This window comes from Oryctolagus cuniculus, unplaced genomic scaffold (genome assembly GCF_964237555.1).
Source record: "Oryctolagus cuniculus unplaced genomic scaffold, mOryCun1.1 SCAFFOLD_69, whole genome shotgun sequence".
Lineage (NCBI taxonomy): Eukaryota > Metazoa > Chordata > Mammalia > Lagomorpha > Leporidae > Oryctolagus > Oryctolagus cuniculus.
The window spans coordinates 61,433-191,215 of record NW_027208355.1 but is presented as its reverse complement, the minus strand read 5'-3'; the positions used below and the strand labels follow the sequence as shown (position 1 = coordinate 191,215).

General features: G+C 41.8%; 2 protein-coding genes across 16 annotated transcripts; both read left to right on the top strand.

The window, feature by feature from the left end:
* Positions 1-15,775: 15,775 nt before the first annotated feature.
* On the top strand, positions 15,776-106,569 carry LOC100340453 (zinc finger protein 271). 15 transcript variants are annotated; one of them, XM_070067831.1, is made up of 9 exons: positions 15,969-16,107; positions 55,505-55,563; positions 74,401-74,445; positions 77,379-77,435; positions 78,977-79,104; positions 79,745-79,801; positions 95,737-95,863; positions 96,110-96,202; positions 103,056-106,569. In XM_070067831.1, exons 6-9 carry the CDS (start codon positions 79,787-79,789, stop codon positions 105,524-105,526), a joined length of 2,706 nt encoding a protein of 901 aa, XP_069923932.1. In that variant the 5' UTR covers positions 15,969-16,107; positions 55,505-55,563; positions 74,401-74,445; positions 77,379-77,435; positions 78,977-79,104; positions 79,745-79,786; the 3' UTR covers positions 105,527-106,569. The 15 variants fall into 15 exon arrangements, with proteins under 15 accessions (XP_051694326.2, XP_051694337.2, XP_051694336.2 ...); XM_051838377.2 differs by lacking the exons at positions 77,379-77,435; positions 78,977-79,104 and adding an exon at positions 88,442-88,499 and having other exon boundaries at positions 15,795-16,107; XM_051838373.2 differs by lacking the exon at positions 78,977-79,104 and having other exon boundaries at positions 15,825-16,107.
* Positions 106,570-113,794: 7,225 nt separating this feature from the next.
* On the top strand, positions 113,795-120,903 carry LOC138848316 (zinc finger protein 496-like; the record flags this gene model as incomplete). The annotated part of the gene is made up of 2 exons (XM_070067829.1): positions 113,795-114,364; positions 115,075-120,903. Coding segments are annotated over 2 exons (966 nt in total), but the record flags the coding sequence as incomplete, so codon positions are not given.
* Between the last annotated feature and the right edge of the window lie 8,880 nt (positions 120,904-129,783).

The window sequence follows — 129,783 nt, the reverse complement described above, 5'->3', positions numbered from 1 at the left end:
CCCTAAATGTTCTCTAAGTTCTCTCAAGTTCATGTCTCCCTATGACTGGCCTTATAGGTTTGTAGTTTTTTGGTTTCACCTCCTTACAAGGCAGAGGGAAACTTTTTAGCTGTGAAAAAGAATTTCTTATGATTTTTTTAAGGAAGAGCTCATTAAATCTTTCCCTGACCCAAATCACCTACCTCCATTTTCTCACCTTTCAGTATACCCATGAGTATAGGATCATATGATTACATGCTCTGTTTAGATGACACCTCATATTTCTGTTTATTTAACAAGTATTTATCATCTGCTTTCTGATAGGAGATCTGATCACAGGAGAGATTTAGGCTAAGGGGAAAATGCTTAGGTTTCTAAAGGATCTTCCCAAGGATTAGGAAACTTCAAGGTTAAAAGATTCTGGCCTCAATATTGGTGTGTTTCCACAGTGCCTCCAATCATCAGTGGAGAACCTTGTTACGACCAGAGATGTGTTTCTCCCTCTAGGTCAGGCCTCTCTGCAAAGTCACAGCCACTTGGTTATAAGCTGGTTAAATCACTACCTGCAATGCCAGCATCTCATATGAGAATAGGTTCATAACCTTGCTACCCACTTCTGATCCAGCTCTGTGTTAATGCACCTTGGAAGGCAGTGGAGGATGGCTCAAGTTCTCAGGCTCCTGCTGCCCATGAAGGAGACCTGGTTGGAGTTCCAGGCTCCAGGTTTCAGCCTAGGCCAGCTCTAGCAGTTGTGGTCTTCGGGGAGTGAACGAGAAGATATAAGATCCCTCTCTCTGAGACAAAGAGGGACACTATATAATGATTAAGGGATCAATACAACAAGAAGATATAACAATTATCAATGTATATGCACCTAACTACAGGGCACCGGTTTATCTAAAAGATTTGTTAAGGGACTTAAAGGGAGACTTAGACCCCAATACAATAGTACTGGGGGACTTCAATACTCCACTCCCAGAAATAGACAGATCAACAGGACAGAAGATCAACAAGGATACAGTAGATTTAAACGACACTATAGCCCAAATGGATCTAACAGATATATACAGAACTTTCAATCCTACAGCTAAAGATTTTACATTCTTCTCAGCAGTACATGGAACCTTCTCTAGGATTGACCACATACTAGGCCATAAAGCAAGTCTCAGCAAATTCAAAAGAATTAGAATCATACCATGCAGCTTCTCAGACCATAAAGGAATGAAGTTGGAAATTAGCAACTCAGGAATCCCTAGAGCATACGCAAACACATGGAGATTGAACAACATGCTCCTGAATGAACAATGGGTCATAGAAGAAATTAAACGAGAAATCAAAAATTTTCTGGAAGTAAATGAGGATAACAGCACAACATACCAAAACTTATGGGATACAGCAAAAAGCAGTGTTAAGAGGAAAGTTTATATCAATAGGTGCCTACATCAAGAAATTGGAAAGGCACCAAATAGATGAGCTTTCAATTCACCTCAAGGATCTAGAAAACCTACAGCAAACCAGACCCAAATCTAGTAGGAGAAGAGAAATAATTAAAACCAGAGAAGAAATCAACAGGATAGAATCAAAAAAAAAATTACAAAAAATCAGCCAAACGAGGAGCTGGTTTTTTGAAAAATTAAACAAAATTGACACCCCATTGGCCCAACTAACTAAAAAAAGAAGAGAAAAAACCCAAATCAATAAAATCAGAGATGAAAAAGGAAACATAACAACAGACACCACAGAAATAAAAAGAATCATCAGAAATTACTACAAGGACTTGTCTGCCAGCAAACAGGGAAACCTATCAGAAGTGGATAGATTCCTGGACACATGCAACCTACCTAAATTGAACCAGGAAGACATCGAAAACCTAAACAGACCCATAACTGAGACAGAAATTGAAACAGTAATAAAGGCCCTCCCAACAAAGAAAAGCCCAGGACCAGATGGATTCACTGCTGAATTCTACCGGACATTTAAAGAAGAACTAACTCCAATTCTTCTCAAACTATTCAGAACAATCAAAGAAGAGGGAATCCTCCCAAATTCTTTCTATGAAGCCAGCATCACCTTAATTCCTAAGCCGGAAAAAGATGCAGCACTGAAAGAGAATTACAGACCAATATCGCTGATGAACATAGATGCAAAAATCCTCAATAAAATTCTGGCCAATAGAGTACAACAACACATCAGAAAGATCATCCACCCAGACCAAGTGGGATTTATCCCTGGTATGCAGGGATGGTTTAATGTGCGCAAAACAATCAATGTGATACACCACATTAACAGACTGCAGAAGAAAAACCATATGATTATCTCAATAGATGCCGAGAAAGCATTTGATAAAATACAACACCCGTTCATGATGAAAACTCTAAGCAAACTGGGTTTGGAAGGAACATTCCTCAATACAATCAAAGCAATCTATGAAAAACCCACAGCCAACATCCTATTGAATGGGGAAAAGTTGGAAGCATTTCCACTGAGATCTGGCACCAGACAGGGATGCCCACTCTCACCACTGCTATTCAATATAGTTCTGGAGGTTCTAGCCAGAGCTATTAGGCAAGAAAAAGAAATTAAAGGGATACAAATTGGGAAGGAAGAACTCAAACTATCCCTCTTTGCAGATGATATGATTCTTTATTTAGGGGACCCAAAGAAATCTAGTAAGAGACTATTGGAACTCATAGAAGAGTTTGGCAAAGTAGCAGGGTATAAAATCAATGCATAAAAATCAACAGCCTTTGTATACACAGACAATGCCATGGCTGAGGAAGAACTTCTAAGATCAATCCCATTCACAATAGCTACAAAAACAATCAAATACCTTGGAATAAACTTAACCAAGGACGTTAAAGATCTCTACGATGAAAATTACAAAACCTTAAAGAAAGAAATAGAAGAGGATACCAAGAAATGGAAAAATCTTCCATGCTCATGGATTGGAAGAATCAATATCATCAAAATGTCCATTCTCCCAAAAGCAATTTATAGATTCAATGCAATACCAATCAAGATACCAAAGACCTTCTTCTCAGATCTAGAAAAAATGATGCTGAAATTTATATGGAGACACAGGAGACCTCGAATAGCTAAAGCAATCTTGTACAACAAAAACGAAGCTGGAGGCATCACAATACCAGATTTCAGGACATACTACAGGGCAGTTGTAATCAAAACAGCATGGTACTGTACAGAAACAGATGGATAGACCAATGGAACAGAATTGAAACACCAGAAATCAATCCAAACATCTACAGCCAACTCATATTTGATCAAGGGTCCAAAACCAATCCCTGGAGTAAGGACACTCTATTCAATTAATGGTGCTGGGAAAATTGGATTTCCACGTGCAGAATCATGAAGCAAGACCCCTACCTTTCACCTTACACAAAAATCCACTCAACATGGATTAAAGACTTAAATCTACAACCTGACACCATCAAATTATTAGAGAGCAATGGAAAAACCCTGCAAGATATAGGTACCGGCAATGACTTCTTGGAAAACACCACAGAGGCACAGGCAGTCAAAGCCAAAATTAACATTTGGGATTGCATCAAATTGAGAAGTTTCTGTACTGCAAAAGAAACAGTCAGGAAAGTGAAGAGACAACTGACAGAATGGGAAAAAATATTTGCAAACTATGCAACTGATAAAGGGTTGATAACCAGAATCTACAAAGAAATCAAGAAACTCCACAAAAACAAAACCAACAACCCACTTAAGAGATGGGCCAAGGACCTCAATAGACATTTTTCAAAAGAGGAAATCCAAATGGCCAACAGACACATGAAAAAATGTTCAAGGTCACTAGCAATCAGGGAAATGCAAATCAAAACCACAATGAGGTTCCACCTCACCCCAGTTAGAATGGCTCACATGCAGAAATCTACCAACAATAGATGCTGGCGAGGATGTGGGGAAAAAGGGACACTAACCCACTGTTGGTGGGAATGCAAACTGGTCAAGCCACTATGGAAGTCAGTCTGGAGATTCCTCAGGAACCTGAATATAACCCTACCATTCAACCCAGCCATCCCACTCCTTGGAATTTACCCAAAGGAAATTAAATTGGCAAACAAAAAAGCTGTCTGCACATTAATGTTTATTACAGCTCAATTCAAAATAGCTAAGACCTGGAACCAACCCAAATGCCCATCAACGGTAGACTGGATAAAGAAATTATGGGACATGTACTCTATAGAATACTATACAGCAGTCAAAAACAATGAAACCCGGTCATTTGCAACAAGATGGAGGAATTTGGAAAACATCATTCTGAGTGAATTAAGCCAGTCCCAAAGGGACAAATATCATATGTTCTCCCTGATTGGCGACAACTAACTGAGCACCAAGGGGGAAACTTGTTGAAGTGAAATGGACACTATGAGAAACAGTGACTTGATCAGCTCTTGTCCTGACGGTTGATGTACAATGTAATACTTTATCCATTTTAGTATTTTTTTTGTTCTAGTACCATTGGTTGAACTCTGTAATTAACACACAATTATTCTTAGGTGTTTAAATTTTAACTGAAAAGTGATCCCTGTTAGGAATTTGGAAAACATTATGTTGAGTGAAATAAGCCAATCCCAAAGGGACAAATACCACTTGTTCTCCTTGATAGGTGACAACTAACTGAGCAGAAAAAAGGAAACCTGTTAAAGTGAAATGAACACTATAAGAAACGGTGACTTGATCAGCCCTCACCCTGACTGTTGATGAGCAGCTTAATATGTTATCCCTCTTAGTTTTTTTTCGTTTGTTCTACTTAATACTTTTGGTTGAATACTGTAATCAATACACAATTCTTCTTAAGTGCTGAAACTTAACTGAAAAGTGATCACTGTTAAATATAAGAGTGGGAATAAGAGAGGGAAGAGATGTGCAATTCGGGACATGCTCAAGCTGACTTACCTCAAACAGTAGAGTTAGAAACACACCAGGGGATTCGAATTCAATCCCATCGAGGTGGCATGTACCAATGCCATTTCACTAGTCCCAGTGATCAATTTCTGTTCACAATTGATCATAATGATAGGACTAAGAACCAAAGGGATCACATAAACAAGAATAGTGTCTGCAAATACTAGCTGATAGAATAAAAAAGGGAGAGAATGATCCAACATGGGAAGTGAGATACACAGCAGACCCATAGAATGGCAAATGTCCTAACAGCACTCTGGCCTCATAATCTGCCCTTAAGGCATTCGGATCTGGCTGAAATGCCCATGAGAGTATTTCAGGCATGGAAAGCCAAGACACTCTGGGGGGAAAAAAAACCTAAATGAAAGATCTCCGCGAGTGAGATCCCAGTGGAAAGAATGGGTCATCAAAGAAGGAGGTACCTTTCTCTGAAGGGAGGAGAGAACTTCCACTTTGACCATGGCCTTGTCTAAAAATGATCAGAGTCAGTGAACTCAGGGGGCTTCCATAGCCTTGGCAGCTCATGACAAGAGCCTAGGGTGATTACTGAGGCCATAAACAAGAGTGTCAATTTGTTAAGTCAACAACAGGAGTCACTGTGCACTTACCCCTCATGTAGGATCTCTGTCCTTAGTGTGCTGTACATTGAGATTTAATGCTATAACTAGTACTCTAACAGTATTTTACACTTTACGTTTCTGTGTGGGAGCAAACTGTTGAAATCTTTACTTAATGTATGCTAAACTGATCTTCTGTATATAAAGAGAATCGAAAATGAATCTTGATGTGAATGGAAGGGGAGAGGGAGTGGATAAGGGGAGGGTTGCGGGTTGGAGGGACGTTATGGGGGGAAGCCATTGTAATCCATATTCTGTACTTTGGAAATTTATATTCATTAAATAAAAGTTAAAAAAAAGAATAAAAAAAAAGATCCCTCTCTCTGTATCTCTGCCTATCTGTAAATCTTCCTTTGAAATAAATAAAACATTTTTTAAAAAGACAATGATGTCATTTCTGGGCTCTACCAGCTTGAGATATGACCTTAACTCTGCTTGATATGGGCATGATTGGGAATCAGCCTATTGGGGAATGTCAGTCTTAACCCCACCTCCAAATGAGGTAGGTGATTCTACTGAGCTGCTCCAGCATTTGTCACATTGTTCTGTAATTGTCTATGTCCTTGTCATCTCTCTCCCAGGACTGCAGGTGCCTTTAGGGTAGGCAATATAGCCATATCATTCATGCTGCATCGATTATATCAAGCACACTATCAGATATAAAGCAGGCATGTGGTCCCTCTCTCCCTCCTTGTCTGCTGAGTTTCTCTTGCAATGTCAGAGGCTCTTGCTCTTTTCCTCATTTACTGATCCCTGTGTACATCTACTGCCATAAGCATGTGTGCACAATACTCCCTAACCCGTGGGAACCCTTGCAACCTCCAGACCTGAAGAAAAGACGGCAAGTGGGCATGGCACCCCCAGGCCTGCATGGGCCCCTTCCCTTACCATTGCTGGCCCTCTGCTTCCTTTCCCAGTTTCTATCTCTTCTCCCTCCCTCAACAGGCCCCATGGGGAAGAGTTTGGGGTAGGTTCAGGTCAGGAAGTCAATCCTTTTAACTCCCTCAACTCCCTCCATCACCCCAGATTTCATGGCCTACCTTGTGTATAAGTGAGGAAGACTGGACAGTCCACTGAAAACAGAGGCCTGGTGCAGTCCAGCTTGACATTGAGTAGAAGGGAGAGGCCTGATCCACTCTGGCTGGTGCATAAGGACTGGGGCCTCAGCAGGGCCACTGCAATGGCACAGCAGCAGATGATAAGACTATGGAAGGCCCTGGTGCTCAACTGCAGAAATACCCTGTAGGAGGCTTCCGCAACACCCTTGTTGTTGAGTGCATCCTCTATGACTTGGAGGTCATCATATTCTGACACCCCCCCCCACACCCTCTAGGAAGGCTGCTACTTCAAGGCACATATTACGTCTCCTACTGACTACCCATATTCATTACTTATCTTCAGATTCTTGATCAGCATGTGGCACCCCTAAATTTCTGAGAAAGGAGACCCATGCATTTCAAGTCTTCATTCACCTGTAGATGACCCACAGAATGAAGAACTGCCCTCTAAAAGGGGGATCCTACTCAGAATGTGAGGACTGCCCTGTTACGTGTAATCTCACTGCTTAACCAGCCCAATACCTTCTCCCCAGGCAATGTGAATGCTTTGATTATGTTCAGGATATGGAGGGATACTAAAGAAAAAGACAAAGAAGATGCCAAAATCATTGGAAACAGGTTTCAGCTACTGAGCTGAAGCAGAAAAGGAAGGTGTGAAGGTCTCCACAACCTTGGCAGAATACTGCATCAAATTTAAAGTGCCGTCCAATGACCATAGCTCAGATTCACTTCATGATGACTTGTCTGATGATGACACTGATGAGGAGGAGAAAGAGGATAAAGATGTCAAGTGTTCTTTTGATTTTGGGAATGAGGAGTCCCAATGGACTCCTTCAGTACCTCTGTGCTGCCCTGCCTTCTTAGTCAGAAAGGAGTGAAGCAAGTGGGGACTTGGCAGTGGCCTCTCAGTAAAAACCTAATCACAGTAGGTGGGAAAAACAAACAGTTCCTGCTGACTCCCCTTGTGAATATGTTTCTCCTTTTTATGGACTTTTACTGGAGAACAAAAAGCTTTTTCATCACTGTATTCATTCATTTTTTTAAATGACAACAACCCAAGCCCCTAGTTTACATCTTCGCTACAGAATATACACAGCAAAACACATATGGTCTGTCTTTATATTCCTGAAGAAGTAAATAGTTTTCAAGATGTTTAATATGTTTAAAGCTGAGAACCCATTGAGAGCTCACAAAAGCTGCATACACTGGGTAGCAGGAGAAAATGGAAAAGAAAACACAAAAAAAAGTTTAAAAAGCAAATTTCCCAAGGATTACTTGCATTTTTATAATTAGTGTGTGCACTTTCATTGTGCAGCATGGTAGTGAATTTGGTTCCTTTCTCTCCATAAGGCTGGGATACAGGGTGCATAGAGGATTTCATGCTTAGGGTGTCTCATGAGAAATGGTCTGTTAGCTTTCATGAAACCATCCTAACCATGCGGCCTCAGCCACTCTGAGGAGAGGATCAGATTTTGTTTTATGAAATCAGTTGGGATCTAAAGCGTGAAATAAATATTTGTACTTTACATAAACAAAAAATAGGCACGGAAAAATATTTGTGAGCAAGTGAGGGAATGAAAAGCAGTAAGGACAGAGGTCACTTACTTCAGTGACAGGAGCACAGAGATGCATATACCTATTCCTGGATTCTTGGAGTTGGAACAAATTCTACCTTCTTTATTCTTACCTAGGCATTAACATCAGTTGCTTAACCAGTCAACATATACTCAGAGTGCCTCTGCTAAGGGATTCAGCAGCGAATAAGACAACAGGTTACCTATCTTCAAAGAGTATCTGTTCTGGAGAGAGGGTAGAGAAGGTAGAATAGAAAAATAATCAAATAAGTAATTATAAGTGGCTGCTGCCATGGCTCAATAGGCTATTCCTCTGCCTGTGGCGCCGGCACCCCGGGTTCTAGTCCCAGTCGGGGTGCCGGATTCTGTCCTGGTTGCTCCTCTTCCAGTCCAGCTCTTCTGCTGTGGCCCTGGAGTGCAGTGGAGGATGGCCCAAGTCCTTGGGCCCTGCACCCGCATGAGAGACCAGGAGAAGCACCTGGCTCCTGGCTTCGGATCAGTGCAGTGTGCCGGCCACAGCGCGCTAGCCGCAGCAGCCATTGGAGGGTGAACCAACGGAAAAGGAAGACCTTTATGTCTCTCTCTCTCACTGTCCGCTCTGCCTGTCAAAAAAAAAAGTAACTTTAAGTAAAATAACAAAAATAAGAGGTCATGAGATGGTCTTTCCTGTTTCTGACCTTGTTATATCCTGAGTTGTGGCCCAAGAATAGAGTACAGTCAATTTTACTGGCTGTGAAGAATGAAATAATCCTGCCTATCTGTATTAAAGGCCTTCTTTAATGCCCCATCTTAAACCTTTTATGGTCACCTTGATTTCTCCTTGAATGTCATTTTTCTTCTTTAGTGCTACAGAAATCAACTGTACCACTTCCAAAACCTCATTGAGCTATTAGTGTTTTTGGACAAAGACAAGGCAAAATGCATTCAAATAATGGTAGAGTTCAAGATTTCAGTGTATATTTGGTACTGTAAACTACAATTTAACCCAATACTTGGCTCTCTTAAACCTTGGTTCTCTTCTGTGCTCTGCTTCACTAGAAAACAGAAGCTAAAGTGAAACTTGTTTGTTCAAACTCACATGGAAAGTATAGGCCTAGAGCAGCAAGAATAAATGGAAAGGAAATTAAAAAAAGAGGAAAATAAAATACAAGGGAGTGTATTGCCAGGTTTTCCAGAGCTTGAAATAAACTCCAACTAGTTGCTCTGTCTTGCAGGATGTACATCTAGGCATTCTAGACTCTGTGAGAAAATTACATCTCAGATGGAAGAATGGATGGGTTATGCTACTCCATCACTCAGCAACCATGCAGACACTAGATCATTTTGGTTTATCTGAGACAAGAAATTGTGAGCAGTTAAAGCCCCTGATTTGGTCTATCTAGACCTGCTGCAATACCAACGTTGGTGTCAAAACTTGACTATACAGGTGAAACTGAGATAACAAGATCTGCTAGTAAACTGGCAGCTGGGACATCCAATAAGCAATTGCCCAATGCCTGGGGTCAGAGGTGAAGATGAGGTAGTGAATTTCAGGAAGAAAAATAAACCAAGTCCAGTAAACAGACCCAGGTCCAGTCTCCTAGCTTCTGCATTAAGTGACTGAACTTAAACCAAAACTGAGAACAGGAACCAAAGACAAGACAAAACTGATTCTTCTATTATACGCACAAAATCTCAGGAAAAAAAGTAAGATAGTCATCAAAGCTGGACTTTATACAGCAATTAAGAGGCAGAGACCACAGTACCTAAGGACAGTGCATGGCTGCTCCAAAACCTGAAATAGTCAAGAGAATGAAAACAGTATCAAAAACCACCTTGTGTGGAAATTTGAAGTCATTATTACCTTCATAGTTCTCAAAAGCTATATAGGAGCATACTGTAGATTCAAGGACTGTGGGCTCAGAAAGCCTGTTCAGAGTTGAGTTTCCTTCAGATCCTCCATCTCTAGTGCTTACTTGAAAAAGGAACAGAAAACATGCACACCAAGCATAGTACCTGGAAGCCGTGGTGGTTATCACAGCTCTCACCATTCTCTAACTCTCAACTCCACCAGCCCTTCTCCTCACTGCCGACCCCTACTCGCAGTCTCCTGTCATTCAAGTGGTAGCGGGGGCTGGGTTTCTTCTCCCCTCTCAACAAGGCTGTTCCTGCAAGTCTGAGCCATCCATCTCCCTAGGAATCTGAAGTTGAACTAAGAGAAGGATCTGGGGGTGGGGGACAATGTGCCCCTTTTTCTCCATGTCCCTCACTCAGACCTAGTTAATTTTCTCTGTGGTTTTAATAGAGATTTGTTGAAAACTTCAGTTATCAAAACCAATTGCAGCAGCATATTGGTGTTCTTCATAGGCCTGCAAGTGTTTAGAAGGCTGTCATACTCAGTACTGAGTGATCTCTTTGGGAGGTCAATTGTGGCAACAGGAAGTCCCTGGGGACACACATATTTTCCTGAATTGGCCTTTTTCTTCTTGGCTATGAAGTCTCCCCTGTGAATCAGGAATCAAATAAATCCATCTGCTCAGTGAGGCTAAATTGCCCCAGCTGCTCCATGCTGTTTCCCCTCTGTCTCCTCTTGGGTTCTTACCTCCTCACCTCACATCCTCTGACCCTATTCACCTAACCTTGCCCATGGACCAGAGTTGTAATGCACATGCCCCTAAGGTGTGGATCACAAACTTGTGAAGCCCACAGTCCTGTCCAAAGGTTCAAGGTCTTCTTGAGATACCCACCCACTACCCAGAGGCAAAACACCTCTAGAAAAATTGGGGCTACTGTTAGGGTCTAAAAAAAAAGCCCACCGCCCGAGGAACGACTCCAAGAGACTTTTTCTCTCATGCAACCAGCAAAGGGTTAAATTTATTGATCCAACATGTTGGGGCCCTCTGACAAGGACAGAGGAGCAGTGAGGAACTACAGCATAGGGTTTATAAAGGCAAAAACCGCAAAATCGGGAAGGGGGAGAGAATACATGGTTGCTAAGCGGTTGCTAAAATCTTACAATCAGCAATTATGATTTTAAGACATAGACAAATCACATCTTCATTATTAGCCCAGGTAACCCAGGTGCAACCTTTCTACTTTTAAGCTTGAGCAATCATGCTAGGGGGTTTTTGTGCGTTGCCAAGGGTGATGTAGTGCACTGCTATTGTCCGACTATTTGAGATCATAGTTTCAGACCAGAGTCTCACGGTGGGGGGGTGCTTTCCCAGAATGCAGTCTCAAGTGCTCCAAAATGGAGTCCCTACTGTCAAGGTGCTACTTTACTCTGTCTTATTTTCACAGCTGCACCAGGAAGGTTTTTAAACCTGTAAGCTTAAGCTTAACTTTTGACACCCATACATATACAATTTTAACTCTTCACTACAGGATGTTTTAGATATGGTACACCAAGGGGAAGGAAAAAGCAAAGTTGGGAAGCAAAAGTGTTACTATTTACAAGGCTTTAAGGATCCATCAAATTCAAAAGAAGCAAAAGAAGATGACAAACCAAAATGGTGGGCAACTTTCCTCCTAACCCAAAAATTGGCATGTTTCATTCACTGCTGCTACTCCCCTATGCCCTCTCCTCTCAACCTTATCTTGAGAGCCCTCTACTCTCTGTACTCAATCAGTTTCACTAATGGCCAACCCTAGTTTTCTCCCTCCAGTGAACCAGTAGTTCCCAGTTAGAATCACTGTCATGTCTAGGGTTGGGAATCAGCCCCCAGGTGGAAGGTAACCTTGAAAACACTGTCATCTCTTCTGGGTGTGAGGTGCTGTGTTACTTGAACATTCCACTTCCCAATCCCCAATGTCCTTTACTTGCCCATAAATGCCCAGCTAGCAGCAAGGATCACTGGCCCTCCTCAGAGCTCTAAATATGACTAAAGGGCCTGGCAACTATAGCTGAACAGCTAAAGTGCTGAAAGGGGCTGAAGTTTGGACCTAGACATACAAAATTTGAATCCTAGCTCTCAAGCTTACTGACTCTGTGACTTGAGGAACCTCTGTGGTTTTATTCCATGTTGTCTAAGCACCATCCTGTAATAAAATAATTTGCTTCTGGTCTATCTCCTATAATAATCTGAAGATTCTTAGGGGAACCTTAACCATCAATATATTCCTTGTTGATATATTTTAGAAATAAGTGAAACCACTTTCTCTTGACCTGTTTTCTCAATTATAAAATAAAGATGCTACTTGCATGATTAATGTAGCAAAGAATAAACTTAGCACATGCCCTCCAGCATAGGGTGGGTTGCTAAATAGTGAAGCACCCTTCAATTTCCTCTTCAGCTTGCTCATCAGTTTTTATCTGTCCCTATCTCAGCTTCAAGCTCAGCCTTCTGGGGTTTTCCTAACACTCATTAGGTTTCCTCATTAACCTCGGCCTCTATGGAATGGTTTTCCTTTTCCTTTCCTTTCCTTCAGACCAGGTTCCTTGTTTCCCCACTCACCTATAAACTGCTGCCTCTGATTCCACTGATTGCCTTTGCTTCCCTGGGCTTCCTTTTCATCTGCAGCAATGCAGATGCTCCCAGGCCTACAATCTATACCAGCTTTCAGCACAAAGGAGTTGATATCAGCTTTAATACATTGTTCTTTCTGATGCTAGGCTGCAACTTGCTCCTGTAAAATTAACAGTTTCTAACTGTTACTCCAAAGACCTTGGTTTTGCTCCATTGTCAGTGAGTACATCATGGATGCTGGCCTTGAATGCCTTGATATTCTATTCTTACAGTTCCATGACAGCTGAGAGTATGGTGATCTAGATGTCAAGATTTCTGCCTGCATATTACATTCAGTTAGGGGTCATAGAGCTCCAAAGCACTGTTGTTAGAGCCATTCCATGTATTCACTGTGTACATTTACTGAGTTTATCTTCTTTTTGTGCCCAACTACTCCCATCAGAGTAGCCAAGATAGAGGGGGTTTATTTAAGAGTCATGATGCTGAACCAGAAGCAGGCTCCATCATATGTACTCTATGATGTCTATTTTAGATATTCTAGGACACTTTTACTTATTTCCTGCTTCACTGAGTTTTAGGTAGCTGAGGTTGGTGGACACATGAACTGTGAATTAGTGAGGAATAACACATTCAACTTTGCATTATATAATTTTGTAGGTTTTTAAATTTAATATTTTATTTAGATTGATCCTATAGAGGATGATTATTCTAGTTTCTAAGTAACTGCATTATAATGAGGATCAGTGCATATGGTAGTAAAAATGACTTGATCATTGACATAGTGCTTATGTGTTGCATGCATCTATGAACTTGTGTCCTGGAATTTTGGGGATTTTATGTTGATCAGAGGAAGCCTTTTACCACTGATGAACATTAATGTGCTAACATCTTGTTCTGTAAACAATAAAATTCTATTTAGGATTTACCTAGGAGTTTCCTTCTGCCTACTGCACTAAAATGCCAAAATCCTATTGATTCTACTTTTAGATCTCACTGTAATGTATCCCCTTGTCTCCATTCCCACTGTCTTCAGGCCCTTCTATATCTCAACTAAATTTCCTTTAATAGACTTCAGAGTTGACCTCTGTGCTTCTTGTCTTTCTTATCTCTGGGGCCCAACCCTTTGGCTTATATCTTGCTCCTCAATATCTCTTACTTCAGTTTCTAGGGAAAGCAAGTGGCTGGTAGGTCTTTCATCACTCCACACAAAATACTGCTCAATAAATTCTGGTTAAATAAATGAATGAATCATCTTACACAGCTATGGTTATTGTGAACTATGTGGGGATCTAAAAATACCTATTCTAGGCTCTTGCCTCTTCCCTAGAGAAGCATTCTAAGTACAGGTACACATACAACAAAATGATAGTTTATTTAAAAGGTGAGGTAATCACACACACATGTGGGTTATATTCAGGAATAGATTGGGCTGGGAAGGAAAAAGATGAGATATTTCAGCACCCTGCTCCTCTATGTCTGCAGAGAGAGAGAGCATGCCTCTCCCTGTTCTGGGTCTATTATGAGGTTGGAAAAGAGGAGTGGTTACACGGGACCAATGTCAGAGGAGGTGCATCCTAGGGAAGGAGTCATGTAATTGACAGGTGTGTCGATAGGATTATATAAGGGAAGTATGGCTTCCAGCTTGTGGTTCTAATCTAGCTACTTGTCTTATCCCATATCAGGGTGACCATTCAACCTGAGTGGTCCTGGATGTGTTTTTTTTTTTTTTTTTTTTTTTTTTTTTGACAGGCAGAGTGGACAGTGAGAGAGAGAGAGAGAGAGAGACAGAGAGAAAGGTCTTCCTTTGCTGTTGGCTCACCCTCCAACGGCCGCTGCGGCCAGCGCGCTGTGGCCGGCGCACTGCGCTGATCCTTAGCCAGGAGCCAGGTGCTTATCCTGGTCTCCCATGGGGTGCAGGGCCCAAGGACTTGGGCCGTCCTCCACTGCACTCCCTGGCCACAGCAGAGAGCTGGCCTGGAAGAGGGGCAACCGGGACAGAATCCGGCGCCCCAACCGGGACTAGAACCTGGTGTGCCGGCGCCGCAAGGCGGAGGATATTAGCCTAGTGAGCCGCGGCGCCGGCCCTGGATGGTTTCTCTTCACACATTTCTTCCCTGTGTAAATACTAATATGCTCTTTTTATGATTAAACTTTTCTTAGAACAATTCATTGTGTAACTACCTAATTGTGGCAGTCATCAAATATATTTCTAACTCTTTTTGCCTTTACGAAATAGTGAGCTCTTGGGGGACAGAGATTTTTTTTTTTTGTTCACTGTTTATACTCTCATTTATTTGTTCAACTAACTGAATCCGTCAGGTGCTGAGGTTATGTCAAATAAAGCAAACATGGTTCTTGACCTCATGAAGTTTGCAATCTTGCAGGAAAGAGCAATCTAGCCCAAGAATATTACCTACATATAAATACTAGTGGGGAGTGAGTGGACAAAGATTTACACATTCCTAATCAAGCAACTCTAATCGTATAAACTGTAAAAGACAGAAGTAGTCATAAACACAGAACTCCACATGATCCCGCTAATCATGTACTTAATGAGTTTCTACATAAAAATTTTAAAATACAAATAGCACATATATACCTAAGAATTCACACTATTTAGTCAGTACCGTGAATTAAGCATATGAAAAAAGTGACCACGTAATAAGAACAAGGATAGAATTTTTTTTTAAAGATTTATTTATTTGAAACAGTTACAGAGAGAAATCTAGATGCTACACTATGCCCTCTGCAATCCCCCTAAAAGTTATAGGGAATTCACATCCACTTATTATTTGGTTCCTACAGGCAAAGGCACAGAGAAGCCCGCCAGGAACAAAGCAGAGGGTACGATTTTTCAGAAAGAAGTTTAGGAAGAAGCCAGGATTTGGCGGTCAGCTAGTAACGGAGATGTCGCTCAGAGATTTTGGTACAAGCAGGAAAAAGAGTACCTCCCAATTTTTGAGATTTTTTTCCATGGGGGAAGAGAGGGATGGGTGTAAACAAGGGCAAATGCCTTCTAGTTTCCACCTGCCTCTACCTGCTGGAGGCTTTGAAGCCCCTGGGGAGGGCCGGCCCCCCAGGTCTCTAGCAACCCTGAGTCTGGACTCCATTTCCCAGAGTTCCTAGGAGTCCCAGCGTATTCTGAACGCCGAGCGCCTCTGTGTTTGCGCGCGTGTGTGAATATGCGCATGCGTGTGCGCGGGGGCGGCTCCGAGTTCCGGGACAGCGGCGGCTCATTCACCCGATCGGAGCCGGCGCTGAGAGGCGGCGCTGCACCTTCTCCCGTGTCCTGGTCCCTGGCCAGCTGCCTGCAATCCCAGGCAGTTGCAAGCGCACAACCGGGCCAGCCCGTCCGTGGCTTCCGCTTCCGCTGCTGCCGCCTCTGCTGCCTCTGCCGCCTCTGCCAGTCCCACGCGCCTCGCAGTTTTCCTGCCGCGCACTCGCCGCCTTGAGCCCGGTGTCCGCAGCCTGCGGCGGAGCTCCCCGGGAACATCCACGGCAGGTTCGGAGCCTAGGAAGGGGCGAGGGGCGTGCGTATGGGAGAGGGCTGGGTGCGAGGGCGGCCGGCGGCCCGGGGACCTCGGCTCACTTTCTGGCTGCGCCTCCGCGATCCAGGCTGGGGCGGGGGCTGCAACGCGGGCTGTCGCCTCTCTGACAGCCACCTCCCAGGGCTCAGCGCACCGCTACCTCTCGCAAACTTTCCTTCATGCGGTTTATTTAGGGGGCGTAAGCGGGTGGGCCTCAACGCGGGGACGGGACAGGTAGGGCAGGCGGGAGCACCGCGAAGGAAGGCAGCGCGACTCCTATTCTCCACATTTTAACCAGCTGCGTTGCCATTTGGGTCGGTGGCGAGAGTGCCCTTGGGGCTGGTGGCCCTGAGCGGGGAGCCCGAGGCGGCTGGAGGGATGGGGAAGGAGCGTCAGCGGAGTGTGTGCCCCGCCGCGCCCACAATGCACGCCCCGCGGACACTGCGGGCATTAGGGCCTTGCCTGTTCGGCCTTTTCCCCAGTGCGAGCAGCGTGGAGGATGTGCTGTGGCTTTGTGGATTCATGCCGCCTCCGCGTCTAGTTCACAAAGACTTTGCAATCTCGAGTTTGAGGCTGTGGCAAAGTAGCTGATTTATTTGGCTGCTTTTCGGTTTCTGTTTTCAGCCCTTCTCCTTTTAACGGGCATGTCAACTGTTACTCTACCGACGCCTTTACAAAGTGAGAAGTGAACTGAAGTTACTGCAAGTCTCCTACTGTGGTTAACTGGAACTATTTCAGTCTGGATTTGCATGAAATGCTAAGCTATAAAAACATCCAGGCAAAAAAGTCACGCTTTTCTCTGTGCCTATTTCTTTATGGCTGGTTATCATACAATTCAGAATTTTTTTTCAAGACGGTCACTTTTTTTTTTTTTATTTTGGGTTTTGTGTTTAAGACCATGCCATTTTTGACATTGGGAGTGTATTAGCTATAGATTTTTATGACTATTGTTTGCTGAAGCCGCTGAACAAGTTGTTAGTGTGTGGGGGAGAATAAGAAAAATAAAAATAAAAAAGTGCTGCCCTCCCGGCAAAAGATAGTTCCACACAATAGAGTAAAAGAAATGTGGCCTTGAAAAATATTCCCTTCTTTTTTTCAGTGTGATGAAGTTTTCATGTGATTAACCAGGTTTGAGTAATTCACGTGTTCTGGTAGAGTGTTTCCTGCTGGTACTGGGTTAATAATTTATGAGACTCATTTAACCCGAGGCCATCTAGGAAGCAGTCACAGAAAGTGAATCATGGGTGGGCGGAATTTTAGGATGGCAGCATTCCTGCTTTCATCCCGAATGTGTTAGTTTTTCCTTTCCTCATATCATAGTGCTTGTTGATGGGAAAGCAGTTATGTATTTCTGATGTGAAGAGCTGCTTCAAACCCTCAATATAGTTGTATGCTGACTTTCTGAGCAGATGTATCGTGTGACCATTCATCTGACTTGGAAGCAGCCAAGAACAGGATTCCTAGACCTGTCAGACTGATTGACTGTGTTTGGCAGATCTTTCCCTATACTAGTAAAGTTGGCAGGCAAGTTACTTAACATTTGGAAGAGAAAATTTTTTTAATGTGAGATGCATAATGTGGTGTTGCAGGAATTTTGTGGATCAGATCCAGATGGGTGTCTGTGCAGCAGAGAAGATTGATGAGACCAGATGCAATGATGAAGAGGTGCGAAGCCTTTTGAAGCAGACAGTAGGAAAGTCTCCTGCAGTGGGAGGGCTGGTGGAGAGACCAGCTGAGGGGGACTTGCTCAAATGCGTTGTTTTCTACAGGCAGACAGTGCTGAAGCTGATTTGTTCCTGCCATGATGGCTGTTGTTGCTGGGCAGGGTAGCTAAGGTCAGGATTGCAAAGAAGGGACTTTTGGGCAGAATTTTTGTGGTTAGGCTAGTTGGAAATGAGCACATCTGGGCCCTCAGTGTTGAGTACCACATCCTATTTGAACAGTCTGAACTTGCAGACAAGCGGTGGTGAGATGGTGGGGCTCTGGACTGTCTTAAGATGGAGTCCGTCTGGCCTTTTACTCCTAAAAGTGTTGGGGTCTTTCTCATTGGTAATTTAGCAATGATGTCTTTAAGGAAGCAGTCTGATGGTGCTTGTTCATCTCCCATTAATAATTCATTGATATTTGCTACAGTACTGTTTGAACTGCATTAAGCCAGGAAGATTCTCTACAGTTTACCTGAGGTTTCTCAGTTTGGGGGAATAACGAAAATACTTCATTGCATAGGTGAGTTTTTTTTAAAAGGAGGGATAAATTTTTTTATATAACTCTCAAAGCTAAGATTATAGTTTGTGGTAGATGGTGATTTTTTTTTGTTACACTTTGAGTTTCTTTAAGTTGTTATTTACTGTTTATTTTTGAAGTTAATGAGTCCTAGTAGTCATCTTATGTTATCTTGCCTTTTGATAAATAATATTTATCCCATCTCACACTCAATATACTTCTTTTAAAGATTTTATTTATTTGACTTATACATATACATACCCCCACACATACAGAGAGAGAGAGAGAGAGAGAACAGTATCTTCCTCTGCTATTTCGAGAGAGAGAGAGAGAGAGAACAATATCTTCCTCTGCTATTTCATTCCGCAAATGAACATAAAAGCCAGTGCTGGGGCCAGACCAAACCCAGGAGCCTGGTACTCCATGTGCGTTTCTGACATGGGTGGCATGGACCCAAGTACTTATTCCTCCTTTACTTTCTCAGGTGCAGTGGTAGGGAGCTGAATTGGAAATGGAGCAGCTGGGACTGAAACTGGCACTCATGAGATGCTTTCATTGCAGATGGTGGCTTAACCCACTACCCCACAATGCCAACCCCTCAATATACATTTCAAAATGGAAACATTGGCTATGAAAGTATTCAATCTAAGTATGCAAAGAAAATGGAAAGAAGTCTTTTCTAACTGCAGTTGGCCCCAGGGGCTTTTATTAGACATCAGCTCTAACTTTGCCAATTAGCAGAGCAAAAGAAGCCAGACATTTTGTTAAGATTTTGCTCTAAATCAGGGGTGAGGAACATCCAGCTTGTGGACCATATAAGGACCATGAAATCATTTGGTCTGACCTTGTCAAGGCAACCACAGGTGGGGTTTGGTATTCAAAATATCTATAGCTACTTATAAATATCCAAGTGCCCCTTGTCTGAAGAAAGGTTTCCACCCCAGCAAAATGTTAATGGCAAGGGTGAGTGAATTAGTAACTACAATTATCAATCTTCTAGAAGACAGGCACAGAAGTAAAGAACACATGCCAAAAACATCCACTATGTTTTTAGAGATTGTCAGAGATGCCAGGTAGCTTGCTGAAAGGGTTTTATTGCTTCTGATAAAAGAGAAATAGGAATCCTGTGTAAAATGTGAGAGCAGGTGCATCAAAATAATGTTGCTGCTGTTGTATCACATAGAACCTGTTTTGGAAAATAATTTTAGATGACAGAGAAAGATATGTTTATGTCTGTGCATATGTGTATATGAGGTATGTGTATGAGGTGTGTATGTATGAGTGTGTATGAGGTATCCACATGTACAGTTTGTAGCAACTCACATGTACAGATGTTCCTTGTCTAGATGAGTATGATGTGGGAATTTGTCAGTGTTGTGCCTTGTTAGGGGAGATGATGAAAGGAGGCATGTGTGGGGGAATTGCACAACTGCAAACTGGCCTCTGAATATCAGGTACACCATGGGTGGTGCTTCTTTAAAATGCAGATCCCCATCTATTCTGCTGGGTGGCATGGCCTTGCAAAGCTCATTTTCCCAGGGGATAGTGTATGTAAAGGTTTTATAAATTCTTTTCTTGGCCTGGGTGCATCTCACCTGGAATGTGTACAGAACCACATCAGCTCTGTGTAGGTCACAGCAAATCATTGATTTTCCTGAGTGAAAATACTCTGCTGCTCCCAAGGCCTGTGTTATCTCTTGCCTGAGCAACTGTAAGCCAGAAAGCTTGGGGTTTTCCTTTTTTCTCCCCCACTGTTTTCCTCCTTCTTTTTCCCTTTGCTTTTTCTGCTACTCTGCAAAGGGGATGACTCCCTAGGAATATTCACTGCCTTGATCCAAGGTGCTGCTTAGCCTCTCTCCCTGGGATGACTGTTTCTTATGTGACACTGGCCATTGAAAAAGACTGTGGTGGGCTTACACTGGGTATTTTCCAGATGGACAGCTTGTCCTATCTTCCCAACCCTTAGCATCCCCAGCCCTGATGGCTTTGGCACCCATGGCCAAGCTCAGCTCTGGTGCTTCCAGCCCTTGGCAGCAGCCATGAGCCTTTGGTGTCTCTATCTTGGTAGACAGGGTGTGTGTATTCCATTCACCAGTGGCTCCTACACCTTTCCCTCTGTATACCATTAGCAAGGTGGGGTGCCAGGCTCCTTTGTAAGTTGTGACTTCTGCTGTCCTTTCTACACCTTTGTCCTCAGTTACTCCCTCAAATCTAGATCGCACTGCAGTCAGTATGCTGCATCCTAGTGGTGGGGGCTTTCCACCTTTATCTTCCACTGAGGACCAGAAGAGCCTCACCACTTAAGAACAGTCATGACACAAAGCCGCTGACTTGTACTTATCGGTAGTGGATGGCGAGTGTAAGACTAGGCACCACAGGTATCTTCTAGCTTCCTCTGCTCACTTAATGGTGATGACGCTGAGAAGACTGTGGCTGTCCCTGGCCTCATTTCTGATGGGGAACCCTCATCTGGCTCAGAGGATTGGAATGACATGTGAGTAGTTTGGTTTGAGCCCTCCCTTTTCTCCAAGTAGGCTCTGCAGCACTCATGTTCAACATCTTGGTGGCTTTGTCCATGCTCCTGGTCACTGGTAGGGCCAACTCTTTCCCTCCCAACAACTGTGGAGGGCTGGCATTCACTTGCCTCTCATCAGAGAGCTTTGATAGCTCTTGTAGGAAGTGTTTTTCTGATAATGGCCAAAGGGAAGTTGGTCTCAGTGCTGTCTTTCAACCAAATACGTGGTTGGTTTATTCATTGAGGACTCTAAAGTGAAAAGAGCTGTAGCAATCACTGGAAGGAATGCCACTGCATTAGCAACTGTAGGTTCCTAGGGAATTTGGTGGGGGCGAAGGGATAGAGGAACTCATCCATCTCTCATTTATTTGTTCTCATTATGTTTCTATGATCTTAATATTATTTTCTAGCTTTTCTATTGAATCACACCCAGCATACTGCATATGATTCTATTTTTACAACTCTCAGCCCTTGTCCACATCAGACGTTTTTTCTGGGAAGAACAAAGGTTGTCATCGGTTACCATAAAGCATTTCAAGTAGCTGTGTTTGCCTTGTTACTGCAAGGCTGGAACGCAGACTTCTCCTGTGACCTAAGAGGTTTGCTGAGTGGTTATCCTGGGGTTCACTTGGAGGACTACACACTGTTGTCCTGTGGTCCATATTTCATGTCCACAACCATTATAAATTCCTGCTTTTGAAATAGCTTTTCTCATGTTCTCTAAGTGTCTGCTTGGGCTCTGGCTACAACACCCATACTGGCAACTAAACATTTATTTGGCACTTGGAGACTAGGAGTGCTGGTCCAGGAAACTTGCTCTAATTTAGTTAGAAAATAATTGTGTTTTAAAACAACTGGGGTTGGGTAGACAGGGCAGTTTTCTTCAAGTCTGGTGAGAATTTTATGAACTGAGGGTGTTTTTCTCCCACATTTTGATTTAAGATTTGTTTCATTTTATTTTCTTAAGAAAACTACTTCTGAGATTTGCTTTCCCTTTTCTTAAATGTTTATGCTTACATCTTTATAACCACCAACATGAGTATGCTTTTTTTTCTCTTCTCTTTGTGATATTGAGAAGAGTTACTGAGACATTGGAACTCTCTGCCTTGTCATGGTTTCTTCAGGCTGTCATCTTGAGTTAGGCACTCAATAACTTTGCTATTAATAGGCATCTGCCCAAATTCAGTGAACCTTTTCAGTAAAACCCAGCATAGCTGTTCAATAAAAAAGTTATCATAAAATCATCTTGTAAATCTCTCATCTTTGATTTTGAAATACGTTGTGGGTATATCTTTTATATCAGCATCTGTAAGCTGGAGACTTCCCACTTAAAGCAAAAGGCTGCTGAGGGATGGCACAACCATAACCTTATCTTGTCACTTTGGCTATGTATCCTCTTTTACCCTTTCATTTTTTTTCAAATTTTTTTTTCTTCAAGATTTATTTATTTGAGAGGCAGAGTTACAGACAGGGAGAGGGAGAGAAAGAGAGGTCTTCCATCTGCAGGTTCACTTCCCAAATGGCTACAATAGCCAGAGCTGGGCCAACCCGAAGCCAAGAGCCAAGAGCTTCTTCTGGGTCTCCTATGTGAGTGCAGGGGTCCAGGCACTTGGGCCGTCTTCTAACAGAAAGCTGGATCAAAAGAGTAGCAGCTGAATCTTGAACCAGCATCCATATGGAATGCTGGTAGCAGGTCGAGGCTTAACCTGCTGTGCCACAGCCCTGGCCTCAATATTTCTTATTTTATTTGAGATGCAGAGTTAGAGGGAGACACAGAGAGATGGGGATCTTTCATTTACTGGGTCACTCCCCAAATTGCTATAATGAATGGGGCTGGGACAGGCCAAAGCCAGGAGCCTATAACTCCATCTGGGTCTCCCATGTGGGTTCAGGGGCCCAAGTACTTGGGCCATCTTCTGCTGCTTCCTCAGGTGTGTTAGCAGGAAGTTGGATAAGAAATGTAGTAGTTGTGATTCAAACTGGCACTCATATAGGATGCTGGCATCTTAGATGGTGGAAGCTTAACTCACTGTGCTACAATGCCAGCTCTTCCTCTTCCTGTATGTTGACTTGTGTGTGTTCTGTTCCTGCTTCTTGAAGATACCTGCTGATCAGATCTTGGCCTTGTGTTGGACTGCTCTATTTTGTTTTGATTGTCATTTGTTGAGTGATGTATAAGTATTCAAAGCTAGCTGTAATCTGACTGGTGGCTGAAGCTTCTCTGGGTTAGGGTGCAATTGATTCTGTCTTTTCCTGTCTCCAATATAGGTGGAAAATGAAATCTTCTTAAGCCTAATATGCTGCAAAGTAACAACTGGAGATTGAGATTCCTTTCTTGTCACCTAACAGATCCAGCTGGTCTCTGTTTATGTCTTTTTAGCCCACACATATAGCAGACTCCTAGAGTTGGACAAAGCTTGTTAGCCCAGTCGGAACTGACAGATGTGAATATCCATTCCCCTTGGAGTGTCAGAGCTTTACCTCTGCTGTTCGCCTGGTTTGCATTGTATGATGGTACATCCCTCATGGAGACAGATCCCTTACACAGGAATACAACTTCATGGAGAAAAATTCAATGAGTCTCTCTCCAAAATTGAAATGAAATTCTAACTGGAAAATCATGCGATTGTCATCAGTAGGATGGGGAGCCTCCTTTGTTTCAAGTTGAGTGCTATATGAATGGGCACCCTTTCCTCTTCTGTTTGATATATTCCTCCCTTATGGATTACTTACAGAGTACTCAGCACTCTCCTTCTTTTGCATGCACAGGGAGCCTTTGTGGGTATCTATAAATGGGGATGTTTGTGAATTAGCAGTGTCTGGTGTTGCCTTTGTGACCATCTCTAACTAACTGTAAACCAAGGGGCAAAGTGAGGAGGAGACTGTCACCCTGTAGCCAGCCTGGATTTGTGCCTCTTGCTCCTTATCTTTCCCTCGTGCTGGAGCAGCCTTCACAGAGCTCTACTACGTAGCACTGGTGCTTTGATTTTGAGTGGAGAATGAGATAAATCATTTTTCTTTAGGAAAGGATTGAGGTGGCACTAGACAAAGTTAGCAGCAACTTTTTAGATCCCTGTCATATGCTGATAATTGTCAGGATATTTAGAGTCTGTTTTATGTAAATACATATTTAAAGGACATTGGAAGGCCTGATTATTCCTGTTAATTGTCATTCAGGCACTCTGTGCAGAGCTGTTTTTAAGTGTGTAACATTTCTTATGTAATCAAGTGACCATCTACAAGACTGCTTGCAGAGAGAGATTCAGGGGAAGAGGGGGCAGTGATGTGGAGTGGAGGTGGGGGGAGAGGGAAAATGGAGAGGCCAGATTGTTATATATTAATGTTAGCCATCGCAAAACACACCGAACTCTGGAGTAAGGGAAAGGGTTTATTGGGGAACACCCTACAGACCGGAGTGAAGGGGCGGCGAAGGAAAAAGAGAGAAAGAGAGTATAAGAGAGAGAGAGAGAGACAGAGGAGAGAAGATAGAGTAGAGGGACGAGCCAAGAGAGAGGAGAGAGCACTGGAGAGAAGAACCAAGAGAGCACGTGTTCAGGAACAGGCCCTTTTAAAACTTTGCCTGAGGGTGGGCAGGGAAGCAGGAGCATGGAATCCCATTAGGATGGGGGTGGAGCCTGGCTCAGGTAGCTGGGCCATGCGGCCACCTGGCTAAAACTACCAGTTTCCTAACACAGAAGAGAGGTTAGAATGTGTTCAAATGAGTGAGGTGATCCGACACAGATCATTTATGCAGATTGCCAAAATTAACCATGTATATTTTATTTTTTTTTAATTTTTAAAATTTAGAGTTAACTTCTAATACAGTTTCTGGTATAGCTGATCCACTTTTCAGTTTTCTTCATATAAATAAGAAATTTTTGTGAGATATAGATAGGTGGTATAATTAAATTCAATAGGGAACTGCTAAATAAGCAGTTAGCTTTCGAGTTTTGTTGGCAGTTGAGAGAGAAGTGAGTGTGGGGATGTGTGTATAACCCTTGCTTATATCAGTTTTATAACTGAACTTGAGATCATTAAAATCAGTTTTATAATAGAAATGTTGACTTTTTTTTACTGCTGCAACCACCCCCTGCTCACGCTCTGCACCCTTGTATATAAAGACCCACACATGTGCACATTGAAAACAGCGCTTGCAGACCTGGAGTAATGCACATGCACCCTTTGATTCAACCTGGGGACTGATAGGGTGGAGTTCTTTGTGATTTTATTTGTGTGTTTCAATAGAATGAAATATAGCAACTTGTATAAAATATTCTGTATCCCAGTGATGACTCCAGTTGGCTTGCCTGTCCATCCACCTGGTGTTACAGGTGATTGCCATGGCAGGTGTTGGGCTGTAGACACAGAAGTCTACAGATGTGGGCCATCCCTCTGTTCTGACTGCCCAGACCTAGCACTGTTCTTGCTTCACTACTCCTAGGTTCTCCCTGAGCCACTTTTCTCCTCTCTCTCTCCAGGGAACACAGAATTCTACGGTGTGTGTGGTGTTGTCATTTCTGGTTGTTCACTCTCAACACAGTCACTGAGACCCCTTTTCATGCTGCTGGGTTTTTTGTTTTGTGGTGAAGAAATGTTTGCATGGCTAACGTGGGGGCAGACTCATCCCTACAGAGCCATCTGACTTAGCCTGGCTTGGCCTTGCATATGCAGGCTGCTGGCTAGACTCTGACAGGTGCTGTACTAGTTGGTGCTGTGCTTTGCCATCCTTGCTACTTCTGCCCTCTTGGCAATTGTCATGCAGAAGTGATCTTGGCTACCCCTTGGTAATAGATGCCTGCTAATGTAGTTGTGCCAGGCAGAAGGTTGGCTGGAAATTGAGCATTTGCAGGGAGAGGGATAAGAGGAGCCTGGACCAACTGGCAGAGGTGAGGCCTCAGAGGGGCACCAAAGCTTGCCTGCAAACCCTCTTCCCCCCAGCATCTGCCCCTAATGAGGCTTGCAAGGGCTTTCGTGCTGTTGGTGACCGCACTGCTTCTCTGCAGGACAAAGAGCAGAGAGTTCCATACCTGGAAACAGGGGTAGCAGGGGCCATGCCCCTCATGTCCTGCTTCCCTGCTCCATGAGGTCATCCTAAAGACTCAGTCCTGGGTTGATTTCCTATCTGTCTTTTAAGCAGAAGGTGGTAGATAGAGATGGGAAGTAGAGTGTGACAACTAGTGAGCTGGAGGACAGACCACAGGGCCTTAAAGTGAGAAAAAACCAATGGTGTATTTTTTATGAAAGATGTAGCTTAGCAAGGGTGCAGCCATGGATATCAGGTCACAGTATTTGACCACAGTGTAGGTTGACCAAAGCAGATCAACTGCTGAGCTTGCTTTACAATCTTTGTCGCTTTCAGCAATTCTGTAATTGCTGATGACTGTTACAGTGCCTGTTACACAGTGCTCTCACATCTCAGTTCCTGAAATCGTGTTGGCTTTGCTGATACCATGATATAACCTCTCCCCACCCCCCCACCCCCATCTAGATTTCCCAGCAACACCCATCCCCATTACCCTCACTTTAGGTTGTATCTCCCAAATTTCTCAACTAGTGAGGAACTGGGTGAAGGGACCTCCAAACAGCAGTGATAAAAGGAGCTGAATTTTTGAAGGCAGTGTCTGCTTCCACTGATCATTGCTATTGATTCTAGGTTTCAATGAATGCCTCACTTTCTGTTTCCCTCATGTTCCTGGGTCTGTCCTTTTAGTGGGTAGGTGGTATCAGGTGGGCTTATTTCCCAAACTGGGGTAATGGGGGTGGGCAGGAGATAACAGGTGGTGCATGGTGGGAAAGAAGCACATGCACAGGGGTGGCACTTAGAAGGGGTGAGAGTGTGTGTGAGACCTCTGGCATGGCTGTGCAGACTAGTGCACCCTGATCCAGTTTTTCTCTGGACACCTTGTCACTTGTATGATTCTTCCTGCACTTGCACAGTTGTCCTTTGAATCCTCAGCATTTCCTGTCTCTCTTTCATGGCTATGAATCACTAAAGGAGTGTTTCTCAAGCCCAGGCTCTGTAATGGTTTTTGCGCATGGTGAGTTGAAATTGCCTCCATGGTCTGATACCCACAGCAGGAACTTCAGCATTCACTGTGGCACTGGTAGTTTCTGGAACTCTTCCCATGGGAAGATTTCTAGGGATGCCTTCTGGTCAAACACAGTTTGATTTTTGGAGGCCTTTCTTTGAAATAAAACATAAACATTGTGTCCAAATAACAGAAGTTGCTCCACAACCTGTTTTATAGTATTGCAGAAAGGGAGAGAAAGGATCAAAATCCATCTCTGTGCTGGTCCAGCTGCTTCTCTCTTCATTTTTTATCCATCCCCTGGAATAGCCCTGCATTTTCTCTGACTGCTTTCTCCCTTCATTTTATTTATATGTGAGGTCATATTAGATTTAGAGAATCTGAGTGTCTGAGTCAGGAAGGGACTTGACTAGGGTTAGATATCTGTGTGGTATCTATGTGGTAGCCTAGGTTAGAGAACCTCTATTTTCATATTCTAGATTTTATACTATTAGATATTGTTAGTAATAAAAGGGCTGCTGGAACTAGTGTGTCAGGGAGATTGGGGCAATAGAAAATCAGATTTGCTGTAATGATATTTGAGTAGCAGTCACATTTTAGACTCTGGTGTATGCTTAGACTGTAGGTTACACAGACATTTTACTTTCTTGCCTAGGTGAGACCCATCTGCAAGCCTCCTCCAGGTGTGTCACAGGACTGCAGCACAATGGGTTGCATTTTCTTAGGAGAGCTTAGGATGGGATTTGAAGGGGCCTTGTAGGTGGGGAGAGAAATACAGAGAAGGGCTGAGCTGGGGGTCTGAGGAGGGATTGACAGGGGAAGGGGAGAGGAGTTGGTTGGGGACAGCCTCTTACCTAGCATCTGTGTGCATTCTCCTAGGAGTGGAGGAAAGCTGCCCACTACCCTACCCTGAGTGCATGAAAAGCCCAGTGTTTTTTTTTTTTTTTTTTCATGGAAATAGAGTGCCATGGGGCTTGCAAGTACCAGAGAAGGGCTCTGTCAGCGGGATAGTGGGGAGTAGGAGAATGAGAGTGGGAAACACTGGTCCTGTCTGCTGGCCTTGGATTTGAACCTGCTTTTAAAATAGACTCATTTATATATGGTTCACCTTTGAGAAATCTCATGTTCACGTATATATATAGCAGAAACAGCCATGAGAAGTCAGATACCTGATACTTCCACTCCTGTCAATTCTTTCATGGCCACCTTTAAAGTTTAAGGGAAGGATTTCAGCTCACCGTTGTGCAGAGCATCCCTGCCAATCATGGAGCACTCAGGTCTGTCCATGTCCACAATCCTTCCTATATATGATCACAAATGAGTATGGGAGGCAGGAAGAGCAACCCTGAACATGCCATTTTGGCCCAAATGCCACAATCATAATGAAAAGGGAATTCTAGATAAAGCAAGGGTGGTATGAAAAGTAGCTAAAGAGTAGGGGCAGCAGCCTAGGCTTGGAGGAGGAATCAGTAAGACTACAGTTAGGATCTAAGCTTAGCTTCTTTCCTGGGCAGTAAAATGAAAAACCAACTTTAGAACAGGAAAAGTCTGGATGCATGGGCTTCCTTCTTGACACACTAACCTGATGGAGATTCATTCAAATTGTGCTGAAGTCAAAGCTGATTTATGCATAAAAGAATATAGACAGGTGGACTTAACTGTTTCCAAACAGCACAGATGCTTCCTTGCAAATGCTGCCTCCTCTTTCTGACTTCTCAACATGGTGTGGGCAGCTTTTATTGTCATTTTTTTTTTCCCTTTATTTAAAGAGAGCACCTGTTGCTGAAGGGCCTAGTGCCCTCTTCATTATAAAGCTATTTAGGAGATGCTGAATGGTTTTATAAGAGACCTTCCCATCGAGTCTGGGAGAGAGCTGGCATTGTGGCCCATGGCCAGTATAGACCTCTTGATGATATATTGACTTTGAAGCACTGCATCTTTCTTTGATAATGGGAAATGCTGCTGCAGGTTGTATTGAGGCAATCCTGTGAGCCCCATTTCGGTCTCCCAGATGTTGGTACTAAAAAGGCTTTGTACTGCCTCATCTTAGGTGTTGATTGGTGGCAGTGTATGAAACCATGGCAGAAGTCATATGGCATTACACAGTTGTCCTGAGAGGTGGAGGATGTGATGTACTCACTCATTAATTTAAGTATCCAGCCATATACATGTTCCAGGCACCAGGCTACGTACTGAGGATACAATGCTGAGCAAACTGCGTTATACTTCTGGCTAACTGGACCTTAAGTTTAGTTATCAATTGCAGGGTGTTGTGAAAAGTGCTCAAATATATGAGTATAAAATTCCATGAGATTCAAAGGTATGAGCATCTAGTATTGTTCAAGAATCAAGAATAACCTTCTTGAACAAGTGACCTTTGTGCTGAAATATGAAAATTATGAAAGAGTTACTTATTCAAAGAAGCTATGGAAGGCAGTTTGCTTTTTTGGACAACATTTATCATCTATGTGGAAGAAAGAACTCCAGAATCAGCAAGGATTGCTCATGAGAAAATGAGAATAAAATATCTCCCTGCCAGGGCTGAGAGCTGACTTTGGGTCTGTATAGTATATTCCATCCTACAGCCAGGGATTCTTGAGGGTGTCCATTTCTTGCTCTTGTTCTGAGGCCTGACGTCAGTAAGAGTCTTGCTTTTCAAATAGCTGTGAAGATGAGTCATTATCTAATACTTCCATGTGACTTATGATCTCTTAATCACCAGAAGTCCCCAGATTACAGAGAACAATGCCTGGCACAGAGGGGACATTCAGGAAGTATTTATTGAATGAAGGAGGTCATGACCCTGCTGATGTATATTGAGGTGAATTAAGGGTCCTCTGTTTTTACTGAAATTCAAGCTCAGCTGAGTACTCAGACCTGTCCAGAGACATGTTGGTTCTCAGGACCCAGAGTGTTCATTTGACCACTAGCTGAGGCCTCATAGTACCTGGGATTCTGGACAGAGTTCTTTGCAAAGTTTCCCATGGGATGTGCATTGTTCAGCCTTGGGTTTCATGAGGGAGTTTAGGTTTGTGGTGCCAAGCACATTAAAGGAGGACAAAGGAAAGGGACTGGGAAATATTGTTCTGGCCTAGCATATATAGGCATACTAGAACAGTTCATTCCACCTAAAGTCTCTGTACTCTGCCATCTTTTTTGTGACTTTCCTTTCTTGGCCTCTTATCTTCATCATCTCTGCGTATCTTGGACATTTCCTGGGATCCTGTGTGTACAGCAATGTTCCCAGGGCTGTTTGCAGAGTAGTAGTCAAAGGATGATGTCATACATTGTCTTCCTCAGAGTCTCATGGTCAGACAGGAAGGGCTTGAGCATTCCAAGAGCAGGAGTCATCCTCTGATCTCAGAGCTACCAGCTTCAGATCATATGTGATAGTGGGTTGAAGAAGAGGGTCTGGGAGTGTAGAGATCGTTATATGTAATGCAGATTCCCAGTGCCTGCACTCATCCTGTTGAACAAAATCACAGAGAAAGCTGTCCAGGATTCTGTGTCTTTAGTAAGAATCTCCCTGAGGAGATTGATGTTTATGGTTTCTAGATCACTCATCTGGGGTGACAACATCACAAGGAAGGTTTTTAACAGGAGTTTTGACCCTGAGGGAATGGGAGTTAGGACAAGAAGAGTGGAGAGTAATGAATAAGAATGCTGAGCTCTTGTTTCAAAGGGGGGAATCTTGTCCTTTGAAGAATATAGAAAAAAAATTCCATGTTAATAAAAGACACAAGGCAGAATTCTTATAGATGATATTTCCCCAGAGCTACATCAGTGGAAATTTATTCCTTATGATAAAGCAACCCAATTTAAGTGTTTACAAATTTCCTGATTAACATTTTCTGTTGGTTCAAGAGGCTGGCAGTTTGGGGGAACAGGGGAAGAGTATCTTCTCTATTCAGTGGTGCCTCCCTACAGGTAAATTATAAGGGAAATTTGTGAGAAGGGAAAATGATGTTGGAGCTGCGAGGGAAGGAAATCTAGAGTATAAATATAGGTAAATACGTGCAAGGCAGTCTTCCCATAGAAATTTGGTAAGAAAACCAAATGTGAACAGGGAGCTAAAAAAGAAAGAAGGAAAACTTGGAGATAGATGTAGGAAGCAGATGGGGAACTTGAAATATCTTAAGGAATTATGAATAATTTGATAGCATACATTTGTGATGAAGATATGGTAAACAGGATCTTATAGTTGGTCAGGGTATAAGGTAGTAGAATCTGTGGAGGGCCATTTGGCCAGTCAGCAAAAATTTTTAAATGGCAGATATCCTTTGGTGGGATTCTACCACAGGAATTTATCCTGCATGTATTGGGCCAAGTACGTAAAGGCTTTCTACATTTATTGTGATATTGTTTGTAATGGTAATAAAACAGAAATAACCTGGAGGTATATTGATAGGGAATTGATAAAATACATTATGATATATCATTATAATAGAATACTAAATATGCAGTGGCTCAAAAAATGACTTAGGGACAAAATTCTTGTAAACAAGTTATGAAAATACCATTTTGAGTAGAAAAATGCATACATCTTTATGAAGATACTTCAAAAAGTTCATGGGAAATGAGTTAAAAGATGAGGCATGGCTGGTGCCGTGGCTCACTTGGTTAATCCTCCTCCTGCGGCGCCGGCATCTCATATGGGTGCCGGGGTCTAGTCCCAGTTGCTCCTCTTCCTGTCCAGCTCTCTGCTGTGGCCGGGGAAGGCAGTGGAGGATGGCCCAAGTGTTTAGGTCCCTGCACCCGCATGGGAGACCAGGAAGAAGCACCTGGCTCCTGGCTTTGGATTGGTGCAGGTCCGGCCATTGCGGCCATTAGGGGAGTGAACCAATGGAAGGAAGGCCTTTCTCTCTGTCTCTCTCTCACTGTCTATAACTCTACCTGTCAAAAAAAAAAAAAAAAAAAAAGGTGAGGCTATTTTAGTGCCTGAAAGTTGAAATCCATGCATATTTTTGCTAATATACACTCTATACAAACTTTTTGAAGAGCCTCTGTGAGCTTGTATTTCAGAATTTGTTAGGGCTAAAAAACAGTTATGTTTTAATCTATTTTTATCTTGCTGTTTTTAGGTACCCTTGAAACTTTCAGAAGACTAAGAAACTGTTAAGGGTCATTTCTTCTGGAAGGTATAACTAGGGATAGAAAGGATAGAGAAATGCTTTTGTTTTATGTGCTTCTACATTATTTGAATAGCTAATCTGTGCATGTGTTTTTTAAAAGACTTATTTTTATTTAAAAGCTGGAGCCTTAGAAAGAGAGACAGAGACATAGAGAAACTAAAACCTAAAAATTGACTTTAAATAACAGCTAACCAAAGGATGGAAAAATAGAAGCTTTGGAAGAAGGAGAGAGAAAATCCTTGGTAAGAAACACAGTTATTTTATTTAACAAACCAGCACATAGCCAATATGATCTACAGGCATAAATATTTAGTGTTTATAAATGTATATATGTGGCACACATTTACAGGTTGAACATCTAGTTTAAAATCTGATACTTTTTGAGAACAGACGTAATGCAACAAGTGGAAGATTCTGTTCCTGATCTCTTGATGGGTTGCAGTCAAAACACCAGTGGGTTAACAATATTGTAGAAAATTACCTTCATGCTCCATATGTAAAATCTCTTAGACTTAGGTCTCATTATGCCTGTAAATTTTCCAAAGTGTGAAAAAAATCTGAAATCTAGAACAATTATCTATGCTTAAGAGGAACTTGATCTCGGCACTTTAAAAATTGAGAATCCTAATATATAAAAACAAACTAGATGCTGTCTTTGGTTATGGAGAAAAAGAGGGATGGGAGGAGATGAGAACAGTGAAATAAGACTCTTAATTGCACTGGCTGTCAAGGGCATGTGGGCATCAGTGTTGTTTGAAGAATTTGTTAAAAGTGCTGGTGTGTTATATTGGGTCTTACTATATTTACATTCAGGATACCTGGAGATTCTGGACAAGGGGACCTGGGAAAGTCCTGGCAGTTTTACTCCCTTAGCGTTGGGTGAAAATGAAAAGGCCAGGGCTGTCTTAAAAACCTCATCCCATGTCTTTAAAATGCCTTTATTCACTTGTGCATAAGGAGTTCCTGTTCAGATTTTCTGCAACTTTCCCTGAAATCAGTGTAATATGCATGATGTCACCTGTGTTATCAACCTCAGTTGCCAGAATACTCCTTATGTAAATATTTACTGGAAGTGGATCAGGGCTGTGTACAGAGAACACACAGAGATCGATCTTCCATCCATTGTTTCCCTTAACAATTACCCACAATAATTGGGTTGGGCCTGTCTGAAGCCTGGACCCAGGAACCCCATCCAGGTCTCACATGTGGGTTGCAGGAACCCAAGTACTTGGACCATCATCTGCTACCCACCAGATACATTAACGAGATCTCAATTCCAACCGCTTCAATATGAGTTGCAGGCATTCTGAGTGGTACTTTAACCTACTGAACCATGTATAAAAGCATATAATTATATACACTGTCATTTTTAAGAGTATGGTATAAAATATGACATGTTGATTAAATGTTCAGGGTTAGACACATTCACAATTTTTGTAATACTGTCCTTTTCCTTTTTAAAAAGCATATGTTTATTTAATTTGAGAGTCAGAGTTATAGAGAGAGACATAGGGAGAAATATCTTCCTCCTACTGGCTCATTCCTCATATGGCCACAATGGCCAGCACTAGGCCAGGCCAAAGCCAGGAGCCAGGAACTTCATCAGAGTCTCTCATGTGGGTGGCAGGGGCTGGAACATATGGACCATCTTCTGCTGCTTTTCCCATGCCATTAGCAGGGAGCTGGATCAGAAGTGGAGCAACTGGGACAAGAACTGTTGCCCATAAGAGGTGCTGGTATTATAGGCAGTAGCTTTATCTACTGTGCCGTAATGCCAGTTCTCCACAATCCTTTTCACCCACAGAATATTATGTGCAACAGATTTGAATCTTATGTTATATTGGGATGAGTGTATAATAGTTTGCTTTGTGTGTGCAATCTAAGTATAAACAGGGTGTAACTTCAGTTTCTTCCATTAGTGAGCTATTTCTACATATTCTTAAGCTCTCTGGCTTTCATTTTGCCCTAAACCATTTTTCTGTGATGCATTTATTTTTTACTAAAACCTCCAAAGTGTAAAAAACATGAATTAATAAAACAGCAAAAACAGGACTCACTTTCTGGTGAAGGATTCTCTCATATTCCTTATTCACTGACTACTACTCCTCCCTTTCAGTTTGTCCTTCCTTGGTGATTATATAAAGAATCATTTGATTATACAAGAGTACTTCAAAATGTTTGTGGAAAATGGAACTAAAATATAAGTTTAGTATAGTACCAAAATTATTGAAATATATGCATAATTTTCTCATAATATGACTTTCCATAAAAATTTTGGAGACTGTCCATATATGTTGTTAAATTTATTTTTATTTATTTGAAAAATAGTGATGAAGACAGAGTAGGAAAGACCAAGAGACATCTCCTGCCTGCTGGTTCTATCCCAAATGGCTGGGGCAGAGCCAGGCTGAAGCCAGGAGTCTAAAATTTCCACTTAGGTCTCTTACATAGGTAGCAGAGCCCCAGTACTTGGACCATCATCAGCTGCTTTCCCAGATGGATTAACAGGGAGCTGGATCAGAAGTGGAGCAGTAAATATACAGAAAAGAAAATGAAGTAATGTAGTTAATATCATAAAGCCACCCAAAATAGTTAGATTATTTAATAACATGGAAATGCACACGTGATATTAAGTGAACAATTCTGTAATTCTGTATGTTATAATCCTATTTTATAAAACATACCTATTCAGATGAAAAAATTATAAGAACATATATGGAAATGCATTTAGTAAATTTCTCTAAGTGGTGATTTTGTGGCTAATTCTCATTTCTCAAATTATTCTTTTATAGATATATATATATTATATTTATTTATTTATTTGAAAGTCAGAGTTATACATAGAGAAGGAGAGGCAGAGAGAGAGAGAGGTCTTCCATCTGATGGTTCACTCCCCAAATGGCCGCAATGGCCAGAGCTGCGCCGATCCGAAGCTAGGAGCCAGGAGCTTCTTCTGGGTCTCCCAAGCGGGTGCAGGGACCCAAGGACTTGGGCCATCTTCTACTGCTTTCCCAGCCCATAGTAGAGCTGGATCTGAAGTGGGGCAGCCGGTTCTCAAACCGGTGCCCATATGGGATGCCAGTGCTTCAGGCCAGGGCTTTAACCTGCTGCGCCACAGTTTTGGCCTCATTTTTATATATTCTTGAAATATTTTGTGATTATGAAAATAAGTCTCATTCTCATAAAGTTAAGCAGTTATGCTTTGAAAATAGTAGCAACTTTTTTCTTTTAAAACACAAAGTAAATTCCATAATTTGCAGATATCCATCACTGCGTTGAGTAACTTTTGCTATTTTTCATTCCAAAAGAAACATTTGCAGAATGCTTCGTTTGAAATCCCAGCAACATTGAGCCTGAACACATTGAGCAGTACTCTTCAGAAACATTTTTTTCTCCCATTCCAAGATGATTTTCAATTGTTTTTCTTTGGTAATTACACTTAGAACTTAGGCATTCCAACAGTAACTGCCTCTAACTTTGTAGGTGATAATGATGATCGTGTGCGATAAGCATGTTATCAGGGTTCAGGCAGCCATAAAATGTGCCATAAAATTCTGTTTTAAAAATAGCAAAATTTTACAAATAGGAGACAGGGGCAGGTGTTCAGTGCAGTGGTTATGACTCTACTTGAGAGGAAGACATCCCATATCAGAGTGTGTAGGTTCAAGTTCCAGCTCTGCTCCCATTTCCAGCTTCTTTCTGGTATGTACCCTGGGGAGCAATGGGAAAGGGCTCAGATACTTTGGTCACTGCTACCCACATGGGTGATATAGATGAAGTTCCTAGCCTGGGCTTTGGTCCAGCCCATTGTTGATCATTACAAGCATTTGACATATGAACCAATGGGTGAGATCTCTTGTCTCTCTGATTCTCTCCTGTTAGTACCTTTGAAATAAATAATTTACAAAATAAAAATAGAAGGTAAAATAAGAAAAAATGAAATTTTACTATTTATTGGATTCTATCTTTAAAATTGCTTAAAAATAGCATTATAAAAACTGACAAATAGGAAGAGATGGAGTTTAACTTAGTGCCATAGATGAACTTTCATTGTGTATTGGGCAATGGATGTAACACTGGAAGTATTGTGCTTGTAACAGATTCATACTAATTTAAAAAAATTATTAATTTATTATTATTTATTATATTATTATTATTTTTTATTTATTGGCTGGAGCTGCGCCAATTCGAAGCCAGGAGCCAGGAGCATCTTCTGGGTCTCCCATGCAGGTGCAGGGGCCCAAGGACTAGGGCCATCTTCTACTGCTTTCCCAGGCCATAGCAGAGAGCTGGATCCGAAGTGCAGCAGCCACGTCTTGAACCGCCGTTGCATCCGGCCAGGGAGTTAACCCGCTGCGCCACAGTGCTGGCCCCAGACTAATTTAAAAGAAATTAATCTCTTTGGTTATTTTAATCAAAATATCTACCTAAGTAGTAATCTATATAACATTATATAGCACTTGGCCAAAATTTGAAAAATATAGGCCAGAGCTTTAGAGCCAATTTGGTAAACAATTTTAAAGTGGATAAGTTATCAATTGTATTACATAGCTATCCAGTAATAGTTAATAATTAAGTCAATCACAATAACAGATCAGACCAGGAATTCATTATATGACAGATAATTCAAATAAGACTACTGAAATATCAAGTACTCAAAATCTGCTATTCATTTTTCCATGTGTCTTAATCTTGTCTATCTGCCTAGTCGGTAATAGAAAGCTTTCAATTGTGTGTCATCTCAACAGTCATTCAAATGATCACATATCCTATTTTTTATTGTTACATAACTATGAAATGCACAGCCTAAAGTGAAGAAACAATACTCCACAGATAGTGTATGTATTTTAAAATTATATATAAAAGGGTACAGACATTTGCCTTAGTGGTTAAAATCCTTGAATCCTACATCAGAGTGCCTGGGTTCAACGCTGGCCTCCAACTCTTGACTCCAGCTTCCTGCAAATGCACACTCTGGGATGCAGCAGTGATGGCACATGTAATTGGGCTTTTGCCATCCATGCAGACCACCTGGATTAAGTTCCTGGCTTCCAGCTTTCAGTATAGGCTTAGATCTGGCCATCTTAGACTTGGGCCATCTTCTACTGCTTTCCCAGGCCATGGCGGAGAGCTGGATCAGAAGTGGAGCAGCTGAGACTAGAACTGGTGGCACCATATAGGATGCTGGTGCTTCAGGCAAGGGTGTTAACCTGCTGTGTCACAGCTTCGACCCCTTGTAGCATCTCTTAATAAAGGGTTCACTGAAGAAGCACATACAGTCTCCCTGCTAAACTAGGAGCTTCTGCTCTCATCCCTGTCTCCTGTGTCCACCACAATCCTAATCCCATGGTTAGTGAGGAGATTATTTTCTCTCCAGTGCCACAGGGTAAAGGAGAAAAATCTCAGTCTTCCATGTTCCTATTCCACATAAACATCACTAATGGAGAAAGAAATGTTAGTGTAAATGTGGGGACAGCTATAATTTCTGGATTGTTCTCTACTCTGTTACATACATCTACTAGAGTCCTAGTGAAATAAAACTGGAACTAATATGTTCTGGATGTCCTTAAAAGTTCTAGACCAAGATAGGAAAACCACCCCTTACTGACAATGGCACAGTCTATCTGTCTCATACAATTGCAAGTGCACTGTCATTAAGTCAGCAGACACCTGCTTGTCTTTCTATACCTTCACCCAAGGAGAGTTTGATAACTAAGCAGATAGAAGTAGGAAGAGAGAAGGGAGACATGGGATTGCAGCCTTTCTCAACACATGAAACCTGGAAGTGAGGCTGCCATCAGCAAAGCCTTCAAGGCACTTGCATAGTGACCTTAGAGTAATAAGAGCAGCCCTGTCTACCTCCAGCACCAGGTAGAAGTGGGCTTGGACATTACATCTCACAAAGAAAACATCAATACTTTCATTTCATATTGTGGTAAAAGTCACATATTAAAATTACTGTCATTCACAGTATAGAGTTCAGTGGGAATACATAGACAAGTGATCTGTATAATAGATTTCTAGAACTTTTTTCATCTACCAAACTCTATGCCTAATGAAAAATAAAGACCTCCTGCCATCCATAACCCCCTTTCTATTTTCAGTTCCTAGGACTTTGCTTTAAATACTTCACAGTATTGGAATCTTACAGTATTTTTGTTTGGGTTATTTGCCTAGCATAATACTTTCAAAGTAAATTGATGTCAAAGGATTTTTTTTCTATTTCTTCATAATACTCCATTATGTGCATAGAACAATTTAAAGATTTTCATCTGTAGTGTAACAATTGTTTTTTTTCCAGACATTGGCTATGGCCCAAGCACTTTGATCATCTTCTACTGATTTCCCAGATGCATTAGCAGAGAACTGGATTGGAAGTGGAGCAGCTAGGACTTGAACCAGTGCCCATATGGAATGCTGGCATCACAGGTGGAAGCTTTAACCACTACTATCCACTATTATTGGACCCCAGTTATTTTAGACATATAGCCAGAGGTGGAATTATTGTATCTTATAAACTCCACCAGAACACTTTGTACATGCCTTAATTTTTTTATTTGCACTGCTCAGCATGTAAGAGATAGGACATCAGAAAGACATGTTCATGGTTGGGAATAGTGCATTTTAATAGGTCATTTAGTTGTGAGTAACTAAATGGCATGGAGGCAATTGGAAGTGCTACAAAGATATGAGTCTCGATTAAGAAAGATGTGGGATATAGAGATGCTGCTTTGGGTGCTGTTTGAACAAATGCATGTTGAGAGGCTCACCCACAGATACCATATGACTAAATGTCTGCAAATCTTTGTTTTGGATTTGTCTAATAGGGCACTCTCTTCCCAAATGAAGTCACAGACATATCCACAAAGGTCACTGATTTCTAAAACATCAGACATTCTAGATCAGAGACCTCCCTGTCAGTGTGGGGAGGATTTTAGTAGACATAGTAGCACTGCGGAAGGTAGAGTCTGTATAGAAGTCTCACATGTGTCTGAGATTCCTAGCAGCCTTTCCTCTTGACTGCGGCACTGCCTTTTGTACAGATTCACAGTAAAGGACACACTGTGAATACAAAAGCATTCCCATGGGCAGAAAATCACATGAAGGGAGGTTTGAGTTCACCTGGTTATCTAATAAAGCACTATTTCTGATTTCCTAAGAGAAAATTTTAAAATTTACTCTTGGGCTTTATTTCATAGATAAAAATCTCATACTACCAATTTCCAATAGCTTTATAGACTCATTACCAAGCAGTATCCATGATCTGCCACTTAGCAAGTATGAAAAGTAGGAAAATACTTCTGCCTGAACCTTAGATTCTTCATCTGTAAAATGATTTTATTTTAACCTTGTAGAGTTTCTAGGCTCAACAAACCCAAATGGTAGATCCATTTTTCATAACGTGTCAAATGACCTTTAAGCAGTATCTAGCATCATCTATGCCAGAACAAATCTAATAGGAATTGTGATAGCAGATGAGGTCTCTCCTCTCCGTATGGCTCAGTTGTTTATTACAAGAAATCAAGACGAATGGGTTCATAGAACAAGCCAGTAGCTCCAGAACAGCTATATAGTGAAGGAGAGTCCTAGCCTTATTATTCTTGTGCTATTGAACTGACTTTCCCTCTTGGTTCTGTGGTACCTCAAAAGATCAGTCTTCATCTTATCTGGGCTCTTCATCCTGACTCTGCTCACACAGTAACAGAAGTCTCTTGATAGCTTCAGATCTTTCTAGTCTTTTAAAAATGATCTCTGTACTCTACAGTTCACTCTACCTACTGTTGGATTTCTCTTTAAAGCGCATTCAATTTGTTCTGATTTCTAACTTGATTAGGTATTTAATGCAAAGAAAACTTGGGTTATTTGTGACATTAATGTAAGAAGAATTTTCTTTTTAGTGTTTTAAGACATTTCAAGTCTATTTTATCAAAATTTTAATATACTTAAAATAGGAAAAAATAAAATTATCACTGCTCTGCCAAACCTAAAGAAATGCAAGTGCCTTCCTGGTGCTCACCTCATTTGCTGAAATAGCTTCCTCCTCCTTTCAGCCTTGAGCGTCCTCTCCCTTACTCAATTCTATCTTCTTTGGCTTGCCATTTTCTTAAGCCTATTACAGTTATAAGCTTGATTCCTTCAACAGATTTCTTCTCTATCAGAACTGATCTAAGTGAGAAAAGGGCAAATGTTATACTCTTTCTGTACAAGACAGCTTTGCTAGAGCTCAGATTAAGTCAGTGTGAAGGTGGGAATTTGACTATTTCTGAATCCATCTGAGGCCCACTAAGCATCAGACAGACCTTAGGAAACTTACCAGAAACTCAGATCCTTGAATATCTCAAGTACAAAGATGCCAGCCAAGGGAAGAAACATGTCCATCTGCTGATCACAGATGACACTGTAAGAAAATTAACAAGTCTCGGTGCCCTAGTTATTCACTGCCAAGAACTGAGCTACCATCTGTGTTCCTCCACACTCTCATTCAGAGACATCCTGAGCAAGGAGGCAGAAAGCCTGAGGTATGTGTTGTCTGCATGAATCCTTAAACCCTCACCTCATAGATACCTTCACCCATGTGCAGGGTGCTCTGTGACAACAGGGGGACCTTTTCCTCTCCCATGGTCAAATGACAGAAGACATTGACTATTGCTGCTTATAAAGAACACATTCATATTCCTATTTTACATATAAGAGAAAACTATTGTTTTATAGGTTAATTATCTTCAATGTTCAAAGGTATTATTCACTACCTCCCTCTAACCCCAAATCTAAGACAATCTGACACATGTCACATAGGAACACTTGTCTCTAGATCCAGGAAATTACTTACTTTTTTTTCAGATTTAATTTTATTGGTTTGGTGTACTAATTTTATACACTCCATTGTCCATTCTAGAATCCTTCATTCTCAGATCCTCTGCAGTCTGAGTTGTTCTGTTGTCCTCTGAGGACAACTGACCTCAATGATCCTGAGTTCTTCATGCTGGTGATTCAAATAATATTCATCTACCACAAAGGTGGCCATGGCCCAAGTACTCAGGCAGTCTTCCACCATTTTGTTTCAGGCAAATAAGCAAGAATACAAATACATGATTTTCCATGCTGGCATCCGATATTGGAGTGTTGATTTGAATCCCAGTTTGCTCTGCATCCAATCCAGCTTCCTGCTGGTTTGAAAAACCATGTATTTGGATTTATGTCTTGGCAACTTTGGGACTAACTTCATGATTAGGCAAGTCATATTGGAAGATTCAAAGATTTCCATAATGTGAAACTAACTCCAAATTTCCTTGTACACAAGGGTGGATATGCATCTTATGACCTCAGCAAGGCAGCAAAAATCAGAAAATACACACAAAGGAGTATGAAAATTTGGTTGTTTCTATCTTTTATTCTCTTTAATCCCTGTCTTACAATAATATTTTTTTTTTTTTTTTTTTTTGACAGGCAGAGTGGACAGTGAGAGAGAGAGAGAGAAAGGTCTTCCTTTTGCTGTTGGTTCACCCTCCAATGGCCGCCGTGCTGTGGCCGGTGCACTGTGCTGATCCGATGGCAGGAGCCAGGTACTTATCCTGGTCTCCCATGGGGTGCAGGGCCCAAGTGCTTGGGCCATCCTCCACTGCACTCCGGGCCACAGCAGAGAGCTGGCCTGGAAGAGGGGCAACCGGGACTGAATCCGGCGCCCTGACCGGGACTAGAACCCGGTGTGCTGTTGCCGCAAGGCGGAGGATTAGCTTAGTGAGCCGTGGCGCTGGCCTATAATAATAATCTTTTAAGAGCAGTAGTATCGTGCATTTCATGCTAGTGCAAACACGTTAGGTGTTTGTAAACTGTTGTTCTGCCTAATATACTGGTACCAAGTAAAGATACCTCATGCATAAATGCTAATAATAACAACTAAGATTAATTTCACCCTTTGGTACTTAAGTGCCCAAAAGAAAAAACTAAACCTGTAGTCTGTATTAATTGTGACAGTGGTCATGAGATTTTACAAATATTTTCTTATTTAATTCTCACAGCAAGCCTGCTATTTAAATACTATTTACCTAATTCCAAATGTGACTAAATTATCTGGCTAAAATATTAACTGGCAAGAATTGGTTCATGTTCCTAAACATCTTCATTTTCAGGGGTGCACAGCAGATGTGAACTTCAACTAGAATGTTACCTCCTAGCTTATTCACACAATTATTCCACAGGACTCTTTTGTCTTGTCACAAGGAACTCCCTCTGCATTGGATCCACTTTTCATTCAGTAGCCTAGCATTTTCTCATTTTCACTGCACCAGTCAAACCACTTATTCATTTGTACACATGTTCTCCAAGATTGCATATAGTCATCATTCACCACATCTACCGATTAAGAATCTGAACCTCAAGCTCCATATTTCTTCTTAGCCCATGACTGCATCTGAAAGAATTTATCATTAAACTTTCAATTCTGGACTAATTAGATTCATCATTCTATAAATAATCTTATTTTAAAGATTTTTTAAAGATTTATTTGAAAGTTAGAGTTACAGAGGAGAAGAGACAGAATCAGAAGGAGGGAGAGAGGGAGGGAGAGAGAGAGAGAGAGAGAGAGACAGAGAGAGAGAGAGAGAGATGGAGAGAGAGAAATATTTCATCAAATGGCCACAACATCCAGATTGGGCCCAGGCTGAAGCCAGGAGCTGGGAGCCAGAAGCTTCATCTGGGTCTCCTTCCTACATGGGTGCAAGGGCTCAAGAACTTGGGATATCTTTTGGTGCTTTCCCAGGTGTATTAGCAGGGAGCCAGATCAAAAGTGGAATAGCTGGGACTTGAACTGGCTCCCAAATGAGATGTTGGCACTACAGGCAGTGGCTTTATCCACTATGCTACATCACTGGCCCCAAGATTTATTATTTATTTAAAAGGCAGAATTTCTAGGAGGTGGAAGGGGGGGGGGGAGAAAGAGAGAGCGTACTTCCATCCGCTGGTTTGCTCTCCAAATGGCCACAATGACCAGGGCTAGGCTAGGCCAAAGTTAGGAGCTCAGAGCTATTCTGGTCTCCCACATGTGTATGGGGCCAAGACGTGGGGCTTCTTCTACTGCTTTCCCAGACACATTTGCAGGGAGCTGGATTGGAAGTGGAGCAGCCAGATCTCAAGCCTGCACTCACATGGATCCAGAATCACAGGTGGAGGCTTAACCTGCTATGTCACAATGCTTACCCCTATAAATAATCTTTTTTTTTAACGTTTATTAATGAATATAAATTTCCAAAGTACAGAATATGGATTACAATGGCTTCCCCCAAATAACGTCCCTCCCACCCGCAACCCTCCCCTTTCCCACTCCCTCTCCCCTTCCCTTCACATCAAGATTCATTTTCGTTTCTCTTTATATACAGAAGATCAGTTTAGCATACATTAAGTAAGGATTTCAACAGTTTGCTCCCACACAGAAACATAAAGTGAAAAATACTGTTTGAGTACTAGTTATAGCATTAAATCTCAATGTACAGCAGACTAAGGACAAAGATCCTACATGAGGAGTAAGTGCACAGTGACTCCTGTTGTTGACTTAACAAATTGACACTCTTGTTTATGGCCTCAGTAATCACCCTAGGCTCTTGTCATGAGCTGCCAAGGCTATGGAAGCCCCCTGAGTTCACTGACTCTGATCATTTTTAGACAAGGCCATGGTCAAAGTGGAAGTTTTGTCCTCCCTTCAGAGAAAGGTATCTCCTTCTTTGATGACCTGTTCTTTCCACTGGGATCTCACTCGCGGAGATCTTTCATTTAGGTTTTTTTTCCCCCCAGAGTGTCTTGGCTTTCCATGCCTGAAATACTCTCATGGGCTTTTCAGCCGGATCCGCATGCCTTAAGGGCAGATTCTGAGGCCAGAGTGTTGTTTAGGACATCTGCCATTCTATGGGTCTGCTGTGTGTCTCACTTCCCATGTTGGATCATTCTCTCCCTTTTTGATTCTATCAGCTAGTATTTGCAGACACTATTCTTGTTTATGTGATCCCTTTGGTTCTTAGTCCTATCATTATGATCAATTGTGAACAGAAATTGATCACTGGGACTAGTGAGATGGCATTGGTACATGCCACCTTGATAGGATTGAATTGGAATCCCCTGGTATGTTTCTAGCTCTACCGTTTGAGGTAAGTCAGCTTGAGCATGTCCCGAATTGCACATCTCTTCCCTCTCTTATTCCCACTCTTATATTTAACAGTGATCACTTTTCAGTTAAGTTTCAGCACTTAAGAAGAATTGTGTATTGGTTACAGTATTCAACCAAAAGTATTAAGTAGAACAAACACCACTACTTGGAATTTACCCAAAGGAAATTAAATTGGCAAACAAAAAAGCTGTCTGCACATTAATGTTTATTACAGCTCAATTCAAAATAGCTAAGACCTGGAACCAACCCAAATGCCCATCAACAGTAGACTGGATAAAGAAATTATGGGACATGTACTCTATAGAATACTATACAGCAATCAAAAACAATGAAACCCGGCATTTGCAACAAGATGGAGGAATTTGGAAAACATCATGCTGAGTGAATTAAGCCAGTCCCAAAAGGACAAATATCATATGTTCTCCCTGATCGGCGACAACTAACTGAGTACCAAAGGGGAAACTTGTTGAAATGAAATGGACGCTATGAGAAACAGTGACTTGATCACCCCTTGTCCTGACTGTTGATGTACAATGTAATACTTTATCCATTTTAGTATTTTTTTTTTTTTGTGCTAGTACCATTGGTTGAACTCTGTGATTAACACAAAATTATTCTTAGGTGTTTAAATTTTAACTGAAAAGTGATCCCTGTTAGGAATTTGGAAAACATTATGCTGAGTGAAATAAGCCAATCCCAAAGGGACAAATACCACTTGTTCTCCTTGATAGGTGACAACTAATCACCAAAAAGGAAACCTGTTAAAGTGAAATGAACACTGTGAGAATCGGTGACTTGATTAGCCCTCACCCTGACTGTTGATGAGCAACTTGATATGTTATCCCTATAAATAATCTTAATGCATATATGTGAATATTGTTATATTTAGAAAATTACTACATTGTTCCATGCTCTGAATATTTCAGGTGTTCTTGGATGCACTTCAGTTTGCTCATGCTGCTCCCAGGATTGCATATTTTCTCTAGATATGAGAATAATATCATTGGAATTTGTTAGGGATCTCAGTGAATGTGTAAATTGCTTTGGACAGTATCGACATTATGATTATATTAATTCTTCCAATCAACAAACATGGAAGACTTTTCATTTTTTGTGTCTTTTTTTAATTTAATATTTTGTAATTTCTTCATTGAGATCTTACATTTTGTTGGTTAAATGTCTTCTAAGATATTTAAGTTTTTTTTTTTTTTTGGTAGCTATTTTGAATGGGACTGAACTTACACGTTTTTTCTCAGCCATGGCATTGTCTATATATACAAAGGCTATTGATTTTTGTATGTTTATTTTATATTCTACAACTTTACTAAATAACTCTTTTTTAAAGATTTATTTATTCATTTGAAAATCAGAGTTACACAGAGGAGAGGCAGAGAGAGAGAGAGGAGAGGCAGAGAGAGAGACAGAGAGATAGAGTCAGTCTTCCATCTGCTGGTTCACTCCTCCATTGGCTGCAATGGCTGGAGCTGTGCCAATCCTGAGCCAGGAGCTAGGAGCTTCTTCTGGGTCTCCCATGCGGGTACAGGGGCCCAAGGACTTGGACCATCTTCTACTGCTTTCCCAGGCCACAGCAGAGAGCTGGATTGGAAGTGGAGCAGCCAGTAGTTGAACTGGCGTCCATATGTGATGCCAGCACTGCAAGTGGTGGCTTTACCTGCTATGCCAAAACACCGGCCCCTCAGATCTTTATTATTTATTCCCTGGTACTGTCCTTGGATTTGGCTCCTTCTGGTTTTTCTAGGTCCTTGAGATGAGTCCTTAGGTTGCTTATTTGGTATTTTTCTTCATTTAGATGTTTGGCCACCTAAAGCCATAGCTTTTAATTTCTACATTTCTACGATAATGATTGGGGCCTTCTGGATGGCTGCAGGAAATACAAACAGGAATGAGTATTCTGCATTCTTAGGATTATCATAGCAAAATACTGGTAGAATATGGGATTTCAGTCACAGCAATATGTTTTTCATAGTTCTAGAGATAGAAAATTTAAGAGCAGGGTGATAACAGGTTTAGTTTGTCCTGAGGCCTCTCCCCCTGGGTACCATATACATCTTGCTGCATCCTCACATTGTGTTTCCTCTGTCCATGTGTATACCTTCTTATAAAGGCATAGGTCAGTTTGCATCAGGGCTTCACACTAACTATATCATTTGATGTTAATTACCTGCTTAAAGGTCCTGTCTGCAAAGAAAGTCCCATTGGTTTTCAGCAGTTCATCATGTAAATTTTAGGGAGACAGCAGTTAGAAAGGGGTCTTGGTCTTGCTTGATAACCATTCTGAGGAAGTCTTGGTTTCTGAAATGAGTTTTAAGATTCTTCACACTATCATTTTCAGTACTATCAAAATTGGTGTATGCATGGGCACACACACATACATGGAAACACCTGTATACACACTTAACTATCATGGAAATTATGATTGTAAACAGGTAAAGTCAATACAGGAATTCATAAGATAGCAAACATTAGGGGCTGGCGCTGTGGCATAGTGGGTAAAGCTGCGGCCTGCAGTGCAGACATCCCACATGGGCGCCGGTTCGAGTCCCGGCTGCTCCTCCTCTGTTCCCGCTCTCTGCTGTGGCCTGGGAAAGCAGTAGAAGATGGCCCAAGTCCTTGGGCCCCTGCACCCACGTGGGAAATCCGGAAAAAGCTCCTGGCTCCTGACTGGATCGGCGTAGCTCTGGCCGTTGTGGCCAATTGGGGAGTGAACCAGCAGATGGAGGACCTCTTTCTCTTTCTCTGCCTCTTTTTCTCTGTGTAATTGTGACTTTCAAGTAAATAAATAAATCTTCAAAAAAAAAAGGCGAACATTAAAACATGAGAAGTAGAAAAAATGACAAAAATGATTATGTGTTGTACAATATTTATAGCTTCTAAAAGATAAACACTGAAATATGAGTAATAAAACAATGCAGAAACAGTACCTTATAATCCTACAGAACAGCTTGCATAGGGGATGTTTTCCTAAAGCCTTGAAAACCATAAATTACTATTACTCAAACTTGCACTTAGGAGTTTATAGGCAGGTGGCAAAAATGCATTTCCCAAAACATAAATCCAATACCATTGTAGCAAAATTTTTAGTTACAGTTTTTGATTTTCTCAGCATTATCTCCTGAATTAACCGCATGATGAATCATTGTGGATTTTCTGCTCTTTGACAAGCAATTATTGTACTTAAATTTTAAAATTTATCATCAGGTGTGTTTTCTCAACACATACACTGATATTACCAGTTTAATGAATAAGAGGGCGACAATTACAGGGTTAATAATAAAAGTTCTACTACAAGTGTAGGTATTTTTAAAAATATTTATTTACTTGATTTTTTAAAGATTTTTATTTATTTGGGAGTTAGAGTTATAGACAGACAGAGGAAGAGTCAGGGAGAAAGGTCTTCTATCCTCTGATTCACTCCTCAAATGGCTGCAATGGCTGGAGCTGGGCCCATCTGAAGCCAGGTGCCAGGGGCTTCTTTTGGGTCTCTTACATGGCTTGAACCCTTGGACCATCTTCCACTGCTTTCCCAGGCCATAACAGAGAGCTGGATCAGGAGAGGAGCAGCTGGACTTGAACCAGTGCCCATATGGGATGCTGGCGTTGCAGGTGGAGGCTTAGCTCACTTTGTCACAGCACCAGCCCCCACAGATCTTGTTAATATCTTCTGACTTCCACCAAAGAACATAAATAAAAATGTGGGTCATTTATGGGAGATGTTTGGTTTAGCTTCAGTTTTTATCTAATGTGCCCTTACTGTGTGGTAATTAGAAACAATTGATCTCAGAGCATATAAGCACTAATGAGACAGTGGGAAAGACAAAAGACCCCCGCACCCCACCCAGTCATCAGTTCACTCCCCCAGTAGCCTAGGTTTGGCCAAGCCAAAGACAGGAACACAGAACTCCATTTGAGTCTCCCATATGGGAGTTAGGGGCCCAAACATTTGGACCATCATTCACTGCCATTCCAAGTGCATTATCAGGAAGCTGGATCAGAAAGCGGAGTGGATGATATTGGAGCTTGTGCGCTGATATAGGATGCTAGCCCTGCAAGTCTTGTCTCAGCCTGCTTTGTATGAATGCCAGCCTTGATAACAATTATTTTAAAATAACACCAATTGAAAATTCTTATAAAGTCTCTATAAACAGTCCCAAAGACACAGCAAATAAATATTTACTGGAGCAAATTTAAAATATAAAAATATGGAGATTCAGTGCTATTTGAATCCAGACCTGATTCTTCTCTCGCCTCTCATGACTCAGTCAAATGGAAACCCCACACCATACAACTGCAACTGAGAACACAGGGCTTCCTCTCCTGCTGAGTGACAGCTGAAGATGACATCATCACTTTTTCTGCCTCAATTATCTGCTGCCAGAACTGTGTTCTGGGTGAGTGAAGCTGAGAGATGGGGTCCAGACTCCATCTGACTGATGGAGGTTCTATATTGGGCATGAGGACACTTGGATTTCATCTTCCACTATCAGCAGTGCCTATAGTTAGTAAATCTGTAGGAACAGCAATATGTGGTGGCTTTGGATGGGAACAGTTAGCGTTATTGAGGAGATATCGAGAGAGTACTGAGTTTCCTTTTATATATATATATTTTTTTTTGGCCAGGCAGAGTTAGACAGTGAGAGAGACAGACGGACAGAGAGAGAAAGAGAGAGATAGACAGAGACAGAGATAGACAGAGAGAAAGGTCCTCCTTCCATTGGTTCACTCCCCTAATGGCTGCTGTGGCTGGCGCTGTGCCAATCCTAAGCCAGGAGCTGGGTACTTCCTCCCGGTCTCCCATGCGGGTGCAGGGACCCAAGCACTTGGGCCTTCCTCCGCTGCCCTCCTGGGCCATAGCAGAGAACTGGACTGGAAGAGGAGCAACCAGAACTAGTATCCACCGCCCCAACTGGGTCTAGAACCTGGGGGTGCCGGTGTCACAGGCGGAGGATTAGCCAAGTGAGCCACGGCACCAGCTTTATATATTCTTATTATAATAAGAGGCAGGGACAGCAGACAGGGCACTCTTATCTGCTGGCTCACTTTCCAAATGCTTGCAACATCAGGCTGAACTATGTTAAAGCTGGGAGCTAGTGAGGGGCACGTGGCAACACAAGTGAAACCACTGATTTGAATGCTCATATCCCTTTTCAGAGCATCAGTTAGGTCTTGACTACTCTGCTTTCAATCCAGCTTCCTGCTAATGTGTCTAGACAGCTGATGATGGCCCACCTACTAGGGTTTGTGCCATCTACTTGAGAGACCTGGATAGAATTCCTCAATCCTAGTTTTAGCCTGGCCCAGCTTTGGCTGTTGTAGGTATTTGGGGACAAGAACCACCAGTTGGAAGATCTCTCTCTCTCTCTCTCTTTTTCTCTCTCTCCCTCCATTTCAAATAAATAAAATAATTTTTTAAAGTTAAATATTGGAAGCTGTGTATACAATCTAGGTCTCCAACATAGCTCAGCCTCTGCCTTATGCTGATATGAACCCATGGTAGGCATATGCAGGATGCTGGAGTTGAAAGAGGAGTGGAGCTTGGACTCAAACTTACTCTGTGATGTGTTTGTCCCAAGCAGCGACTTAACCACTATTTCCAACTGCAGCATTTTTTAGGAGATAAGGATATTTGAAAAAATGATGATGGTGATGGTTACAAGTAAGTGAAAACACTTTTTTTTTTTTTAAGATTTATTTTACTTGTTTGAAAGAGTAAGAGGGAGACACACACACACACACACAGAGAGAGAGAGAGAGAGAGAGAGAGATCTTCCATCCACTGGTTCATTCCTCCAAATGGCCACAATGACCAGAACTGAGCCTATCCAAAGTCAGGAGCCAGGAGCTTCTTCTGGATCTCCCACATGGTTTCAGGGACCCAAGGACTTTGGCCATCCTTTGCTGCTTTCCTAGGCAAATTAGCAGGGAGCTGGATCGGAAGTAGAGCAGCTGTGACTTGAACTGGTGCCCATAAGGGATGCTGGTGCTTTAGGCTGGGACTTTAACCCACTACACCACAGTGCCGGCCCCCAGTGAGAGCACCCTTAATGAACAAATTGCTTGGTGAATTCTATTTGTATCTTAGTTATGTTATTTTAGAAAGTAATTGGGGCTGGCATTGTGGCATAGCAGGTAGAGCTTCTGCCTCCAGCCCAGGCATCCCATATGGGTGCCAGTTCTTGTCCCGGATGTTCCACTTCTGATCCAGCTCTCTGCTAATGTGCCTAGGAAATCAGTGGAGAATGACCCAAGTCCCTGGACCCCTGCACCCGTGTGGGAGACTCAGGAGAAGCTCCTGGCTCCTGGCTTCAGCCTGGCACAGCCCTTGCCATTGTGGCCATTTGAGGAGTGAAGCAGTAGATGGAAGATCTCTCTCTCTCTCTCTCTCTCTTAATCTTTCTTTCTTTCTCTCTCTCTCTCAATCTTTCTTTCTCTTCCCCTCTCCCTCCCTCTCTCTCCTCCTCTTCCCCCCCCCTCAAACTCTGGCTTTCAAATAAATAATTAAAAAAAGTTATATGAAAACTGATATGATAAAAGGGACTTACTCAATTATTTCAATTTTTTACATAATAGTTTATATTTTAGTATCCTAAACCCCAGTCCACATAAAATGTGATTTTCCTCTGTAGGCTACATTGCCTATTTATAGTAGAATTGGATACAAATGCTGGAGAAACAGATGGCAGCATATAGCTAGATGATAAACAGCATATAAACAGTGATTGTTACAGGGACAGGAATTGTGGGGAAAAGTTACTTTAATCTTATCTGTCATTTTTAGAATATAATAGAATTATAAAATGAATTAATACAAGCCAAAGCCTGGTCAGACACAAGAGGTATATGACTAAATGTTTTTATTAGTCAGAAAACACTAACCTTTGGGGTTGCCATTGTGTACTGAGTTAGGCTACTGCTTGCAATGCTGTCATCCTATATTGATTTCTGGCTACTTTGCTGCCAATTCAGATTCCTGATAGTGTGTCTGGGAAGGGAGTGGAAAATGGCCCAAGTACTTGAGTCTCTTCCACACATGTAGGAGATTCAGATCGAATCACTAGTGGCTCTATCCTGGCCCAGAACTGGCTTTTGTAGCCAACTGGGAAGTGAACCATGAGAAGGAACATTTCTCCCTCTCTCTCCCTGACTCTTTGTTTTCTGTTGTGTTTATTTGTTACTATTTCAAAAACTACATCTTTAAAAAAAATGAAAACTAACCTCAGGTCATAATCCTTGAGGGATTCTTAATTAGTCCCGCACTCTGTTCATCACTCCCTTTGTCTTTTACCATAGGGATTATGTAATATTCTGCATTTAGTACAAATTAATTACCAAAGTCCTATCTCTGACTCAGTGCTCAAAATTAAGAACTACAATCATTACATGGAAGGCATACAAAAGAGAGAAAATGAGTTGCTTAAGATTAGCCAATTATCAGTCAGTGTGTTTTTGCCACTTTTTCTCTGCTCAGGAATCCTCATGGAATCCACATCCGGTTGGAACAGCTCCTGCTGGTAGAGATGTGTGATAACCAGGACTCACCAATTTGAACAGAGCAAATCAAATCTTAGGCATAGAGCAAACCAGAAATAGTTTCTGGGCCAAGAATCTTTACCCTCCTACTACCCCTACTCAAGCCCACATGAATCTTGACCATCCCCACTTGGACAGAAGCAGCAACAACAACGAGAGTTCTACGATGTCCAGTGTTGACTTGCTTGTGAAGTTTGTATCAGAAACCAGCAAATAGATTAAAACTTCAGATCCAGCTATCAGAACAATAAGTGAAGATTTGTTAGGTTAGATAGGTGGACAGATGGATGTGTGGAGACACGGGATTCAGGAATTATTAGTCAAGTAATTAATGGATTGGAACTTTCGTATTTTCACAAAGAATTTGAAATGCACCCACCTTAAGCCCTACTATTTTATTCCAATATATACACTAGAAGAATGAAGATACCAGTGAAATATCTCCAAATTCCCAGCAAAATCATTGTGAGGTGTGTGTAAGATCTCTTACTATGGGGTAATTGCATTTGTGGGGTTTGTGATATCCCCTCAGGAATTGAAGCTTCTGGTTCCTTCCTGTGTGCTGTCACCTGCAAAGTACCCTTGTTTGAGCTTATAGACATTTATACAAAAGCTAGTTTCTAAGGGCAGTGGGGTTTCTGGTGGAAGTTAGGGTACTAGATGAAGATCCTGTTTCCTTTCTAACAAAGTTTTTTATGTTGAATAAACATGATTCATGTATGCCATGAAATATGCCCTCTGGCCCAAACTCTCTAGTGCATCACGGTAGAGGCAAAGGAGTCCTAAAGTGCTGAGGACTTGAAGCAATTATTGATTCTCCTGCCAGAGGATCAAGATTTCAGTGATGCTACCTCACCTCATCTATAAGCTTCCACTGATTGGTGGTATTGGAAGTTTTATATGAACTTTGAGAGGGAAGATGTGAATGAGTTGAGAATAGACAAGGGCCTAGGAAACATTATTTATCGAAAAATTCTTGATGGTGTGGCCTTTAGTGGAGGGATAACCTGTCACATCTGAAAATCTGTCTACGCTACTCCCTAACACAGGCCTATTACTATATTCTGTCCTCATTATTTCCAAAATTGGAGCTCTCTGAAACCTAGTCTGCCATCACATTTTGTATCTGGAGTTAGTGCTGATGCTCCCTGTATCCTGATAGTTCTTTCTGGTAGCTCAGGAGTTGTCTGGATTTTTATAGCAGATAAAAAAGATGCAAAAAAGTGTGAAGTATGTTTTAGGAGATAATCCTGTTGACAAGTGTCAAGTGATTAGTTTCAGTGGTATTCCTCACTTTACCACAGGTAACTGCAAACTGTTTACTTTTGAGATCCATTTAAGAAAGTGAAGCCAATGTAGAAGAAACACTGTTTTAGAAGACTTTTCCTTGAACATGTCTGTCATTGTCCCACCAGTAGTTTCTATGGATTGTGTGAATCCAACAGGTATTTCTTTTTAAAGATTTATTTTATTTATTTGAAGGACAGAGTTACAGAGAGAGGTAAGGACAGAGAGAAAGGTCTTCCATCTGCTGGTTCAGTCCCCAAATGGCCGCAACGGCCGGAGCTGCACCGATCTGAAGCCAGGAGCCAGGAGCTTCTTCCGGGTCTCCCACGTGGGTGTAGGGGCCCAAGGAGTTGGGCTGTCTTCTACTACTGCTATCCCAGGCCATAGCAGAGAGCTGGATTGGAAGTAGAGCAGCTGGGACTTGAACCGGTGCCCATATGGGATGCTGGCACTTCAGGCCAGGGCATTAACCCGCTGCACCACAGCGCCGGCCCCTATCCAACAGGTTTATAGTGCAAGTTTTTCTCCATTCATGATAGTTATCCACTCTTGATAATCCTAAATGCTGCAGAAATTTAGTATGAGGTCATTTTCAATTATTTAAAATTGAGCTAAATCACATTTTACTGTCAGTTACTTTTTTAAATATAAATAAAACAGAATAGAGCACCACATATTTGTAAAAACATTAAAATAGTCTTTTGGTCTTCAGGCAGTTTGTGTGGCAGCAGCCTTGCTGACATCCTTGCTGACATGGTTAGCATGAATCATGCTCACAGAAATGTCTGTGTGTGATTGTGAAGTTCTCTTGGTTGAATTTGGCTTATAATTATTTCCTGCTCACCAAGGTATATTAACATTTGATTGTTAATTGTTGATTTGTTAATCATTTGATTTGTTGATTTGTTAATCAACAAAAACATGTAGCTTAAAAGTACAACTATTTTATTTGTAATTCTTTTTAAAAATTATTTATTTGAAAGTTAGAATAAGAGAAAGCAAGAGAGAGAGAGAGAGAATGAATGAATGAATGTTCTAACTGCTGGTTTACTCCCCCAGTGTCTTTAGCATTCAGGACCACGGAAGACTAAAGCCAGTAGGTAAGAACTCCATCTGAGTGTTGATCCATGATGCAGTGTCTCCCAGGTACTTTAGCAGGAAGTTACATTTGAACTGTGGAATAGCCAGGAGACAAACCTGTGTCACAAGTAGCAGTTTAACCTGCTTACCACATGTCCATTCCTCCTATGTTTAGTGGTTTGCTCCGGTTCTTTCCTAGTCTCTCTGTCTCCAACATGCAAGTTACAAACTTCTTCACAAGATAGCTGTCTAATAAGGCAAACCCCAGTAGGCAAATACTTTTTAAAGTATATTGGTATAATATTCTTTGAAGATGGTATCATAGTCTTTCATTAAAGAATGTGAAATGGCAAAGTCAAGGATTACTGCGTTGAATGATATTGTAAAGACTTGGATGCAGGGAAGTGTCATTTGGAATAATTACTGGAAAGGTGTACTACAATGAAGATAGGTTATATCCCCTTCTGTTGCAGAAGAATTCATATTGCAAGAAGTATATGTTCTATGGATTTGTAGGTGTACAGCAAGAGGTGTTCCAGGGGAAACACTAAAATGGAGCATTGTGTGGTACATCTGTATCATTGAGAAAAGGTTAATACCACCCACGTAATTATCTTTAGTGTAGATTTTAGTGACAGCATGGTGTTTCCACGGCATACTATAAGTCTTCAGTCATCCTTGAAATTAACAATTATTTCTTTTCAGTAAATTTATTTTATTTTTTTTAAAGAATTATTTATTTATTTATTTATTTTTATTTTTTGACAGGCAGAGTGGACAGTGAGAGAGAGAGACAGAGAGAAAGGTCTTCCTTTGCCGTTGGTTCACCCTCCAATGGCCGCCGTGGCCGGTGCACCGCGCTGATCCGATGGCAGGAGCCAGGAGCCAGGTGCTTTTCCTGGTCTCCCATGGGGTGCAGGGCCCAAGCACCTGGGCCATCCTCCACTGCACTCCCTGGCCACAGCAGAGAGCTGGCCTGGAAGAGGGGCAACCGGGACAGAATCCGGCGCCCCGACCTGGACTAGAACCCGGTGTGCCGGCGTTGCAAGGCGGAGGATTAGCCTAGTGAGCCGCGGCGCCGGCCTCAGTAAATTTATTACAAAAAATTATCAAATAAATGAAATAAGTATTTCTGTTAACCTAATTACAATTGCTTGTAATCACTGCTAATTAGTGTACTTGTTGGTGCTCTTTCAGGGAGATCTTTTGTGCGTCTTCTCATGAGTAAAGCACTGTTCCTGCACAGGGCACCTGATTGTTTTTGTTTTCCCAGCTAAAGTGTCTCTTATTCCTTTCTATCATGATCTTGCTTTGCTATGTAGAATCTAGGAGCAAGCGAGACCAGTTCTCTCACAACTCCCACCATTTTCATTTCTCCCTCCCTCCCACTTTGTTTTCTAGGTAATAATTTTAGAGTACTCTACGTGTTTTCAAGAGCAAAGAAAATGAATACATCTCCAGTAAGTCTGTGTGTTTATACTTTAGTGTATGTTATATTTTCAGAGCCTTACGAAGATTTGATAATCAAAATGGAAAAGTAAATATAACTCAATATCAGAGAATATTTATTAACAAGATAGAGTTATGTTTATAAGACACTAGAGCCATCTAAGCTGTTTGCAGATTTGTTTCTGTTTTTTCTGATGACAAAACAAAAAAGACTTATTTGTTATATAATTCAAATTGAAACTCGGTAGAAAATTTGCTAAATTTGTGGGATGTAGAGTCTGAAACAGTTTTATTGATGTTATAGATGATATAATTGATAGTCATGTGCTGAAAACCTAGAAATAAATACTCAAAATTTTGAACTGGAAAAAGCTACCCAGTGATAAAAACAAATAATTTAATAGTTTTTTTTTTTTAAATTGCTAAAATAGTGTGGTCCTCAATAGCTTTTGGAAAGCTATACTGGATTCCTGGATTGGATCAAGAATGTGTAGAGGGCCAGCGCCGCGGCTCAATAGGGTAATCCTCCGCCTGCGGCACCGGCACACCGGGTTCTAGTCCCGGTCAGGGCGCCAGTTCTGTCCCAGTTACTCCTCTTCCAGTCCAGCTCTCTGCTATGGCCCGGGAGTGCAGTGGAGGATGGCCCAAGTGCTTGGGCCCTGCACCCGCATGGGAGACCAGGAGAAGCACCTGGCTCCTGGCTTCGGATCAGCACGGCCGCAGCACGCTGGCCACGGCGGCCATTGGAGGGTGAACCAACGGCAAAAGGAAGACCTTTCTCTCTTTCTCTCACTGTCCACTCTGCCTGTCAAAAAAAAAAAAAAAAAAAAAAAGAGAGAGAAAGAATGTGTAGAGGACAGAATCTTTCTCCAGTTCTTAAATAACTTGTGATACATTCCTCTCTGCCAAACTATATATCCAGGTCAACTGCAAACTCTTCAAAGTTATATATTCAAGTAAATAACTCCAATCTTTATTTGGAATTTCATGTACTCAAAATAATCTCAATTCAATTCTTCAAATATTTATCAATAACATACTCAAAGCCAATGCTATTCTCTGGTCTTTGTCTTACTTAAATCTTGCTATATAGATAATGAGAGAGAGAGACTAAGACAGAAGAGGTAGAGCTGTTAACCACTGATTTAGTCCAAAATGCTCAGAGCAACCAGGGCTTGGGTAAGGCTGAAGCCAAGAGCCAGCAAGGAAACCCTGACCCTCCATATGGGTGGCAGAAGCCCAATTCCTTTAGGCAGCACTATTGCCTCCCAGAATCTGCACTGGTGAGCATATGGCATCAGGAGCCAGTGTTGGGAATCAAACCAAGGAACTCTGATTTTGGATTGGGATATCATAACTGGCATCATAAACATTAGTCTAAACATCTACTCTGCTTCTTAATTGCTTTTGTCTGCCATATTTGAAAGCATTGTACATGATCCGCTTCTGAAGATTCTGGTTTTTTGTCTCCATGATGATGTTGCTGGTGGTTTCTTGCTTTTCTCCTTGAACTCTTCTATTTTTTCTCCATGACATCATTTATCCAAGGATTCTGTGTGCTCTCCCGTTCATCCCACTCTCCAATGCTCTTTTTAAAAAGATTTATGTATGCATATATGTATATATGTATTTGTGCATATATTTGAAAGGCAGAGAAAAACAGAGAGAGAGACAGAGAGGTATTCCATCTCCTACTTCATTCATCAAGTTGTCACAAAAACCATGTCTGGGTTAGACTAAAACCAGGAACCAGAAACTCCATCCTAGTATCTCATATGGGTGCCAGGAACCCCAGTACTTAGACCATCTTCTGCTTCTTTCCCAAGAACATTAGCAGGAAGCTGGATCAGAAGTAGAGCAACCGGGCCTGGCGCTGTGGAGTAGTAAGTTAAGCCACTGCCTGCAGTGCTGGCATCCCATATAGGTGCTGGTTCAAGTCCTGGCTGTTTCACTTCTGGCACCATGTTATGTAATGCTGTTCTCATAAGCAGTGACTTAACTTCCTGGCCGTCTTCTTTTGGCCAAAGTGTATCCTAGATGTGCTAAATGATGGCTGAAGTAGCTGAGTTCCTGCCAACCACATTGGAAACCCAGAATGAATTCTAGGCACTGGATATTGTGGTCATTTGGGAAGCGAACTAGAAGATGGGAGAGCTCTCTCTCTTTAACTGTTTGTTTCTCTATCTTGCAAATAAATGAAAATCAATAAAAGTTTTTAAAAATATACTTCTTAACTCACCTGAAACACATATGGGGTGTGTGCTTTTGAGCCTTGACTCTGCTTCCAATTCCAGCTTTCTGCTAATGCAGACCTTAGTAGGCAGGAGGTGATGGCTCAGGTACTTGGGTCCCTGCCATCCACATCGGAGATTAAATTCCAGGCTTCTGGTTTCAGCCTGGCCCAGCCCTGGCTGTTGTGGACATTTGGGGAGTGAATAAGCAGATAGAAGTTTTATCTATTATTGTCTTTCTTTCAAATAAAAGTCAGTAAATAACTAAATGATATTAAAATGTTTTATAGCTTTTGCTTATTTACAATATATAATGCTGTCTGTAATTTTACTAACACAAAATTTTATGTTTCTAGCCCAAAGGTAATTTATAATATTTTAAACTCTTTTTTTCAACTTTTATTTAATAAATATAAATTTCCAAAGTACAACTTTTGAATTATAACAGCTTTTTCCCCCATAACCTCCCTCCCACCCACAACCGTCCCATCTCCCACTCCCTTTCCCATCCCATTTTTCATCATGATTCATTTTCTATTATCCTTATATACAGAAGATCAAATTAGTATATACTACATAAAGATTTCAACAGACTGCACCCACAAAGACACACAAAGTATAGAGTACTATTTGAGTAGTAGTTTTACCGTTAATTTGCATAGTACAACACATTAAGGACAGAGGTTCTATATGGGAGCAGGTGCACAGTGACTCCCATTGTTGATTTAACAATTGACGCTCTTATTTATGGTGTCAGTAATCACCCGAGGCTCTTGTCATGAGTTGCCAAGGATATGGGAGCCTCTTGAGTTCACCAACTCCGATCTTATTTAGACAAGGCCATATTCAAAGTGGAAGTACTCTCCTCTCTTTGAGAAAGGTACCTCCTTCTTTGATGGCCTGTTCTTATCGCTAGGGTCTCGCTCACAGAGATCTTTCATTTAGTTTTGTTTTGTTTTGTTTGTTTTTTTTTTTTTTTTTTTTTTTTTTTTTTTTTTTTTTGCCACAGTATTTTGGCTTTCCATGCCTGCGAAACTCTCATGGGCTTTTTAGCCAAATCCAAAGGCCTTAGGGGCTGATTCTGAGGCCAGAGTGCTGTTTATGGCATTTTCCATTCTATGAAGCTGCTGTGTATCCTGCTTCTCATGTAGGATCATTCTCTCCTTTTTAATTCTATCAATTACTATTTGTAGACATTTGTCTTACTTATGTAATCCCTTTGGACACTTAATCCTATCTTTTTGATCAATTATGAACTTAAACTGATCACTTTAACAAGTAAGATGTCCTTGGTATCTGCCACCTTGATAGGATTGAATTGGAATCCCCTGGCACGTTTCTAGCTCTACCATTAGGGGTAAGTCCAAGTGAGCATGTGCCAAGCTGTACATCTCTTCCCTCTCTTATTCCCACTCCTACATTTAACAGAGATCACTTTTCAGTTAAATTTAAACACCTAGAATAATTGTGTGTTAATTACAGAGTTCAACCAATAGTATTAAGTAGAACAAAAAAAAAATAGTAAAAGGGATAAAGTATTAAATTGTACATCAACAGTTGGGACAAGGGCTGATCAAGTCACTTTCTCATGGTGTCCATTTCACTTCAACAGGTTTCCTTTTTGGTGCTCGGTTAGTTGTCTCCAATCAGGGAGAACATACGATATTTGTCCCTTTGGGACTGGCTCATTTCACTCAGCATGATATTTTCCAGATTCCTCCATTTTGTTGCAAATGACCAGATTTCGTTTTTTTTTTCTGCTGTATAGTATTCTGTAGAGTCCATATCCCATAATTTCTTTATCCAGTCTTCTGTTGATGGGCATTTAGGTTGATTCCAGGTCTTAGCTATTGTGAATTGAGCTGCAATAAACCTTGAGGTGCAGACAGCTCTTTTATTTGCCAATTTAATTTCCTTTGGGTAAATTCCAAGGAGTGGGATGGCTGGGTAGTATGGTAGGGCTATATTCAGGTTTCTGAGGAATCTCCAAACTAACTTCCATAGTGGCTTTACCAGTTTGCATTCCCACCAACAGTGGATTAGTGTCCCTTTTCCCCCACATCGTTGCCACCATGTGTTTTCAGTTGATTTCTCTTTGTAAGCCATTCTAACCAGGGTGAGGTGAACCCTCATTGTGGTTTTGATTTGCATTTCCCTGATTGCTAGTGATCTTGAACATTTTTTCATGTGTCTGTTGGATTTCCTCTTTTGAAAATTGTCTACTTAGGTCCTTGGCCCATCTCTTAAGTGAGTTGTTTGTTTTGTTGTTGTGGGGTTTCTTGATCTCTTTGTAGATTCTGTTTATTAATTCTTTATCGGTTGCATAATTTGCAAATTTTTTTCCCATTCTGTTGGTTGCCTTCACTCTCCTGTTTCTTTTGCAGTACAGAAACTTCTCAATTTGATGTAATCCCAGTTGTTAGTTTTGTCTTTGCCTGTGCCTCTGGGGTCTTTCCCAAAAAGTCTTTGCCTGTGCCTATATCTTGCAGGGTTTCTCCGATGTTCTCTAAAAACTTGAATGTGTCATCATAGATTTAGATCTTTAATCCATGTTGAGTGGATTTTTGTGTTAAGTGTACGGTAGGGGTCTTGCTTCATTCTTCTGCACGTGGAAATCCAGTTTTCCCAGCACCATTTGTTGAATAGACTGTCCTTGCTGCAGGAATTGGTTTTAGATCCTTGATCAAATATAAGTTGGTTGTAGATGTTTGGATTGGTTTTGGTGTTTCCATTCTGTTCCATTGTTCTATCCATCTGTTTCTGTACCAGTACCGTACTGTTTTGATTATAACTGCCCTGTAGTATGTCCTGAAATCTGGTATTGTGATGCCTCCGGCTTTGTTGTTGTTGTACAAGATTGCTTTAGCTATTCGAGGTCTCTTGTGCCTCCATATGAATTTCAGCATCAGTTTTTCTAGATCTGAGAAGAAGGTCTTTGGTATTAAAGTTTTAATTGTTGTATTCTTTTCATATAGTCATTTCAAAATGAGTAATGGAAAATAGATGTATGCATCAATAATATCAGTGATTATGGAAGAGGACTTGGGTTATTGGTTAAAAATGTGACAAAATGCATAACATAACATTGGAGATTTTAAAGTGTACATTTCAATGGCTTTAAGCCTGTGCACATTACTGTGCAGCCATCGCTGCCATCCATCTGAAATTCTTTAATCTTCCCCAGGTGGAAGTTTCTGTGCATTAAACACTTAATCCCTATCCCCACCATGTCACTCTCTGGAAGCCACTGCTATACTCTATTTCTTTATGAATCTGAACTCACATAATAATTCTCTACCTTTTAATGCTGAAGGATGTTTTGCTTTTGCCTTATTCTTATGCACATGTACTGCTATCTCAGACAAATTCGTTCATTGCTTTGAGTACTTAGGGGACTTGGTTTGTTTAAAGTTTACTTTTTAATATTGGTGAAATGTCTTTTTTGATTTTTATTTTTCCAGTGATAATGCATAGTGAATTTGTTACATAAGGGTGACCTACTTTTAGTTATGGATTTAGGAAAATTCAAATTTAGTAGGAATTACTGATAGAGTAGAGGGTAATCCATCTATTTTTTCATGTATTCATTTCACTTTTCATGCATGGGTATTTGTTTTGTGATTTTCCAACATTTAATGTGACCTTTTTAAATTTTTCCATCCAGTGTTAATTGACATCTCTGTGATTACTTACTGTGAAGCAATAGTTGCCCCTGTTTGGATACTTATGCTGTTATATTTATTTGCACTGATTACCACAGATGTATCTATATTTTTTTTCCTGGAAATTTTGCCTTGCATGGTTTGATGCTCAGTTTGAAAACATTGTAATGTCTTCTTGGAAAACTTCCTGCTCTGCACTGTATAACCCTTATACATTTTCTGATCTAAATCTTGATAAGTAAAAAATGAATATTGCTTTTCCAGGTTGAATTAGATAGTTTTGTAATGGACTGTATTTTTTCATATTTTTGTATTTAATTGTTCTAAGTATTCATGTTTACCTTGCTATTAAAATGTATACTTATGTTTCTTAAGTTGAGGAAAATGGAATGTTTATCACATAAAAATGATTTTTGAAAATATTTAAACAGTGTTGGTGGATAAAGGAAGACCCTTGCCATATATATTATATACCTTTTTTTTTTTAGAATGAGAACACCAAAATCAAATCTCTTACTTTCCAAACTATAACAGATTGTTATTTAACAGACTGTTATTATCACCACATTTTTCAGTAGATTCTTGAACTTATTCCTCCTCTATAAATGAAATGCATTCTCCTTTGGTCAAAATGGCCTCAAACTACCCTCCATGTTCTTTATATTGAAATGATTTTTCCTGTAGACAACACAGAGTTGGGTCTTGGTTTTAATTTTCCTGTGTCAGTCTTTGTGGTGAAATGAGAAGGCCATGCCAAGATGGCAGCTGGCAACGGAATTGACTGGCAACAGGCTGTGATTGGTTAGGGCATAGACCACCCTTTTACCAGATTGGCTGCCTTGGCTATTTAAGTTGCTGTACCAACTGAAATAAATGAGTCTGTGGGATGCTCGCCTCTGGCCTGCTTTCACCTGACTCCTGGGGTCTGTGTGGTGACTCTGCACCTCTTGCCCCCACCATGCTCCTCCTCTCAGAACGAATCCACAGCAACATCTGGCGCCCAACGTGACTGAGATACAGCGTGTCAGACTCGGTGAGATTCCCCCTTGATTTCGGCAAGTAGGCCCCTCGGTGTTTTGTGTGCTGTTCGGTTTTGTGAGGGTGAGCACAGGACCCCCTTCTAAGCCCCTTTGCTTGTCCTCGTCCTTGGTCTAAGTGACCCCAGGTTAGGCACACACCGCCCAGAAGCGTACATCGCTTCTCCGCTCCTCCTCTTACTTTTGGTTCGCCCGGCGAATTCACGTAAGGGACTGATCATCCCAGAATTTGGAACCAAGTCATCTTTCCTCACTGAGAGAGGTGGTGCTCCAGAGACACATAAGGGCATATGGCCTTGACCTAACGAATCAGGGGAGCCCCCCCACTAAGCACAGTACGTACGTACAATCTGATACACCACTGTCTGTTCGTCTAATGTAGGGAACCCCCTGCATAATACCATCAGCTGCTGAGGTGCTAGGAATTTGTTTTGTTATGGCAGCTGTGCTGTGTGTATCTTTTCTTTGGCTAGAGCTGGCGTGGCGTGCCACTCTTAAGCACTCAAACATGAGAAAGATACCCTCCTCTCAGGGTCCCACGCAGATTACCAAACATAACGAATCTGTGAGTGATAAGAGCCTGTCTAGGGCAATAGTCAAGGTTCTACTCCTTAGCCAGGATCGGCTTGTAGATATATTTTCGGACAGCAAATACTCAGTACAGGTAGCAAAGACGATCCCTTTTGCAGTCTTTAACCTGACCAATAAGCCAATTGACCAGATGTTCACAACACTTAAAGAGCTATCTGAAAACAGAAAAAAACCCCTGTTGTATCTCACATGTAAGATCACATACTGGGTTACCTGGCTTTATTTTCCAAGGCAACAACAAGGTTGATCGTCTTATCTCCTGCAGCACCACTTCGATTGGACACCTAGAACAAGCCCGTATTCTACACCAAAAATTTCATATGACAGCAAGTAACATAAAATTGCTTTTCCCGGAGCTGACAATGAGCCAGTGCAAACACTTAGTGCACTCTTGTAAGAATTGTGCACCCCTCACCCCATTAGGCCCACTGCAACAAGCAGGAGTGAACCCGCGAGGCCTTGCTCCTAACAAGCTCTGGCAAGTGGACGTCACCCACAATAACTCCTTTGGTAAACTTAAGTTTGTCCATGTGGTAGTAGATACTTATTCAAAGGCAAATACAGCAACAGCCCAATCCAGAGAAAAGGCTAGTAATGTGATAAAGGTGGTTAAGTCAGCCCTACTGGTCCTTGGTGTCCCCTGGACCTTGAAGACTGATAATGGGCCAGTGAATACATCACAGGAATTTAATTCCTTCCTGAAATCCTGGAACATACAGTCTGCAACAGGTATCCCATACAACCCACAGGGACAGGCAGTCATTGAAGGAACTCATAGGACAGTTAAAGATCTCTTACAAAGACAGAAAAATGATCATATGCCTCCAGACCCACAGCTTGCTTGGACTGAAGTCCTTTCGCTATCAGTTTTCTTACTTTTGATTCCCAAGGGATCATCCCAGCTTATAAACACTGGGGATCCTTTCCATCCCAGACCCTAGCCCCTATGGTTAGGTAGAAAGACCCCCTGACAGGAGAATGGAAAGGACCACACCCTCTGCTAACCAAAGGTCGAGGATATGTTTGTGTCTTTCCAGAGAATGTAGGACAGCCCATTTGGGTACCAGCCAGAATCATCAGGTCCACAACTGACAGCCAACCAGAACCAGCTGAACAAGACTGAGAGTCTGCCTTGTTAGCAGACACACCTGCCCTATCACTCTACCCTGAGAAATTGCCCATAGCCATACCTGTTACTGTTTTATACCCCGCTAGCTCCAGTCAGCCACTCAAATGGCCCACAACCTGTGTGTGGTTATGCCATTCTTGATTATCATTGTTCCTCATTCCTACCCCCATCTGAGCAAGCACTCCTGTGGTCTCCCGTTTTGAGCGCTGGTTAGTCAATGACGGGTAAGATCCCCTGGGGGGACAACCTAAGACAGGCACAGCTGCGTACAGAGACCACATGGAAACGAGGTCAACAATGGTATGGCCAAGAATCATACCTCCGTTTGCTCAAAAATAAACAAAAAGGGGGAAATGTGGTGGAATGAGAAGGCCATGCCAAGATGGCTGCTGGCAACAGAACTGCCTGGCAACAGGCTGTGATTGATTAGGGCATAGACCACCACTTTACTGGATTGGCTGCCTTGGCTATTTAAGCTGCTGTACCAACTGAAATAAATGAGTCTGTGGGATGCTCGCCTCTTGCCTGCATTCACCCAACTCTCGGGGTCTGTGTGGTGACTCCGCACCTCTTGCCCCCACCATGCTCCTCCTCTCAGAAGGAATCCATCTCAACAAATCTTTTTCTTTCTTTTTTTTTTTTTTTTAAAGATTGTATTTATTTATTTGAAAGAGTTACAGAGAGGCAGAGAGAGAGAGAGATCTTCCACCCACTGGTTCACTCCCCAGATGGCCGCAGTGGACAGAGTTACGTGATCTGAAGCCAGGAGCTTCTTCCAGGTAAAGCAGGTCCAGGGGTCCAGGCACTTGGGCCATCTTCCTCTTTCCCAGGCCATAGCAGAGAGATGGATTGGAAGTAGAGCAGCCAGGACTCAAATCAGCACCCATATGGGACGCTGGTGCTACAGATGGTGGCTTTACCCACTACGGTACAGCACCAGACCCCTAGTCTTTATCTTTTAACTGGTGTATTTAGATAATGCACATTGATAATGATTATTGGTATGGTTGGATTAATATGTACCATACTTATAATTATTTTCTCTCCATATTATTCTTGTTTTTTATAGATGTATTTATTAATTTTTATTTATTTGAGAGCTATAGAGGGAGCAAGGCGTCTTCCGTCTGTTGTTTCACTCTCTTAAAGGCCTACAGCAGCTGTGGCTAGGGTAGGCTGAACACTGGAGCTGGGAAGTCCATCCAAGTCTTTCACATATGTGGCTGTGGCACAAATGAGCCATGACTTATAGCCCCTGGTTAATGCAATAGGAAGATGGATCAGAAATGGGGTAGCTGGGTTCAAATCTCATACTCTGATATGGGAAGTTGTCATCATAAATAGTGTATTACCTGCTGCACCAGACATCCATGCCAGTTATTGTTGCTGAAATTCCCTCTTCTCATCTTATAGTTATTACTTATTAATTTTATAAATGAAGTGCAAAGTCACAGAGAGCCATATAGAATTTTCTGTCATCTGCTGGCTCATTACCCAAATTCTTACAAGAAACAATTCTAAAATAGGAGCCTGGAATTCAGTCTGCATCCCAGATTGTGTTGGCCTGGGTCCAGTACTTGAGTCATTTCTTACTACCTTCCAGTTTGTACATTAACTTTAAGTTGGGATTGGGACTGGAGCCAAACAAGCAGTCCAATGTGAAATGAGGTCATTCTAAACAGCTTCTTAATGACTATGTCAAATGTCCACACTTCTCATTTTAATTGAGCATCCTGTAGGACTTCATTTTTTCTCCTCTGTTAAGATATAAGGGGTATGTCTTTCCTAATTTTGAGAGGTAATTTCCCCAGAGCTTAATTATACGTTTCAAATAATCTTAACTCACGTTCAAATAACACTAGTATTTCTTTGGAAGTGCAAGTATCATGTGGTAGAATTCTCCCAATTCCTTCTTCCTGTTCTATACAAAATTTCTGTCATTCTATTTTGCTATGGCAAGTTGGAACAAACCAGTTCATTCATGATATCATTTTGATTAATAATTCAATAATAATAATTTCTTTTGTCTATTTAAGTCATGTGAGAATAAAGTAAATATTTTGTGGTGCCTTCTCTAAATTGTTTTCACTGTTCTCTTTATGTGATCTGACATCCAAAACTATACTGTTCTTTCTCTCTGACGAATGTTGTTTATTTATTTGAGATACAGAGAGAAAGACACAGGAGGCTTCGTATCTACTGATCCATTCCTCAAACACCCACAGTTGCCAGGGAGGGGTCAGAGCCAAAACTGGGAGTCAGGGACTCTGCAGATTTTTCATGTGCTTGAAAAGAATCAAACTACTGGAGTCATCACCACTGCTTCTCAGGATCTACCATAACAGAAATCTGTGTCAGGAGCCAAAGCCAGGGGTTGAGCCCAGGTGTGCCAGTGTAGGACAGAAGTAACTTAACTACTCCACTAAACACCAAACACGAACCTTTTTTAATATGATACATGGATTCAGGGTTTAATCTCTTCTGATTTTATAGCAATTTTATTAACAATGGATAAAACTGTATAAGGAGTAGGTGTTGTAATATAGTGAGTTAAGGGGCCAGTGCTGTGGCACAGCAGGTTAAAGCTGTGGCCTGAAGTGCCAGCATCCCATATGGGCACCGGTTCTAGTTCTGGCTGCTCCTATTCTGATCCAGCTCTCTGCTTTGGCCTGGGAAAGAGACCTGGAAGAAACTCCTGGCTCCTGGCTTCGGATGGGCGCAGCTCTGGCTGTTGCGGCCATCTGGGAGTGAACCAGCGGGTGGAAGACCTCTTTCTCTGTCTCTACCTCTCTCTGTAACTCTGTCTTTCAAATAAAAAAAAATCTTAAAAAGAATATAGTGAGTTAGGCCACCACTTGGGATGAATGCCATATTCAAATTTTGGTTACTCCACACTTGACAGTCCTTCTTTCTGCTAATACACCTAGGAGACATAAGATGTTGCCCCAAATACTTGGGTACCTCTTACCCACATGGGAGTTCCAAAAGGAATTCCTGGCTCCTGGAGTTGGCATGTCCCAGCTACAGGTTTTGAAAGTTTTGGGGGATTGTACCAGTGGATAGAAAATCATTCTTTCTCTCGCTTTCTCTCTCTCTCCTGTCCCTCTCTGTTACTTTGCCTTTCATGTGAATATGTGAGTCTTAAAAACAGTTTAACTGTCTTCCACCTAATTTCTAGGTTAATTTGTGAATAGTGGCATGTAGAGAATAACAGATAACTGTTGTAAATCATGTAAGGGCTGGGCTGAATGTTTAGTAAGAAAGGTAACCTTTTCTTGTTGACTATAAGATTGTGTACATTTAAATAATCCCTAAAAATATTGGCTTATGGTTTTCTTTTTTAATGCTTTGTAAATGGGATTTTTTTTTTTTTTTAGATTTAAAAGTATTTATTAGAGTCAAAGGCCTCCAGCCAGGGGGGGATTCCAATGGAGGGGGGGCTTCCAAGAGAGGAAAACTCCTCTTTTTTTTTTTTTTTTAAGATTATTTATTTTAGAAGTAGAGTTACAGATAGAAGGTGAGACAGAAAGAAAGGTCTTCCATCTGCTGATTCACTCCCCAGATGGCCTCAACAGCTGGAGCTAAGCCGATTGCAAGCCAGGATTCCAAGACAGGGGCCAGGAAGTTCTGGATCTCCTGCAGAGGTGCAGGGTCAAAGTACATGGGCCATCCTCTGCTTTCCCAGACCATATGTAGAGAGCTGAATCAGAAGAGGAGCAGTTGGGACAAGAAACAGCACCCATATGGGATCCCAGCACTGCAGGTGGAGGCGAGCCCTTCTACGCCACAGTGTGGGCCCCAATGTAAAGATCTATTTTTTTTTTTTTTTAATTTCTTCTTGCTGTACTTGCCTTCAAAACCCACCACTTAAAGCAGAGGCTTAACCTACTGCACTGCAGTGCCAGCCCCATAGGACTCTTCAGTTTCTTTTTTTTTTTAGATCAGTTTTAGTCAACTAAATAAATTTTATTTAAACAATTTTTAAGCAACATGTATTCTTGTACAGTACTATGGGTACAGTATGATAATTGAACACATATACACAGCATAACCTGTTCAAACCAGGCAACTGGCCTTTCTTTATCTTTGCTTTAACATGCTACAAGCTTCTCCTTTCCACTTCTTTATATATTGTATTGTGAACTGTGGCCACTACATTGTGATATGGATCACTGGAACTTCTTATTTCAGTCCCTGTTTTCAGTACCTGGTATCTTACTTCTCTCTGTCCTCGTCCCTCACCCTTCCCAGCCTCTGTTATACAATTCTATGTTCAGATTCACTAGTCTTTATGCTTCTGTATGACAGGGAACATGTGACATTTGTCTTTCTGTGTCTTGCTTATTTCACTTAAATTAATGATCTGAAATTCCATCTATTTTGCAGCTAATGGCAATATTTTATTTTCTAGTGCTGAATGTTCTGTTGTGCGTTCATCCATTAATAGACATCTAGTTGGGCAACTGTGGCTAGAGCTGTAGTGACCATAGGAGGGCAGATATCTCTTTGATTTGATGATGGCTTTCTCTTCTAAAATATACTCAGAATTGGATAGCTGTATCCATTTTAATTTTCTTAAAGGAATGATGATATTGTTCTGAATAATGCCTGTACTGATTTTCATTCTTATCAGCAGTGTATAAATGTTTTCTTTTTTCCATACCCTTACAAGCATTTGTTACTTTTGATGGTTTTTGAGTGAGGGGATATTACAATGTATTTTAATTTACATTACATTACCCTAATGACTCATTATACTAAATATTTTTCTATATATTTGTTGGCCATTTGTATTTCTTATGAGAAATACATATTAAAATCCTTTCCCAATTCTTTTTTAAAAAGATTTATTTTATTTGAAAGAGTTAGAGGGAGGGAAAGAGAGAGAGAGAGAGAGAGAGATTGAAATTGAGATTTCCTCTGCTGGTTCACTACCCAAAAGCTGCTCTTGTTAGGTCTTGGCCAAATACCAGGTGCCAGGATTTTCTTCCTGGTCTCCCACCTCAGTGGCAGGGGCTCAAGCACTTAGGCCATCTTCTGCTGTTTTCCCACATGCATTGGCATGGAGCTGAATCAGAAATGGAGCAGCAGGGACTCAAAATAGTGCCCATATGGGATGCTGGCTTTGCAAGCAGTGGCTTTGCCTGCTATGACACAAAGACAGCCCATCAATTCTTAACTATAATGTTTATTGTTGCTGTTGTACAGTTTTTCCAGTTCAATGTGTATTCTGAGTCTCATCCTTTGTTAGATGCATACTTTGCAAATATTTTATCCCATTCTGTTTGCTGCATCATCACTCTAGGGGTAATTTCTTTTGTTGTAAAGAACTTTCCTACTTCAATACTGAATTTGTCTGTTTGTAATTTTTGGATTTTATCTTGAAGCTAACACATATGCCAATGCTTACATGTTTCATTTTAGGTGTTGCATATAGATCTTTGGCTAACTTTGAGTTGTTTTTTAAATAGGGTAAGGTGTGCTCATGGAGTCTAGTTTCACTCTTTTGCATTTGGATATCCAATTTCCTCTGGACCATTTGCTAAAGAAGTTTCTTTTTCCAGTGTTTTTGGTACCTTTGTTAAATATCAATTGCCTTTGTGTGTGTACATTACTTTTTGTGATCTCTATTCTGATACATTGGTCTGCGTGTCTATTTTCTTTTGCCAGGGTTTACCATAACTCTATAGAATGTCTTGAATTCATATAGTGTGGTACCTCCACACTTGTTTTTTTCTTTAAGATTGCCTTATTATTTGAGGGATTTTTATTCCATATGAATTTTAAAGGTTTTTCTTTCTAGTTACTTGAACTTTATTAATATTTTGGTTGGATTTGTGTTGAATCTTTAAATTTCTTTGGGTAGCATGGAAAGTATAATCCTTCAAATCCATTAATACTAGATATTTTTCCATCTTTTGTGTTTTGAATTTCTTTCATCAGTATTTTTTGATTTTTATTTTACAAGTTTTCCACATTCTGGGTTAAATTTATTTCAAGGTGTTGTATTTTCTTCCTCCCTCCCTCTCCCTCTCTCCCTCTCTTCCTCCCTCTCTCCCTCCCTCTCTCTTTCTTTTCTTTTTTCTTGAGGCCGAGAGAGAGAGATTCTCCATTCCCTGGTTCATTCCCCAAATGGCTGTGATGGCTGGAGCTGCTCCGAACTGAAGCTAGGAGCCAGGAGCTTCTTCCAGGTCTCCCATGGTGGTGCAGAGGCCCTTCCTCCCCTGCTTTCCCAGGTCACAGCAGAGAGCTGGATCGGAAGTGGAGCAGCCAGGACTAGAACTGCTACCCACATGGGATGCTAGCACTGCAGGTGGTGGCCCTACCCACTGCGCCACAGCACCAGCACCTGTGTTGTATTTTCTTATAACTAATGTGAATTTGATTTTTCTTATAATTTCTTCCTCAGTGAGTTCATTATTGGTAGGTAAAAGTGCTACTGATTTTTTTTTTGATGTTCATTTTGTTCATTCCTGCAACTTTATTAAGTTCATTTACCTATTCCATCACTCTCTTGGAATAATTATATTTCTCTATGCATAAAATTATTCGTATCATATGAAAACAAGTAATTTGAATTTCTTATTTTTTATTTGTGTGCCTTTAACTTCCTTTTCTTGCCTACTTGCTTTGATCAAACCTTTCAGTGCAGTAGCCAATAATAGTGAACATAATGGTATCTTTGGTTCTAAATATTAGCAGAAATACTTTCAGCTTTTTGCCATTGAAAGGATATTCTGTGAGTTTGTGATATATTCGCTTCATTGTGTTGTGGTATGCTCCTTCTATATTTGCTCAAGATTTTCTCATAAATAGATGTTGAATTTTATTGATACTTTTTTTGCATTTGTTGAGATAATTATAGTGATTTTTATCCTTCCTCCTAATGTGATTTATTTGGTTTAATTGATTTTGCCTGTGTTGACTTATTCCCTACATCCTTAGGATATAACTGGCTTGATTATGATGTCTGAACTCTTGATGTGGTATTAGTTTCATTTTGGTACTATTATGAGAATTTTTATTTGGAAGGTTTTTTATTTTTTAATTCAAAAGACAGTGATAATCATTGATCTCTCTGTTGGTTCACTCTAGTTTTGAAATGTTTCAGAATGTTTGAAATAGTTTTAGAAAGATTGATGTTAGTTCTTTTAAGAAAGATATAATTTAGTACCATAGCCATTCTGTATTGACCTTTCCTTGGCTTTTTTTTTTTTTTTTAAGATTTATTTATTTATTTGAAAGGCAGAGTTACAGAGAGGCAGAGGTAGAGAGAGAGAGTGAGGTCTTCTATCTGCTGGTTCACTCCCCAGATGGCTGTAATGGCTGGAGCTGCACTGATCTGAAGCCAGGAGCCCGGAGCTTCTTCTGGGTCTCCCACGTGGGTGCAGGGACCCAAGGACTTGGGCCATCTTCTACTACTTTCCTGGGCTATAGCAGAGAGCTGTATTAAGTGGAGCAAGCTGGGACATGAACCAGCACTCATATGGCATGCTGGTGCCACAGGCAGAGTCTAAGTCAACTATACTACAGTGTTGGCCCTCATTGTTGCTTTCTGTATCTCCTTGATTTAAATTTGGTAGAGTACATGTATCCAGAAGTTAATCATTTATTCTAGATTTTCCAATTTATTGGTTTATAGCTGTTCATGAAAGTCCCTAGTGATTTATTATATTTCTTTGATATGAGTTCTTAGGCATAGTATTTCTTTTCTTGCTTGATTTTATTTACATGAATTTTCAGTTACTCTCTCAGTCTGCCCAAAGGAGTACTGATTTCTTCCTTTTCATAAGCCCATTCTTCATTTTATTTATCTTTAACATTATTTAAGATTCTTTTTTTTATTTCTGTTCTGATTTTTATTATTCATTGCATTGCACTGCCCTTGAATTTGGCCCACTGTTGTTTTTCTAGGTCCCTGGGATGGGTAATTAGGTTTTTTATTTAATATCCCTTTCTTTTTTTATTTTTCTTTTTTAGATGCTTGGCTACCAAATGTCATAGTTTTTAGTTTCTGTAGTTGTTTGTCTTTCTCAGCCTTCTAGTTGGCTTCCTGAAATTTTGCAGAGGTCAGAGTTTATTTTCTAAGTTTTCCATAACAAAATACCACAGAATATGTGGCTTAAATCACAGAAAAGTATTCCCTATACTTCTTTAAGTTAGACATCCAAGATCAAAATTTTAGCAGGTTTGATTTTTCTTGTGGTCCCCCCTTGGCTCCCACACAGTCAGTACTTTGCTGAATACTCACATGGTATTTCCTCTGTCCTTGTATATCTCTGATTTCTCTTCTTATAAGGGATTCATGCTTACATCATTTGGTGTTAATCACCTGCAGCAAGGCTCTGTCTCCAAATAGAGTCACATTGGTGGTTAGCTCTTTAAGATATGAGTTTTAGGGAAACACACTTATAGAGTGGGAAGGGGCCCAGTGGGTCACTTGATGAGGATTTGGCTTTTGAATAAATTTATTGTTTCTCACAGTATCATTTTTAATAGTCTCTGTGAAGATTAGCATGTATATGCATACACATATACACACAAATGCCTCAATACACATATGCAGGATAGAATGGAAAAGTATGATGATTACATACAAATAAAGTCAATACAGTGATCCATAAGATGGAATATTGGGAAATGTTAAAGAATATAAATAGAAAGAATAACAATATATATGATATCCAATATTTATATTTTCTAAAAGATAAACAGAAATATGAGAAATAAAGCAATACAAAAATCATAAATTCTAATCCTATAGACCTTGCAAATTTTAAATCACTCTTATTCAAACCTAGTACTTGTGACAGTCTTACATAGAAAAGATACATTCCAAAAAATGAGTCCAGTTTCATTGTAGCTAAAAGTTCATTTTCTATTTTAAGAAGTATGACTTTGAGACTTTTTTGTGTAATTGCTTCTGTGATCTGAGGTGAAGGTTACTAGACTAGGAAGCTCAAAACTGAGATTCCACAGCTAGCATTGTTGCGAAGCTGGTTAAACCATGGATGCTATGAGTCCTGGCTGCTCTGCTTCTGATCCAGCTCCCTGCTAGTGTGCCTGGGAAAGCAGCACAGGATGGCCAAAGTACAAAGGCCCCCTGCACCTGTGTGGGAGACTCAGATGAAGTTCCTGGCTCTGACCTGGCCCAGTTCTGGCCATTGTGGCCATTTGGGGAGTGAACCAGTGGATGGAAGCACTCTCTCTATTTTTTTGTAAATCTGCCTTTCAATTTTTTTTTTTTTTTTGACAGGCAGAGTGGACAGTGAGAGAGAGAGACAGAGAGAAAGCTCTTCCTTTTTGCTGTTGGTTCACCCTCCAATGGCCGCCGCGGAAGGCGCACTGCGGCCGGCGCACAGCGCTGATCCGATGGCAGGAGCCAGGTGCTTATCCTGGTCTCCCATGGGGTGCAGAGCCCAAGGACTTGGGCCATCCTCCACTGCACTCCCTGGCCACAGCAGAGAGCTGGCCTGGAAGAGGGGCAACCGGGACAGAATCCGGCACCCTGATCGGGACTAGAACCCGGTGTGCTGGTGCCACAAGGTGGAGGATTATCCTATTGAGCCGCGGCGCCGGCCTCAAATACATTTTTTTTTTTTTTTGACAGGCAGAGTGGACAATGAGAGAGAGAGACAGAGAGAAAGGTCTTCCTTTTGCCGTTGGTTCACCCTCCAATGGCCGCCGCGGCTGGCGCGCTGTGGCCGGTGCACCACGCTGATCCGATGGCAGGAGCCAGGAGCCAGGTGCTTTTCCTGGTCTCCCATGGGGTGCAGGGCCCAAGCACCTGGGCCATCCTCCACTGCACTCCCTGGCCACAGCAGAGGGCTGGCCTGGAAGAGGGGCAACCGGGACAGAATCCGGCGCCCCGACCGGGACTAGAACCCGGTGTGCCGGCGCCGCTAGGCGGAGGATTAGCCTAGTGAGCCGCGGCGCCGGCCCTCAAATACATTTTTAAAAAGGAACTGAGGTTCGCACATTTGCAGAGAATTAGAGAAGACTCATGTATATGGACTGAGCAAATCATATCTTAGGCATTGAGAAAACCAGTACTCAGCTGTAGGATAAGAATCAATACCCTCCTCCTACCCCTACTAAGCCCACATCAACCTTGACCATACCCATTTGGAGAAATTAGTAATAGCTATGGGAGCTTCCTGAAACCTTGGTGTTGACCTCTTTTTCTAAATTGTTGCAGAATCCAGCAAATGAAGGAAGAAAGCCAAATCCAACTCTCAAAACAGTAAGTGAAACATTGTTGGATATGATGGATTTCAGGAGTTCTAAATAAATAATTACCAGTGATTGGGACTTTTACATTTGTATAATGAGTTTGAAATGCACACACTTGAAAACTTATTATTTTACTCAAGTATATTCAATAGAATTTTTTTTAACTTTTATTTAATGAATATAAATTTCCAAAGTACAGCTTATGGATTACAATGGCTTCTCCCCCATAACGTCCCTCCTACCCGCAACCCTCCCCTTTCCTACTCCCTCTCCCCTTCCATTCACATCAAGATTCATTTTCGATTCTCTTTATATACAGAAGATCAGTTTAGCATACATTAAGTAAAGATTTCAACAGTTTGCTCCCACACAGAAACAAAGTGAAAAATACTGTTAGAGTACTCGTTATAGCATTAAATCTCAATGTACAGCACACTATGGACAAAGACCTACATGAGGAGTAAGTGCACAGTGACTCCTGTTGTTGACTTAACAAATTGACACTCTTGTTTTTGGCCTCAGTAATCACCCTAGGCTCTTGTCATGAGCTGCCAAGGCTATGGAAGCCCCCTGAGTTCACTGACTCTGATCATATTTAGACAAGGCCATGGTCAAAGTGGAAGTTCTCTCCTCCCTTCAGAGAAAGGTACCTCCTTCTTTGATGACCCATTCTTTCCACTGGGATCTCACTCACGGAGATCTTTCATTTAGGTTTTTTTTTTTTTTTTTTTTTTTTTTTTTTTTTTTTTTTCCCCCCAGAGTGTCTTGGCTTTCCATGCCTGAAATACTCTCTGGGCATTTCAGCCGGATCCGCATGCCTTAAGGGCTGATTCTGAGGCCAGAGTGCTGTTTAGGACATCTGCCATTCTATGGGTCTGCTGTGTATCTCACTTCCCATGTTGGATCATTCTCTCCCTTTTTTATTCTATCAGCTAGTATTTGCAGACACTATTCTTGTTTATGTGATCCCTTTGGCTCTTAGTCCTATCATTATGATCAGTTGTGAACAGAAATTGATCACTGGGACTAGTGAGATGGCATTGGTACATGCCACCTTGATGGGATTGAATTGGAATCCCCTGGTATGTTTCTAGCTCTACCGTTTGAGGTAAGTCAGCTTGAGCATGTCCCGAATTGCACATCTCTTCCCTCTCTTATTCCCACTCTTATATTTAACAGCGATCACTTTTCAGTTAAGTCTTAATCGTAGACTATCATCCATGGCTCACAAAATTGTTTTAGCAGATGGCTCACAAATTGTTTTAGCAGATGAAGGAAAGCTTCTTTTTGAAGATTTAGTAATGAGTTACACTAGAAATATTAACTTCTTTTTTAAGTATCTTAAAGGAAAGTAGAGTCATTGTTACTTTCCTCATGCTTTCAGCAAGCTTCTGTAACACAATAGATATGTGTTCTATGGCAGCAATGTAAGTACAAAAATGAAAATAGTACAATTATCAAACACTTTTCCACCTTTGAATTTCTCCATTCCTAGCACATATCTTTCAAATGCTTCTTTGTCAAGCCAAGAACTCATCATCAAAATTGTACTTAGCATATGTGTGGAGATGAGTTATCATACATCATATTAAGTCTCCAGAGAACAGGGCCAAATACCCAGGAAATAGGCAAATTATTCTTCTTGTTTTCCAATGTGGGATGGAGAAGCTTGTAGGAAATGTAGCCTCCCTTCCCCATGACACCACAAGTACAGAACCAGAGGAAGAACCTTTTCACATTGCTTCTGAGCATGGGCCACTCTGCCCATTCCTGCCTTCCTCTTCCCAGAAATTCCAGGCTCCAGATCTCTCCTGATGCTTCCCCATGAGCTTTAAATGAGTTCTGTATCCTTGAAGTTTGATTCCAGTGAGATAGAAGAGTACTCCAAGCCACAGGGAGCAATGGGGAATGAGACACGTGTTCTCCACTTGGGACCAGAGACATTGAGGTATGAGCCAAAGACTTAAGTCTGTAGGGGAGGCCTCACTGGCATTGGACCCTCAGATCTGGGACAAAGAAAAGGAAAGCATAGACTGTGCTTCCATAAATTATTTTTGTTCAGAGGTGGATGCTCTGTCAGATGGCCAGTGAGCTCTTTCAGGTATGTAGAAGCAGCTGATTCCAGAAGCTCCAGAAATGTGGCTGGGCCAAGATTGCAGTACAACAAGATATATCTGCAAACTGTTTGAGCAGGAAGCTATCTGGTGTGAATCCAGTCACTGGATTTTGCTGTTACTGACTATATGACATGTTTTCTTCTGGTGGGAAAGGACATTTATATTACCAGTGAAATTTCCCAAATTCCCAGCAAAATAAATTTGAAGTGTGTTCAAGATTTTTTACTATATACATTTGCTTTGACGGGGTTTTGTATTATCTCCTCTGCAAGTAAATTTTCTGGCCCATTCCTATGGATAGCCTGCCCAGTATTCTTGTTTGAGTTTGTAGAAATTTATACAAATTCTTCCATGAGTGAAATTAGGATACTGGATGATGATCCTGTTTCCTTTCTAACAAAGCAGTTTATTCTGAATGAAGATTTGGGCTTCATGAATTTTAATTCATCTGAGTGAAAATACGCCTATGGCCCAGTGCTCTCTCCAGTGTGTCACAGTAGAGGTAAAGGAATACCAGAAAGGTGAAGACCCTAGCTTTGCATTCCCCAAGCAATCATTGAACCTACTGCCCAGAGTGATCCAGATTTGACTGATACTACTTTACCTCATCCATACATTGCCAAAGACTGGATAATGTTGGCAATTTTATGTGAATTTTGAGAAGGGAGATGTGATTGGGTTGAGAAAGATAGACAAGGGTTTAGGGAATTTTAATATTTTTGAAGGTATGGTCTGCAGTGGAAGAACAACTTATCATATGTGAAAATCTTCCTACATTGCTCCCAAACACGCTCTCATTACTTTATGCCACCTCCATTGTTTCCAGAATTGGAGCTCTTGGAACATTGGTCTGTAAACATATTTCACATCTGGAGCTATGCAGGTAATCCCTCTTTCCTGATGCTTCTTCCTGGTAGCACCAGGAGTACTGCCAGGACCTTTATGCCAGATAAGAAAGATGACACAAAGTGTATTATAGAAGATTAATCTGTTGACAGGTGTCAAATGATGAGTAGATGTCAGGCACCCTGTCTTTTGGAGTAGTATTCTCCATTTTACCATAGGTATTTCAAAGCTCATCTTTACTTTTGAGATACATTTTTAGGAAGTGAAGTCATTGTATTGGAAACATGATTTCAGAAGACTTTGCCTTGGACAGGACTAGCCTTTTTTCTTTATAATTTATTTCTTTAAAATTTTATTTAAGGTATACAAATTCCTTACATATAGATTCAGGAACATAGTGATACTTCTCAGCTTACCCTCTCTTCTGCCCATGTCCCCACCCTTCTTCCTCTTCCCTCTTCTTACCCCACTCTTAAGTTTCACAAAAATCTATTTTCAGTTTACTTTATACCCGTAAGATTAACCCTACACTAAATAAAGAGATCAACAAATAGTATGGGGGGAAAAAAACCCACTTTTTAGTGTTTTGTGCAAATCCAATACGCTTCTGGTGGAAGTTTTCCTCACTTGATACCATTTAACCATTCTTGACAATCATAAATGCTGTAGATGAATATGAGTCTATTTTAAATTATTTAAAATTTGAATGACACTTTTACTGGTAATTAGTTTGATAAATACAAATAAAACACAATACAGTTCGAAAATATATGTTGAAAATTTAAGACATAGTCTTAGGAACTTCATTCAGGCAATGTTGTTTTGTGTGGCAACACCTTTCTGACACCTTTCTTCCTGGCGGGCATATATCATGCTTATGAAAACTGTGACTGTGATGTTCTCTTGGCTCTATTTTGGATGGAATTAAATTCATTTTTGTTCACTCATCAATGTATATCAGCATTTGATGTATGAAAAATCCACAATAAATGTGTAGGTTTAAGATACAACTATTTTATTTCTAATTCTGAATCTGCATTTTGGAGTGGACTCAGCTGAAACACTTCTATGCTGGTGTTGCCTGATATCCCAGATAAGGGTCTTGGCATCTGGTAACATGATTGATGCTAGTGCACATAGGATTATTTTACTCTGTCTGGTGCTATTGACAGTTCATTTATTTGTATGAAAGGTAGAGCAAGAGGCAGGGGTGTGTGTGTGTGTGTGTGTGTGTGTGTGTGAGGGGGGAGAGAGAGAGAGAGTCTGCCACCTGCTGGTGCACTCTTGAAATGCCTGTAAGATCCAAGGTTAGGCCAGGCTGAAGCTAGGAAGCAGGAACTCCATGTGGGTCATCCATGTGGGTGGCAGGAACCCAAGTGTGTGTTCATCACCCTCTTCATCCAAGGCACATTTACAGAAAGTGTGGGAGTATGAAATAGCTTAGACAAAAACCAGGTGCTCTGGTATGGGATATAGTGTGTTCCAAGCAGCAGATTAACTTGCCACATTACAACATCCTTCCCTGCCATCTCTGGTTATTTGCTTTGGCTCTTGTTTTAGACCCTTTGTCTCCCACAGACAAGTACCAGGTTTCTTCACAAGATGACTGTCCGATAAGACAAACTCAACTAGACAAATGCTTTTCAAATAATATTGGTGTCATATATACTAATGTCCCAAGGGCTAAAGCATGTGAAAGGTCAAAGGTAAGAGTCATGGTGGGAAAGGGTTATATGAAGGCTTTAATTTGGGGAGGTATGTCATTTGGAATAATTTCTGGAAAGGTGTACTTCATTAAAGTATATTCTATCCATTTTTCCTGTACAGTTGTGGGCAAAGAAATTCAGGTTGCATGATGCATAATTTCTCCAGAATTTTAGATATGCAAAATCTGGAGATGTTCTATTGAAAACACTAAATGGAATCCTGTGTGGCATATCTGTATTAACAAGAAAATACTTAATACCACTGAAGTATTTTTCTGTAGTGCAGAAGCATGATCTTTCTTTGGTATGATATGATTCACATGAACAGTCATCCTTAAACTTATAAATTATTTCTTTGCAGTGATTTTTTTTTACAAAATAAGTAACATAAATATTATCATTAACTTAATGATAAGTTGTGTTTAATCTTTACCAATTAATAGAAATGTGGATGCTCTTTCCTGACCCTTCTCATGTGCTAAGCACTATTGCTGTAAAAGGAGGCTGACTGTTTGTTTTTCTATCTAGTGTGTCTGTGATTCTGTATTCACTTCTACCATGGTCATGCTTTGTGCAGTAAAATCCAGGAGCAAGCCAGACCAGTTCTTTCATAACTCCCTCCATTCACCTTCTCTTCCAGGTATAATTCTAGAGATCTCTACGTGCTTCCAAGACAAAGAAAATGAATTCATCTTCAGTAAGCTGTTTTGTTTATTTTTCTACTTGGTATTTATTGGTCATATAGATAATGTAGTGGACAGTGGTTTAGTACCAACCTGGAAATAAGCATTCAGCATTTAGCAGTGATAGGAGTCACGTAATGCTAAAAACATAATCAGCTGATTAGGGTTCTTTTGGAATTACTAAAATTGAGTGTGGTCCTCAGTAGTTTTGGAGAGGATGTACTGGATTCATGGATTTGACCAGGGGTTTGCAGGTTTCTAAACAACTTTCCAACATTTCTCTCAGCCAGGTTGGACTGGCAGACTTTTCAAATTTATGTCTTCAGATAAGTAATCACATTCTTCATTTGGACTTTATCCTATTTAAAATAGTATTGATTGGATTTTGAATAATTACAAATAACATATAGTAAAAACCAAAAACAGTTCTTTAGTCCTTGCCTTATATGGAATTTTTGCCACATTAAAAAAAAAAAACAACTATATGTGAGTTAAAGATGCACAAACACACTCAGAGGTAGTTTAAGACAAATAAAGAGACAGAGCTCTCATCCACTGATTCCTCTCCTCAAATAGCTATAGCAGCCAGAGGTGGGCCATAGTTGAATCCACAAGCCAGGAATGTAGTCCTGTGTTGCTGTTGATTTCTCAACAATGTTGCAGTGGGTTCGTTTCTGAGAGGAGCAGCGTGGTGGGGGCAAGAGGTGCGGAGTCATCACACAGACCCCAGGAGTCGGGTGAAAGCAGGCTTGAGGCGAGCAGCCCACAGACTCGTTTATTTCAGTTGGTACAACATCTTATATAGCCAAGACCAGCCAATCTGGTCAAGGGGCGGTCTATGCCCCAACCAATCACAGCCTGTTGCCAGGCAGTTTCCAAAGCCATCCAATCACAGCCTGTTGACAGGCAGTTTCCAAAGCCATCCAATCACAGCCTGTTGACAGGCAGTTTCCAAAGCCATTCCTGAGTAACTGACGCTTGCTTGCCAGTGGCCACCTTGGCATGGCCTTCTCATTCCACCACAGTCCTGGCCTTCCACATGGGTGGCAGAAGACTAATTATTTGTGTCACACACTTCTTCCCAAGATCTGCATTACCAACAAGCTGGAATCAGGAGCCAGAGTGGGGAATGAAACCCAGGCTCTCTGAAATAGGCTTAGGCTACCTTAACTGACATAATAAACATAAAGCTAAAAGACTCTCCCTTTTAAACTTCTTTTCTCTGCCATATTTGAAACTATTGTACATGGTCTTCTTCTGAAAATTCTTTGTTTCTGTCATGACTTCACTGATGGTTTCTTGCATTCTACTTGGGTTTTCTATTTTATTCTCCTTAAGATTACCACTCCAAGTATCCCATGCACTCCAGTGTTCATCCTACCCTGCAATTCTCTTTGGCAGATTTGACGCTCTGTGGTCTGACATTCCTGTTTTCCTCCAGCTAGGGCTTTGACCCTAGGCTGTAACCAAGGGTGTACTCCCTTATGGATACATTTTGTAGCCATCCAAATGGCATCTCAAGCTCAAAGAGTCTAAAATGAAGGCCACGTTATTCATTCTTCCCTATACTTGTATAAGAGATTTCTGTCAGCTAGCCTTGACCCAGATCACCAACGTGGAAATTTTCCTGGACTCCTCCACTTTCATGTCTAATTTCATCTGGTGGGAAATCTTGTTTCTTCCATTTCTTTTTATTTTTTTAATATTTATTTCAAAGACAGAGATGGGGAGAGAGAGAGAGGAGGAGGAGGAGAGAGAGAGAGAGAGAAAGAGAGAGAGAGAATATGAATGAATGAGAATAAGAATGGGAATATGAATCTTCCATCTGCTTGTTCACTCCCTAAATTGCCACAGTGGTCAGAGCTGAACCAGACCAAAGCCAGGAGCCCAGAGATTCCTCTGGGTCTCCTACATGAGTGCAGGGGCCCAAGTACTTGGAGCATCTTCTGTTGTTTTCCCAGGCACATTTGCAGAGAGCTGGATCAGGTGGGGATCAGCTGGGACTTGAACTGGTACCCATATATGATGCCAGCATTGCAGGCAGAGGCTTTACCCACTACACGACAATACCATCCCTGGTTTTTCTTTTGTTCTTTAACCTTTATTCTTACGCCTACATGCACTGGATTAAAGGAGGAGGATCTGCCATTCATTAAAAACAGAATTATTTTTTATGAGAAGTGTCGCTCTGGAAGAGTGTATTTTCTCAGTGATGAGTTTTGGTCCATCTTAAGATGTAACAGGCTCAGCTATCAGTGGAAGAAAGCATTCAGGAGTTAGGGATGTGGGCGCTTGTTAACCAATGTCTAGAGAAAGATGCATTAAAGGAGAGAAGAAACATAATTTTTACCTGTTGAGCATTTAGGATAGTGGCTCTTTTGGGTGGGCCTTTGGCAAAAAGCTGAAGTTGCCACTTGGGATGCCCACATCTCATATTGTGCCTGGTTCAGTCCTGATACTTTGTTTCTAATCAGTTTCCCTGCAAATGTGCATCCTGGGAGGTGGCAGATGATAATTAGTCAGTCCCTGTAGCTCACATGGGAAACCCAATAGAGTTCCACACTTCTGGTTGTGGTCTGGCCCAGCTTTAACTAAAGTGGACATTTAGGAAGTGAACTGACAGATGGATTATGTTTATTTTTTTTTCCTTCTCTGTTTCTCCTTATTTCTCTTCCCTTCAAATAAAATGAAACTAATTAAATGGAACTTTTTTAGAGATTTATTTATTTGTTTGAAAGACAGAGTCACAGAGAGAGAGGAGACAGAGAGATATCTATCTGTGTCTACTCCTCAAATGACCAAACAGCCAGGGCTGAGCCAGGCTGAAGCCATGGACTTGGAACTCTATCCAGGCCTCCCACATGGGTGGCAGGGCCCCAAGGACAGACCATCTTCTGCTGCTTTCCCAGGCACATTAGCAGTGAGGTGACTCAGAAGCAGAGCAGCTGAGACTTGAACTGGTGCTCATATTGGATGCCGGCGTGACAGATCTACCCAATGAGGCACAATTGCTGACCCCAAATGATGATTTCTAAAAATATGCCTCTGGCTTCACCCAAATCCTATATTTGATTCTGTGAGTTTGAATCCTTAACTCTGCTTCTAGTTCCAGCTTCCTGCTAATACAGACTCTAGGAGGTAGCAGGTGGTGGTTCAAATACTGGGATCTCTGACTTCCACATAGGGACCCATGTTGAATCCCAGGCACCTGGCTTCAGCACTTGGCTTCAATGGTCCTGGCTGTTGTGGGCGTTTAGGGAGTGAACAAACTGGTAGATATTTTTTCTGTCCCTGTCTCTCTGTGTGTGCCTATCAAATAAAAGTAAGTAAATAATTTTAAAAATAATTGTACCTTTTGCTTACATACATGTACATGATTCTATCTGTAGTTTGCACTAATGCAGTTATGTTTCTAGCCCAAAAACAACTTGCCACATTTTCAAGCTACTTTCATTTTATTCTCTTATTTCATGTAGCCACTTCAAGTGAATACTGAAAACTAGATGTATGTATGCATCAATCACAGCAGTGACTGTAATGAGCCTCTGACTACTGTCGGTTTTTTTAAAAAAGCATCTCATTCTGATAAAATCCATGAACAAACATTTGACATTTTCAGTGTACATCTAGGTGGGGTTAAGCATACTCAGATTCCTTTGGACCCATCAGAGCATCCATCTGGAGAATTTTTTTTTTTTAATTTGACAAGTAGAGTTATAGACAGTGAGAGAGACAGAGAGAAAGGTCTTCCTTCCATTGGTTCACCCCCAAAATAGCCACCACGGCTGGCGCGCTGTGCTGATCCGAAGGCAGGAGCCAGGTGCTTCTTCCTGGTCTCCCATGTGGGTGCAGGGGCCCAAGCACTTGGGCCATCCTCCACTGCCCTCCCGGGCCACAGCAGAGAGCTGGACTGGAAGAGGGGCAGCCAGGACTAGAACCCGGCACCCATATGGGATGCCGGTGCCACAGGCAGAGGATTAACCAAGTGAGCTGTGGCTCCGGCCTCATCATCTGGGGAATTCTTAATCTCTCTCAGGTGGAACTTTGTGTGCACCAAATAGTAAGTCCCTATTTCCCCCAACACAGACCCTGACAGTCTTTATGAAATTATCTTCTCTATCAAATTCTTATAAGTAGAATCACACAATATTTGTCCTCCTGTTAATGGTGTATTTCATGGAACATTATGTCTTTAAGGTTCATCCATGTTGTAGTGTTTGTCAAAATCTTTTATTTTGAGCTTGACATTACTTCATTGTATGCTGCTACAATTTGAAGATTTTGGGGGGATAATTCCCAAATTGAGTTATTAAGAGAAAGGAAATTTTCTCTGACTCTGGTGCATAGAGATAAAGCTTTTGGGAGGTGAGGTGAATAGAATTAGATGAGGTCATCAGGACAGATCACTCGGAACTGATTGATTACCAGTGACTTTAAAAGAAGGTGGAGAGGGGCTCCCATTGTGCTGTAATGGATTAAGCCACCGCCTGCAATGCCGGCATCCCATATCGGGTTGGTTCGAGTCCTGGTTGCTCCACTTATAATCCAGTTCCTTGCTAATGCACTTGGGAAAGCAGCAGAGGATGGCCCAGGTCCATGGGCCCCTGTGCCTACATCGGAGACATGGAAGAAGCGCTTGGCTCCTGGCTTTGGCCTGGGCCAGCCCTGGCTAATGCAGTCATTTGGGGAGTGGGCCAGTGGATAGAAAATCTTTCTCTCTCTCTCTGTGCAACTCTGCCTTTCAAATATATAGATATTATCAAATAAAAAAGAAGAAGAAGATGTTGAGAGACCAAGATGTTTGGGTGTTCTTTATTATTGGTGTGTTACTCTCTGCACTGCCTCTCAGTTCTGCTACTGAAAAAGCCATCACCACATGCAGCCCTTCAGTATTGTTTTCCATATTGGTTCTAGTATTTTACATTCACACCAGCAATGCATTAGATTTTTAGTTTTTCCAGCCTTACTACTGCTTATTTTTTTAAAAGATTTATTTTATTTATTTGAATGAGTTACAGAGAGAGGTAGAACCAGAGAGAGAAAGAGGTCTTCCATCCTCTGGTTCACTCCCCAAATGACTGCAATGGCCAGAGCTGAGCTGATCCAAAGGAAGGAGCCAGGAGCTTCCTCCAGGTCTCCAATGCAGGTGCAGGGGCCCAAGGACTTGGGCCATCCTCCACAGGCCACAGCAGAGAGCTGGATTGGAAGTGGAGCAGCTGGGGCTAGAACTGAGGGCCAAATGTGATGCCAGTGCTGCAGACTGGGGCCTTAACCCTCTGTGCCAAAGCACTGGCCCCCCAGTACTTATTTTGATAAAGGACATTGCAGTGGATGTAAAGTGGCATTTTATTGTGGTTGTCACTTGCATTTACCTAAACATTAAATAATGTTGAGGATCTTTTCATGTGCTAATCAGCTACTTATACATCCTTTTTCATAGAAATGTATGTTTAGAGCTTTATTTTATTCATTTAAAGGCAGAGTTACAGAGTCAGAGGGAGAGACAGAAAGAAAAGGAGAGGTCTTCTATCTCCTGATTATCTCCCCAGATGACTGTAATGACTCAGGCAGGGCCAGATCTAAGCCAGGAACCCGGCATTCTATCTGGGTCTCCCGTTTTAGTGAAAGGGGCCCAAATACTCAGACCATCATCTGCTGCTTTCTCAGACATTAGCAGGGGCCAGGATTAGAAATGGTGCAGCTGAGATTAAAACTGGCTTTCATATAGGGTGCTGCCTCACTTGCTACACCACAAAGCTAGCCCCAGAAATGTCTTTTTTTTAGATTTCCTTATATATTTGAAAGTTAGAGCAACACACACACACACACACACACACATACACAGAGATGAGAGACAGATACAGAAAAAGACAGATACTGATCTTCCATCTGCTGCTTCACTCCCCAGATAGCTACTAAAGCAAGATCTGAAGCAGGCTCAAATCAGGAGCCAGGAACTTCATTCTGGTCTCCCGCATGGGTGGCAGAGGCCCAAGTATGTGGTCTATCTTCTGTTGCCTTTCTAGGTGTATTAGCAGGAAGCTGGATCAGAAGAACTGTGGCTAGCACTTGAAATGTCACCGCAATATGGGATTGCTGGAAAACTGGCATGGCAAGCCAAACTTAATTCACTGTGCTGCAATGTCACATCCTTAGAAATGTCTTTAAATCGTTGCTGATTTTTAACTCGGCTTTTATTGGTTTGAGTTGTAGAATTTTCATATTTACCACATAGTCACAGTATTCTCATATTCTGAAATGTAGTGTTAATCTGTCATTCTGCCTTTCAAACAAATATTTTTTATAAACAAGAATATCAGTCAAAAAGGATGATGCCCATGACATAGGAAGTATACTCTAGAGTTGGAACAGAGCAATTTAAAATCTGAATATTGAAACTCTCATTTGATGGTTGGCTCCAAGTCTCACACAAAGGGTGTTTTCTGGGGGCAGTTGTTGTGCTACAGCAGATTAAGCCACCTCTTGGAATACGTGCTTCCTATATTGGAGTCCCATAGTGCTTCTGATCCAGCTTCCTCCCTGGGAGACCGACAGTAATGGGTCAATTAGTTGGATCCCTGACACCCATGTGGGAAGACAAGATGTTCTGGGCTTCAGGATTTGGTCTGGCCCATGCCAACTTATTAAAGGCATTTGGGGGAGTGATCCAGTGGATGGAAGTTCTCTCTTACTCAGTCTCTGTTACTCTGCCTTTCAAATAAATAAAAATTTTAAAATAAGTATATTTTATTAGAAGACAGTGTGTTGAGTGCTTAAATATGTCCCTAATTTCCTGCCAACAACTTTCCCCCAACCAAATTTGGAATGAATAATGGCAGGAGGCTTATTAGGGCTTTTTGTCATTTCATTTCAGTTTTACTTTTGTGTCTTAGGACTCTACTTTTGATTACAAATGCTTATAAATCAATGTCAGTTACAGAGAAAATAGATGCTGTAATTAACATTTTAGTATTTATCTACACATGGCATATAAATGTGTATCCACAGTGTACATGCCAGATTACTATTAACTAAACTCCATACTTTGTTCAGATTTCTTGGGGTTTTTTCCTAATGCCATTTTCCTCTTCTAGCATATCACCTCAGCTCTGACAGTACATTTATCAGTTTCTTAAGTTGTCTTTGTTTTTGCAACTTTTACATTTTGAAATCTGCTGGTATTTTGCAAAATATCTCTGTTTTCTCATATGCTATATATTGTCAATGTTAATTTAATGTTGAATGATTTGCAAATATTTTCTTCCACGAAATGCGTTGCCTTTTTCACTCTGTTGAGAATGTCTTTTGATATACAAAGTTTTAGGTTTTTTTTTTTTTTTTTAAAGATTTATTTATTTATTTGAAAGAGTTACACAGAGAGAGGAAAGGCAGAGAGAGAGAAAGCAAGCGAGAGAGGTCTTCCATCCCATGGTTCACTCTCCAGTTGACCGCAATGGCCGGAGCTGTGCTGATCCGAAGCCAGGAGTTTCTTCTGGGTCTCTCATGCGGGTGCAGGGGCCCAAGGACTTGGGCCATCTTGTACTGCTTTCCCAGGCCATAGCAGAGAGCTGGATCGGAAGTGGAGCAGCTGGGACTAGAACTGGTGCCCATATGGGATGCCAGCACTTCAGGCCAGAGTGTTAACCCATTGTGTCACAGCGCCGCGCCCCCCCCCCCCCCTTTTAAAGATTTATTTACTTAAAAGAGTTACACAGAGAAGGAGATGGAGGGGAGAGAGAGAGGGAGAGGGAGACAGAGAGAGGGAGAAGGAGGGGGAGGGAGGGAGGGAGGGAGGGAGGGAGAGGTGTCTTCCATCAGCTGCTTCACTCCCCAATTGGCCGCAATGGCTGGAACTGTGCCAATCCTAAGCCAGGAGCCAGGAGTTTCTTCTGGGTCTCCCACATGGGTGCAGGGACCCAAGGACTTGGGCCATCTTGTTCTGCTTTCCCAGGCCATAGCAAAGAGCTGGATGGGAAGTGGAGCAGCCGGGACTTGAACTTGAACTGGTGCCCATATGGGTTGCCAACACTGAAGGCAGCGGCTTTACCCATTACGCCACAGTGCCAGCCCCTTGAAAGTTTTAGTTTTTTATAGTTCCTCTTTTTTTCCTTTTGTTGCCCATGCAATATAAAGGTTATTTCAAATAAGTTAATTTCAACCCAATGTTATCATTTCTCTCCTATTTATTCTTAACACTTCAAATTCTTAGCTATAGCTTTAAATAATCACGAAATATGAGAATAAAATAAAGAATATAAGAATAAAATTTGAGAGGTAGAGTTACAGTGAGAGGGAGAGAAAGAGAGAAAGGCTATTTGGGGAGTGAACCAGTGGTTGGAAGACCTTTCTCCACAATGGCTAGAGCTGCGCTGATCCAAAGCCAGGAGCCAGGAGCTTATTTTGGGTCTCCCACGCAGGTGCAGGGGCCTAAGCACTTGGGCCATCATCTATGGCTTTCCCAGGCCATAGTAGAGAGCTGGATCGGAAGAGGAGCAGCTGAGACTAGAACTGGTGCCCATATGAGATGCTGGTACTGCAGGCAGAGCATTAAGCTACTGTGCCACAGGGCTGGCCCCATTACTTTATTTTTAATTACTGAGTACCTTTCTGAATTTTATTTTCTGATTTATTTCTAATTTATTCCCTGGGTTTAGGGAGAACACTCTAAGATTTTGGTCTTAAGTCTTATGTCTCAGCATCTCTCTTGTCTTGGTGAGTGTTCCAGATTGGTCCATAAATATGTTAGGTCAACATACTCTCATTCATTCATGAGTATATTTATTTTTTACATTTTTTTTTTGATGACTAAAAGAGGAGTGTTAGTTATCCAGCATATTTATAAATTTTAAAAAAATGTTTTCTTTAATTCTGTTGATTGTATGTCTGTTTATTTATTTATTTATTTTGACAGGCAGAGTTAGAGAGACAAAGAAAAAGGTCTTCTTTTTCCGTTGGTTCACCCCCCCATGTGGCCACTAGGGCCGGCATGCTGCGCTGATCTGAAACCAGGAGCCAGGTGCTTCCTCCTGATCTCCCATGCAGGTGCAGGGCCCAAGCATTTGGGCCATCCTCCACTGCACTCCCGGGCCACAGCAGAGAGCTGGACTGGAAGAGGAGCAACCAGGACAGAACCGGCTGCCCAACCTGGACTAGAACCCAGGGTGCCAGCGCTGCAGGCGGAGGATTAGCCTATTGAGCCGCGGCACTGGCCCAATTATATGTTTCTGAGGCTTTGTTTTTAGAAACATTAACATTTATAATTGGTACATCACACTGATCTATGATCTGTTTATTATAAAAAATCTATATCTCTGATTATACATTTTTATTGAAGATTATTTTGTTATCTGCTAAATAATATATCCATTTGTTTTTCATGGTCAGTGTTTAGATAGTACATGCCTTTTAAATTGCTTGTTTATTTATTTATTTGGAAGAGAGAGAGAGGCAGAGAGAGACAGTGATGGAGAGATCCCATTTACTGGTTGACTTTCCAAATACTACAGTAGCCAAGAATGTGCTGGACTTAAGTCAGCAGACAGAAAATCAATTACAAGAGCCATCACTGATGCCTCCCAGGGTCTGTAGTAGCAGAACAGTGTTAGGTGCAAAGGTATATAGCAAACTGAGATATTTCATACATGATGCAGGTATCTTAACCACTAGGCTGTATATCTAGGTCTGCATAGTATATCTGTTTCCATCCTTTCACTTTTTTGTCTTTCTAGCTCAAGAGTGAAACTTGTAGATAGCATACTAAACCATCTTGTTCTTTTACAAAATATGACAACCTTTGCCTTAATTATTAGTTCATTTACATTTAAACTACTTTCTGATATGATTGAAATTATGTCTGCCATTTGCTACTTATTTTCTGTTTGTCTTGTCTGATTTGGTCTTGTTTCTTAATACTTTTCTGTTGGCTCATGAAATATTTTCAATTTTTTTAAATTTAAGTTACATAAGTTTCATGTATTTTATATACAGATTTAGGAACATAGAGATACTCCCCACCCTACCCTCCAACCTGCCCACTTGCCAACCCCTTCTTCCTCCCTCTCCCATTCCCAATCTTGATTTATATAAAGATGTATTTTCAGTTTATTTAATGATCATAAAGTGAACCCGACACTAAGTAAAAGAGTTCAACAAAGAGTTCAATGCTGTTCCTTAATGGAAGAGACAAGGGCTATAAACAATAATCAAATCTCAAAATGTCCATTTTACACCAATACATTACATTTTAGATACTCTATTAGTTACCTCAGATCATGGAAAACATGTAGTATTTTGGGACTGGCTTATTTCACTAAGTATAGTGTTTTCCAGTTGCATCTATTTTGTTGAAAATGACAGAATTTCATTATTTTTTACCACAGCATAATATTCCATAGTGTATATATACCATAATTTCTTTATCTATGCAGTCTTCAGCTGATGGACCTCAGCACTGATTCCATATCTTAACTATTGTGAATTGAGCTACAATAAACATGAGGATGCAGATAACTTTCATATGCTGATTTCATTTCCCTTGGGTAGGTCCTCAGAAGTGGGATGTCATATGGTAGGTCTATATTCAGATTTCTGTGGTATCTCCATACTATCTTGCATTTGTTTATATTCTCACCAACAGTGGGTTAGGGAACCATTTTTCCCCACATCCTCAACAGCATTTGTTGTTTATTGATTTCTGTAAGAAAGCCATTCTAACTAGGGTGAGGTGAAACCTCATTGTGGTCTGGATTTGCATTTCCCTGATGGCTACTGATGCTGAGCATTTTTTTCCATGTGTCTGTTGCCCACTTGGATTTCCTGTTTTGATAATGGTTTTTCAAGTCCTTTGCCCATTTCTTAAATAGGTTGTTTTGTTGTTGAGTTTCTTGAGCTCTTTATAGATTCTGGATATTAGTCCTTTGTTGCATAGTTTGCAAATATTTTCCCCCATGTGTAAGTTGTCTCTTTATTTTGCTGAGTGTTTATTTTGCAGTGCAGAAGCTTCTCAATTTGATATAATTTGTCCATTTTTGCTTTGATTGCCTGTGGTTCTGATGTATTTTCCAAGAATTCTTTGCATATGCCAATGTCTTGCAGTATTTCCCCACGTTCTCTAATAATATGATGGTATTGGGTTGTAGATTTAGGTCATTGATCCATTTTTAGTTGTTTTTAGTGAAAGGTGTAGGGTAGGGGTCTTATTTCATACTTGTGCATTTGGAGACCTAGTTTACCCAGAACCATTTGTTGAAGAGACTTTCCTTGCTCCAGGGATTGATTTTAGCTCCTTTGTCAAAGATAAGTTGGTTGTAGATGCATGGATTAATTTCTGGAATTTCTGTATTGTCCCAATGGCCTACACATCTGCTTTTTTGCTGTTCTGATTAAAACTGCCCTAAAGTATTTCATGAAATCTGGTATTTGATACCCATGGCTTTGTTTTTGTTGTATAATAATATTCCTTTAGTTATTTGGGGTCTCCTGAGTTTTCATATTTAGTATTTTTTTCTATATCTGAGAAGAATGTCCTTAGTATTTTGATTGATATCACTTTGAATCTGTAAATTTCTTTCAGTAGTATGGACATTTTGATGCTCTTAATTCTTTGAATCCATGAACGTAAAAGATTTTTCTATTTTTTGTGTCTTCTTTTCTTTCTTTTCTTTCTTTTTTTCTTTATTTTTTTGACAGAATGGACAGTGAGAAGAGAGAGAGAGACAGAGAGAAAAGTCTTCCTTTTTTCATTGGTTCACCCCTCAATGGCTGCTGCGGCTGGTGCGCTTTGGCCAGCGCATTGCACTGATCCAAAGCCAGGAGCCAGGTGCTTCCTCCTGGTCTCCCATGCAAGTGCAGGGCCCAAGGACCTGGGGCATCCTCCACTGCACTCCCGGGCCACAGCAGAGAGCTGGACTGGAAGAGGAGCAACCGGGAGAGAACCGGTGCCCCAACCTGGACTAGAACCTGGGGTGCCAGCGCCACAGGCGGAGGATTAGCCTATTGAGCTGCGGCACTGGCTTCTTTTATTTCTTTCTTTAATGTTTTGTAATTTTCATTGTAGAAGTCTTTGATGTCTTTGATTAAGTTTATTCCAAGGTATTTAATTTTTTGTAGTTATTGTAAATGGCATTGATCTTAGAAGTTCTTTCTCATTGTCTTTAAATTCAAAGGCTATTGATTCTTGTGTGTTGATTTTATATTTTGCCACTTAACCAAACTCTTTTGTGAGTTCCAGTATTCTCTTAGTGGAGTCCTTTAAATCCCCTATATATACAATCATGTCATCTACAAATTCAGATAGTTTCACTTCCTCCTTTCCAGTTTGTCTCCCTTTGATTTATTTTTCTTGCCTAATGACTCTAGCTAGAACTTCCAGTATTATATTAAATAGCAATGGTGAGAGTAGGCCCTGTTGTCTGGTTGCAGATTTTAGTGGGAATGCTTCCAACTTTTCCCCATTCAGTAGGTTGCTGGCCATGGGTTTCTCATAAATTGCCTTATTGGTGTTATGGAATGTTCCTTCTATACCCAATTTGTTTAAGGTTTTTATCATGAAAGGATGTTGTATTTTATGAAAGGCTTTCTTTGCATTTATTGAGATAATCATATGGTTTTTGTTCTATAGTTTGCTAATGTGATATATCACATTGATTGATTTACAAACGTTGAAACATCTTTGCATACCAGGGATAAATCCTACTGGGTCTGGGTGAATGATCATTCTGATGTGCTTTTGGAATTGATTGGCTAGTATTTTGTTGAGGATTTTTGCACCTATGTTCATCTGGGATATTGGTTATTCTCTTTTTCTGTTCTATCTTTTACAGGTTTAGAAATGAAGATGATGCTGGCTTCATAGAAGGAGTTTGGCAGGATCCCTCTCTTTCACTTGTTTTGAATAGCTTGAGAAGAATTGGAGTTAGTTCTTTAAATGTCTGGTAGAATTCATCAGTAAAGCATCCATTCCTGCCCTTTTCTTTGTTGGGAAATTCAATCTCTGTCTTGATTATTTGTCTGTTTAGGTTCTGTATGTCTTCATGGCTCAATTTAGGTAGGTTGTATGTCCAGAAATCTATCCTTTCTTCCAGGTTTCCTGAATTGTTGGCATACAGTTCTTTGTAGTAATTCCTGGTGATTCTTCTTATTTGTGTGGTATCTGTTGTTATATTTCCATTTTCATCTCTAATTTTATCGATTTAGGTCTTCTTCCTATTTGGTTAGTTGGTCCAATGGTGTATTTATTTTATTTATTTTTTCAAAAAAACAACTCTGCATTTCACAGGTCTTTTTTGTTTCAAATTTGTTACTTTTTCTCTAATTATTTCTTTTCTCCTAGTTTTAGGTTTAGTTTGCTGTTGCTTTTCTATGTCCTTGAAATTCATTGTTAACTCATTTATTTGCTGTCTTTACAATTTCTTGATGTAGGCACCAGTTGTTATAAATTCCCTCTAAATACTGCTTTCACTGTATCCCTTAAGTTTTTATATATTGTACGATTGTCTTCATTCATTTCTAGAAATTTTTTGTTTTCTCTTTGAATTCTTCCTTGACCCACTGTTTATTCAGGAGCATGTTTTTAAGTCTGCATGTGTTTGTTATCCTGAGATTCTTGAGTTGTTGATTTCCATTTTTTTTTAATTTACTGCTCCTTGCTTTAAGGCCTAGTATGTGATATAATCGAGTAAGTTCCATTCACTGGTGAAAAGAATGTTTATCTGCAACTGTGGGGTGAAAAGTTCTGTAGATATCCATTAGGTCCTTTTGGTTTATAGTATCAATTAACTGTTGTTTTCTCGCTCATTTTTTGCCTGATTCATCTGTCCATTGCTGAAAGTTGAGTATTGTAGTCCCCCAATACTATTATATTGGAGTCTAGGTCTCCCTTTAGATCTATTAACATTTCTTTCAAATAGTCAGGTACTCTATAATTGGGTGCATATACATTTATTATAGTTGTATCTTCCAGTCGAATTGATCCCTTAATCATTACATAGTTCCCTTCTTTATCTCTTTTAGCAGTTTTTATGTTAAAGTCTATTTAGTCTGATATTAGGATCGCAATGCCTGCTCTTTTTTTGGTTTCTGTTAGCACGGAATATCTTTGTCAATTCTTTCACTTTCAATCTACATGCATCTTTGTTGGTAAGATGTGTTTCTTGTAGGCAGCAAATAGATGGGTCTTCTTTGTTAATTCATTCAGCCAGTATGTATCTTTTAACTAGAGAGTTGAGGCCATTTACATTCAAGGGATTATTGATTAGTAATGAGTTGGTCCTTCCATTTTTTGATAAATATTCCTGTTTATTTTGGATTTCTTTGTATTTTTACTGGGAGATTTTCTGCCTTCACATTCTTTCATAATGATGACCATGTTGTGTGTTTCTGTGTTTAGCATATCCTTAAGTATCTTTTGCAAGGCTGGATATATGGTGATAAATTCTTTCAATTTAAGTTTGTTATGGGAGCTCTTTATTTCACCTTTATTCATAAATATGAGCTTTGCAGGGGAGGATTTGATCAGCTATTGGTGTAATCTCACGCTCACCTCTCCTCTAAGGAAACCAATACCTGGGTGCCAGCCTCAATGTGTACAATATTCATCTGAGCTGCCACAAGAATCACACAAAAGATTTATGTAGTCCTCAATGTGAGCACAGATCCTGCATCAATGACACTGCCCAGTCAATTAGGGAGACATGAGTGTGTGGAGCTGCACACAACTGCCCAGAGACCCAGCCATACCCTGCGCCGTACCACACAGCCATAGTGTTTCTACAGTCTCATCATACAAGGTTCCCACAGTCACTGGGCACCAAGGATCCACTCTTCCCTGCCAGTCTGTCCTGTCAGCAGAGAGACAGAAACACTCCCAGAGCCAGTCACTTATAGGTTTTTCACCCAGGCAACCTAAGCCTCAAAGAGGGGACCTCACAGTCCTATGTAGCTGCCCAGCCCCCTGCCAATTCTCCCAACCAGGCTCAGTTGTCTCCTGGTTGCTGGGTGCATGGATACAAGCTGGTACAGCTGTGACATGTGTCCAAAATGGCACCCACCCTCTTTCAGGTAGTTAAAAGATGCCGTTGTTAGGTGGAGAGGGAGAGAGAAGCAAGCCCCATTTTCCCCTGTAGCTTGGTAGGTACACTGTGGCCCAAGTGCTCTAAGATGGACATATGCCAGACTCCCCCTACAGCTATATCACCAGTGGCTTGGGTTATTGCAGTCTGGTCTCACCTCACTCTCTAAAGCTGGTGCTGAGGCTCTCAGCTGCAGGGGGTCCTGTGTTGTGTCCATGTTTATGCTGCACATCCACACCATCCCTCTAACCTCTAACTTTCACAGTTTCCACTGTAATTTTCTCCCTTACTCTTCCCTGAGATTCCACTCCACTTTTTATTTTTTAAAGATTTTTATTTATTTATTTGACAGGTAGAGTTACAGTGAGAGAGACAGAGAGAAAGGTCTTCCTTCCATTGGTTCACTCCCCAAATGGCTGCTACGGCCTGTGCTGCACCAATCCGTAGCCAGGAGCCAGGTGCTTCTTCCTGGTCTCCTATGCAGGTGCATACAAGGGCTATGCAGGTGCACTTGGGCTATCCTCCACTGCCCTCCCGGGCCACAGCAGAAAGCTGGACTGGAACAGGAGCAACCGGGACTAGAACCCGGTGCCCATATGGGATGCCAGTGCCACAGGTGGAGGATAACCTAGTGTGCCACCGCGCCAGCCCCTCCACTCCACTTTTTAAACTGTCTTTCCCTAGATAGAACAGTAAACTCCCTCCCTATTCCACTGTCTTAGAATCACCCCCTCCCCCAGATTTTGCTTTCTGTTGCCATATAGATTACACTGTTAGCTGCATCTTATGTAAGAGGGACGTAAGACTCACAGAAGAGTGTGCCCCAGTTCTTTCAGCTTTGTGGTAGATCTGATCTGTTGAGGAGAAATGTGATCTTACAGGTGTTGGTGTCATTTGAAGACCTGGCTGTGGACTTCACCTGGGAGGAGTGGCAGGACCTGAGCCATGCTCAGAGAATCCTGTACAAGGATGTGATGCTGGAGACCTACAGCAGCCTGCTGTCCTTGGGTGAGTGAAAGTCCCCTAACATGCCCAACTGGAGTGTTTTCTTTCCATTTGACTATTAAATGAGCACTTAATAAAGTTTAATGCTGGATGAGTACTGGATTTGATTCCATGAAGAATCTGCATATCTTCCATCTAGGAAAGAATTTAAATCAGAACTTCTGTTTCAGAATTCTTGACCAAGATTTTTTCCTTCTTCAAAACATCTAAATTAGTGGTTTGACAAAGTCTTACGTTTCCTATTAACAGGGTACTGTATTACGAAACCTGACTTGATCTTCAAGTTGGAACAAGGAGAAGAGCCATGGATAGTTCAAGAATGCCTAAACCCAAACTTAAAAGGTCAGTCAGCACATACATGGTATGGAGACTATGCCAAAAGGAATGCAGTGAATTTTCACTAGAACTGTTCACACAGTTTATTATCTGAAGTGCCACTCTTGGTGACAGCTTGATTTCAGGCAGCAGACATAGGCTTTCTACAAATTCTGGGAAATGCTCTCATGTGTGTATCTCTCCACCTCTTCTTTGGCTCTTGATGAATATATGCTTTCATTTTTTAAAAATCCAATCCCTTTCTGACTCTACTAACACTTTTTTCTTGCTTAAATATACCCTAAAGTCTAATTTTCTTTCTTTACTTTAATTCCCTGATTTTCCTCAGGAATTTTTTCATGTATTTATTAATTCCTTCCATTCTTGTTTTTCTCATTTTTTTTATGGTCAACAGATTTCATGTATTTAATATATGCAGATTTAGGAGCATAGTGATATTTCCTACTACCCTAAGCTCCCTCCTGTGCATGCTTCCTCTTCTTTCCTTTCTTCCTTAAATTTTTATAATGATCTACTTTCTGTTTATTATATACTCACAAGGTTAATCCTACGCTGAGCTAATAATTAACAAATAGTTAAAAAAAATTCCTCAACAGTAGAGACAAGGGCTATAAATAATCATCAGATCTCAGAATGTCAATTTCACTCCTGTACATTACATTTTTGATATTCTTTTAGTTACCACAGATCAGAGAAAACACGTGGTATTTGCCTTTTGGGGACTGGCTTATTTCAACTAATATAATGTTTTCTAGTTGCATCCAATTTGTTGCAAACAACAGGATTTCATTCTTATTTATTGCTGAGTAGTATTCCATATTATATATACAGAGAGCATAATTTATTTTTCCATTCATCAGTTGATGGATATCTGAGTTAATTCCATATCTTAGCTATTGTGAACTGAGCTGCAATAAGCATGGGTTTATAGGTAACTCTTTCATAGGCTGATTCCTGGGTCGTATGATTGATCTATTTTCTACTTTCTGAGGTATCTCTATACTGTCTTGCATAATGGCTGTACTCATTTACATTCCTACCAGTAGTAATTAGGGTACCTTTTGCACCATGTCCTCACCAGCATTTATTGTTTGTTGATTTCTGTATGAGAGCCATTGTGGTTTATATTTGTATTTCTCTGATGGTTAGTGATCTTGAATATTTTTTCACGTGTCTGTTGGCTATTTGTATTTCCTATTTTGAGAAGTGCCTGTTCAAGTCCTTTGCCCATTTCTTTTTTTTTTTTTTTTTTTTTTTTTTAGAAATCTTTTATTTAATAAATATAAATTTCATAGGTACGTATTTTGGATTATAGTGATTCTTCCCCCCATACTTACCCTCCCATCCCCACTCCTGTCCCATCTCCTCCCTCTCCCACCCATTCTTCATTAAGATTCATTTTTAATTATATACAGAAGAACAACTCTATACTAAGTAAAGATTTCAACAGATTGCACCCACACAGACACAGAAAGTATAAAGTACTGTTTGAAGACTAGTTTTACCGTTAATGCACATAGTACAACTCATTAAGGACAGAGGTCATACATGTGGAGTAAGTGCACAGTGACTCCTGTTGTTGATGTAACAATTGACACTCTTTTATGACATCAGTAGTCACCCGAGTCTCTTGTCATGTGCTGCCAAGGCTATGGAAGCCTTTTGAGTTCATGTTATTTAGACCTTATTTAAACAAGGCCATAATCAAAGTGGAAGTTCTCTCCTCCCTTCAAAGATAGGTACCTCCTTCTTTGATGGCCCTTTCTTTCCACTGGGATCTCACTCACAGAGATCTTTCATGTAGGTCATGTTTTGCCACAGTATCTTGGCTTTTCATGCCTGAAATGCTCTCATGGGCTTTTTAGCCAGATCAGAATGCTTTAAGGGCTGATTCTGAAGCCAGAATGCTGTTTAGTTGTCCATTTCTCAACTGGATTGTTTCTTTTGTTGTTGTTGGGTTTCTTGAGCTCTTTATAGACTCTGCTTATTAATCCTTTATAAGTTTCATAGCTTGTAGATATTTTCTCTCATTCTGTTGGTTGTGTCTTCACTTTGCTGAATGTTTTCCTCTGCAATACAGAAAGTTCTTAGCTTGATGTAACACATTTGTTTATATTTCCTTTGATTCCCTATTCTGTTTTTTTTTTCCCCAAGAAGTTTTTCCCTTGCCAATGTTTTGCAAAGTTTCCCCAATATTTTCCTGTAGTACTTTCATGTTGTCAGGTTGTACATTCAGATCCTTGATACATTTTGAGTTGATTATTTTATAAGATGTAAAGTAGGGGTCTTGTTTCATATTTCTGCACATGAAGATCCAATTTTCCCAGCACCATTTGTAGGAGAGAATGCCCTTTCTCCAGGGATTGATTTTAGATTTTTTTGTCAAAGATTAGCTGGTTGGACATGAGTAGATTGGTTTCTGGAGTTTCTATGCTGTTCCATTGCTCTACATGTCTTATCTTTGTGCTAGTACCAGACTGTTTTGATTATAACTGCCCTGTATGTCTTGAAATCTGATATTGTGATGCCTCCAGCTTTATTTTTGGTGTGTAAGATTGCTTTAGTTACTTGAGGATTCTTGTGTTTCAAAATGAATTTTAGTATCATTTTCTCTAGAACTGAGAAGAATGTCATTGGCATTTTGATTTGTTGAATCTATAAATTGAAACTAAACTAAAATTGAATCTATAAATTTGTTGAATCTATAAATCTATAAATTATTGAATCTATAAATTGCTTTCAATAGTATGGACAGTCTGATGATACTGATTCTTCCAATCTGTGAACATGGAAGATTTTTCCACTTTTTGTATCTTCTTCTAGGTTCTGTAGATATCAGTTAGGTTCATTTGGTCTATTATGTAGATTAGCTCTGTTATTTTTTTTATGATTTCCTGACCTATTGAACTGTTCATTGTTGAAAATGAGGTGGGCTGGTGCCATGGCTCACTTGGCTAATCTGCCACCTGCGGCGCTGGCACCCTGGGTTCTAGTCTCTGTCGGGGCACCGGATTCTGTCCTGGTTGCTCCTCTTCCAGTCCAGCTCTCTGCTGTGGTCTGGGAAGGCAGTGGAGGATGGCCTAAGTGCTTGGGCACTGCACCTGCATGGGAGACCAGGAGGAAGCACCTGGCTCCTGGCTTTGGATCAGCGCAGTGCGCCAACCGCAACACACTGGCTGTGGTGGCCATTTAGGGGGGTAAACCAATGGAAAAAGGAAGACCTTTCTCTCTGTCTCTCTCTCTCTCTCACTGTCCACTCTGCCTGTCCAAAAAAAAAAAAAAAAAAAAGGTGTTAAGTCCCCCATTACTATTGTACTGGAGTCTGTGTCTCCCTTTAGATCCGTTAACATTTGTTTTAAATAGCCAGGTGCTCTGACATTGGGTGCATATACATTTATTATAGTCACATCTTTTTAAATTGATACCTTAAGCATTGCATAATGTCCTTCTTTGTCTATTTTAACAGTGTTTGTATTAGTCCATTTCACCTGATATTAGGGTGGTTATACCTACTTTCTTTTCTTTCTGTTAGCTTGGAATATCTTTCTCCATCTTTTAATTTGGTGAGATGTGGTTTTTTTTTTTAGTCAGCAAATAGATGGGTCTCTTTTGTTAATCCATTCATCCAGTCTATATCTTGTAATTGGAGATTTTAGGCCATTTATATTCAAGTTTATGATTGATAGGTAATGATTTGGCTCTGCTGTTTTTACATAAATACTCCCATTTTCTGCTGTGGATTTGCTTTGTATTTTTGCTGGGAGATTTTCTGCCTTCACATTCTTTCATAGTGTTGGCCATACTTTGTGTTTCTGTGTGTAGCATATCCTTCAGCATCTTTTATAAGGCTGGATTAGAGGTGACAAATTCTTTCAATTTCTTTTTGTTATGGAAGGTCTTTATTTCACCTTCATTCATAAAGGAGAGCTTTGCAGGGTACAGTGTTCTGGGTTGACTTTTTTCTCTTAAGACTTGAACTATATCTTGCCATTGTCTTTTAGCCTGTAGGGTTTCAGGTGAGCAGTCAGATGTTAATCTAATTGGAGATCCTCTCAAAGTAATCTGATTTTCTCTCATGCACATTTAAGAATCTTTTCTGTTTTAACATTGAAAGATTGACTACAGTGTGTCCTCATGAAGATCTTTTCTGGTCATGTCTATTAGGAGCTCTATGTGCCTTGTGTACTTGGAAGTCCTTTTCTTTCTCCAAATTGGAGAAGTTCTCTGTAATTATTTTTATGGATGTTCTAATCCGTTCTCTCTTTCCACACCTTCAGACCTCCCGTGACCCATATTTTGGGTCCTTTGATAGATATGCATCCCTTAAATCTTTAATACCGTTTTTAATTTTTCTTATTTTTTCCTTCTTTATATTTGTTTTGGAGTGATTGAGGTATTTTGAAAAATTTGTCTTTTAGCTCTGATACTGTTTCTCCTGTTTCACCAAGTGTGTTTTTAAGGCTCTAGTATATTTTTATTTGACATGCTGAATTCCTCATTTCTAATATTTCCATTTGGTTTCTCTTCTACATCTCAATTTCATGGGAAAATTTTCCTTCCATGTAATATATGGATTTCTTTAATTCATGAATTTGCTTTTCCTGGCTTCTGAGTAATCCTGTGATCAATCTTTTGAATTTCCATTCAGGCATTTCATCAGTCTCTTTGCCTTCACAATCTAATACTGAAGTGTTGTTGTGTTACTATGGGCGAGTCATGTTTTCTTGCTCATTTTTGTTTCTTGAGTTTCTATTTTTTTTTTTATCATTTGTGAAAATGCTCAATTTTCCCCTCTGGTTGCTTTATCTGTGAACTATGCCTCTGTGGAATGTCTGCTCTTTCAGTGAGTTCTCAGAGGCATGTGCTGGGTGGTGTCAGGGAGTTATGATCTATGTTCCAGGGTGTTGTAGTATCCAGGGTGACACCCAAGCCGGGCATTATAGATCTCTATTGTCAGTAGGGATGAATGTATGATCATCTCTGTTGGCATAATCACACACCTACCTCCTCTCTTCCAAAGTGATCAATGCCTGAGTTTCGTCTACAGCAACTTAAAAACACTCACCTACACTGCCACATGAACCACACAAAGGATCTCTGCAGTCCTCTCTGTGAGCATGGATTCCACTGCAAAAACCCACCTAGGCAGTTTGGAAACTGTACCTCCAGCAAGAGACACAGTGATTGTCCAGAGACCCAGCTGCACCCTACATCCTATCATCCAATCACAGGGTTCCCACAGTCCCAACACACAAGGCTCCCACAGTCATGGGTTGCAAAACATCTGCTCCACCTCACTAGCCTATCCTGTCTGTTGACACAGCAGAGTTATTCCCGAAGCCAACTGCCTGTGGGTGCTCTGCCCTGAGGGTGTGCGTCTCAGAGCCTGTGATATGTTGAGAGGCTGGAAGTACCTCACAGTCTTATGTGAGTGCCCAACCCCCTGTCAATCCTCCCAGCCAGCAGACTCAAAGTCATGGGGGACACAGATTTTTCCATCTGGTAGTATTCTGGATCACACGCATACACAAGAGCTGTCCCCCATGCTAATGATGTCAGTATAGTGCCTTCTTTTTGCCAGTTGCTTCATGCCCTTGTTGGGGGATGGGGAGAAAGAAACTTTCCGTTTTTAAACTGGGTTAGGCAGGTACCCTGTTCCCCATTAGGGCTCCAGACCAGAGTCAAAGACAGTGTGGTTTGCCAGGCTCTGCTTCTGGCAGTATCATCAGTGGCATGGGCTGCTGCAGTCTGCTCTCACCTCACTCTCCCAAGGTGGCACTTCCTCTGGCTCTCAGCTGTCAGGTTCATTGGTTCTGTCTTTTGCTCTTTTTTTTTTTATAATTTAATAATTTTTTTTAACTTTTATTTAATGAATATAGATTTCCAAAGTACAGCTTATGGACTACATTGGCTTCCCCCTCTCCCCCGATAACTTCCCTCCCACCCACAACCCTCCCCTTTCCCGCTCTCTCTCCCCTTCTATTCATATCAAGATTCATTTTCAATTTTCTGTATATACAGAAGATCAGTTTAGTATACATTAAGTAAAGATTTCAACAGTTTCCACCCACTCTTTGCTGTGCATCCACACCTTCTACACTAATCTGTGGCATCCCTCTTCTTTCTGTAGAATTTCTACCACAGATTTCTCTCTACCTCACTTGCACTTTATCTACTTTTTTTTGCTACTATTTTCCCCTTGCCTAAAGCATTATGTTTTTTCCCTATTCATCCATCTTGGAATCTCCCAAGAATATTCTTAGTAAATATTTTTATTTCAGGTGATCAGTGCAGGAATATCCTTACTAAACATTTCACCATTCTTTAAAATCTTGTATATTGATTTTCTTCTACTTGAAAGGCAGAGTGAGGGGTGATGGAGGGGCGGGGGGGGGATAAATATCTTCTGTACACTGGATCATTCCCCAAATGCCTGCAAGGATTATGGCTGAATCAGTCTGAATGAAGCCAAAAGCTTAGAATTCCATGGCAGAGCCCAAGAACTCTATGTCCCAGGATATATTAACAGAAAACTATACTAGAAGCAAGTCGCAGGATGTAAACTGGGACTGTTATAGGATATAGTCATCTCAAGCACTGGCTTAACATATCTTAACACATAACCTATTTTGCCATAGTTAAAAGAAAAGCATTTAATGTAGTAAACAAAAAGATTGTGAACATTGGGTAAATACATTGATATAATTTATTATTATAGTTATTTTTGAGAAAAGCCTTATAATGGTCATAAATGAATGCCTTAGGCAATTAGTATAAGAGGAAGCATCATTTACTTGAGTATTCCAGAAGATACGTTTGGATTTGCTTCTTGAATATGAGTATTTTTTTCTCATTTCAGTTTCCCAGGAAAGAGATGGCCTGATTGTGACCAACAAGGAAAGTCAAGACATAAATTTGAGGAAGGATGTGGTCACAAACAATACATTCACTCACAAGGGCACTGAATCAAGAAAAACACGTAATTTAAGCTCAAGCCATATTCAAAAACTGATCATCAAAAAGAGAAATTGTTCAGGAATGAAACCTGAGGTATGCAGTATATTTCACAATGTGCATATCCCTAGTGTGCTGGATGAGATGCAAGCTGGAGAGAAATTAGATGCCCCTAATGTACCTGGGAACTCTTCTCATTGCTCAGAGCCTCATAGTCAGCATCACAAGGTTCAGACTGTGCCATTTGATCACAGTAAACAAGTAAAAACCTTGCAAAGGAAGAAAATGTTCTTTACATTTGAGAAGGCTTATATGAGAGACACTTGTAACAAGTCAACTATTGTAGGAAAGACAATGAAGACAATTCAAATAGGGAAGGAAACTTTGCATAAAAATTCTAACCTTAGTAAGTATCAACAAACCCAAACAAAAGAGAAACTCTGTGAATTTTTTAAGGGTGAGGAAGCTATGAATTACAAATCAGATCTTACAATGAATCAGAAAACACATACAGGAAAGAAACCCTATGTATGTGAACCCTATAAAAAATCTTTCAGCCATAAATCCTGCCTCACAGTCCATCACAGAACTCACACAGGGGAAAAGCCCAGTGGGTACAATGAATGTGGAAAAACCTTTTCCTGGAAGTCATATCTCATGAGAAATCAAAGAATTCACACAGGGCAGACACTATATGAAATTAATGAGTGTGGAAAAGCTTTTTACGTGAAACCACACTTTGTAAGACATCAGAAGGGTCGCACAGCGGTGAAACCTTATGAATGTAATGAGTGCAAAAAGGACTTTTGCCAGAAGTCAGGCCTCATAACGCATCAGAGAGTTCACACAGGGGAGAAACCTTATGTATGTAATGAGTGTGAGAAAGCCTTTTCCCAGAAGTCAAACTTGAATAAACACCTGAGAATTCACACAGGAGAGAAATCTTATGAATGCAATGAATGCGGAAAAGCCTTTTGCCAGAAGTCAGTCCTTATAAGACATCAGAGAAGTCACACTGGGGAGAAACCTTACAATTGTAATGAGTGTGGAAAAGCCTTTTCCAGGAAGTCACATCTCATAATACATCAGAGAATTCACACAGGAGAGAAACCTTTTAAGTGCAATGAATGTGGAAAAGCCTTTTACCTGAAATCACACTTTGTTACACATCAGAGAATTCACACAGGGGAGAAGCCTTATAAATGTAATGAGTGTGGAAAAGCATTTTCCCGGAAATCACATGTCATAACACATCAGAGAACTCACTCAGAGAAGAAATCTTTTGAATGTAATGAGTGTGGAAAAATCTTTTACCAAAAGTCACACTTTGTAACACATCAGAAGATTCATACAGTGGTGAAACATTATGAATGTAATGAGTGCAAAAAAGAGTTTTGCCAGAAGTCAGGCCTCATAACACATCAGAGAATTCACACAGGGGAGAAACCTTATGTATGCAGTGAGTGTAAGAAAGCCTTTTCCCAGAAGTCAAACTTGAATAAACACCAGAGAATTCACACAGGGGAGAAATCTTATGAATGCAATGAATGTGGAAAAGCCTTTTACCAGAAGTCAGTCCTCATAAGACATCAGAGAATTCACACAGGAGAGAAACCTTATGATTGTAACGAATGTGGAAAAGCATTTTCCCGAAAGTCACACTTCCTAATTCATCAGAAAATTCACACAGGGGAGAAACCCTTTGAATGCAATGAATGTGGAAAAGCCTTTTACCTGAAATCACACTTTGTAACACATCAGAGAATTCACACAGGGGAGAAAACTTATGAGTGTAACGACTGCAAAAAATACTTTTGCCACAAATCAGCTCTCATAAGACATCAGAGAATTCACACAGGGGAGAAACCTTATGAATGTAATGAATGTGGAAAAGCCTTTTCCTGGAAGTCAGACCTCATAACCCATCAGAGAATTCACACAGGCGAGAAACCTTATGAATGTAATGAGTGTGAAAAAGCCTTTTCCCAGAAATCACACCTTATAGCACATCAGAGAATTCACACGGGGGATAAAGCTTTTGAATGTAATGAATGTGGAAAAGCCTTTTACATGAAGTCAAACTTGAAGAAACATGAGAGAATTCACACAGGGGAGAAATCTTATGTATGCAGTGAATGTGGAAAGGCATTTTGCCGGAACTCAGACCTCATAAGACATCTGAGAATTCACACAGGGGAGAAACCTTATGTATGTAATGAGTGTGAAAAAGCCTTTTCCCAGAAGTCAAACTTGAATAAACATAGGAGAATTCACATAGGGGAGAAATCTTATGAATTCAGTAAATCTGGAAAAGCCTTTTGCCATAAGTCAGACCTCATAACACATCAGAAAATCCGCATAGGAGAAATTTCATGAATTAAATGAGTACGGAAAAACTATCCCAGAATTAAAGCCTCAATAGGCATAGAATTGAAAAACTGGGAAACTTTGAATGCAATCAATGTGAAAAAAAAATCTTTTGCTTCAATTAAACCTCAATAGATACCATAGACTACACAAAGAAGAAAACACTGTCAATATAATGTATGTGAAAAATCTTTGGCAAAAGTCACTCTTCAGTGTACATTGAGAAGAGAAAGCATGTGTGTATACTGAGACTTTGTACCATAGTTCATGTTTTACCACCTCTCAGAAGATTCACATAGAGCAAAATCCCTGTGAATGTATTGGAGGTGGAAACCTTTACTGTAAGGCAAATTTTAAGAAACATCAGTAAAATTACAGAGAAAACATTGAAAATGTAACTTATATGGAACCACACCTCAGCAGTTATTAGGAAATCCAAATGAAGGATTTACCTTGTATGACTGAGACTGGCTATATGTTCTTTAAAGTCTAGTTTTTCCTCCTTTGACATACAATCTGCATTCTTGGCTTTCTCATATTATGAGTGGGACCATGACAATGAGTTATTTCCACATATAAATTTTGTTAAGTATTTTCCGTGTGATACTTACTTGAAATATTATCCTCATCATTTGCAAAGTTGTTTGATTTTATTGGTTGCCCATGATTCCTTCCCCACGTGACTCTACAGATCAAGTTGTGACCATTGGCCCATCGCCTGACTTATATATGCCAGCCATTATACTATATCCCAGCTCTGAATGATGAGTGGTTTGTCCAGATTAGGGGATGAGTCTCTGACAAACTTTATACTCATGAGAATCATAGACTTCTCTGTGTGTAAGTCCAAATTTGCCCTCTTTGCCAGAAGTTTGCTTATTGGGCGAAGAGGGGATGTGTGCACAATGCTCTCATGGCATAAATGCTAAGCAGTCCTCCTGAGATTTAAACTATGTTTTTAACTCTTCTTACTTTCATTTTTTTGGATTGTTTTCATTCCACTCTATTGTGGTTTGCTTCTGTTTGTAATTAAATTTTGGCAGTTGTATTCACTTGGCTTGATTCTGGCTCATTTAACTTTTTTGAGCTACTTGAGATATGCAGGTAGCTAGTGAGCACTAGAAATTAAGGACTATCAGCACCCATGCTAATACCACACATAGAACATACTGCACACCTTGTGTGTTGTTCCTAAGATTGTACTGGCTAGAAATATCCAAGATGAGTGAAGACTGGCAAACCTACTCAACATCAAGCACCTGGGCCTCTCTTCCCATCATGCACCAGATGCATGACACTTCCTAAATTTCAACACATATGCACCTGATGCTATGACAAGCTGAGATTTTCGAAAGGATCATGGAAGTGGGTGATACTCAAGTCCTGCTCCCAACTTAGCCTTATTGAAATATTCAAGTAGGTGTTTTCTCAGACATCACCTACTATCCTATTAAAGGATAACTACAAACCTTTTAAATTGCAGCATTTTCTCCTGAGGTTGTCCACAATATTGCTTTTTTTTTTAAGATTTTTTTTTTTTTTTTTGACAGGCAGAGTGGACAGTGAGAGAGAGAGAGACAGAGAGAAAGGTCTTCCTTTTGCCGTTGGTTCACCCTCCAATGGCCGCCGCAGCCGGCGCGCTGCGGCCGGCGCACCGCGCTGATCCGATGGCAGGAGCCAGGAGCCAGGTGCTTTTCCTGGTCTCCCATGGGGTGCAGGGCCCAAGCACCTGGGCCATCCTCCACTGCACTCCCGGGCCACAGCAGAGGGCTGGCCTGGAAGAGGGGCAACCGGGACAGAATCCGGCGCCCCGACCGGGACTAGAACCCGGTGTGCCGGCGCCGCTAGGCGGAGGATTAGCCTAGTGAGCCGCGGCGCCGGCCCTTTTTAAGATTTTTTAAAATTTATTTGAGAGGTAGAGTTACATACAGAGGGGAGATAGAAAGGTCTTCCATCCAATGGCTCACTCCTCCAATGGCTACAATGGTTGGAGCTGCACCGGTCCAAAGTCAGGAACCAGGAACTTCCTCTGGGTCTCCCACTTAGGTGCAGGGGCCCTAGCAGCTGGGACTAGAACCAGTTCCCATATGGGATGCTGGCATCACAGGTGGAGGATTAACCTAGTATGCCACAGTGCCAGCACCATACTATCTCTTTAAATTTTACTTTCCTGATTCCTTGTTTCTAGCTTTTTTTTTTTTTCAAATTCCTTGTTGCCTAGAGACAGTAACTTGGACTAATGTTTAACCCCTGAAACAGAGAAACTGGTACAAAAATATAATAGTATGGTATTTTTGTAGTTTTACAATGACTTTAATATTTTTGGCTTTATTTTCCACCACCTCATGGTGACTCTAAGTTTTATTGAAATGTTGTGTTTACTTTTCTTTCCTCAAAGTTCTTCTTGGGGTTTGATTGGATTTACATTCATCTCTGATATCAGCATGTACCCACTCTGGATGGACAATGTACCTAGGTGACATGGCCATTCCTCAATGACTTGGTTACAAATGTAGTGATGAATGATACAGCTATAGTTGCTCTTTTTCTGCTTCCTGTCCAGAGGGCAGTCCTACAAGTCATTCCTTCCACCTCTAATCCTAAACGTTGGGAACAGTTCATTGGCAATATACAGATCCAGTCCAAGTGCTAATCGTAAGATGCAGAGTCAAATCTCAGGATACTCGGAAACTTAAAGGCAAATAAGTAGTTATACATAAAATATACACCTTTTATTGAAAAATTAGCACACATAAAGGCAAAATATACAAGTTAAGCCTAAAATAGAAGTGGGAAGGAGTGCCAACTTTCAAAGGGGACCAACTGTGGGCTGAACAAAAAATTCATGTGGATACAGTTGTGGCTATATGCATGGGGAGTGAGGTCAATTCATAGCCTCTTTCTGGGTCCCAGTTCCTTGCTCTGCAAATCTTAGAAATGAGATCAAGATGGTAGAGGAGAATGGAGATATTATCCACTGTCCATGCAGCTTGAATTGTGTGTGAGGGCAAAGGCCATGCCTCTCATTGTCTGAGGACTCCCTATGTTCCCACTTAACCTTGTCCTTTTCCTAATGCTTGCTGAAGTGCTTGTTTCTGAGCCAATGCTGAACTGATTTCTGGCTTGCCTGGACTTTTATTGTCTTCTTGGTCTATTGATAGGATGTTTCAGATTTCTTTTTCTTTGTGTAAGTTTAATAGACAATACATAATGACTCAATGCTTTCCAACTCTCTTCTAGCAAGCTTTGACGCATTAAAAATGGACTGAAAAATGAAATAAATACAACTGCCAAAGTTTTTGAATGTAGAGCATCCAAAATTTTATTAGCATTTGTTTAATTATATGCTATTAAAAAATCTCATTCATTGTTGATCAGAATGCATAATGATATTTTACAAGATATCTGGCTATGTTATTAACAGGTCCTACAATAGTATCATATGCCTACATACAATGCAGCAAGAAAATATATCCAGCAGCTTCATAATGACTATAACCTATATGAAACCAAGAGGTCCATCAGGGGCCGGTGCCATGGCTCAATAGGTTAATCCTCTGCCTAGTGGCGCCGGCACACCAGGTTCTAGTCCCGGTCAGGGTGCTGGATTCTGTCCCTGTTGCCCCTCTTCCAGGCCAGCTCTCTGCTGTGGCCCAGGAGTGTAGTGGAGGATGGCCCAAGTGCTTGGGCCCTACACCCGCGTGGGAGACCAGGAGAGGCACCTGGCTCCTGCCTTCGGATTGGCACAGTTCGCCAGCCGTGGCGGCCATTGGAGGGTGAACCAACAGCAAAAAGGAAGACCTTTCTCTCTGTCTCTCTCACTGTCCACTCTGTCAAAAAAAGAGGTCCATCAGAATATAAACAGATAACCAAACCTTCCCAGTAGGTGGGGACCTTTGAAAAAGAACAAAGGAGGACTCATGAGACACTTGGTGTACACTGGACATGAGGATACAAAAGAAAAGGCATAGGCTGGAGTCATAGGGATTTCAGAGACAAAAGGAATTTACTGGCTACAGATCAATAACATGGAGGTGCTTGCACGAAGTCATGGCTTTAAGTGAAATCAGAGTGGTAACTAAAGACTGCCATGAGCTGAAATCACAGGAGATGAGAGGGGATTGGAAACATAGTAGTTCTGACATAGGCTGTATAGACCAGGCAGACTGAGGAAGATCACAGCTATATGAAGAGAGGTGAGAAATGCATGGCAATTGGCATTGGATACGGAAACTGGAAAGACACTCGAGGAAAGACGTGCTGTAGACAAAAAGGATGGAGACTCATGCAGCAGACATAAGTAACAGGGTTTTTAGAGCTTGCCTGGTTGGCAGAAAAATATTTTCAAAATGGCAAAAATACAAGAATAAACCTAAGTCTCAATCACATGAGATGTTGAAATTGCAGATACCACATAGGTTTTAGGGCCAAGATTAGAGATAGGCAAAACAAGGCATAGCTAGAGGAACATGGGACTAGAGACACTGGGAAGAAGATTACCTGCATGTACAATATTTGAGAACAAAGGAAGAGTTATGAGATGTCATATAAATCAGTTCTTAGAAAAGGTATAGCCTCAAGTGAATATGTTAGAAGGCTGACAATCATTTTAATTTTCTACTTACGAACAAAAGTGAGGGACTGAGATCATGGAATTGTGGGTAAGGCCACTGCCTGCAATGCCAGCATCCCATATGGGCACCAATTCAAGCACTGTTTGCTCCATTTTGGACCAGGTTCCTGCTAATGAGAGAGACAGCAGAGGATGGCACAAGTGTTTGGACTCTTGCTCCTCCATGGGAGACCCAGATGAATCTCCTAGCTCCTGGCTTTGGCCTGTCCCAGCCCTGACTGATGTGGCCATCTGTGGAGTGAACCATAGATGGAAGTGCTCTCTCTCAGGCGCTGTCTCTTGCTCTCTGCCTCCCTCCCTCTGAGTTTCAAGTACATAAAATCTTTTTTTAAAAAAAGAACCAAAATGAACTATACAATATTATATACAAGAGAGACAAGTAAAAATAGAGGCTGGTATCAACAAGATACCTATAACAAAACTATAAGTATGAAATTTTAAACTATTAGCATAGGGCAGACCCTGAGATTCCTGTGCATGAGTGATGGTGGACCCACCCCTGACACCTGGCCCTGGCCTCTCTCTAGTGAGTCCCTCGCTGGACTCTGCCACAAGCAGCCCCAGGCTTTCCCTGTCTGAGGATCAGGAGAGCATGAGGCCCAGCACAGCCTCTGGGCAGTGTTTTACACAGAGCAACTCCAGGCCCTGTCCTATCCCTGGACGTGGCTCCAGCCTCCCCGGTGCCTCTGTCGGGTTGGCCTTTTCCTGGATTGTGATGGGAGTTTTTCTTCTAAAAAATATTTCCTTATTGAATACGCAGAGAGAAAGAGACAGAGAGCAAGCTCCCATCTGTTGGTTCACTCCTGAAATATCCTGACGCTGGGAGCCAGGGACCCAATCCCAGATTCCCGTGTGGGTGGCCCATTTCTGGGGTCATCACTGCCACCTGCCAGGGTCTGTGTTAGCAGAAAGCTGGAACCAGGAGCCAGGGCGAGGGATCCAACACACATTCTCTGAGGTGGACCACAGGTTTCCCGACCAGTGTTTTATCTGCCAAGCCAAACTCCTGCCCCTGTTTTTGTTTTTGTTTTTTTTTTTTAATTTTAAAGTTGAAATAGTGTTGGTCTTTCTGTTACAATACTGAAGACATATGCACAATTAGAATGACAAGCCTGGGGTTCAAGCTTGGCTCAGCGGTTAAAACATCCATTGGATGCCTGCATCCCAGATCATGGTGCTGGGTTCAAGTCCCAGCTCTGTTCCTGGGAGATGCCAGCTTCCTGCTGATCACACCCTGGGAGACAGCAGGTGATGGCTCAAGTACTTAGGCCCGTGCCATCCACCTAGAGACCCACAGAGTTTCTGATTCCAGCCTGACCCAGGGTTGGCTACTGAGGCATCTGGGGAGTGAACCAGTGGATGGGAGATGAAGCTCTCCACCTCCCTGCTCCTCTGGCCTCCCCCTCCAGCTTTCATATAAGATGAATACAACTAAGTAAACCTCAAGACACTTTAAAAGAAACAAAGCAACCCCTTAGAAAATGGTAGGAAAAAGAAGTAAGTGAGCTAACAAGATGGACCCAGATTGGCTGATGCACCTGTGAAGATTATTGAACTGATGGTAACTTTCTCTAGTGTTACAGAGCAGTTTCTCAACCATGGCATTGTTGATATTTGTCTGGATCATTCTCTGTCATACAGGACTATGTGTGCATTTTATGCTATAGGGCTGTGTACATCTGTTTTTCAGTTTTTATTATTTTCTAGTGTATTGTAAAGGAGAGTTAGAGGGACGAGAGAGAGAGAGAGATCCTCCATCAGCTGATTTACTCCCCAAATGGTCACAATGGCCAGGGCTGCGCCAGGCCAAAGCCAGGAGGCTGGAGCTTCTTCCAGGTCTCCCACATGGGTGCAGGGGTCCAAGCACTTGGGTCATCTCCTGCTGCAATGCAGGGAGCAGGATCAGAAGTGGATCAGCTAAGTGGTCTTAGCAGTGTCCATATGGGATGCCGGCTTCGCTGTGCCACCATGCCTGCCCCTGTCTGCCTTGCTCTGGACCCTTCCCTCCCTCTGGGCACCCTGCACATTGTGGCCAGCCAGGGTGCCTTTTGCACCATGCTCCTCCTGACTGGTTCTCGCTGGTGCGCGTGCATCTGTCCCTGGAGGTTGCCTGTGGGTTACCTCACCCCTTCGCTGGGTGCATCAGTATTCCCTTGCTGCATCCTTTCTTAGATGGGGTGGGGAGCTAATGCCCACCTCACACTGCACCTTCAGAGTAGACTGGGGGTGAGCACTGTGGTGGTCTGTGGGTGTCACAGGAGAGCACTGGGAGAAGGCCTGTTCTCACATCCGGCCCTGAGCTGTGTGCTATTGGGGCTCCTCCCCACCCATCTCCAGCTCACCCTCTCCCCTGGTGCAAGGTTCTGAATGTGTGCATCCCCCAGAATCAGGGTCTCCAAGCAGATGGTGGTAAGAGCCAGTAAGAGACCTCAAGCTGCCTAGCCCCTCTGCCATGCTGGGACAGTGACAGGAAGGCCGCTGTGACCAGGGCAGGGGCCTCTGCTCAGCTGCTGAGGACACCTGGAGGAAGCCGTCCCAGAGGGCAGCAGGTGCCGGCTGACAGACCATGTGTGGGAGTGGCTTTTGAGCTGGGTGCTGTGGAGAGGATGGAAGGGTCTGGGCTGTGTCCTAGAAAATCTGTGTTGCTGTGAATGCATGGGCAAGGGCTCTGGGTCAGGGGGAGCGCTGTCCTCAGGGGCCAAACTCAGGTCCAGTGTGGTGAGAACAGGTTGTTAGTGGATATGTGGGTGGGCGAGGCCTGGTCACATGGGGGAAGGGTTGAGCGGGGGGTCCCCTAATCCATGCCCTGTGGAAGGCAGAACTTGTGGGTGATGAATGTGAGACAAGGGGAAGGATTTGTGATGGAGCTGTTACTCAGAAGGGAAGCAGAGCCTGAAGATCTGGAACATTCTCAGGCTGTGTTAAGGAGAATGAGAGTGGCAGTTCAGGAGACAGCTGATAAGGTGTGGCCCTGTGAGTGTGCATTAGAAAGGCAGAGAGAGAGAGAGAGACTGACTGACTCCATCAGCTGGTTTACTCCACAAATGTCCCCAAGACCCTGCGATGTTTCTCCCGGGACAGCTTCAGTGCAAGAGTCCCTGCCTGGTGGAGTCACTGTCCTGGACCCAGCCTGGGACACTCAGGGATGTCCCAGCTGGGACAACTGAGTGGCATGGGGGCAGGGCCGCCCAAAGCCACAGAGCCTTGGAGGCCCAGAGAGGGCTGCTGACCCACATGCAGGTTGAGACTTGTCTGGGACCTGTCCCTCCTGTCCCCCATCTCTCCCTTTTGGAATGTGCCTGAACCTGCTCCCGGAAGGAGCAGTCATCTCCACAGTCACACCTGGAGCCACACCTGACACAGGTGACACCTGCACCAGATGGGGGCTGTCCGGATGCAAGGACCGTGCTTGCCTGCAAGGAGGACATGGGCCTGGGGTGCTGGGGGTGGAACGCCATGGTGGGGATGTCTGTGCCCAGGTTTCATGAATGAAACCCTGACCCCCATGTGAGGTCCCAGGAGGTGGGACCAGAACCTTCCACCCCAGGAGGTCCCTGAGCTGAGAAGCAGGCCCTCACCAGATGATGCCTGGCTCACCTTGGCCCTGGTTACATGTCTGTCCATGGTGTGCTGTCTGCCCTTGACCCAAGTCTGCCCTGTGGTTTCAGAGCCAGGCTTCTCCCTTCAAGGACATGATCCTGTGCTTCTCTGAAGAGGACTGGCCCCTCCTGAACCCTGGCCAGACTGGCTTCTATGGAGAGTTCATCATTGGGGAGGACTGTGGAGTCTCTGTGACCCCAAGTAAGACCCAGCTCCCAGATGGTGGCCTGGGGTCCCTGCCAGGGTCTCCCCTCCCAAGTGAGACTGTGCACCCAGAATGGGGGCTGGGGTCCCTGCCCTCTGTAATAGCAGGAGACTGGAGGTGTATTCAGGTCTGTGCCTGGTTGTCCAAAGCAAATGTCGCCCTGGTCCCTGCCTGCCATTTTGACACCGGTGGCTCAGGCTTCCCGGGCTGTCTGTCACCAGAGGCCCAGCATCACTATCTGCTTCTGGCTTCACACCTGCTGACCCTGAAGGCCCTGGCCCTGCCCCTCAGGGGTTCCTGCTCACCACACACCTCCCCACCTCCACTCAGCTTCTTGGACTCTGAGCCTGGCTGTGCGGGCCACCTTGGGAGCCACTCAATGGGGTGCCTTGCCTTCCCCTGGGGCAGATGACCCAGCTGCCCTGCTGGGCCCCTTCCAGGAAGAGGAGAGTGAGCTGCTGCTGGAGCTACTGGAGCTCCAGGGGAAGGAAGCACTGCAGGCCTCCTTGACTGGTCAGTGAAGGCACCAAAATTGGGTGAACAGAGAGGGCAGAGCCAGGCTGTTCCCAGGCTTTCTGTGCAGCCCCATGCATTGTCTGGGTACTGATGTCCTGCCCTGTCCCCATCGTTGTCTGGATACTGACACCCTGTCCTGTCCCTGTCCCTCATTTTAACTGAGCCATGCTGGGGTCAGGTGTCCCTCAGGTACCCACCCTGAGCCTGGTGCATGCTAGGGCTCAGGCAGTTCCTCTGTGCCCAGGGCCTGCAGTGCTGGGCTGGGAAGTCAGCACCTTGGGGACAGCATGTGTGGGATACTCAGCATCAGCACCCCCTGTCATGGAGACAAAGGTGCCCCACAGCACATGGGCTTGGGTACCCCGGCCTGCCTGCAAAGGCTGTGAGGCCAGCAGCCATGCTGTGGTGCATCCCACCCTGCGCATTCCATCCTGGCCCTTAAAGGGAGGCAAGAGAGAAAGACACAGCCACTGAGCCATGACGGCTGCCACACGGCTCTACCTGTGGTCCCTGCAGGGCCAGCCAGGACTGAGATCACCCAGGAGTACTGCAAGAACAGGTGTCTCTTGGATTTGAGCCAGGCCTTCTGGGTGGGGTTCTCAGGGGCTGGTGGCACCCCTGACCAGCTTGGTTTCCTGTAGCTGGAGGCAGACCACAGGTCCTGGAGAGCATGGGGCCCATGAGACCCTCGAGACCCAGAAGCCCTACAGGTGTGGCTCCTGTGGGAGGAGCTTCCGCCACAACTACCACCTGCTCTCCCACCAGCGGATCCACCGGCAGCCCAACAGACTGGAGCCGGAGATGCAGAGTGTAGAGGGATTGGGCTTCCAGTGCCAGGAGCCCCTGGCCCAGCACTGCAGCCACACACACCAAAAGGACACGATACGGGCATTCCAGCACTGCTACTGCATCAAGAGCTTTGGGCAGAACTTGGACATCTTCTGCCACGAGTGTGTGCACATGAAGAGGTGCTCCAAGCAGGCCCTGAACTCCTACTGAGGACTGCCTCCCAGCCCCATGCACCTCCTGCCCCTCGCGCCGGGGCCGTGTCCAGCCCCACCTGCTGCCACGGTAGCCCCATGAGAGCCTAATCCATCTCAGAAGCCCCTGCACACAGTTGCCCCAGCTGGCAGAGGGCCAGTCTCCATCCTGGGACCACTTGGTCACCAACCAGTCCTCAGCACTCACCCTCCCATCTTGCCCTGAGCACGGACCCCAGGGTCCAGGCTGGCTGCTGTCCATGCCCCTCCGGTTGGTTGGGGAGTGGACCAGTGCACAGCACAACCTGTATCCAAGGTAGCTGCAGGCCTGATGGCGGGGGTGGGTTGGCAGTCCTATGGTGGGAGCTAAGGGTGCTCAGGGCTGGGAAACCACTGTGGTCCCTTTGGATGTGTGGGGGGGAGTGGGGCTCCCCAGGAAGGCAAATCTCTCCTTTTTAGCTGTTGTGCTTCTGCCCCAGAATGCCCCTTTCTCTGCCCAGATGCCCTTGGTAAATATTTGAGTGGGAAGCTGAGCTGTGGTCTTTGACAGGAACTTAGAGCCCTCCTTGCCCTCTGTCCTGTCCAGGAACTGAATCCTCAGTGAGGGCATTGGCCTGGGGCACCTGGCCCCCAGCTGAGGCTTGTCTGAAATCCTACTCTGCCTGGGCATCAGCAGGGTTCCCTGGTGGGCTCTGCACCTTGGGTGCTTGGAACAGCAGGAATGTCTGTTACAATTCCCAAGGCTGCAAGTCTGGGGGCAACCTGTTGGCCAGGCTGGACCCTCCTGGAGGGCTGTAGGGGAGATTTTGCCCCAGCTTCCAGGGCCTTCCTGGCAGGTATGGCTGTTCCTGGTTGTGGTGCTCTGAGTCTGTCTGCTGATTTCCCTTCTCAGAAAGACATAAGTCACTGTTCCCATTCGAACTTGTCTACACCTGCAGTCACTGGGCACAGGTGCAGGACACACATCTGCCCATACCTGCACTGCTGCCCTCCCTCCTGAGCCTGTTGGAGCAGGATTCAGACCACAGGGCCTGCCTCCTTGGCTGGCATCCCCTGCAGGGGGCTGTGGGCCAGGCATAGCCAGCCACGGGCAGTGAGGCTGAGCACCAGGAGCTGGTGCTGCTGCTCCTAGGAGGCAGCTATGTCAGCTCTGCTCCAGTGAGAAGGCCTGGGGACTATGCAGCTGAGCCGGGGTGCTGAGGTCAGGTGGGTGTTCCTGTGTCAGGCCCACCGCTGGGCAGCAGGCTGGGTGGAGGTGCCCAGTGCTCCATGTGACCCCTGTCACTTCACACCAAAAGGCATCTGCCTCACACCCAATCAGTTACAAGGTTTTGTACCTGAAGTGACTGCGGGGTAGATGGACCCACTGGCTTAGAAAAGGAAGCATGGTCCAACCCTGCAGTCAGACCCAGAGAACTGGCGAGGCCCTTGGTTTCTAGTCATCTGGGATAGGGATGCCCCCACGCAGAAGTGGGGCCCTCTGGGGCATCCACTCTGTGACATCCTGGCCTGGTCCATGGGTGCCCAGCACATCCTTGGCCTCAGGAAGGTCATTTCCCCTGGGGCTGCAGACACTTGGCTGGGAGAGGAGCCCTCTGCTCTCTGGTCAGTGTCTTGTCTGCAAGTCACGTTTTGTGACAGATTGGAGCCCAGAGGAGGCAGTCCCACCCTCCAGGTCTGTCAGGGACCCCAGCTGTGATTCAGAGCCAGGTACCTGGTGGCAGGAAGACTGCGGCCTGTGTCTGGAGAGCCTGCGGGGCCAGGGCATGGCCAGGGGCTTCTCTGAGAGAAGCTGTGGCCCCCAGCCACCAGGCCCGAGGGTGCTGGAGCAGAAGTATCTGCCTCCCCTTGGCCACTGGCATTTCTGGCCTCAGCTGAGGTGGGTAAAATACACAAGGTATTTGTGAGGCAGCTGAAGAAGTGCCTGCAGACAGATTATTTAGGGCCGGGGGTCGTTGTGGCATAACAAGTTAAGACACAGCTGGCAACACCAACATCCACGTGGGAAACCTGGCTGGAATTCCACACTCCTGGCTTTGCCGGGCCCAACCCTGGCTGTTGCAGCTATTTGGGGAGTGAACTAGTGGATGGAAGATCTCTTTCCCTCTCTCGGTAACTTTCAAGTAAATTAAATAAACCTTTACAAAAAAGCAGCAGTGTTTTTATTTTTATTTTTTAAAGATTTACTTATTAATTTGAAAGTATAATTACAGAGAGAGAGGTCTTACATCTGCTGGTTCACTCCCCAATTGGCTGCAATGGCTGGAGTTGCACTGAACCAAAACCAGGAGCTTCCTTTGGGTCTCCCACGCGGGTGCAGGGGCCCAAGACTTCAGCCATGTTCCACTGCTTTCTCATACCAAAACGGAGACCTGGATCAGAAGTGGAGCAGCCGGGAATTGAAACCAGCACCCATATGGGATGCCAGCACTGTGGGTGTGGCAGTTTTACCCTCTAGGCCAAAGTGCTGGCCCCAGCAACAATGTTTTAAAATAAATTAAAAATAATGATCTTTTTGAAAGGCAAAGTGAGTGAGAGATCTATCTGCTGATTTCCCCATATGTTTGCAACAACTAGGGCTGGGCCAGGCAGGAGTCAGGAGCCCAGAACTTTATCCAGATCTCCTGTGTGGGTGGCAGGGACCCAAGCAATTGAGTGAGCATCCGTTACCTCTCAGGTTGCACTAACAGGGAGCCAGATGGGAAGAAGCGTAGCACACCAATATGGCATTCAGGTGTCCCAAGCAACGGCCTACCCCACAGCACCCCAACATGCACACCCTGAATGTCTCTCTATAAAAGAGGTTATTCAGTGACCAACACCTGCAAAGATGTTCAAGTTCTTGAGTAATCAGGGACACTCAGATGGAGTCTGAAAGCACAGAGCAGTCAGGCAATCACAATGGAAATGACAGCACCATGTTGGCAGGGACACCGGCATGCAAGGGAGCTTGTGCTGTGGGTGTGAAATGCTGCAAGCATTCCAGGAACCCGGCAGTGTCTCCCAAGGCTGTAGAGATGCAGCTTCAATGCCATCGCTCCTCCACTACATAGATACCTGACAGATCTGTGCCACGTCACCAAAACCTGTGCCAGAGTTTAAATACCAGCACTCAGAGCCCCTACTGGAAAACACTGCCATGTGCCTGATGGTGAATACTCACACAATGATTCTACGCTGACAAAGCTGAGACACAGCAAAGTGCAAGAAGACAAGTTCAAGTCAGCCTTTGGAATCTGAAAGGCCAGGTAGAGTCCCTGCCCTCCAACATCATTTAAAGCAAGTGTCAGGTGTCAATTTGACCTCTCTGTGTGTTAGCACTGGTGCCTGAGGCCCTGGGATTTCCCTCAAGTGTGCCTAGCATCTGCAAAGCTCCCAGGTGTGTCAGAAACATTTCCTAAGACAGCTCTACCTGAGAGGAATTGAAGACAAATGTGCCATCAACAGGCAAGGTGCTGACCCTGCAGCACTGCTGTCGCCTCGCAGGTTGAAGATGCAAGTTCCAGTGAAAATGTGGGGACATAGAAAAGTTAATACAGAGAAGATGGAAAATGAGAAACAAAGCAAGTGTCAGGAAGGGGCACCTGCTGCCATGAAGCCCAGCCCTTAGTGTGTCTATTGTTCACAGAAACAGATGGCTTGTTCCTATGAAAAGCAAGCAAAACATTCATTTGGATGTATTAGGGATACTAGCCATTAATGTGTCCCGTAGTGATACAGGTATCAAAACAAACTTTTATGATAAAGCATTTTGGCATTGTTGTAGTATTTTTACATTCCATCTAAAACATTTTTCTTCTTTTTTCCTTATTTTTTAAAGATTTATTTATTTTGAAAGCTAGAGTTAGAGGCAGAAAGAGAGAGAGGTCTTCCATCCACTGGTTCACTCCCTAAATGGCCACAATGGCTGTAGACTTTTGCAAGAAGAGGGCTGTAAATTTCTAACCATAAGCTTCAATCTGTCAAAAGAAATGTAAAATATCAGGGCATCTAATTGATGAGAACAAGCACCAAATCAACCCCAGTCATATATTGTATGTCTGAGTTTACCTAAAGCCAAATGTGATCTGAGAAAATTATTATGCTTCAGAGGGAATTGTTGACTTTAGATTCAGTCCTATTCCCCCGAAAAATTCTTTATCTCATACTTTTAGGGAAAAAAGCCCAGAGTCTTTACTGTAGTCCAGTGAGGAGATCCAGGAAACAGACACATTGAAAACAGGGCCTCATAAAATCCCCTGTGATTAGCACATCTCTCACTTGAAAGACTTTTTAATCTTTTAGTCATGGTATATCAGGGTGTGGATCTTGGAATCCTCATCCAGAGCTGGGGAGGAAAAAGCCAGCTAATAGCCACTGTATCTAAACTTCTCAATCAAATTTCTAAGAGATGGCCTGAATGTGTACAAGTAGCTTCTGCCATAACCTTATTGGTGGAGGAAAGCTGAAAATTAACTTTTGGTAGAGCACTTACAGTGAACACCCCACTTAAGGTTAAAAATATCTAAACCAAAAAAGCTAAAAGGTGACTGACCAATTCCAGAATCCTAATATATGAGGCTATCCTTTTGGAAAGGGGTATTTTATATTTAACAACTAATACTGTACAAACCTGGCTGAAATTTTATGGAAGGGGGAAGCTGGTCAAAAAGTATCTGACATAACTCTTCAGACACTAAAGAGTATGAAACCAAAATTCGACTAGATATGAGAGAGGCTCCCTTATATGAGGGAATGAGGCTATCTGTGAATGGTTAAACCTGAGTAATAGAGGAAAAAAGATGTATTGGTTATGCAATTATGGATGATGATAGCCACTTAATATGTGAAAGTGATTTGCTCAAACCTGTGAATTGTGTACCTTTAATCAGGCTCTAAATCAATTGAGGGTCAAGTGGGGACCATTTACACAGACTCCAGGAATATTTATCATGTGGTACAAACATTTGGAAAAATATGGACAACTTCTTAGCACACTGACTGGAACATAGTAAGAATTCAACAAATGCTTGCTAAATGAATAAATTAGTCCCTGGTCTGATTAGGTGGGCCAAAGTAATACTTTCATTTTTCTTTTTTTTTGACAGGCAGAGTTAGAGAGAGAGAGAGAGAGAGAGAAAGGTCTTCCTTTTTCTGTTGGTTCATCCCCAAGTGGCTGCTATGGTGCTTCCTCCTGGTCTCCCATGTGGGTGCAGGGCCCAAGGACTTGGGCCATCCTCCACTGTCTTCCCGGGCCATAGCAGTGAGCTGTACTGGAAGAGGAGCAACCGGGACAGAATCCCGGACCCTGACTGGAACTAGAACCCGGGGTGCCAGCGCTGCAGGCGGAGGATTAGCCTAGTGAGCCATGGCACCGGCCCTATTTTTTCAATTGTATGAATTATCCATGCTCATCATGAGAATATTGGAATATGTGAAAGAATAAAAATTAACTGGAGTCTCACTACCCCAAGTAACTTTTATTTTGTTGGTGTCTCATTTTATACAGACAGAAGAGCATAATAGCACCTGTGAGCCCAGTCTATGGTGTTAAATTTCAGAACTACCACTTACTCAGCTTGCCCAAATTATTGCAGAATTCTCCAGGCCTTATTTTTCTCATTTGTAGGGCAGGGATAACAATGGAACCAATGTCAAGTGGCAGTTATGGGATTAAGAGTGAATGCTTACAAAATAACTAGAATAATTCCTGGCATGTGGTAAGCATTGCCTAAATAATATATTAAATCTCAAGAATATTTATGCACCCTTCACCTGCCTCAGTGCTCACTCTAAAGTTAACCAATGTTACCATCTGTGTGGGTTCTTCTATGCTTTTCTGTTAGCCAATGTAATCATATATGGTTACTGGTAATTGTTTTATAGATCTGTGACAGTATTATACACACTGATCTGGAACACAATTCTTTCACTTACTTAGGAACCTGTTTTGTCAAGTTAATCACTTTTTTATTTAGTAAATATAAATTTCAAGTACAGTTTATGGATTACAATGGCTTCCCCCCCATAATTTCCCTCCCACTTGCACCCCTCCCATCTCCCGCTCCCTCTCCCATTCTATTCACATCAAGATTCATTTTTAATTATTTTTATAAACAGAAGATCGATTTAGTATATATTAAGTAAAGATTTAATCAGTTTGCACTCACACAGAAACAAAGTGTAAAATACTGTTTTGGTACTAGTTATAGCATTACTTCACATTGGACAACACATTAAGGACAGATCCCACATGAGAAGTAAGTACACAGTGACTCCTGTTCTTGACTTAACAATTTGACACATCTGTTTATGGTGTCAGTAATCTCCCTAGGCTCTGGTCATGAGTTGCCAAGGCTATGGAAGCCTTTTGAGTTCGCTGACTTCGATCTTATTCTGACAGGGTCGTAGTCAAAGTCGAAGTTCTCTCCTCCCTTAAGAGAAAGGTACCTCCTTCTTTGCTGGCCCTGTTCTTTCCACTGGGATCTCACTCACAGAGATCTTTCACTTAGGCCTTTTTTTTGCCAGAGTGTCTTGGCTTTCCATGCCTAAAATACTCTCATGGGCTCTTCAGCCATATCCAAATGCCTTAAGGGCTGATTCTGAGGTGAGAGTGCTATTTAGGACATCTGCCATTCTATGGGTCTGCTGTGTATCTCGCTTCCCATGTTGGATCATTCTCTCCCTTTTTTATTCTATCAGTTAGTATTAACAGACACTAGTCTTGTTTGTGTGATCCCTTTGACTCTTGGACCTATCAGTGTGATCAATTGTGAACAGAAATTGATCACTTGGACTAGTGAGATGGCATTGGTACATGCCACCTTGATGGGATTGTATTGGAATCCCTTGGCATGATTCTAACTAGACCATTTGGGGTAAGTCAGCTTGAGCATGTCCCAAATTGTACATCTCCTCCCTCTCTTATTCCCACTGTTATATTTAACAGGGATCAGTTTTCAATTAAAATTTAAACACCTAAGAATAAATGTATGTTAATTACAGAGTTCAACCTATAGTACTAAAACAAAACAAAGAAAAAATACTAAAATGGATAAAGTATTACTTTGTACATCAACTGTCAGCACAAGAGCTGATCAAGTCACTGTTTCTCATAGTGTCCATTTCACTTCAACAGGTTTCCCCTTTGGTGCTCAGTTAGTTGTCGCCGATCAGGGAGAACATATGATATTTGTCCCTTTGGGACTGGCTTAATTCACTCAGCATAATGTTTTCCAGATTCCTCCATCTTGTTGCAAATGACTGGATTTCATTGTTTTTGACTGCTGTATAGTATTCTATAGAGTACATGTCTCATAATTTCTTTATCCAGTTGATGGGCATTTGGGTTGATTCCAGCTTTTAGCTATTGTGAATTGAGCTGCAATAAACATTAATGTGCAGACAGCTTGTTTGTTTGCCAATTTCATTTCCTTTGGGTAAATTCCAAGGAGTGGGATGGCTGGGTTGAATGACAGAATTATATTCAGGTTTCTGAGGAATCTCCAGACGGACTTCCATATGGCTTAACCAGTTTGCATTCCCACCAACAGTGGGTTAGTGTCCCTTTTCCCCCACATCCTCTCCAACATCTATTGTTGGTAGATTTCTGAATGTGAGCCATTCTAACCGGGGTGAGGTGAAACCTCATTGTGGTTTTTGATTTGCATTTCCCTGATTGCTAGTGATCGTGAACATTTTTTCATGTGCCGGTTGGCCATTTGGATTTCCTCTTTTGAAAAATGTCTATTGAGGTCCTTGGCCCATCTCTTAAGTGGGTTGTTTGTTTTGATGTTGTGGAGTTTCTTGATCTCTTTGTAGATTTTGGTTATCAACCCTTTATCTGTTGCATAGTTTGCAAATATTTTTTCCCATTCTGTCGGTTGCCTCTTCACTCTCCTGACTGTTTCTTTTGCAGTACAGAAACTTCTCAATTTGATGCAATCCCAAATGTTAATTTTGGTTTTGACTGCCTGCACCTCCAGGGTATTTACCAAGAAGTCTTTGCCTGTGTCAATATCTTGAAGGGTTTCTCCAATGTTCTCTAATAATTTGATGGTATCAGGTCGTAGATTTAAGTCTTTAATCCATGTTGAGTGAATTTTTGTGTAAGGTGTAAGGTAGGGGTCTTGCTTCCTGATTCTGCATGTGGAAATCCAATTTTCCCAGCACCATTTATTGTATAGACTGTCCTTACAACAGGGATTGGTTTTGGATCCTTGATCAAATATGAGTTGGCTGTAGATGTTTGGATTGATCTGGTGTTTCAATTCTGTTCCATTGGTCTATCCATCTGTTTCTGTACCAGTACCATTCTGTTTTGATAACAACTGCCCTGTAGTATGTCCTGAAATCTGGTATTGTGATGCCTCCGGCTTTGTTTTTGTTGTACAAGATTGTTTTAACTATTGGAGGTCTCCTGTGTCTCCATATGAATTTCAGCATCATTTTTTCCAGATCTGAGAAGAATGTCTTTGGTATTTTGATTGGTATTTCATTGAATCTGTATATTGCTTTTGGGAGAATGGACATTTTGATGATATTGATTCTTCCAATCCATGAACATGGAAGATTTCTCCATTTTTTGGTATCCTCTTCTATTTCTTTCTTTAAGGCTTTGTAATTTTCATCATAGAGATCTTTATTTTTTTTTTATCTTTTATTTAATGAATATAAATTTCCAAAGTACGTCTCATGGGTTACAATGGCTTTCCCCCCCATACCGTCCCTCCCACCCACCACCCTCCCCTTTCCCACTCCCTCTCCCCTTCCATTCACATCAAGATTCATTTTCGATTATCTTAGTATACAGAAGATCAGCTTAGTATACCTTAAGTAAGGATTTCAACAGTTTGTTCCCACACAGAAACATAAAGTGAAAAATAATAGATGATGTTTTTTTAAATGATGATGAAATCAGATCAGACCTATTGTCATGTTTAATCCCAGTGAGAGTCAAGTTGGGAATTGATAGTTTCTTTTCTTTCTTTTTTTTTTTTTTTAACAGAAGATCAGTTTAGTGTACATTAAGTAAAGATTTCAACAGTTTGCACCCCCATAGAAACACAAAGTGAAATATACTGTTTGAGTACTCGTTATAGCATTAAGCCTCAGTGTACAGCACATTAAGGACAGAGATCCTACATGAGGAGTAAGTGCACAGTGACTCCTGTTGTTGACTTTACAAATTGACACTCCTGTTTATGGCATCAGTAATCTCCCTATGCACCAGTCATGAGTTTCCAAGGCTATGGAAGCCCCTTGAGTTCTCCGACTCTTATCTTGTTTAGACAAGGTCCTAGTCAAAGTGGAGGTTCTCTCCTCCCTTCAGAGAAAGGCACCTCCCTCTTTGAAGACCTGTTCTTTCCACTGGGATCTCACTCACAGAGATCTTTTTGCCAGAGTGTCTTGGCTTTCCATGCCTGAAATACTCTCATGGGCTTTTCAGCCAGATCCGAGTGCCTTTAGGGCTGATTCTGAGGCCAGAGTGCTATTTAGGACATCTGCCATTCTATGAGTCTGCTGAGTATCTCACTTCCCATGTTGGATCACTCTCCCCTTTATTTATTCTATCGGTTAGTGTTAGCAGATACTAGACTTGTTTATGTGCTCCCTTTGACTCTTAGTCCTTTCATTATGATCAATTGTGAACTGAAATTGATCACTTGGAATAGTGAGATGGCATTGGCACATGCCACCTTGATGGGATTGAATTGGAATCCCCTAGTATGTTTCCAACTCTACCAATTGGGGCAAGTCAGCCCGAGCATGCCCCAAATTATACATCTCTTCCCTCTCTTATTCCCACTTTTATGTTTAACAGGGATCACATTTCAGTTAATTTTCAACACTTAAGAATAACTGTGTGATAATTACAGAATTAAACCAGTCATATTAAGTAGAACAGACAAAAACAAAAATACTATGAGGGATAATGTATTAAGTTGTCCATTAGCAGTCAGGGCTATGCTGATCAAGTCACCATTTCTCATAGTGTCCATTTCACTTCAGGAGGTTTCCTTTTTGGTGTTCAGTCAGTTGTCACCGATCAGGGAGAACATATGGTATTTGTCCCTTTGGGACTGGCTTACTTCACTCAGCATGATGTGTTCCAGATTCCTCCATTTTGTTGCAAATGACTGGATTTCGTTGTTTCTTACTGCGGTATAGTATTCTAAAGAATACATATCCCATAATTTCTTTATCCAGTCTACCATTGATGGGCATTTAGGTTGGTTCCAGGTCTTGGCTATTGTGAATTGTGCTGCAATAAACATTAGGGTGCAGACCGCTTTTTTCTTTATCAATTTAAACTCCTTTGGGTAAATTCCAAGGAGTGGGATGGCTGGGTCGAACGGTAGGGTTATATTCAGGTTTCTGAGGAATCTCCAGACTGATTTCCATAGTGGCTTGACCAGTTTGCATTCCCACCAACAGTGGGTTAGTGTCCCTTTTTCCCCACATCCTCGCCAGCATCTGTTGTTGGTAGATTTCTGTATGTGAGCCATTCTAACCGGGGTGAGGTGAAACCTCATTGTGGTTTTGATTTGCATTTCCCTGATTGCTAGTGACCTTGAACATTTTTTCATGTGCCTGTTGGCCATTTGGATTTCCTCTTTTGAAAAATGTCTATTGAAGTCCTTGGCCCATCTCTTAAGTGGGTTGTTGGTTTTATTTTTGTGGAGTTTCTTGATCTCTTTGTAGATTCTGGTTATTAACCCTTTATCTGTTGCATAGTTTGCAAATATTTTTTCCCATTCTGTCGGTTGTCTCTTCACTCTCCTGACTGTTTCTTTTGCAGTAAAGAAACTTCTCAATTTGATGCAATCCCAATAGTTGATTTTGGCTTTGACTGTCTGTGCCTCCCGGGTCTTTTCCAGAAATTCTTTGCCTGTGCCAATATCTTGAAGGGTTTCTCCAATGTTCTCTAATAACTTAATGGTGTCAGGACGTAGATTTAGGTCTTTAATCCACGTTGAGTGGATTTTTGTGTAAGGTGTAAGGTAGGGGTCTTGCTTCATGCTTCTGCACGTGGAAATCCAGTTTTCCCAGCACCATTTATTGAATAGACTGTCCTTGCTCCAGGAATTAGTTTTAGATCCTTGATCAAATATAAGTTGGCTGTAGATGTTTGGGTTGATTTCTGGTGTTTCAATTCTGTTCCATTGGTCTATCCATCTGTTTCTGTACCAGTACCATTCTGTTTTGATAACAACTGCCCTGTAGTATGTCCTGAAATCTGGTATTGTGATGCCTCCGGCTTTGTTTTTGTTGTACAAGATTGTTTTAACTATTGGAGGTCTCCTGTGTCTCCATATGAATTTCAGCATCATTTTTTCCAGATCTGAGAAGAATGTCTTTGGTATTTTGATTGGTATTTCATTGAATCTGTATATTGCTTTTGGGAGAATGGACATTTTGATGATATTGATTCTTCCAATCCATGAACATGGAAGATTTCTCCATTTTTTGGTATCCTCTTCTATTTCTTTCTTTAAGGCTTTGTAATTTTCATCATAGAGATCTTTAACGTCTTTGGTTAAGTTTATTCCAAGGTATTTGATTGTTTTTGTAGCTATTGTGAATGGGATTGATCTTAGAAGTTCTTCCTCAGCCATGGCATTGCCTGTGTATACAAAGGCTGTTGATTCTTCCAATTTCTGTTTGTTATGAAAGGTCTTTATTTCACCTTCATTCACATATGAGAGCTTTGCAGAACATAATATTCTGGGCTGGCAGTTCTTCTCTCTTAGTACTTGGGCTATGTGTCACCGTTCTCTTCTAGATTGTAGGGTTTCTGATGAGAAGTCTGCTGTGAGTTTAATTGGAGATCCTCTGAGAGTAATCTGACATTTCTCTCTTGCACATTTTAGGATCTTTTCTTTCTGTTTCACTGTGGAGAGTTTAATTACAACATGTCATGGTGAGGATCTCTTTTGGTCATGTTTACCAGGGGTTCTATGAGCTTCCTGTACTAGGATGTCTCTGTCCTTCTCCAGACCCGGAAAGTTTCTGCTAGTATCTCACTGAAAAGGCATTCTAATCCTTTCTCCCTCTCCATGCCTTCAGGAACTCCTAGAACCCGAATGTTGTTTTTTTTAATAGTATCCTGTAGATTCTCAACAATATGTTTTAGATTTCTAATTTCCTTTTCTTTTCTTTGGTCTGACTGTATGTTTTCCTGTGCTCTGTCTTCTAAGTCGATATTCCCTCTTCTGCTTCACTCATTCTGTTTTTAAGGCTTTCTAATGTGTTTGTCGTTTGATCTATTGAATTCTTCATTTCATTATGATTTCTCCTTACTATCACAGTTTCATGTTCTTAGTTGCCTCATTTCATTTTGATTCCTCCTTAAGATTTCATTTTTTCTAAGGAGATTTTCTATCCTGTCCATTAAGGATTTCTGTAGTTCAAGAATTTGTTTTTGAGAACTTCTTAATGTTCTTATCAATTTTTTGAGATCTGCTTCTTGCATTTCTTCTATATCATCATCTTCATAATCTTGAATTTGGGTGTCTTTCATTTCGGGGCGTCATAGTGTCTTCCTTGTTCTTGTTACCTCGGTTTCTGTGTTTTTTTTGGCATTGTGGAGATATTCTTTGGTTTCTTTGCTGTGGTGTTTTTTCTCATTATACTGTAACTCTAGATTAAATGGATTGTCTGCTTTTGATGGAGTCTTAGAGGTTTGAGATGGGTGTGGCCTGAGAGCTCTGTTTGGTTCCTCAGGGTTAACCGTGTGCCAAAGGTGACACTCCCAGGTTAGGCGTGGTAAATCTCTCTCTTTCTTTCTTTCTTTTTTTGATTCAAAAGGGAAGTAATTCCACACAGCTGAATGGAATTGGAGATAGTTAGCAGGCGAATCATATATCCACAGAGGCCAGAGATCGGAAGCTCTTTCCCAAGGACCACACAGGGAATCTGTTCTGGCCTCAGTGTTGGCTCAAATTCTCCTGCAGTCTCCCACTGGGTTGCCAAGTTAATCACTTTCAACAAATGACTACATAATTATTCCGAGGCAAAAAAGCAAAACCTTCTATATAGCCATACCTAATGGCCATTTTCTTGTTTTTCTGGAAATTTCTGAGCATTAAAATCTCATATCAGGAAGGCAGGGGAGAGACAAAACTGTGCTTCCAAACTTGAGTGAGATTTGTAGGCTGAGCTATGGATTTGACACATGCAGCAAGAGCTTCATTTTGAGATAAGTAACTATTTGAAATCACCCAACAGTTAGATAATTGACCTAATTTAATTTTACAATATATGGGCAGCTGGTTTTTCTGCCTGATTTATATCATAGCATACATTACAAATCAGTGGGCTATGGGAGGAGGCAAGATGGTGGAATAGGAAGGGAGCACACTGATAGTCCGGGGAGAGATAGTTTAATAAAAGTGGAGATACTGCAGGTTCAAGGAAGAGTAGGGTAGGAAATAGCAGAAGAAACTCTTCCGGAATGCGTGATTCACAGCGGACCTGTGAGGAGAGCGTGGGAGCCCACAGTTCGGGACACCAGCGGCAGACTCAACACACCAGCGCTGGAACGCAAGGTGAGCTGAACCTCAATAGCCCGAGACACCGGCAGGCAAGCGGAGAGAGGAGGCTAGAGGGAACAACCCCCGGGGGGGGGAGGAAGTTCACCAGGCTAACTGGAAGAGAGAAAGAGAAAAAAAAGGTGACTGGTATGGACACGGGTTTCTCTCTCTCCGCTCACCTCTCAAGGGCGAGCAAGACAAAGAGCAGGTGCCATCTTGGACATATGCCATAAGCAGAGCGACCTCAGGTCTGCATCAGCCCTGAGCCTAGCAGAAAAACCTGACTCTGGGCAGGGCGAATTAACAGGAGATTAGGACCTAGTAAATTTGTGGTGCTACTGAACTGAGACTGTGAAAAAAGAGACAGTGGGGGAGAGAACTCACGGAATTCACGTGAGCACTCTCCAGAGACGCTACAATTCCGTAACTTTGGCAACCCAGTGGGAGACTGAAGGAGACTTTGAGCCCACTTGGAGGGCCGAACAGATTCCCTGTGTGGTCCTTGGGAAAGAGCTTCCGATCTCTGGCCTCTGTGGATATATCATTTGCCTGCTAACTACCTCCAACTTCGTTCAGTTGTGCGGAATTACTTCCCTTTTGAATCAAAAAGAGAGAGAGAGAGAGAGAGAGAGAGAGAGAGATTTACCACTCCTAACCTGGGAGTGTCACCTTTGGCACACCAAACAGAGCTCTCAGGCCACACCCATCTCAAGCCCTAAGGCTCCATCAAAAACAGATAGTCCACTTAATCTAGAGTCATAGTATAACAAGAAAAAGCACCACAGTGAAGAAACCAAATATCTCCAATATGCCAAATA

Coding starts and splice junctions, on each gene's coding strand:
- LOC100340453 (XM_051838366.2), top strand. Junction 95,864..96,109: donor CAGCAGCCTGCTGTCCTTGG/GTGAGTGAAAGT, acceptor TCCTATTAACAG/GGTACTGTATTACGAAACCT. Junction 96,203..103,055: donor CCTAAACCCAAACTTAAAAG/GTCAGTCAGCAC, acceptor TTCTCATTTCAG/TTTCCCAGGAAAGAGATGGC.